The sequence below is a fragment of the Megascapheus bottae genome, chromosome 5 (genome assembly GCF_031878675.1).
Source record: "Megascapheus bottae isolate mThoBot1 chromosome 5, mThoBot2.hap1, whole genome shotgun sequence".
NCBI classification, from domain to species: Eukaryota; Metazoa; Chordata; class Mammalia; order Rodentia; family Geomyidae; genus Megascapheus; species Megascapheus bottae.
This window is the reverse complement of record NC_143513.1, coordinates 36,546,889-36,691,067: the sequence shown is the minus strand read 5'-3', so window position 1 is coordinate 36,691,067 and position 144,179 is coordinate 36,546,889. Positions and strand designations below refer to the sequence as shown.

The following is a 144,179-nucleotide window of genomic DNA, read 5'->3' as shown; positions in this document are numbered from 1 at the left end:
TGATCATGGCAATGTTTAGATCAATAGTTCTCAAAATGTGATTCCAGGGCCATAGCAGCAGCAACATCTTTACTACCTGAGAAATGTAACGCTTCTGTAATTTGTGTTCTGATGAATGTGTAGGTGTTTTGGAGGAAGATCTAAGAGTCTTTCCTTGAACCTTTGACTCCAGAGCAAAGATGAAAACCTGTGACACACAAAAATCATGTGCAAAAATTTTCAACACATTGTGATGCCTAGAGAGCACTATAAATCAACTTCAACAGAATCACCAGAGGTAGAGCATGGAGACTGATATTGTGCAATAATTTCAAGTGAATGGAAATTGGAACCACAGTGAGCTAGTGATTATATCACAATTATCAAACACAAAATAGAAACAAAAGGTAAGTGTTGATGTGGAGGGAGATAAACAAAAATGCTTGTCCATGGTTGATAAGGAGACACAAAGATGTAGTTTGCTGGAAAACAGGGTCAAACCTCCACAGCTCAGCCAAAATAGTTTACCATATGATCTTGCAGTCCCACTTTTGAGAGTGCAAAATAACTGAAATCTGAGTCTTGTTGTCTCTACAGTACTCTCTTTTGTTTTTTGCAACTCATTCACAATAGCTTACACCAGTAGTAAGAGGCATCTCAACTATCATTTGAAAGATGAATAGATAAAGAAAAAGTAGTACATGCGTGCATGTGAATGTGGAGTATTATGAAATAATGTGTCGTACTACATAGAATGCTAGAGTACTATATATAATTGAAGGCTATTCAGTCTTCAAAAACAATGCAATCATACCACCCACAACATAGATAAACCTGGAAGTTATTATTATAAGTGAAGTTAGCTAGTTATAGAAAGAACAATCCTATACAACTCCACTCCTGTGAGAAATCTAAAATAATGTCATAAATCAGAGTAAAGTGCTAATTGTCACTCTACTTGGGATTAGGGTAGAGAAAAGGAAATTAGAGTTCAATAGTTATAAGGCTACAGTTATACAGTGTGAATACATAAGTTCTATATCCCTGATGCATACATAATACTTACAGGTAACACTTGAATTATATACAATTTGTAAGAGAAAGTGGTGGCTTTTATGTCCTAGAAGGGCATGAGGAATCTTTTTTTGTCGCATAATTACGATAGTTTCACGGATGTGTACATGTGTCCATACACACCAAAATGCACATAATAAATGCATGCAGCATAGATATCATCCCTTAATTTGAAATTGACAAGCTTCCCAGACAATGTTAATATGTAGCCAGTGTTGAGCAACACTGGGGTAGGAAAGAGGGACAGAGGGAAGGAGGAAAGAAGGAAGGAAGGAAAGATGAAAGGAAGGAAGGAAGAAAGGAAGGAAGGAAGGAAGGAAGGAAGGAAGGAAGGAAGGAAGGAAGGAAGAAAGGAAACAGAAATCAGAAAGAAACAAAGGTAAATGGAACAAATAAAGCATTGTACAGCACAGTAAGACAGCTACAGTTTACAATGTGTATTATGTCTGAAGAACTGAAAAAATGTTGTTCAAAATGTCTCTAAAAAAGGACACATATTTAGGAAGCTGGAACTATTAGTAACCATAACTTGGTAAAGACATATGTGTTTTGGATTACCACACTATAGATCATAAATATGTGATTTACTATGTTTCAGTTAAGATTTTTAATTAAAATAAAGGAAACTTTATGATTACCCAATGAAACATGAAGTATTTGTGAGAAGACAATACTGCTTGCACATTTCATACTAACCAAGCAATGGCAACAAAATTTATGACTTACTTGTAAGTAGGCAATAACTAATTCTAGTTTTAAATATATCATCAACCAATATGGCCTGTATTATAATATCATTACACAGAGAACTCTGACAAATAGAGACAGAAGTTATTTGATGTTTAGAGAATTTCCTCCTTCCCCAGTGGAAAACCCTGCATGTCTACACTAGTGTTATCTAGTTCTGTGAAAAGTATTTTGTAACTTTGTAAAATTTAGGTAGATAGATGATAGCATTGAGAACTATTTTCTCTAGACAAGCAAGTCTTGCTTAGAAATGGTGACTTCCTTCTCCATTGTACAAGTAGTTTGTTCTGTCTACATTAGCTCATTGACTTAACTCTATCTACCTTTACCTCTTGTTCTTGAACAAGTTTTGATCTTACCCACCTCAACATTAATAAGTTAAATAAAATAAGCCCATTTTCATTATTTGTCTATGAGAGAGATTATCCAACTTTATAAAATTATTTTTAAAGATGCAATTATTCTAGTGTTATTTTAAGTAATTTCAAAGTCAGGATTAACTAGCAGAAGATATTTTCAAGGGAAATTTTGGGTTAAGAACTTAAATTTCAACAGTTTGGTGTTCATTAATTAAAATAATATAGAACGGTTTGTTTTTACTCAATACAATATAACTTACAAACTGAATGCAATCCAAAATTATTTTGATTCTGTCCATTGATTATGGCAGGTATATTGTGACATGAATTATGCTTATATCATACTTTGAGTATAAACTTCTTTTACTTTTTTCTAAAGAAAATATCAAGAAAAGCCACTAGGTGGCAAAGTAGTATTTTGCAATGTCAAATTTCAAGGAAAGCCAGAGATAGGTTCAATGTTACTGTAATTGAAAATAGGACTTTTCACTAGATTATAACTTGGAAACATTTATTAAGCATTGTTATGTAAATTAACCTATCACCCATGCTGTTTTAATGGAAAGAAACAATCTTCATGAATCTACAAACAATAACAGAACTAAAAGTATTAGACTGAAGCTATTTCCCACTTTTGCCTGGTGTGTGGGCAGGACTCTGCAATTTAGATTTCTGCCTCTACCTCCCATGTAGCTAAAACTATAGGCTTGCAACACTCCACCGAGTTATTTTTCAGTTTTGGTTGTGATGCACTCTTGCTATGTGGCTAAAGCTAACCTCACGTTCATGATCATCCTGCCTCCATCTCCCAAGGGCTGGAATTACATATGTATAACCAGGCATGAGCATTGCAAATTTTTCCCGTTTCATTTTAATTTGGCCAAAAAAAGAGTTTTAGGTACTGTATATCTCTACATAACACGATGTCAGTTCAAATCGTGTGTGTGTGTGTGTGTGTGTGTGTGTGTGTGTGTGTGTGTGTGTCTGAGACTGTGTCTGTGTGTTTTACCAGGGATCAAACCCTGGACTTCACACTTGCAGTGTTCTACCAGCTCCAAAATTCATCTTTGATAACTGAGACATCCTCATCTTCTCAGCTCTCAGCACTAGCAACATACCACAAAATCTGACCATACAATCTGCCAGACTCTATCCAGTTCCTAAAGCTTGTGTACACAGGGAAGGAAGATCCAGGAAACCTGGTAAGGAAACAGGCAGAAACTGGGAAAGTGTCTACTCTTGGTACAACTACCACTGGTGGGATTTGAGAACATGCTGCCCCTCCCCCAAAGATGCTACCTGATCTGTTCAGGACTTAGCAAGCAGAAAGGGAAACATTCAAGCTCAGAGCAGCAAGGAGATGAAGTTGGAGCTGGCAGAACAATGAAGAATTGAAAGAGAAAGCCCAAAGCAAGGAACTACAGAAAGGATGAGCCCAAACTAGAGTATCAATTGTTTACATCCTTGGTTCTCCATGAAGTCACCTTACCTGGTTTGGTGGAGATTAGCATATACCCATACTGAAAAGAAAAAGCTATCTGGAAGGTGAAGGACTGAATAGAACCATTAACTGTTACTATATTGCACTGTGTTGTACACCATGAGTAGACAGATTTGCTGTTCGATTTTATTTGATTCTGCAAAAAAATAACTATATGATATGTTATACAAGCAGACATCTTCATGGGAATGCAACGTGTTCCAGAGCCACTACAGAATATTAGTGTAGTCTACTTACTCAACTAAAAATTACCAGACATGCAAAAACAAAGAACTACAACTTTTGAAAGGTTTCATGTGTTCGATTTAGCAACTGAGATGTCAAAGTAACTGTTGTTTAAACGATTAAATGAAGGTGCCACTTTAATGAATAACTAGTAAGGGATTTTGGCAGAAAAAGAGCTAAGCAATATATCTTAAATTAAAATACAGCTAAAATGAAAAATGAACTAAGTGTCTATAACAGTGGATTTGAGATTACAGAAATACCAATGAATTTGAAGATAATTCACTAAAATCATCCAATCAAATGCTGGGCATGGTGGCATATACCTGTAATCCCAGCTTCTCAGTAGGCAGAGGCAGTTAGATCTGGAATTTTACAACCTGCCTAGTCAGAGTTAATGAAACCCTATTCCAAAACAAAACAAGATTATAACAAAAGACTGGCGCATAACTTATGGTAGACATTGTTGTTTGAACATATGTGTCACTTTGACACTGGAATAGAAATATCAGTGTTAGTGATTGTCATGAGCATTGCCTTTTCTAAACAGAAACGTGCCAATCTGGAGCCCCAACTGGACCAACCCCATTCTCTTTCACAGAAACTTGAAGCATCAGAGATGAGTAAGGTAGTCAATAGTAGCAGAAAGTAAAGGTGAAAGAATGCCAGGGTGTAGACTCTGAGTCAGTGATTGCATGCCGCGTTGCATTTGTGATAGTTAAGAAATGGTAAGTATAAAAGTGGACATTGCGGATATGAAACAGCAAAGGGAAGGAGATAGGTAAATGAAGTTAGAGAGGATCTCCATATTTAACTTGCCTCCAAAAGAACATGCTTGGTCTGTATGGAAAACGGTAAACATTAAGGCCCAGATCCCTGCAGGAAGAGATTGTGAAAGGACTTATGCATTAAACAGTGCTGTGTGTTTACTATGTCATAAAAATGTTCCCAGGGTTCTTTTGGTATTTGGTATCAACTGCAACCACAATTAACGTTTGTACCTATTGCTCCCACCATGGTAACGTTTTTATTCAGCATAGTATGTTTATTAAACTGAAATTGCATTTTTCCTTATGAGGTTGCGACTTGTAAATGTCATCTGCACACTTCATTGCTACCAGCTCATTAAATCACTGAGCAAATATTTATTAAGATCTTTTGTATGCTGGGCACGTTATTACCTGTGGCTGTCTGAGGGTGAAAATTAGCAGGAACCACAGGAGGACACTAAATAAGAAAAATATTATCAAAGAGGAAAATCAGATTGCCAACTAATTTACAGCTTCTATATACCCAACCACAGAAAGGAAGTAAAGGAAAATTACCTATTTAAATGCCAATTCTTCAGAGAATCTAGACATAAATAATCAGGGGAAACAAGTTAACCATGCTGGAGAAAAGTGAGCCAGGCATAACAAATAGCCAGCAGCAAATCCCTGCTGACAACATGCGTTTGACAGCTGTATGTTAAGAGGAGAAATTATAGTTCTGAGGAAATGGGAGGTCTTATGGCAAAACTGGGACTCAAACTATGACATCTTCACTCAACGTTTGTTTTTCTTCCTAAAACAATGAAACGGGGAGACAGAAGGTGCAGAGATGATATGATCTATGTAAAAATCAAATCTTCCAATGCAAGTGTCTTCAATATTTACTATTATAGAACAAATCATTCTATAAAAGCAGAAGCATAAATAAAATGGAACATCAGAAAAATTATCAAGTGGAAGATCATGGAATGATATGGAAAATGTTAATTAAATGTTATTTAAAAATGAGATGTACCTCTGTACATAGCTTGTCTTCTTACCTTTCTGCTCACAATTTAGTAACTTTGGCCTATATGGGCTTTGCTAGTTAAAAAACAAAGGGGAGGTGGGATGCAAGATCCACTGGTATGTAAGGGCCTATTTCCAGAGGCCAGTGTCTGTGTGGAGTATCATAAATCCTCAGAATAAGGGTACATTGGTGCTAGGAGATATGTGGGAACATAAAAAGTTCTGAGGACTTGGCACAGGAAACAGAGGGTTGGCTCATCATCTCAGAGTGTAAGAGAAGCCAGGAGGATTTCTAAGAGGGAGTAAGCCTGCAGAATGGTGCCATGCCAGAATGGGAAGAGAAAGCAATCTGGAATAATAATAATAATAATAATAATAATAATAATAATAGTACATTGTAAGGAAAAATGATGATCATACTAATTTACATAGAAGGATGCTGATAAAGTTGGCAATATACTTGTTAGATGTGTAGATTGCCAGGTTTCTCACTGTCAAAGAATTATGAAATATGCAAGAGAAAATAAAAATGAATTCTGTGGTGGTAGATTGAAATTGGAATTGGATTCCAGTTAGAAAGAGATTTCCACTAATTGGTGTTAGATTGGAATTGGAATAAGATACTAATTTTAATTCATGTCTGAGAGAAGGAAACACGGTATTCCTCCTTTTCCATGGCTTAGCATTCTGCAGTTTTAGTTACATGCATCCAACTGTGGTCTAAAAATATAGTACAGTATAAGAAGATTCTTTCAAACAAGGAAGGAGAGAGAGAAACACATAAAGAGGTCAAATTTAAATAACTTTTATTATAATATGTGATTATAATTTTCTACTTCATTATTAATTACTGTTAAAAATCTGCATATATAATAAAATATTAAAATTTGATGTATTAGACCCAATTTAGTAGTAGCTGAGATTTCAGGTATTCACTAAAGATCTTGAAACAAATTCCCTGCAGATTAGAAATAACTTTCTCTCTCTCTCTTTCTGTCTTACATACACATACACACACATACTACTAAACACACCCACACACTCACACACACAAACATACACACACCAAACACACTACCCTGGTCAGACTATGCTACCATAACAAAATAGTATATCTCAGGTGTCTTTTTTTTTCCAGTACTGGGGCTGGAATTCAGAGCCTGGGCACTGTTTAGGAGACTTTTTGCTCAAGGATAACCCCTGCCACTTGAGCCACAATGCCACTTACAGCTTTTTCTTTCCTTTTTTTGAACTAATTCAGTCTTTATTAAATATTAAATCAAGTATTTAAAACTGAGGTTTGTATCTTATGAATATGGTAATAAGGAAATTAAGAGTTGAATGAACTGAAAAAAATTAACAAAATCACAATTTACATTTAAGAATGTTTTGTCCATGGGATTTTCAACTGGTTTCTTTGTTTTGTTGCAGCATATTGTACACCAGGTACCTTCCAATAAAGATGAACACGAATGATCCATATCAATACATGCAATGAAGTTAAGATTACTTTGGATAATAAGTGACAGTAATAATAGTACATTTTTCATACATGTACTAAGATTCATACCATTAAGCTCTGCAGCTCATTAAAATATCAAGATGAGGATTTGATTTTTCTTTTTTGTCAGTCGTAGGGCTTGAACTATGGACTAGGCATTGTCTCAGAGCTCATCAGCTCAAGGCCTTGAGCTCCATCACTTGAGCCACAGTGCCACTTCTGGTTTTCTGGTGGCTAAATGGAGATAAGAGTCTCTTTGGACTTTCCTGTCCCCGCTGGTTTCAAATTGTGATCCTCAGATCTCAAGGCACCTGAGTAGCTAGGATTACAAGCATAAGCAACTGGTACCATGCTAAGAAGTGGATTCTTAATGAGAGAACGAAATTCTCTTTAAGTACTCTATATTTAACACTTGCAGCTTTGTCTTTGTATGTGGTACTGAAAAATTGAACCCAGGGCTTTGTGCATGCTAGGCAAGCAATCTGCCACTAGGCCACACTCCAAGCCTATCCAAGTTATCTTAAAAACAAAAGAAATTTATTTTGTGCCATTCTAAAGACCAGAATAGTACCCATTCAATCAGATTTTATAAGAACTTTTTTCCTGACTTGCAGACAGAAGGACAGACTATTTCTCTCGTTCAACACATGGCCGTTTCTCTTTTATCAAATATTCATGTGGAGAGAATGGTACTCATTCCCTCTTATGATAAAACTGCCAGTCCTACCAGATTAGAATGCATCCCATATTTATAACTTCAAATCACTCAAGAGTTCCTGAAAGTTGTATCTCCAAGTACAAGCATATAAGAACTAGAGTATCAACATATGAATGGGTGACACAATTCAGTCCTTAACAGACTTGTATATAAAGATATATGTGCATGTGTAAGCATGTGTACACCTAGGTCCCAGATGTTGATTTCTAATACCATTTTCTATTAAAGGAACAATTTCCTTAAAAAAAAAAAAAAGACTGATTCACTGTTGCTAGCAGGTAGGTCACTATTGCAATCCTAGTTTCTCAGGAGGCCAAGATGTTAAGATGTTCAATCCTATCTGAGGAGAAAAGTCTCAGAGTTTCTAGCTCGAACTAACCAGAAAAAAGACTGGAGGTGCAGTTCAAGTGATAAAGCATCAGATCTGAATTCAGGTCCATGTACAGACTCAATAGTAGTACCTTGTAATTTATTAAACAAAATAGGGATTCTTGTCTCTATAGTAGTAAATGTGGGGCCAAGTATGGTGGTGTATGCTTCTAACCTCCCTAGAGAAGCAGACTGACAAGAACAGTCAGTCCACACCATCCAAAGCCCTAGACCTTACCTGGAAAACAAACTAAATGCAAATAGATTGGGATGTGGATCAAGTGATAAAACACTTTCCTAACTGAATTCAATCCCTAGTACCACAAATAGTGGCAGCAGTGGTAGTCGTAGTGAATTAATTATTTACATTATGTCCATTTACCATAAAAACTTCCTTTTCTCCCTGTTTTCCCTCTCTCCTTTCTCTCTTCTGTAGCCCCCTTTGTTCCCCCATGCTCTCCATGTTCACTTCTGTGCACCTTCTATCATACAGTCAACAGTTCAACTCAACAAACCTTGAGTCTTCCTCAGTTCTCTCACTGGCTACATACCTACATCCCCAAAGCAAACATGCTTAAAGTTATTTTCTTTCTGCTCGCGTAAACTTTTTCATGTGTTCCAACTACTTTTGCATTAGTACAGCATAATCACTACCACCTTCCTTGCTTCTAGTAAACTTAGTCTGTCATTAATCCAATACATATTTAAGCTCTATTGTGCATTAGCATGAGACAAAAAATCATTACTCTTATGTAGCTTATATTTTAGAAGAGATTGATGAGTGGTTTACTAAATAATTACAAGCTAAAATCAAAATAACAGATTTAACCTGAAAGATCCTAAAAAGTATCAGGCAGTTGTACTTGAGGCATCATATGAAAGGGAGTACCTTTTATTTGAGGGATTAAAAATGCCTACTTCCCATTTGAAATGTTCTAGAAAGGAGTACAACCCAGTTGAAAGCTGAACAAGCCAGTGAAACTGAAAAGCCATGAGGGAGGCACAGAAAAGCTAGTTGGTGGTGATGTCAACATGAGTTTGGATGCTAGGCAGGAAGGAGGGAGAGGGATTGAAGATGGCTTCTGAATTCCTTATTTTAATAACTGTTTTTATGATTGGAGCTATTTCCTCTGAAAGCCAGCAGCAGGATGATCACGGACTTCTGTTGAGGTGCTTGCCTTTAGCTTCTGAATCTATGATACCTATTTGTCTGTGGAACCCCTTGGTGACATATGTTGGGGACGGACTGTGGGGTCAATAACCTTGGACCTGACCTTGGACCTATACAACTGTATACACAAGGAAGTAACTCTTATCAGGATGACTTTAAGCAATGTCAATCAGTTCTTATCATGATGACTTTAAGCAATGTTAATCCTTTCTCATTTATCCTGTATGTGATTTGTTTACTATTTTGTATGAATGTAGCCTCTGGCAGTTCCCTAGTTTTAAGAAGAGTATTTAAGGTCAGAACTTAAAATAAACAAGACAGAGTCTTAGGCGGCAGTCTGGAGCTCACAGTCTTCTTGGACTGCTGACTTGGGCTGTAGTCCTCCCGAACTCCATCTGTTTGTCTCTCTTCTATTTTTTCCTAGTCCTTGCCCCTATTTCAGGAATCCCAATCCGCGAACCCTGGTTTGCTGCCGGCTGGCCCCGGCAACTGGCGCCCGAACAGGGACCCTGAAAATCTGGGACGAAGGCGGAGGACCGCTGTGGTGAGTAACACATCGTAGGACTGATAAGAGAGGATTTTAAGAGAGTGAGAGAGCAGGAGGCTGTATTGTCCAGAGTAAAAATTATGGGTCAAGTTAATAGCTATACGTCATATTTACCGATCTTAACAGGCCTACTTGAAGCCCAGGGAACGTGGGTGGAAAAAGGGGTGCTTCAGAGCTTCCTACAGTTTCTCGAGGAGGCATGCCCGAGGTCTATAGAGGAGGAATTCCAAAAACCCTGGCAGCGGATAGGAAAAAGAATTCAAGATTATTATAATGTATATGGCCCCGAAAAGACCCCAGTAGAGGCTATTGATGTATGGAATTTAGTAAGTGAATGCATAGATCCTCAACATGAGAATGCTGAACTTAATCTTGAATTAAGGGAACTTTATGAATTAAAGGACCCTTCTGAAAAACCTGAGGCTGAGCCACATGCCGCAGCCCAAGAGAGTCTAAGTGAGATCTTGAAAATGGAACAACAACCAGTAGATATTGAGTATCAGAATTCAAATTTGAATATCAGGGAGGAAAGTTATGATGAGCCGATGGAGGACCGGATAGCTACGATAGAAAAGAGGTTAGAAGAAATCCTACATCTACTATCTAAAATGGGGATAGAGCAGAGAGCCCCCCCAGAAGTAGGAAAGAAATATGACCCTCAGGCCACTATGGTGTCTGATTCTAAACCTTACCCCTCACACCCACCGCCTCTGGCTGCAGCCTTACGGCCCCAATCCCTTTTTCAACCTTTAGGCAAGCCTAAAGGCCCTAGCAACAAGTCCCTTTTAACAGGCACTACAACCAGGCACAGTGCATCGCAATTAAACCTGGCTCAGGCTGCTAGAGAGAGGGAAGATATTTCAGGGCCTCAATGCTTCCCTAGTTTAGTTGATCGTGATGAACAAGTATACCATCAACCTGTTCCTGTTAAACTATTACAGGATTTAAAAAGTGCCTGCTCCCAATATGGGCCAACTGCCCCATTTACTCAAGTAATATTGGAGGCCGTGTGTGCTGGTATTGTATGCCCAAATGACTGGAAGCGGCTTGCCAGAGCATGCCTTAGTGCGGGAGAGTACTTATTATGGGAGACAGAGTTCACTGCACAGTGTCGGGCTAAAATTGAAACAAATAGGTCTAAGAACCTGCCTTACACTTTTGATCAGTTGTTAGGAGAGGGAACCTATAAAAACACCGAAGATCAATTGGGTTATGCAAAGGAAGCCTATTTACAAATAAATGCTGCGGCGAAAGAGGCTTGGAAAAGATTACGTAATTCCAATCGTACAAAAAATTTAGTAGAAATTAAACAGGGACCGAATGAACCTTATCTAGAATTTTTGTCTCGATTAATGGAGACTGCAGACTGCCTAGTGCAAGATGAGAACGCAAGGAAGATTATAGTTAGACACATAGCCTATGAAAATGCCAACGCCGCCTGTCAGGCGGCTATCAGACCCCATAGGAATAAGGGAGGAATCACGGACTTTATTTCACTGTGTGCTGATATTGGACCCTCCCATGTACAAGGCCTTACTTTAGCCGCTGCTCCTCAAGGAAAGACTGTTACTGAATTTCTAAAATATAGAGGTCAGCGGCATTCTCGGGATGCTAGACCGCCAGGGCGTTGCTTCTCTTGTGGACAAATAGGACATTGGATGATGCAATGCCCACGCCAGGCCAGGTTAAAGAGAGAAAAATTACCTGGCACATGTCCACGCTGTGGTAAAGGGAAGCACTGGGCTAAAGATTGCAAGTCAGCAACAAATCGCAATGGACGCCCGTTTTCGGGAAACTGGAGAAGGGGCCAGCCTCTGGCCCCGCAAAACCATGGGGCAGTCCCTCCCTCTTCTCGGCCACAAGTACATCTTCTAACAACCCCCCGAAATCAGTCTCCAGCCTCTTCCGTGCCACCCCAGGCAGTGCAGGATTGGACCTCTGTTCCTCCACCTGCTCAGTATTGACCCCAGAGATGGGGACACAAGCTCTCCCCACGGGGGTCTTCGTGCCCCTTCCCCCGGGAGTGGCTGGATTGCTGTTAGGGCGAAGTAGCTCAGCCCTTAAAGGGATACAGATTACACCTGGCAAAATTGACCAGGATTTTACTGGAGAAATCAAAGTTATGGCCTCTGCCCCAAAACACGTGGTATCTATCCCAGCCGGTCAAAAATTAGCACAACTAATACTTGTGCCTTTACCTCATGGGGAGACTGCCAATTCTTCTGCCCCATGTGGACAGAGAGGATTTGGATCCTCTGATATCTATTGGGTACAAAGCATAAAACAAGAGAGGCCTGAGATGACTATATTTATACAAGAAAAACCCTTTAAAGGAATATTAGACACAGGAGCGGATGTGTCTGTAATAGCTAAAAAGCATTGGCCAGCCCAATGGCCCCTGACAACCTCTATGACTTCCCTACAGGGGATTGGGCAAGCAACTGACCCAGAGCAGAGCAGTGCGATCCTTGTTTGGAGAGATGAGGAAGGGCACTCTGGTCATTTTCAGCCATTTGTCCTGGATCATCTGCCAATTAATTTATGGGGTCGTGATATCATGGAAAAAATGGGAGTGTATATGTTTAATCCTAGTGCTGCGGTCACTAAGCAGTTACTTGATCAAGGCCTCCTCCCCTTTAGGGGACTAGGCCGAGCAGCACAGGGGGAGCCAGAGCCACTCCAACCCCAGTCTCACCCCCCGAGACAAGGATTAGGGTATTCTTTAACGGGGGCTGTTGTTTGTCCTGCCCCTCATGCTGATCCCATAAATTGGCTCTCTGAAGAACCAGTATGGGTCGAACAGTGGCCTCTTTCTCTAGAAAAGATCATTGCAGTTCAGCAGCTGGTACAGGAACAGCTAGACTTGGGACATGTGGCCCCTTCTAACTCTCCATGGAATTCTCCAATTTTTGTTATAAAGAAAAAGTCAGGTAAATGGAGGCTGTTACAGGATCTGAGAAAGGTAAATGCAACTATGGAACTGATGGGGACATTACAGCCCGGCTTGCCTTCACCCATGGCAATCCCAAAGGATACTTATAAGATTATTATAGATTTGAAGGATTGTTTCTATACTATACCCCTGGCGCCTCAAGACTGTAAGCGCTTTGCCTTCAGCGTCCCCTCTGTTAATTTTAAAGAACCCATGAAGCGACATCATTGGCTTGTGCTCCCACAGGGCATGGCAAATAGCCCAACTTTATGTCAAAGTTTTGTAGCTAGAGCCATTTCTTTTCCGTGAAAAATTCTCTTCTGTTTATATTGTTCATTATATGGACGACATCTTGTTGGCTTGTTCTGACCCTATCGTCGTACGACAAGCCTTTGGACAACTAAAGCAAGATCTGAGCCTCTTTGGCCTTATAATGGCCTTATAATAGCAGCTGAAAAGGTTCAGGAACAACCCCCTTTTACATATTTAGGCCATATATTAGGCCCACACTATTTTAAAAGCCAAAAAATACAATTAAAAACTTCACACTTAAGAACTCTTCATGATTTTCAGCAATTCTTAGGAGATATAAATTGGCTTCGGCCTTATCTAAAGCTCTCCACCGGAGAGTTAAAACCCCTCTTTGATCTCTTAAAAGGAGATACCAACCCTACATCCTTGCGCGAATTAAACCCTGACGCCAGGAGGGCCATCCAAATTGTAGAAAAGGCAATTTCCCAGCAACAAGTGAACTATTGTGACTATTCTAAACCCTGGGGAGTTTACATTTTAGCTACTTCTCACTCCCCAACTGCTGTATTGTGGCAGGATGGCCCACTTTTATGGCTTTATCTACCATCAACACCCGGCAAAGTGCTGACCCCCTACTACGAATTGGTAGCTAATCTGATACATATGTGCCGAGTGGATTCCCGTAAATATTTAGGTCAGGAACCTCATTTTATCTGTGTCCCATATAATTCACAACAACAAGATTGGCTATTCGCCCATTGCGATTCTTGGGCCATTGCTTGGGCCAATTATACGGGAAAAATTTTGCATCACTACCCGTCTAACAAACTTCTCCAATTTGCTGCGTGTCATACGTTCCTATTTCCTTCCATAGTACAGGCCTCGCCTTTATCTTCTGCCGCTTTGGTATTTACAGATGGATCCTCTAATGGAACGGCTGCTTTGACCATTAATGGGAAAACTCAATCTTGGGTTACGGGTTTTTCCTCCACCAAGAGGTGGAATTAGAGGCTGTTTTACAAGCACTCGTCCTGTTACAAGACGAGCCCTTTAACTTATACTCAGACAGTCAATATGTAATTCATGCTCTTCAAGTCATAGAAACTGTTCCCTTTATTGGAACTACTAACTCCAATATCCAGACCCAATTTCGCCAAGTACAAACCTTGCTTTGTTCTCGCAACCACCCCTGTTTTTTTGGCTTCGTTCGAGCTCACACTAATCTTCCTGGCCCTTTAAGTGAGGGTAACGCAGTTACTGATTCTGCCACCAGAGTTTATTTAACTCAAGTTGAACTTGCTAAGCAGTCACATGCCATCCATCATCAAAACAGCCGAGCCTTGCGCCGACAGTTTCAATTATCTAGAGAAGCGGCACGTCAAATAGTTAAAACTTGCTCCAACTGTGTGCCCTTCTCACCAGCTCCTCATTTAGGTATAAATCCACGAGGACTGCTTTCTAATCACATTTGGCAGATGGATGTCACACATGTTCCATCATTTGGCCGACTAAAATATGTTCATGTTACTGTAGATACTTATTCTAATTTTATCCTGGCCACCCCCCTTGCTGGGGAAGCTACTAAACATTGTATTTCTCACTGCATTCGATGTTTTGCTGTGATGGGGATTCCCTCACAAATAAAAACAGATAATGGCCCTGGCTATGCAGGCCAAGCATTTCAATCCTTCTGCCATTCTTATAATATCACTCATATTACAGGCATTCCTTACAATCCTCAAGGTCAAGGCATCATGGAGAGAGCTAATGGATTATTAAAACATCAAATTGCTAAAATACAGAAAGGAGAGTCGTATCCCGCTACCCCTGTGAATATACTTAATCATGCTTTATTTGTTTTAAATTTTTTGAACCTGGATTCAAATAATTTATCTGCTGCTCAGCGATTCTGGGAAAAAAGAGAGCAGCGTGCTTTTGCCTTAGTAAAATGGAAGGATTCCCTAACTGGTGCTTGGCACGGACCAGATCCTGTTCTAACCTGGGGTAGAGGGCATGTATGTGTTTTCTCACAGGAAGAAAATGATGCCCGCTGGCTGCCTGAATGCTATGTTTGGATTGTGGAGAGTGACAGTGGTCATCCAAGCAGCGACTCACTGGACCTTCACCCCCAACCCTCCAGTAATGCATCCAGTAATGGGGAAAAGACCTGAATTTATGTTTTTGTGTTAAGTGTAAAAGTCTCTGTTTCTTTGTCTTGTTCGTGTTACATATTTTTTCTTGTCCAGTTTTGTCTTTGAAATTGGTACCAGTTTTAAATATGGATCCTTAAGGTTTTTCTAAAGTTTTGTTTTGAATCTGGTTCTCACCTGCAAGAGTAAAATTGGCAAAGCTCTCTTGACACAAACTTCTGGAAAATGAATGGCCAATATTAATTTTGTGCACTTTAAAATCTTTGAGTATGAATGTGTGTGAATGAGTGAGTGAACATGTTCAAGGTTTAATCAAGAAAATCATTTAGGTTTGAATTATTGTGTTGTTTTAAAGAGGGGGGAGAATGGAACATTAGATCAGCAAAAAAAAAAAATGAACTTGATGTTCGTATGACAGCTCTTAAGTCCCATTAAGAAGGTCGAATCAGTAGATTGGAGAGAGAACTCCGAGAGCATCAAGGGAGGCACTTAAAGCAAAGAAAAGAGCCTCAAGAACCTACTAGTCAGGTCCCAGAACACCAGAGACAGATCACGTTGAAAACTACTGCAGCTTCTGAAGAACGAGGAATTGCCAGCCCTTCAGATCCACCAACAGCCAATATCAAGCCAACTCCTGTTGTTTCTACTCCAAGTAAAGTGACAACTGAAGCTATGGCTGGGAACAAATCAACACCTATGGCCAGTACCCGTCCAATGGTCACATCTGCAACAGTCACCAATCGAACAACTCCGCAGATCTAAGCCCCAGATGGATGAATTCCCCCCGAGAGGAATCGCAGTCAAGGATGGGATAAGAGGGGACGCTCTCTGACCAACCTAAGACAGGGCCTTCAGCTTGATCTGAAGAAGTTCCCCATGACGGGTAAGGCAGAGTCAGCGATCCACCCAACCTAAGACAAGCAAGTCCGCATCTTTTAAAAGAAAGACGGGGGAGATGTTGGGGACGGACTGTGGGGTCAATAACCTTGGACCTGACCTTGGACCTATACAACTGTATACACAAGGAAGTAACTCTTATCAGGATGACTTTAAGCAATGTCAATCAGTTCTTATCATGATGACTTTAAGCAATGTTAATCCTTTCTCATTTATCCTGTATGTGATTTGTTTACTATTTTGTATGAATGTAGCCTCTGGCAGTTCCCTAGTTTTAAGAAGAGTATTTAAGGTCAGAACTTAAAATAAACAAGACAGAGTCTTAGGCGGCAGTCTGGAGCTCACAGTCTTCTTGGACTGCTGACTTGGGCTGTAGTCCTCCCGAACTCCATCTGTTTGTCTCTCTTCTATTTTTTCCTAGTCCTTGCCCCTATTTCAGGAATCCCAATCCGCGAACCCTGGTTTGCTGCCAGCTGACCCCGGCAGACATACAGTGCTCAGAGAAGACATGAGATAAAAAGACACACTTGCCAAGGTTCCAGTGGCTTGCATCTGTAATACTAGCTACTAAAGATGCTGAGATCTGAGGATCATGGTGCCAAGCCAGTGGAAGTAGGAAAGTCCATGAGACATTTTGGTTTCTTGTTGTTGTTGTTGTTGCTGTTGTTTGTACAGGGGGGTGGTATTTGTTTTGGTTGTAGAGCTTGAACTCTGAGGCTAGGCCTTTCCATGAGCTCTTCAGCTCAAGGCTAGTGCTCTGCCAGTTGAGCCACAATGACACTTCCCGGTTTCTGGTGATTTATTGGAGATGAGTCTCATGGACTTTCCTGCCCAGTCTGGCTTTGAACCATTATCTTTAGAGCTCAGTTTCCTGAGTAGGTAGGATTACAGGCGTGAGCCACTGCCACCCAACTCTTACCCCCATTTAATTACCAAAGAAGCTGGAAGTGGAGCTGTGACTCATGTGGTAGAATGCTAGCCTTGAGCAGAAAATCTCAGGCACAGTCACCAACAGCTGATTTCAATCCCCAGTATTGACACAAAACAAAGCAAAAAGAAAACAAAACCTACATACACACCCACACACACACAGAGAGAGAGAGAGAGAGAGAGAGAGAGAGAGAGAGAGAGAGATGTACACACAGATAAGAAGGTTATGAAACTGAAAAGTCAAGATTTTTTCTACCCAGAAGCTAGTAGGCACAAGTCTTTCTGAATGTAGGAAGTGATTTACATTAACAACTTATTCTCTCCCACTTGAATGAATAAGGACTGAAATTCAATGATTGCCATAGGAAAACCATCATGCCAGTGAAATAAACTATTCCACCTCTCAAACCGGCCAGTCTGTGAGTGAGCTGGTATCAGGCTGCAGTCATATGAGATATTTCTGACTAACTCACCTCATTTCAGAGCAATTCACCACATCATTTCTTCAATCCACCAAGTGATCACCCTCAGAAATATTAACCTATTTTTCCATCTCTAGCTTAAATTTCTCCTCTCCACAAGCCTTATTACTTTATGTTGTGATATATACTAGCCATCACTCACAATCACTATGATTCTTATACATTCTTATTTCTTCCTATAAAACAATCCTTGCTCATTAAGGACACAGGTTACGTTTTGTCTTACCTGCACAGTGACTTGTATATGGGGTGGGGGGGAAACTAATATGTATTAAGCTGTACTTTCCAGATTTTCTATTACTCATGACATGCTTTTCAATGGATTTTTCATTATCCTGTTTTCCCTTTCCTGTGCACTTCTGAAAGAAGCTGAAAAGATGTTTCCAAGTGAGTTTTCCAAGTGTCACCTCATTCGTGTAGTCACCATGGATACAAGTTTGTTCTTCAATATTGTGAGTCATAAATCTTAATCTCACCAGTTAATCTAAGGGAGGCCAGGTCAGTATTCACCAGAACCAGTTAACCAGAAAGTTGTATGTGCACACATTCATGCCTAATCTGAAGATCATATGATGTATTTGTTTGCTAAATGTTCCAAATTAAAGCACAGCTCAAGCAATCTTGAGAGAATAAAACAATAAATGTAGTAAAATATGCAACTTTTTCTGTATTTTATGTATTGTAAAAAGAGAAAAGGAGTGAGGCAGGAAGTTGCAGATATAATGATAGATACTATAAGATGAAGTAAGGAACATATGGTCCATTTGAATCACAGACCAGTTTATCATAGCTAACTATGCTGAATCTTTGCTTTAGTGTGCGCATCTTCCTTTTATAATGGTGTATATTATATTACAAGGTGGCTTATCATGACTTTTCCACCCTGGAACATAGTGTACTTCGATCACATTTACTACCTTGATTACTCTCCTAACTTCCCTTTCCCCCTCATATTTATCTTTTCCCTTTCTTACTCTCTAGAAATACCTTCTTATAGCATCATTGCATACAACATAGACTATTAGATAGAGCAAGTGAGAAAATCAAATGATTCATACCATGTGTGAGAACAGCCTGGGATGCTGTCTCTAGGATAATAGGAAACACAATATAAATATTTATTCTCATTATTTCACCTTTTGACATGTGAATATTTTTCCCATTCTCCATTTTCAGAAAATATAGACTTACTACTCTATCTACATTGTTTTCTCAGCTGAGATATGGTGAGTATTTTATTTTTCAGCATATTTTTTGGCTGTTGTGGGGCTTGAACTCGGGGCCTGGGTACTTCCCTGAGCTCCTTTGCTCAGGCTAATTCTCTACCACTTTGAACCACAACTCCACTTCCAGTTTTTGAGTGATTAATTGGAAATTAGTTTCATGGGAACTGCCCAGGTTTACTTCAAACAGCAATCTTCAAATCTCAGCTTCTGGATTACAGGCATCAGCCACCAGTTCCTAGCATTTTTCAGTGTTTGCGGAATCATTATCCTAACAGATTCCAGTGACTCTGGAAAAGAAATATTATTCATTTCACTTAAAAGTATACACAGAACCAGCAGCTTGATTGGACCTCTAATCCCAGATTTCAAAGCATGGCAGGATATCCAAGGGTGAACTCTGGAAAATCTGAGTATAAGTGAATATTCTTAGACACCTTATATCCAGAAAAGCAGAATTGGTAAAAATGGTATTGTAGATATAAAACATTATATATATATATATATATATATATATATATATATATATATATATACCACATCTTGATCCATTCATCTAATGAGGGGCCTCTGGGTTGGTTCCATATCTTAGCTATGGTAAATAATGGTGCAATGAACATGGTTGTGTTGGTAGCTTTAGTGTGTCCCTGTTTCTGGACATTTAGATAAATGCCCAGAAGTGGGATTGCTGGGTCATAGGGGAGCTCTATGTTTATTCTTTTGAGGAACCTCCGTACTGCTTACCAGAGTGGTTGAAAAAGTCTATATTCCTACCAACTGTGTGGTAGCAATCCCTTCTAAGCATATCCCCAGCAACATCTGTTGTTATTATATTTCTTGATAATGGCCATTCTAGTGGGGGCATGGTGGAATCTTAAAGTTGTTTTGATTTGCATTTTTTTTAGGGCCAAAGATGTCGAGAATTTCTTCATGTGTCTAGTGGCCATATTTTACTTCCTCTTCAGAGAAGTCTCTCTTTATGTTATCTCACTTTTTAATGGGATGGTTGTTTCTTTGAGGATTTGCTTTTGAGAGATTCAAGTTTTTTAATATGTAGATTTATTTTAGATCTGAGGCACCTGTCTGTTGTATGGCTAGTGAAGATCTTCTCCCATTCTGTGGACTTGCTATTTGTCTTGCTAGCTATATCCTTTACCATACAGAAGCTATACATTTTAATGCAGTCCCATTTGTCCAACCTTTCTTTGATTTGTCGTGTTTCTCAGACTTTATTGAGAGAGTTTCAACTCATGCTGAGGAATCCTAGTGCATCTCCTATCTGTTTTTCTGAAGAAAACACAAATTTTAGAAAATTAGTATTCACAGTGAACTTTAGTTGAACATATTTATTACAGACTGTAAGTTCTGACATGAATTTTCTTTTACCAGTTAAACTTGATAAGAAAAACGTTTTTTATCTTATAGCTAAAAGAAAACAAATGCCTTCCTTTAACATCAGTCATTAACATTAGCTAATTTTGAAAAAAATGGCAAAATCATTACTCTTCTACAGATATAAAAACAAACACCTATTAAAATACTGTTTTACTAAGGATCAATGATAGAACTATGCAGATACTAAAACATCTTCAAACAAGAATCTATAAAGCAGACACATTTATAGATGAAGGATATTGAACAAAAATATACATAAGACAGGCCGCGAGTTTAGCCTAGTGGTAGAGTGCTTGCCTAACATGCACCAAGACCCAGGTACAATTCCTCAGTACCACATACATAGAAAAAAGTCAGAAATGGTGCTGTGGCTCAATTTGTAGAGCTCCAGCCTTGAGAAAGCCCAAGGATAGTGCCCAGACCCTGACTTCAAGGCCCAGGACTGGAAAAAAATATATATATATATATATATAAAATACATGTGACACAAAACTATTTTCTACAAGAAGGAAAAAGGAGAGAGAGTGGGACAATGGAGCCATTCCTAGACAATAAGTAATTTGGTTTATAGACAAACTCTCTATTGTTATTAGTTGTTGTTATTAGTTATTTAAAGGATTGCAGACATCTATAATTATACTCATAACTCAATGAGTTATCCTCAGAGTCTAGGCAATATTATTTTACACAGAAGAAAAAACTGTGTCTTTACATTAAAAAATATAAATCTTACTCTGATTCTGACAGTTATCTGTCACAGAAAATTTCATTATTTAAATTTGCTTGGTGGCTTTACTATTTATCATCCGGCCCTTTTATAGAATTTCAGAGGTATTAAAAATCTCACTCCTCCATCCCAGACAAAGGTATGTTTCTCTTCAGATATCTAAATTAATTCTAAAAGAAAATTTTCCAATAGTCCAAATTTTGTGAGTTTGAAGTCTGGGATGAGGACAGAGGCAGCCAATAGGAACTGTGTGAATGACACAGAAATAAGGGAGATGTGTTGGCTCCCTGTCACTTGTCTATCCTCACAAATACATCCTGTATCTAAAAGGTTAAGGTAGGCTTCCTTTTTTAGTGCAATTTTATTGGTGCAAGAATCTATTAGTTCTACACAATTGTATGCTTGCAGTTACCAATTATTTATGGACCTAACTATCAATCTTTTTAACATGTTAGAAATCACATAACAAAAATTTACTATTTAAGCGGGGCTGGTGGCTCATGCCTGTAATCATAGCTACTCAAGGGCTTGAGCTCTCAGGTTCACAGTTCAAAGCCAGTCAGGGCAGGAACGTCCCTGATACTCATCTCTACTTAACCATCAGAAAATGGGAAGTGGCATTGTGGCTCAAGTGCCAGCTCAGGGCCCAAGCCCTGAGTTCAAGACCCATGACCGATACACAAAAAATACTATTTAACCATTTTAAAATATGTAATGATGCAATGCAGTAGTGCTAAGTTTATTAATGCTGCTTTTCAACCATTCATCTACTATATAATCCTAGTTGGTTTCTGGATCATGTCCTAGAAGTAGCTAGAATGAGGTTAGGAAAAATAAAACTTTCATACATTTGAAATGGAGAAACTTTTCCTTGTTAGCATAGATCTTAACTAACATCTGGCTATTACTAAAGGATTGCTAAGTGAGAAATGCTTCTTCTCCAATAACTTTTGCTTACTAACTAAGGAATGAACATAGTTCAAGACAAAAATAACAAAAAAGCTAAGACTCCTAAACAAGGAGCATATGTATAGTATATATTCAGTTATAATGAAGTTTATGACTTAACTGAGCTGAGTTACATGCTTGGTGAGTTTTCTGTCTGTAGGTTTTTTTTCAATGTGAATAAATTATTTTACTGGATCTCATAAACTGTTGTTTGTACCTAACTGCTTCTGCATCAACATCTAATCAGTCATACCATTTAAAGAAAAGCACACAACAATAACAAACTCCCACATATGCATTAAAATTTTCACAGCAATCCTATCAAATGGGGAATAACACATTTTGAAATTACTGATAAAACATTGACCCTTTGGTTGATTAAATGACTTACCCATGAAGCTACTATACAGCTGAACCTAAATTAAAAAATCTATTTTTTCAATGAATATTACAGCTAGGCAATGACTAGATGTCAGAGTTGCCAGAAAGAAAGGAAGAGATCAGAGTCCACACATACAGGTTAATGTATATGATTTCAAGCACGTAGAAAATATTATCTTCTGGGATATGAATTTAGTTCAATCTATACCTGATGATTACATCTTCTAGAGATAGCTATCTATGTGTTTTTATCCAAGAATTTCCTAATGCATTGGTCTAAATTATGAATGGTTATGGAGCAGGCTATTGTGTTTCTCTTGATCATTTCTTGGTGCTGAAAGCATACTCTGTGGGATAAAAAGAAATACATACTTTCAGTCATCCAAGACATTAAACTTTCATCAGAAAGTATTCTCCTCTGTCCATCCAAGGGTGAAAGAGCTTAGATGGGAGGTGTAGAAATGCCTGCATATTTGCAAGGGTGGAATGTGCCCTCACTCTAAATTCTGCAGGAAACTAACATGTACTTTGTAAAACATTTATGTCCAGTGTGTTATGGAGTTACAAGTGTTTCTGTGTGTGTGTGTGTGTGTGTGTGTGTGTGTGTGTGTGTGTGTGTGTGTGTCAGGGTGGGGTGGGGGTGGGGGTTGTTCCAATTGACAAATTTAAGCAATTCTCAGGCCCTCACTTAAACTTGGTTAATTGTCAGAGTCTAACTTTTGTTAAACCATAGAAAATAATCAACACACCTTCCACACGATGTGCCATTAGACTTTGACTACCCTGAAGAGTTTGATTAGATCACAGATTTTTATAGGATTCTTTCATGCATATATTTCACAATCAATTATTTATTTACTTATAATTATTTAAAGATTCAGTTTTTCCACACACAGCTTCTTGAAAGCAATGACTTATCAGTATGCATCCACAATCAACCACATTGATCTATAGAGAGCAACTGCTCAAAGCCATGTTACTTACTTGGCAAATATAGGGCTACACACTCATATTACTAGTACTAAGCAGGCTGAGGCAGAAAGATGAGGTGATGAGGATTTCATTATTTTTGCCCCATTAGGCTGGCCTACACTTGTGATTCTTCCCAATCTCAGCCACCATCTCCCTTGCAGCTGGGATGACAGACAGGCATGATTAACAATGCTCAGTGATTAACTGAGATTAATTCTAGGAAATATTTTTCCCAGTACAGTCTAGCACTATTATTCTAACAATCATAGAATTGTAAAAGGAAAAGAATTAAGCAACGTTAAATATTCACATTTTATAATTTAGTGATAAAGGTGCCATGATATTTTCATCAATAATAGACTATGTCAATACAAATTCAACCCTTAAGGCAAAAAGACATTTGGAGGCTAGTACACGCAGCCCTTGTTCTAAAACTATGGTCCCAAATTCTACTGTCATTGCTTAGCCATTAAAGTAACTGATTAGAAGAATGTTATTCTTACTGCTTCTGATAATATTAGATTTAGATTTGTTTCTTTCCTGTTTCAAAATTTAAGTCTCTAAGTTTTTATATTTCAGATTTACTTTATCAGCACCTGAGAGACAGCAGAGAGAAGTTCATTTAAAGCTACAAAAAAAAGTGAATAAAAAGATTAGGTTATATCTGTCAAACCTCCAAAGGCTTTAGAGAATAGTTGTGACAGAATTACCACCCACCAAGAGCATTTGTGTCCTTAGTCTTCAATTCATTTCCAGTGGTGCAGGTTGTCTGAAAATTAAATTGAATGCATGGTTTCTGCCTCTTCAATTCCTGATGTGTCAGAGCTCTTCCTGCAAATCATACCTGTATTGCCTTCATTTCACCTATTTCCTCTCTCTTTTCCCATTCCTTTCATCATATCTATTTGTTATCTCTGCAGCAATCAATTGTGCCTTAACTCAAGAAATACAATTTGGTGGCTAATACAAATGGATTGTTTTGAGCAAAGTAAGAAATAGAAGGTTGTAATCACCACCCACCAATTCCTCAATAGACTTTCCAGAAAAGACACTCATCTGAAAGCATTTATATTGTATAACTTAATCTTCTTATGGGTACTTTTAATATTCTCCAGTAATTAATGTATTCTAATTCATTTGCTTGGTTGTTTTTTGTGCTCTTTGAGGAGGAACAATTCAGTTTGTTTTCTTTTAGTGTTTTCCCAGAGCAATTTTATTTCTTTAACTAGGCTCCCAAATATCTCCATTAACAAAAAGAGCTCTATTCTTCCAATCAATGTGAAAGAATTGTACAAATAACCACCCATTACACATAACTGAATTGTGAAGTATAAATAGCACCCTTGAAATATAAAACACATTCTTCCAAATTATGCATATCATTCATTTAAAATCCACTGTCTCACACTTTAAGCTTTTGCATTGGAAATTGTAAGCACTGATGTTTACAGAATATTAATACAGTACCCACGGTAAATGATGTTCCACCTTGGAAAGATTACTTTTAGAGTCTACAGATTTCCAGAGAAGTTCAGAAAGTTCTCTAGACATTTTCATTATTTTGAAAGTTGAATGTAGAAGATTCATCAACAGATTATCAACAGATAATATCAACACATATTATGTCACATTATTTGTAAATTGCTAAAATTGCAAAATGTAAATGAATTGTGCCCTGAAGAGATACCCAGACACAATTTTACACATTTATAAACTATTCTCCTCAGTCACCTATGTTGGTAATGGCATTGCAAATTATGATACTTATATTTATATTTCAGTTAATATGTAACTCAATTCCTATAAAGATTATTTGATCAAATACTCTATTAATTGTTCAAATGATCCAGGTTAGATTTGTATGTCTGACAGCAGAAATCTTGAAAGCAAAGCAAATATTAGAGTAAGTACTAAGGGTGTTTGCTTTTCAATTGGCCTTTCTATCTTGATAATCCATCATGATGTAATGTGAATGAGATATCATTTAAGGTAAATCTCTCCCATGAAACTAAGTTCATTGATGGTTTCTGAGTTTGAAGCCTGACTGATAAAAGGAGGTACAGGATTATAGACTCCATCACCTCTAATTTAATTTATAATAAATAACTTTATAGTGAATTCTGAAAGGTCTTCTAAATTGTCATAAGTCCATAGATTTGGGGCAGGGTATGGCCTAGGGGTAGAGTGCTTGCATAGCATGCTTGTTTCCCCCCTTCCCTATCCTATTTTAAATAACCAAAAACGCATATATCCAATATATCAGAAAACTGATACATTGGATACTGTAACAATATGAGATAACCAAGGGACAGCAAAAGAGATGAGAGATAACATAGTACATAAAGGACAACAGTCATTCATTATATGGCTTTTGTTTCTATATCCTGAGGACCTTTCCTTCACTGTCATACTATACAGCCTTATGTATCTAGGTTTTGTTCTATTGTAAATCTCTACTAGGAGAGTTCAAGGTTTCTACTGATTATAACAAATGAGGGAAACCATTGAGCCTATGTTCCTTTGAGTCTGATTTACTTCACTTAATATGATTTTTTCTAAGTCTTTCCATTTCTTTACAAATAGGGCGATGTCATTCTTTCTGACTGCAACATAGAATTCCATTGTGTACAAATACAACATCTTGTTGATCCACCCAATTGAGGGGCATCTGAGTGGGTTATATATCTTTGCTATGGTATAGTGCTGTAATGAACATCGTTGTGCTAGTGGATTTAGTATGTCCTTGTTTCTGGACGGTTGGGTAAATGCCAAGTAGTGGAATTGCTGGGTCATAGAGGAGCTCTATCTTTAGTCTTTTGAGGAATTGCCATACTGCTTTCCATAGTGGTTGATCAAGTTTGCACTGCCACCAACAGTGCAGTAGAGATCACTACCGGCCACATCTCCTCCAGCATCTGTTGTTATTAGATTTCTTCATCATGGCCATTCTAACTGGAGTGAGGTGGAATCTTAGAGTTGTTTTGATTTGCATTTCTTTTATGGCCAGAGATGTTGAGCATTTCTTCATTTGTCTACAGGCCATTCTTATTTCTTCATCAGAGAAGACTCTTTTTTAAGTCTTTGGCACATCTTTTAATTGGATGGTTGTTTCTTTGGAGATTTGTTTTGGAGTGATTCAATTTTTTGAGCTGTTGATATATTTTAGATATGAGGCCTTTGTCTGTTGTATGGTTAGTGAAGATCTTCTCCCATTCTGTAGGCTTTCCAGTTAATTTGCTAGCTATGTCCTTTGCCATACAGAAGCTCTGCAGTTTAATGCAGTCCCACTTATCCAGACATTCTCTGATTTACTGTGTTTCTGGGTCCTTATTAATAAAGTTTCGACTTGTGCCGGGGAGACCTAGTGTATCTCTTATTCCTTCTTGTAAAGGTTTCAGTGTATCTGCTTTTACCCCGATGTCTTTGGTCCATTTGGAGTTAATCCTAGTGCAGGGTGGCAAGGAAGGATCCAACTTTAGTTTTCTACAGGTGCTTAAACAGTTCTGCCAGCACCATTTGTTGAAGGGGCTGTCTTTCTTCCATTCTATTTTTTTGGCTCCTTTATCAAAGATTAAGTGGCCATATGTTTGTGGGTTATATCTGGATCCTCGTGTCTATTCCATTGGTCTACATGCCTCTTCTTGTGCCAGTACCAAGCTGATGTAGTCACTATAGCTCTGTAATAGAGTCTAAAGTTTGGTATTGAAATTCCTCCTGCACTGTTCTTTCTGCTAGGAAGTGTTTTTGCTATACAGGGTCTTACGTTATTCCATATGAAATTTTGGATTGCCTCTTCTATTTCTTTAAAGAATGACATTGGGATATTGATGGTATTGCATTGAATTTGTAGACAGCCATTGGTAAGATTGCCATTTTCATGATGTTAATTCTTCCAATCCAGGTGCATGTGAGATTTTTCCATTTCCTTAGTTCTGCTTTAATTTCCTTTTTCAGGGTTTAAAGTTTTCATCAAAAAGGTCCTTTACATTCTTAGTTACATTAATTCCTAGGTACTTTATTTTCATTGAAGCTATTGCAAAAGGAGTTGCTTTCCTGATTGTTGTCTCATTCCTCTCATTGTTGGGGTAGAGGAAGGCAGTTGATTTTTGAGGGTTAATTTTATACCCTGCTACCCTTCCAAAGTTTTGAATCAGCTCAAGGAGCTTGGGAGTGGAGTCTATAAGATTCTTTAAATACAGAATCATGTCATCTGCAAAGAGGGAATGTTTTACTTCCTCTTTCCCTATTTGGATCCCCTTTATGCTTGCTTCTTGCCTTATTGCACTGGCTAGGAATTTTAATACTGTGTTAAAGAGGAGTAGAGAGAGTGGGCATCCTTGTCTCATTCCTGATTTTAGAAGAAATGACTTTAACTTTTCACCATTAAGTATAATACTAGCAGTGGGTTTGTCATACACAGCCTTCATTATATTGAGGAATGTTCCATGGATTCCTAGTTTCTCCAGAGCTTTTTGCATAAAGGGGTGTTGGATCTTGTCAAATGCCTTTTCTGCATCTATTGAGACAATCATGTGATTCTTGTCCTTGCTCCTGTTGATGTGAATCATATTAATTGATTTACATATGTTGAACCAGCTTTGCATCCCTGTGATGAATCCTGTTTGATTATAGTGTATAATTTTTTGATGAGTTCCTGAAGATGGTTGGCTAGTATTTTGTTGAGAAGTTTTGCATCAATGTTCATCAAAGAAATCGGTCTATAGTTCTTCTTTGATGAATCTCTGTCTGGTTTAGGGATGAGGGTTATACAGGCTTTATAGAATGAGTTTGGCAAAGAGCCTTCGTCTTCAATTTCATTGAAGAGCTTGAGGAGTATTGGTGTGAGCTCTGCTTTGAAGACCTTATAGGATTCAGCTGTGAATCCATCTGGCCCTGGGCTTTTCTTGGGTCAAAGTTCTCTTACTGCCATTTTTATTTCAGTGCTTGCAATAGGTCTATTTAGTTGGTTTATGTCTTCTTGGTTCAATGTGGGTATGTCACTATTGGCTAGAAATTTGGCCATTTCTTCTAGATTCTCAAATTTGTTTGCTTAAGGGTTTTAAAAGTGTTCCCTTATGATGCTCTGGATCTTGGTAATTTCTGTCATGATATTACCATTCTCATCTTTGATTGTTTATTCAGGTGTGCTCCCTTCTTTTATTTGCTAAAGGTCTGTCAATTTTGTTAATTCTTTCAAAGAACCAACTCCTTGTTTTGTTGATTCTTTCTATAGTTTTTTTGGAGTCCAACTCACTTAATTCTGCTCTGATTTTAATAATTTTCTTCCTTCTACTGGGATTAGGGTTGGTTTGTTGCTCTTTTTCCAAGAGCTTAAGTTGAGACATTTAATTGTTGGTTTGTGATTTTTTTCCAATTTGTTAATGTAACCCATCAGAGCTATAAATTTTCCTCTGAGTACTTCCTTGGCTGTGTCCCGAAGAAGCTTGTGTTTTGTGTGCTCCTTTTTGTTAATTTCATAAATTGTTGAATTCCTCTTCTGATTTCCTCCATGACCCATTGGTGATTGAATAATGTGTTTTTCAATCTCCATGAGTTACAGGGTTATCATTGGTGGAGTTGTGTGTTCAGTTCCAATTTGATGCCCTTGTGGTCTGAGAGAATGCAGGGAATAATTTCAGTGTCTCTGAATCTGCACAGGTTTGTGTTATGCCCTTAAATATGGTCTATTTTGGAAAATGTTCCATGTGCGGCTGAAAAAATGTATATTGTGATGTAGCTGTGTGAAATAATCCACAGATGTCTGTTAGATCTACTTGGTCTATACAGTTGTTCAATTCTGAGGTTTCCCTGTTGAGTTTTGCCCAGTTGATCTGTCCATAGGTGAGAGTGATGTGTTAAAGTCACCAACAATCACTGTGTTTTGATCTATGTGTGGTTTTAAATAAAGTTTGCTTGATTAAGTTCAGTGTTCAGGGATTAGGTATGTAAATATTTAGGATGGTTATGTCCTCCTGGAGGAGCGATCCCCTTATTAGTATTCAATAACCTTTTTTGTCTTTTCTCACTAATTTTAGTTTGAAGTCTATTTTATCTTATATGAAGATGGCAACTCCAGCCTGTATATGGGAGCCATTTGCTTGGTAAACTTAATTCCAACCTCTCACCTTCAAAAAATATTTGTTTTGGGGGGAAAGATAGCAGAATGATGGATCTTGCTTTGTGATCCAACTAGACAGTCTATGCCGTTTAATTGGAAAGTTAAGTCCATTGATACTGAGAGTTAGGATTGAAAAATATTTACTAGTTCCTGCCATTTTTAAAAGCTTTCATTAGGGCCTGTGGCTTGACAGTTCTTGCGGTACTTAGCTAGTATGATTTTTAGGTGCCATTTCTTTGTCAGTATTACGTTTGTGTTGGTTTTCAATGTGTAGAACATCTTTCAGAATTTTCTGTAATGCTGCTTTAATTGCTACATAATGTTGCAGCTTTTCCTTGGAACAGAAGGTTTTTATTGTTCCCTCAGTTATGAATGAGAGCTTAGCTGGGTATAGTATTCTTGATTCATAGTTATTTGTCTTAAGGGCATGATATATATCCTTCCAATCTCTTCTTGCTTGCATGGTCTCTGCTGAGAAATCTGGGGTTATTCTGATTGGTTTTCCTTTGTAGGTGATTGTCCTCTTCTCCCTGGCTGCTTTTCATATCCTGTCTTTGGTCTCTATTGATCCTGTTTGGACTATAATGTGGCAATGGGATGTCCTTTTATGGTCAGGTCTTTTTGGGGTTCTAAAACTTCTAGTATCTGGATGGGCCTGCCCTTCTGGATATTTGGGAAGTTCTCTGAGATGATTCCCTGAAGTATATTTCCAACACCATTGACCTCTTTCTCCAGGCCCTCCTCAATACCAATTACCCTTAAATTCAGCTTCCTAATTGCATCTTGGATATCCTGAAGTGTTCTCTCATATTTCCTCGATTTTGTTTGAGTTATTTTCTTTTCTTTCTCCATAACAACTAGGTTATCTTCAACCCTGGAGATTCTTTCTTCTGCATTGTCTAACCTGCTATCAATACTTTCTACTTTATCCTTAATCTCCCTTCCTTCTAATTGCTCATATTTGATGCTTTGCATCTCTTGTTTTAGATCATGTATGGACTTCTTAACTTCTTTATTTCCATTTGAATAGTTAGCTCAGCAGCTTTACTCTCATTGGACATTTGTTGAAGTTCGCTCTGCTTTTTGTCTGAGGATTCTATGAATTTGTCCATTTTTCTTTGTAAACACTTTTTTATGGCCTCTTTATAACTTCCTCATGTTCACATATCACCTTCTTTATGGTTTCATCTCATTTAGATATGGCTTCCTCATGTATCTCTTTCTGTATGTTTTCAAACTTTTCATTAATCCTGTTTATCAATTACATTTGTATAGTATTTAGAGGACTCTCCTCTAGTTTTTCCATTGACTGTTCCATTGCCTGTTTATATTGGATGGGAGATGCTACTCCTTGTTTTGCCATTTTTTCTTGAGTTTCTTGTTCTGCCCATTTGAAAATGGGAGCAAGATTAATACTGCACAAGATTACAAGTTTTAAGATATAACCAACCTAGAGCTCTTTAGCTGGCCAGACAATAGATGTTCATAATTTTAGACTGATATTTTCACTCTCTCTCTCTTTTTGTGCACTTACAGACAAATCTAATACCACCACTGGTCACCGTTTTATGACAAAAAAAAAAACAAAAAAACAAAACCACAATCCAATCTTTGTTGTATTTAAGTTCCTCTGGACCTACAGTATTATTGAACACCTAGATATACAGTGTTGCTCGACAATCATCAACTGTAGATCCATGCATTATAAAAGTTGAAAAATGAACAGAGTACCAGAGATAGAAAAATAGTATGAAAGACAAGAGAGGAGGTAAGAAAAGACTAATGTAGGAATGTAGGATTAATATAATATTGAAGAAAATGGATAGCATAAGGATAACTGACCAAAGGTGATAAAAAGGTAAAATAGTTGAGTACAAAATTAAGAAAAAATAAGATAAAACTTATGAAAATAAGAAGAGTAATAAGAAGAATATATAAAGAAATGAGGAAGGTCCATATAGGAGAGTTCAATGATAAAAAAAAAAATTTGAAAAGTAAGAAAAAAGGAAAAAAGAAAAGAGTTGGGGGGACATCCCACACAATTGTGAGTTCTTAGACAAGATATACTAGGGCTAAGAACCAACAGATTAAAAAGCAGGTATCTGTATCAATAAAAATATTATTTGTATCCAGTCTGTACCCAGTGCTGTCACTATGTTTCTAGGAACAACCACGATGACAGAAGGAAAGCGGAAAAAGAAATGGAAAGAATCATAACATTAAAAAAAAATAGGGTGGAGGTAAAATGGCAGAAAAAAATAAGAACACATAAAAATGCAAATGGAAAAAAAGTAGAAAAAAGGGGGGTATTCTTCAGTTTGTTTTTTATTTGGGGGGGGGGACAGGGTATGAACTTCGGGATCCAAACACTTCAAAAAGTCTTTTTCTCCTGCAATTGGCTTTGTGGTTTTTCTGATCAGTTTGCTTGATTGGGCAGAAAAAAAAGCCAATGGAGCTGTGAGTAGCTTTGCTCACCAGGAGCGTGGCTGCGCCCAGGAGGAGGAACTTGCACTTGCTCTGGGGGGTAGATGTCTGAGCTGGCAGGTCTGCGCAGCTGTGAAGTGCTGTCTGTGCAAGTCCTGGACGGAGGGTGGCGCAGCTCCACACTGTCTTCTTGCTCTGGTTTCCTGCCTTTTTCCTCTCTGACTGAGATCTCTGTGGTGCTAAAGCTTACTTAGGATCGATCTTTGGGTATGAACTTTCCCCTACCATGCTAGAACTGGTATCTTAGTGAGAGCTCAGAAAGACTCATACTGATCCACCGCCATCTTCCACCTGACTGTTTCCTAGTTTTACTGCTAGATTTCTGTAGAAGAAATTAATAGCTGCAAGAAACAGACAAAAGTGCATTTGATAAGTCAAACACATTCTGGTTTGCACTGTATATATTACTGTCTTTCCTGCTTCTCATTCAGCATATCTGAAGGAAGCCCATTTCCTCCACAGCCTGCCATTGACAGCATATTGCTTTGACAAAAGTCCCAAAGGATCAGTGTGCCAAAGGATCAGAACTGCCTCATTGTCAGGCAGCAGTTTCCAAAAGCAGAGACCAAGTGGGATAGATTACACTAGGACTTGACAGTAGAAACCTGTGCCTTCATCCAGATCAGAGGAATAGGAGCACTGAAAGAGCAGTCTTCCTCATCAAACTTCCTGCGCCATTTTCTCACAGCTTGGCTATCTTATCTTCCTTGGAAACACCAAATCTAAATTATCATTCACCTTATACCAGTTAATGTCCATGGCCAAAGGAAATACAAGGCTCCAGAGTATCTGGCTATGTAGCCCTGCCCAATGCCTTTCTTTCCTAACCTAATCTCTCAGTCTTCCCGTCTTCTACTCCTGAGTGTCATTACTGGGGTAAGTTTTGGAGAGAAAAGTGTGGGGGGAAACGTCTATATAAGAGAACCATTCAATGAGCATATGATAGAGACTTAAAAGAAAAATTCCTGACATCTCTATGATATTTCCTACCCATACATGGTAAAATTTGTGCTATGAGAATTTTCTTTGTTCATCTGAGTTGTTGCTAGGTCCCTATGAGAGCTTCCAGCAGACAGGACGCATTTTCTACAGCAGAAGCTATGTGGAGGCAGGTAGATTCCAAGGCCCATGTCTCCTAATTACCAATTGTTGGAGACATTCTCCCCTTCCCTGAATTCTTAGCATAAGAATGTGCCTGCATAGTTCCTTGCCCTAAGGTCACTAAGCAACCCTTGCCTGCTTGTATTGATATGTAAACATCCTACCACCTGACCTCCTACCCTGAGCAGTACCCCAACCCCCTCTTGCCTCTCCTGAAGAGGCATATAAGCCCCTGTGTGAAAAATAAAATTCGCAGCTTGATCAGAATGCTTGTCTTGCTGCCTTCTTCGTGTCTCCTGTCCCTTTCATTCCTCCCTCTAGGTTCTTGGCCCTAGTTGACGTCCCGCCGGACGGGACAACCAATGGCATCCTTGTCTTCTCTCTGAAAGGAGTACCATCTATCCTTAATTTAGCACCATGTATTCTTTGTTTTAGACTAGTATAGTTGATTCACTTAATAATGTGGCTTATAAAGTAGAATAGAGTCAAAAATGCATAGGCATGATGATCCTTAAGGAAGTCCTTTTTAAGGACTTTTTTATGTCCTTTTAAGTCTTTCCTTAAGGAAGCCCATGTTTACCGCTAGATTTTCTGAGTCATTTCCTAAATTGTTTCCCAAATTAGAAAGTACCTGATACTATATTTTATTCTAATTGCACCTTTCCATCTCTTTGATGTTTGGAATGTTGATGACTAAACCAAATTACTCATTTTTAAACATTTTTGCATTAACATTCTGTTTGCATTCCTGAAGCAAGGATATTTTCTTCATTTCTGACTCTACTATTTTTAGAAAGCAATAAATAGGATAATATTTTATGTCAACTACTTGTGAGTTCTATATGGATTTACAAAATCAATATCCATGTTAAAAAGCTTTTATTGGCATTGAATTTTATTTCAGGCTATTACTTATTTGTAATGTTATCTCCCTTAATTACTTAAAGTAAAAATGAGTCTACTGTAAGTCACTTAAAGCTCCTAAGTAGTTATAACTAATGTTGACTAAATGAGAGAATTGTAATTCCTGGATAGATATATGAACAAAACAATTTCACAGTTTATCCTATATACATGTAATTGAATCATCTTTAATGAGGGAAGTATAAAATATGTACTAGTCTCTAAGGTATGTAATAAAGGAAATTTGATTATAATTTTAAATATTTCAATAATTGATTGAATATAAGGTATTTTCATTAAGCCTGAACATTTTTAAAATGATTATGGTATCATGATTTAGTTCTTTGTCTAAGTCATTGAAGTAACTCAGATCCTTCCAATGTTTATAAATGTTAGCAAATCTAAAATTCATATTTTAAGAAAAACTTGTGTTCTGAATTCACCTAATATTTACAACTGCTTAATTAGAGACTGTCCAATAAGAATTACAAACTTAAACATGTCTGAAATGGAATATCATAACTATTATTGAAATAAAATCTGTTCAGCTTTAGAATTTTTATCTTAATGGAAATAATGCTTACTTTAGGGTTTTTTTTTTCGTCTAAACGGACAATATTTACTAAAAAAAAAGTTGAAAAAGAACTCTTTGAAAACAATATCTCAACTTTTGCCTTCTTAATTTCTTTAATATAAATTTTATTGACATATATATACACTATGCATACTCATCATTCAAATTACAAGTTTTAAAAGTCAGTGAATATATACAAAGTATAGTCAGCCTGTACACAAAGGACAAAATTATTACAGAAAATACTCCTTTTTATTAAAAATATGGAAGTATGTATTCATATAAATGTGTTTAATAAAAATATATTCCTGGGTTCATTTTAATTATGTTTATTTAAAAATTATTTTATACAACACAGTGATAGGCATCTTGCTCAGGAGTAAACAGAGTGTTCTCAAACACAAATTATTCCTTGAATTTGAAAGCTGTCTCACTTTTACCATTTTTCATAGCCTAGATCAGGCACATAAATGTTTAAAAAGTATCAGTTTGAGGGGCTGGGAATTTGTCCCAGTGGTAGAGTGCTTGCCTAGCATGCACAAAGACCCAGGTTCGATTCCTCAGTAGCATATCTTCATAGAAAAAGCTGGAAATGATGCTGTGGCTCATGTGGTAGAGCTCTAACCTTGAGAAACCCAAAGGGCTTAGGCCCTGAGTTCAAGCCCCAGGATTGGCAAAAAATATATTATTTTGAAAGAAATTCATATAATTGTTACTAGTTCATATATTTACACAAAACAGTAAAATTTCATTCCTCTTCCTTAAGCCAAATTGAAACATGCCATACTTAGTAAGTTAAAAAAAAAGTAGCATTGACTTTTTTTTTTAAGAGAACAAGTGTTTCCATGTACATTAAACTGGGTTTGAACTCTCATCGCTCTTCTTCCACTTCCCTAGTACTTTGACTGAAGACATGCATTGCAATATGTTTCCATATTTTTCACTGTTTAAGGAGAAGGTATAAGTTCAGAGCAAGCAAGTTCATAACATAATACATTACATTTAGGTCTGTAAACTATTACATAATGGTTTCAAATAATGCTTCATATATAGTTATAGATAAGTAATAATAAAATTGGCAAACTTTATTGCTTCACCATGTCAGTCTCCTTTAATAATCTTTTGCTAGAAGGCTAAAGTCATGTAATTATTTTTGTAATGGTAGCTCATTAGCACTATCTGCATACAAAGTTCTATATTAGGATAGCTGTAAAATTAGTAACCGTACTATGGTAATAGGTTAAGTATACTACTTAGTATTATAAAGTATTAATTCTGTAGAGCAAGAGTTTTAAATTATCATTTGAACTAGTTGTAGGGAACTAATGCAAATGCAAATGAAGCATATTAGAAACAGTTTGGAGGATGGCCAGTACATACCACTAGGTGACACTGTTTGTGATAAACTCCCTGAATGAAATAATTGATATCTAAATTTTTTTGTAGCCACATATTGAGTTGGGATGCTCCCTAATTGTATTTATAAGGTTAATTATATTTTACCTGGAGTAAGTTAAATCAACACAACAATGAAAGTAAAATCATATCTGAAAGAAGTGATAATGCAGTGTTGATTGATATCAATATAAATTTGGAGCTGTTAACACCCACCAATTATCCATCAGTGGTCAAGGGATTTGTGAACTGAAAACGTCAGTAGTTTCATGTATGCAATAGAATGTCTCCATAAACATGTTTAAAGTGTTCATTTCTTGGTTCCAAAATGCCTTCTTTTCCTACAAGTGTTTATAGAAAGTGAGAAGGGTAAATACAAACATGACAACACAAGGAAACTTACTGAAAGAAAATCTTATTTTGTCAGTTGGCATTAGACATAAGTGGGACCACATCAAAGAAAGAGAATATTTTCTTCAGATGCTACTGACCCATTGATATCCAAATACAAAAGACACTTTCTTGTAAAAACATAGATTAAAGACTGTTTCTATTGCTTCCCTAAAATGAATCTGAACAAATCATTAATATTATCTCTTAGTATAAGTCAAAGTTGATGCTATGCTGGACTAACATGTAACATTTTCTTAATACCTGTGGTAATTTGGGAGAAAGTTGTAAGTATATGAGAATTGGTACTTTTTAACTAACACCAAAATTTAAATAACTACTTAACATTCCTTTGAATGCCTCATAAGACATTGAAAGAAAAAAACTTTAAAGTCTAAGCTAATTAATGTTAATGAACTATTATAGTATTAAATGATAATTATAAGCTATCCTCTGATATGCATAATAATATATTGGCATAGCAGAAGGTGCTGTATTTGTTAGTTATCTCTTTCTGTATATTATCGCAAAAGTTGGCCACTTAACAATACTAACCATTTGTCTTTATCAGTCCATTTCTGGATCTCAGGAATCCAGGAGTTGCCTAGTGGAACCCTTCTAGGACACATTTTCCCACAGGATCATTAAGCTGTCAGCCAGGCCTGCACTCATTTCAAGTCTCAACTGGAACTGAAAGATCTACTTCCAAGTTCCTTCACATGATCTTTTAAAGCATCTATTTGATAGCTATCGTTGGCTGTAATCCAAAGACTTTTCATTTCTCAGCAGATAAGCTTCTCTATTGGGGGCTTGCAGGCTTGAAAAGGAGCAATATGAAAGGCAGTGAGCCCATGACAAAAGGTAATGTCTTTTTCGTAGTGGCCTCCCATTGTCACTCAATGAAGGTAAATGCACCCTGGTACACATACCCATGGGTGTGGAATTCTGGAAGCCATTTTAGAAACTGCCTGGCCCCTCAGCACCAAAGTCTTCTTGCAGCTCCTAAAAATGACTATCTAGAATGAATATTGCTTTATCAGCTTTCAACTGATGATGATATGATTTAATTTTTAAATATTCATATAATAATGAAGGGACCCCTTTGTTGACTTCCCCCAAAATCCATCCCCTATATGCATTTCCCATCTTCATGACAAAAGAGTACTTAAGGCGGGGGCTGTAAAATCCCTGATAACAGCTCCGATTACAAGAGCAGTTAAACCAGGTGGAGTTACCAGAATTCCTCCCCCACCCTACCCACTTGGCCTGCCAGGAAACTCCCTCCCTTTCCTTTTTCCTCAGAGCAGTGCACCAGAAGCCCACCTAGATGATAGGTCAGTTCAAACAGCAAAGGTGTCAGTGGTTGTAACAGCCATCACACAAGTATGTTGAGATTCCATTGGCCATGTGTATGTGGCCAAGCCCAGCCACATGGCTGGCGGTCTATAAAAGTAGCCTGTAAGATTAGGCAGGGTTGCTCTCTCACTCACATCTTAAAGATGGCCCTGATCGGGCAGTGTGATTCTCGATGCTAGGCACAGAATAAAACTCTGTTTAACTTCCGCTTTTGTGTCAAACTCGTTCCTTTGATCATGGACCCTAATATTAGAGGACTGGACCCTAACAATACTAGCAAGATTCCACTGTTGCGTTTTTTTTTTATCATCTAAGCAGAGACTGAATAATAAAAATAAATCACTGAATTAAGATAGAATAGTTCATTGACAATGTTTTCTAGTCATTTATTTCTTCGAATTATAATTATAAATATATATAATATAATATATTATATAGAATATTGCATAGTATTATATATTATGTGTTATACAATATATGATATTGTATATATTGTTATGCAATATATAATATTATATATTATGTGTTATACAACATATGTTGTATAACACATAATCTTGGCAAGGAGATGGCCCACTGTGAATTTGTCCAAATAGTTTTCTTCCACATAAAAAATTAAAAGTTCTAGCCAGGCACGTGGCTCACGCCTGTAATCCTAGCTACTCAGGAGGCTGAGATCTGAGGATCAAAGTTCAATGCCAGCCTAGAAGCAAAAGGACCTGAGACACTTATCTCCAAATAACCTCTAGATAACAGGAAGTGGGGCTCAAGGGTAGGGTGGTAGCCTAGAGCTGAAGAGCTCAGGGACAAAGCTCAGGCCAAGTTCAAGCCCCATGACACACACACACACACACACACACACACACACACACACACACACACACAATTTAAATAAATATAAAAATTCCCTGATGAGTCTTGTTAAAACGTGAGTGTTTTAGTTTACTTCGCAGTTCATATTGAAATGTAAAAAGGATTTGGCTGCATTATTTATTGCACCCATGATTAATTTTACTGATAAAACTAGTTTGCTCTTTGAATTTCCTACTTATGAACTTCTCATTGATACATGATTGACACATATGATATATTTCCAGAAAGTGCCAATTGAAACTTTAGCATTGCATTTTATTATTCTCTTGTTACTCTGAAAATTAATTCCTCCAAATCCAATGCTACTTGAATGACCTAAAATACCTGAACATGCAAAGGGAAGGACTCATTTGACCACACATATCATTCACTTTCCTTCCTTTTGAAGGTCACTTAATGTTTTTTAGAAAACGCACTGTGCTTTTTTCTTTATTGCTGTTTCTTTGCTACTTTCAATGCATTCAGAATATATACTCCCATAAATATCTGGTTATTCCATTAGATCCTGTCACATACAACATGATTATGGTAGAATTTCTATGGTCTTTTGGAAAGTGTATGATCTGGAAAGATTTCAATCCAACCCTATAGCTTCAGCGATAGGATGCCATCACTTCAACCTGGTTATTACGTCACCAATCCTAAAGTTAGTAAGTTCAAAATATAGGTGAGCACCATTCCCTGGTCTCTTATTTAAACTAGTTGTGACAAGTTTGCATCCATAGCTAGTAGAGTCTACTAAAGTTCATTCCAGAGATAGGATGACAAAAAAATCCCATTAAATCAGAGGTAAAACATAGGCACGTCTCCTATGCATGCAGAATTTATGAAAGCATCTATCTGCTTGTCAGATAAACAAAGCTATCATAACTTGAGAGAAAACTATGTAAAGGGTTTCAATTCCATTGACAAGAAAGTAGAAATTTTGTGATTTCTCTCAGTCATATGAAAGTCTGTTATAGTTAAGGAACTGAAAGGTAACATTATTTTATTCTGATTAGAGCCCAGTTGATGAACCAGAAATATCTGTTGTGCATACACATTAGCAAGTCACAGAACCAGGTACCATAAGCATTTTATTAAATTTTGTATTTCAGCGGTAAACTACTTACATGCCTTTCATAACATTCCTTTCTGGGACTACCAAATGTTAGCCTTGTTCCTTTCTTAGGAGCTATTTCAGAATAAGTAAGAAGCTCATACATGAGTAAATTTCCCATGTCTGTAAGTGATGTAAGTGACCTTCTGCCTTTGTGGAAAGCTAGCTTTTTCTCGATTTGAAGTTTGTCTCAACATTTCTTCATTTCATAAGTATTCGTGCAATTTTGTCTTTTTCTTTAAATCAGTTGTAACATCTACCTGATATCATCATGCCTTATTAAAAATATATATGCTTGGTTTTTATATTCAGATGTTATAACTATACATTTTTCCAAAAATTAGCTTTTAATAATGTACAGAGTATGGCCTGCATAAGAAATTCTAGAATATAAATTACATTCCTACTTTTAGTTCTTCCTATTTCATTTTGAATTCTTAATGTTATGGTATTTTCATAAAATAATTTGTGAAAATATTTTAATATAGTGCCAAGGTATGCCATGTGTATTAGTGAGTCACAGAAGTATTGTATCTTTCAAGCATGCCTTCACCTCCCACAAGCCATAGGTCATAGGAAACTCTTTTCCTCTGGTATTTACCTATGAATTTGTGTAGTTATTTTACAGCATCAGTTTCAGAAAGTGCCTATTTTGTTCTTTCCATGATAAATTAGAACCTAAAATGCACTACCATAACTGTTCATTTCTCCTTCACCATTGATCATTATTATTAAATATTAATAAAATATTATTTAGATAGTCTCAGTACTTGCTATAATATGTTGTGTGAAAGTACTCCTGAGGGTCTGTAAGGTAGGAATAGAAAATAACTTGTTTGGTATAGCATAAGTATTATTTATTTCTCTACCAAATAGTGCTCTTCAATTATTCTGTCTTTTCTCATGTTGTATTTGCTATCGTTGCTTAACAAATGACTTAGAGCAGAAGCAAACATTTATTATCTTACACAGCTTCTGTGGGTCAGGATTTCAGAAGTCACTAAACTTGTAATTGTGCTTCAGAATTACTCACAAAGTGATAAGAGTCTGGTCAGGACTGAAGTCACTTAAGGGCTTGAAATGAGGCTAGGGATATTACCTCACTTACAGGGGCCTCTTTATGGGCTACTTGAGCATCTTGGTAACATGATGGTTGGTTTTTTGAAAAATGAGAAAGAACGCTTTCCAAAGTAGAAGCTTTTCATGATGTAAGTTCAGAAATTACATTATCATACTTTTAGAAAGCAAGCGGGTGAAATTTCTTGAGATTGAGAGCACTGGCCTTGAGAAAGTCCAAGAACAGTGCCTAACCCTGAGTTCTCACCCCAGGACTGCCAAAAAAAATATATAAATATACTATATAACCAGCCTATTTAAATTATTTTGCTTACAGTGAGGTATAACTCTTTAGTTTGGGTTGGCAGTGAATTCAACATCATCCTTCCTCTGACTTCCAGAGTTAACATGTATAGCACCATACTTGCTAACTCACCCTTCTACCATGTGCAATTTAATGGCTTTTATCATATTCAAAGACATTTGCAACCATCATCACAGCCACAGCCTTCACAGCCACACACCACTGCCTTCTTTCTCCTTTTGATTTCCCCACCACAAGTCAACAGGTTTGTTGACATGCATCTATGCATATCTGTAGCAGGAAAGAAATTAACATAGACTTCATATGTTTATTCATATGTTTAAGTCCTTAAGTCTTAAAATGTTTACATTCTTGGTAATTTATTCTCTTTCTTTTTCTTTCCTCTATAATATAATAAATGGATGTTGAACCTCATGAATTTATTCACTAATTTTCTATTATTTCTGTGTGTGTGTGTGTCTGTATGTGTGTGTGTGTGTGTGTGTGTGTGTGAATTTTTGGCCTTTTATCTTTCAATTACTTCATTTCATTTATTTTTATAATATAATTGATCTCTTGTTTTTTTCCCTTTCTTAGTATTTTAATTTTGTTACATCTACTTAAGAGTAATAAAATTTTCACATTAACATAGCTTTCTATGAAGCTGGGCGCAGATGGTGGCTCATTCTTGTCATCCTAGGTACTTAGGAATCTGAGATCTGAGGATCACAGTTTGAATTTAGCCTTATCACTAATAAGAAACTACTCAGGGAATGCTGGAAATATCACTGTGACTCAACTTGTAGAGAGGTAGCCTTGCAAAGAAGCTCAGGGACAGTGCTCAGGTCTATAGTTCAAGCCCCAGGACTGGAAAAAAAAATCTGTAAGTATTTTTTATACTCTTAATATTGTTTGCTTAATCTGTTTTTTACCTTTGCTATAGTACCTGTTTTTTCTTTCCTTATTTTTCTTGTTTTGCCAGTCCTGGGCCTGAGCTCAGGGCCTGAGCCCTGTCCTTGGACTTTCTCAAGGCTAGAGCTCTTCCACTTGAGCCTCAGCACCACTTCTGGCTTTTTTCTATGTATTTGGTACCAAGGAATCGAACAGGTCTTTGTGCATGCTAGGCAAGCACTTTACCACTAGGCCAAACTCCCGGCCCCTCTTCCCTTATTTTTTAAATTTAATTTTAAAGCATTTTATTAGCCCATAATCAGCAAGTTCCAATTGTAACATCTCCATCTATACATAAAATGTACCCCATCAAAATGTACCTCTTCCCTCTACCTCAGCCTCCTTTATTACTTCCACCCCAATTTCAACTGGTTTCAATATTTTATTTTCCTATATTCATATAGAATATGGTGACCATATTCACTCTTTCCGTTTAGCTGACATTCCGTTGACACTGACATTATTCCCTAACAAATCCTGCTACATTTTCTTGTAGACATTTTCACCTAGGTATTTAGATAAAAGGAATCAAAATAATTCCTTTTGTTACTCTGTCTTTCTCCTTTCCTCCACCCAATTTTTAAACTTTTCAGTTAAATTTCTTACACCATTTTCTTTTTTCCTTTTTTTTTTATTGGCAGTGGTTTCCTAGACTATTGGCTTTGTTTTCTGTGTGTGTGTGTGTGTGTGTGTGTGTGTGTGTGTGTGTGTATGTGTGTGTTTATTTTTTTAATTGTATTGTATTTTAGGTAACATATAGAAGGTTACAGTTTGTTCGTTAGGTAGTGGGTACCTTACTTCTTGTATATTGATACCCCTTTCCATGTTTTTCTCCCACTTTCCTTCTTCCCATCCCCTTCCAATCATTTTGTTTTCCCCTTCCCTACTCTATTTCAAATAAACAAATGAATGTATATACAATATACCAGGTACCCAAGTCAGATACAGTAATAACATGAGATAAACCATAAGTGGAAAAAAAGAGAAAAGAAATAACATCACATAGTACATTAAGAATAACAATCACAAAGATAAAACTCTTGTTTCTATATCCTGGAATTCATTTTGCTTAGCCTTGTCCTATATGGCCCTATGTACATAGCTGTTGAGCTATTATAATCCTCTGCTAGGAGAATCCTAGCTGTGTACTAATTATTACAAACGAGGGAGACAATGGAGCACACCATTTTCATATTTAGACAAAATATATTTTGATACTACATTTTCTTCATTATAAAATAAACAGAAAAAAATAACAGGAAATGTAACAATTAATATTAACACTAATGCCAATTGTCTCAACTCTCCAAATGACAAAGAACAGCAAGTTGATACAATGATTTGTTGTCTGCAAGAAACACATCTTCCTGACAAAGAAAATATAAGCTTATGGTTGAAGGATTAAATAAAAAATTTCAAGTTAATGAAACAGAAAATAGGCAAAATTGGCTACATTTATTGATTCTTTTTTTTTTTTTTTTGCCAGTCCTGGGTTTGAGCTCAGGGCCTGAGCACTGTCCTTGGACTTTCTCAAGGCTAGAGCTCTACCACTTGAGCCTCAGCACCACTTCCGGCTTTTTTCTATGTATGTGGTACCGAGGAATCAAACCCGGGCCTTCATGCATGCTAGGCAAGCACTTTAACCACTAGGCCAAACTCCCAGCCTATTGATTCTTTTACTATAGTTTCAGTAAGTTTTTCAGAAGAAAGCAGTATATGATTGGCAATATGGGTTTTGCAAAAATAAAATATTCATTTCTAGTGTTTCCCTTTGCAGGAGTCGTAGCCTCCTCCTGGAACATACATCTTTGGAACCTATTAATGAGGTCTCCTTTGGAAATATTACCTGTGAAGATGTGATCAGTTTAAAATATGGTCATAATGGATTAGGGTGGACAGTAAAGCCAACATGATCACTAAATGCATAAGAAAAGGAAATTTAGAGAGATTACACATAGAGAAATGGATGTGAACACAGAGAGAGTAGAATGATACGTCTATAAGCCAAAGAATTAAAATGATGTCGGAAAACACCAGAATTTAAGAGAAGAGGAAATGATTTTCCCTCAAAGCTTTAGAGGGAGCAGGCCCTGCTAACACCTTGATTTCAACTTCTGCTCTCCAGAATTGTGAGAGAACAGACTTCTGGAACAAGTCACCAGACATGATACTTCATAAAGCCAACCCTAGGAAGTAGACACAGCATTTGCACATGAAGATGAATGTAGACTTTAGCAGAAAGAGAAAGATTAACTTTCTTTTGGATAAATTTGTGTCAGATTGCTACTTTCTTTTTTAAATTTTTGCTTTTTTGAGTAAGGGAAGACTCAGCCAGTTCAGAGCACAGCACCTCTTCTCTGCAATCATAAGAGCACTGACAATGTTAACAGCAGCTGTGCAGGCATCTCTACGAGCCAGATCAGGTCAAGCAACACTGGTGATATTTTCTTTTTTCTAGAAGAGAAGGGTAAGACAAAACTCTTCCTCCTATGATGATAATTAAAGATAAAATCACAGTTTTATATCTTTAGCTAATTAGTAGTGTAGATACTGACCGTTTTCATATATAATTTTAGTGCCTGGATAGGTTTTTCTCCACAACCAGACTGGCATTTGTTTTTTTTTGTTTGTTTGTTTTGTTTTTGTTTTATTTTTATGGATTTGTCTGTCTTTCTGGTTTTATAATATTACAGAATTTCTTTTTGGCCTCAAGCCTAGTGAAAGATAGAAGGAAATAAAGAAAATAAGAAGACAAGCCAGAAAATGATGAGCTCAAGAAGAAACGAGTAACTCTATCAAATGCCAGAGTTCAAATAAAATACTGTGCGGTGCGGAGAGTGTATTTTGCATCTTGAAAAAGGCTGTGAGAGGGCAAAGCGCTTCAGGCTTATAATGGGATTATAAGTGAGGAAGTGTGTAGGTGTGGAATACTCTGCTCTGTCAAGCAGTTTGGTTTTGACAGGAAAGAAAAGGGTAGTTATAGTCTATTATTTTTAGAACAAAGAACACTAGGAGTGTTTACATTCAGAAGGGAAAGAAACAGCCTGACAGGAAAAGGTCTGTGTAAATGAAGTTGAAGACATAGGAAAGATGGAAATTAGAGAAAGAGGAAGTGATGGAATAGGCAAAGGTAGAGAGCGATGATTGAGGACAAAAAGAAGGAAAGAGGAAAACATAGACACAACAAATGTTTAGATATATTTTCCTGAGGAAGAAAGACACATAAATGTGAGCAATTTTTATTGTTATTACTTTTGTACACAAGTAAGCCTCTAAGACTAGAATAAAAGAGTGAGTAAATGCAAATTTGTGTGGTGGGAGTTAAATGGGCAAGGACAGGAAATTGAGAACTCGGGATTTTCTGTGGCTTGAAAAGCAAGTCATGTGTGAAGTGCATTTATAGAAAGAAACTAAATTAACCTGAAATTTTATTTTTATGTCAAAGTCAAAATAGGAATAAAATATAAAATTATCAAATGAGCAAAAGCTCCAAGAACTCTCTTTAAAACAAAAGGAATAATCACTGAGCAACATCATGTGTGCTAAGCCCATGGTGTCATAGGGTGTCGTAATCAGAAATTATGGATTTCATGGAGCCCAGCCCTCTTTTATTTTTAGTTCATTTACAAAAGACTAAATGACAGGTACTGACTGTGGTTTCAGACACTAAGAGATCAGGAGGTTCTGGTATTTTACCTCTAAAGCCTTTAAGTATCCTGTTTCGATTGAAAAAATAAAAAGTCCTTCCTCTAAAAGACATCCATTGAGGATGTGGCTATAGGAGACAAAGTTTTACTATTTTTGCCCAAGAACTTGCTCTTAACGATCGAAGAAAATTCTTATGAACATTATATTTAACTTTCCATCGAATCTCATTGTTTCATTTTAAAATAAAAAACTGGTAAAAGAAATATATGGCACTTATAGATAAAATAACACTTTGTGAAATGAATTTGAAATATCAGTATGAGTTACTTTGAAGCACTTTCTGTGAGGTTGCTTTCTAAAAAGAGAACATATATTCATCATTGAATCCGATGATTTATTCAATCTTTTCAATTAAGTGAACACATTTATAATTGAACAGCTCAAAAATGTTCATCAGAACACAAAAGACACATAATGAGACTGTTGTTTACAAAGAAAATTTTACAGAGATTTTATGAAGTCTAGAAATTAAAGAAGCTTAGGAAGGTATTTTAGCATTGGTGTTTACATTCATAAATTTCCTCCTTGATATTATTATGTTGATATGAATATTTCATATAAAACAAGCAAGAAGGCCTGGGAGTTTGGCTTAGTTGTAGAGTGCTTGCATAGCATGCACGAAGACCGGGGTTTGATTCCTCAGTACCACCAATACATAGAAAAAGCCAGAAATGATGCTGAGGCTCAAGTGGTAGAGTTCTAGCCTTGAGAAAGCCCAAGGACAGTGCTCAGGTCATGAATTCAAAGCCTAGGTTTGGCACACACACACACACACACACACACACACACACACACACAAAACAAGGAAGAAATGGCACAAGTACATGCATATGCAACATGTAACTGATTCCATTTCCAAGTGACATTACAAAGCAGTTGGTGCAAAACAATCCAAGCTTGAATGAAACTCTGCCTGCTATAAGATGGGTAATGATGAAAGGGCAAAGTTGCAGTAAGTGTGTTGCCTGAAGTTTTGGTTTCTACTTTTCTCCACTGAGGATTATTTCTGAATGAAATTTAACTGTGCAAATTAAAGCACAATGTCAGATTCAAGAATTCTTTTTAAAAAGACTAAAAATATGTAAATGATTGCAGCCTTGTTTAAAAAACTTCCTTGAACTCATACAAATGGGACTGCTTTAACTCAAAGATTGGACACAAATTGAGGATTCTGATTACCACAGAAAGGGATTTATTAAATACTAGGTTTTTTTAAAAAAAATATGTAACACGATAATATAAGGCATTTCAGAGTGTGAGCAGAAAGAATTGTGCTTCCATTCAATGCATAATTAATTGGTATCGAACTTCAATAGTAAGGTTTTAGATAAATTTGGAACTAAAGTTATACTTTAGGAGTAGAGGAAAAGCTAAGCATAGGGTTAACAAAAGTCTTTATGTTACTATCAGGATTAGGATTAGCGCTATGGGTAGAATATACACATTTGTTTACATTAGATTTCTGTTATGGGGTCAGGAGGAGGGGATTCCACATCCCTCCAGGTGGGGATTCCACGTCCCACCAGAGTCCACCACAGAAACAGTCTCATATAAAAAGGTGAATTTATTGGGGAAGTAGATGGTGAACTGACCAGCCAGGGACACAGTGCAGACTTGGGAGCTGACACTGTGACCCCGAGCGGCCCTCATGCTGGGTTTTTAAGGGCAAAACACATGCAGTTGAACCTGGCCACACACAGGTGGCCAATGGGATAGTTACATACACAGAGGGACCACAGCCAGCTCCAGCTACATGCAGGTAGCCAATAGGGTTACAGCCCAGTGTTTGAATTTACCTATCACCTTAGTTGGAGTTGACATGGGAATTGGGCAGGTCTCCACACAAAGCAGGCCCCCCCCCCCACCCATGGGGGGAAGAAGGTCAAAGTTGCCCCTCCCTAGAAGGGCAAAGGTGGCTGGGCTGTACCAGATAACCCTTCTCATGGGGGGTGGGGAGGTCAAGGTTGCTCCTCCTTAGAAGGGCAAAGGTGGCTGGGCTGTACCATTGTTAACCTTCCACAATGGCGCAGAGAACTCTTAGGGTATTCAGGATGGCACCAGTCCCTGCTCCCCTCAACAATTTCTATTGTATAGCAATCTTATACACATAATATATACATATATTATTATATTTTAAATAAACTTTCTATGACAAAGTTACTGAGAGTAAATCCTTTTAATCTTTCTTACTACACTTAACATGAAAATTAAAATTAGCCATCTTATTATATCTAGTCTCCTAAGCATAGTGATATTCTCTATTTCCATTTAAACTCTTTACTCTCATCTCTATATTCACCACTCAATTTTCTATTTTTATATTTATCCTGCCAGAAAAAAAAAGCCTTTGCTTCATCTAACAAAATTTCTCCAATTCATCCACTAAACTTCTCATAGTTAACTTTGCTCTCTTTATCTTCGCTCTATTCTCTCCAAGGTTATCATGATCAGACTTGACAGTTCCACCTCCTAGCATCCTCCTGGAAGCTTGTACATAATCATTGAGACATTTCCACTTGCCTCATTATCACTTCAAACTCAATCTCTGATTTAGGTCCTCTTTTGCTTTTTCTGATTTAAATTCTCATTTTCCACAATGTTTGTATTTTCCTCTAGTTCATTCCTTTCTTTCGTCTTTAAAGCATTTCTGGTTTCTCTCACATGATTCTCTTCCTAAGTTAAAGCCTACCCTCTCATGTGTTATAGTATCTATCTAAGATATCTAGTAGGATTGAAATGCCCATTCATCTTCTTTTCTCTTTTTCTTTTTTTTTTTTTCCATTCCTGGGGCTTGAATTCAGGGCCTGGGCACTGTCCTTGGACAGTTTTTGCTCAAGGCTAATGCTCTACCACTTGAGCCACAATGCCATTCTAGCTTTTTCTATTTATGCAGTTCTAGTGAATTGAACCCAGGGTTTCTTGCATGCTAGGTGAGCATGTTACCACTAGGCCATACTCCCAGCCCCCCCATCACCATTCCTCTTCTTTTGTTTTCCATCTTACAATATGGCCTTGGCCCATTACTCAAAACAAAGCAAAACAAAATTCTAGCAACCATGCTGGATTATTTTTCCTATAGACCATACAATTCCTGGCATCCTAATTGATCATCAGGTCCTATTCATTCTTAACTCCAAGAGAAAATTACTAACCTTGCTTCCCTGAGTGTCTTTTTAAAATAAGTTAGATCACATACCTACTCTGTTTTATCCTTCTCTTTTTGTTCTTTAAATGACAAAGCTTGTCCATGTTCATACCATACCTGGAACATACCATGATTCAGCTACCTGGCTTCATTATGCTATTTTAATATACATGTTCACTTCATTTTTCTCTGAGATTCCTAATATATCTTATTGTGTATCGTAATATGTAATGTGCTTATAATTTATGAAACATTTTTAGATGTTAAGTCATTCTAGTTTTCTGAAGAAATATATTTTCTTGGTGATTTCATCTCTTTCTGAAAACTTCTTTATAATTTTAAGCAATTATCTTGGATTTAAGTCATTAAAAACTCTTGTCTATTTCTGTCACTTGTGCCAGTGTTTGGGAATATACCCTAAGGACAATCTTCCATAACAAAGACAAGTGTATGTACAGGTACCCTACAGCAATCCTCCGGAGAAAACACATCAGCTCTCAGATGCTGTCATCCATTTGGGTTCTGGTCAAGTGTTTTCCAAAATGTGAAGTGGAATGCTTCTCACACCAGGTAGAGGGAGGGAGGCCTTTATTCTCCGAGATCCCATCCTTTTAAATTCACTCCCACATGGTCATAATCTTCTATAACATACTCTCCAGCAGAAGAGATAAACAGAGTAGAACTTTCTCTACTGATTCTTCCAGCACTTTGAGTATGCTATCTGCTCAATATTTCAGTATTGAAAATTCAGTATATATTTTTATCTCAATATTCAGTAATTCAGGGTACTGTTAGGTAGTCTTTATAGAACATAGCACAGGATTTAAGTTAGTATGAAGTAGAAAATACATATTTATCATTGCTAGAATAAATGGTGGTTTTAGAATCAAATTGGTCATTATTTTTTTTGGGGGGGGGGCATAATTCCAGTCTTGGTATATGAAAACTGGACAGCAGACTTTGAAGGATGAGAGACACAAGAGAGAGACATTCAGATCCAGATTTACACAAACTGCAATTTGATGGGGCCAGATGGACAGAAGCATGTTTTGAACAGCTGCAAGACAAAAAGATCCTCACGTCTAAGTGAGAGAAAAGGATCTAATATGCTGATCTTATTATCAGTGGAAATGGCCAGCTGAAAACCCATTAAACGTGGGCAAAGTCAGTTGGAAACCATTCCATATACCTCGCTGGTCAATTGTCACATCACACTCACCTGACTCTCTCCCTGACTGCGTTTGTCCTAATGGAATTAGGAGATGGACCAACAGGACATGAAGGGCAAAATAACGATTACAACCAAGATGGCTAAAGTCCATCAACTGGATTCTCCACATTTATAGGACTTCCCATATACAACTAAACACTACGACTTCCTTGACTAGTACAGTTTAGTAACTTCCATGTATCTGTTTATATTTTGTTCCCAGGTCTTTTATTGGAAGTTTTGTATAATTTTAGTCAAACTTACATAATATGTGAAATATACACAATGTTGAAATTTTGAAGTTTGAGCCTTTTTCTTTTTGCCACCAGATGCAGGCTTGAGCTCAGGGCCTGAGCACTGTCCTTGGACTTTCTCAAGGCTAGAGCTCTACTACTTGAGTCTCAGCACCACTTCCGGCTTTTTTCTACGTACATGGTACGGAGGCATGTACTCTACCACTAGACCAAACTCTCAGCACCTGTTTGAGCCTTTTTTATACCTCACTTGAAAGTTCAGTTTTAAGACACCCCTTTCTGCATTATCTCTGAAAGGTCACCTAGAGACTTCGATTTGCTTCTGCTTCTTCCAATCCACAGTATGTAAGAAAGTGTCAGTTATTTCCTCATAAAAACAATTTCATCATCTATAATTTGGGGACAATAAATCCTATACTGTCTACTCCACAGAATTGTCATCAGAATCAAGTAATTCAAAAGCACTAAATGTATTTTGGGAAAAAAAACAGGGAGGAGGAATAGAAAAGAGCTAAAACATAATGTATGTGCATATGTGTTTGAGAGAGTAAAAGTATTTCTTGGAAGCCTAGGGAAGTTTAAATAACAAAAAACTACACAAATTCTACAATAGTTTCTGAACAACTATTATTTATATTAAAAGCTTAAAAATTGAAGCAGTAGACATCAACTCAAATTATCTTAAAGGGAACATAAGGTGGAGACAGCATTGTATTGTAAAAACACAAAGCATTTCACCTACAAATTCATAGGTAATCAGGCTAGGATAAATTATGAGTAATCAATGACAATGAAATAGTCATTTGTCAAATGGAGCTCTTCTCCCATGTATTAGAGAGACCTCCTCCCTAACCTCCCCCAAATGGTTTGTTGAACATAAACTCCCACAGATGCACAGAATTTTTCCTTTCACATTCTCAAGCACCTTTGCATAAATGAAAATGTATTCTCTCAATAGATAGAAAGAAAATTTCTCTGGTGAATGGAGCTATTTAATTGAGAGGGGGAAATGATGCTTTGGTAAACCATTTGAGAGAGAAGTGAGACCTTGAGGACATGGGTACTGAGTTTTAAGGGTAAAGTAGTGCTTAGGTGCTCTGTGATGAAAAATAAAAGGCACTGAACATTGCTCATAAATGCATTGGGCAGGAAAGAAATGAGAAAAAATAGAAAAAAAAGAGACCAGATTCATTGTGTATTAGATCCACATGGCATAAAGACTTGTGCAGATTTCCCTGGTAGTACATTATCACTCCCAGTGCTTCCCATGCCCCAAGTTTAAGAACAATCTCTTATAAGTGCATTTTTGTTTCATCTATATAATTTTTGTTAATTTTTGGACCTTACCTATGGAAAACATTTACAGACAATATCTGAATGAGGAAAGCGTCTGAAGGAAGTGAGACAGTTGTGGGAGGAAGGGAGAAAGGTGGAAGAGAGTTGACATATCTGGACCATATCAGTAAGGAACAGAGGGGATATTTGTTAAAGCAGAAGCAGAGGCACATAGTACTCACTATTTCAGGATGTCAAGGGCTGGGAGGCAGCAGCTGATCTGACTCATAAATGCATTTCCTATAATCTGCCCAAGAACGTGTCAAGAAATTACGATAGATATCACTATTGTTTGACAGATGAGGAAGCTGAAGATCACCATTTACCCAACGTCTTATGGCAAATTAGTGTCCGAGCAGAAACAAGGCCTACATGACTCATTCCTCATAGACATATATTTTGCATTAAACTTCCTTCATCTAGTATGAGAACGACAGAGCAGTAGTAGCACGAGGTAGTGACAAAAGCCAAGAAAATATTCCTTTAAATGAAATGCTTTTAGTGCATTTCATGAAGCCACTAAGATTGCCTTTTAGTCATTTTTCCATTCATTAAATATCTATTTGTTGAATTTGTACTCTCAACCAGTGAGTGGATAGATGAAAATCTTTTGCTGGGAAGCAAGAGTAATTTGAACAAAGGAACTTTCAAGTCAGGAAATCAAAAGAAGAGTAAATGTAAAGGAGGGACTTTTTTCTTCTTCCAAAGCTTCTGAAATTTCAGTATTTTACAAGGTCTGATTATGTTTTAGCAGTCAAGGTGACTAAGTAAAAATTCAAGATTAGCTAGGCAAAGGAGAGATGAAGACATAATTCATTATGTTGATCTTGTTTTTCCTTCCTGTTTTATCCTGCATGAGATTTTGGATCTGATCTCTTTCCAAATTTGGTTGATTGACTCATTATTCTTGCTGTGTGGTTGAGCTATGAAAGCAAATAATTTCATTTCTCAATGCTTGAAATCCATGGTATTTTTTCACAGGTAGTGACTTAAAATTCTTCACTCATTGTAAAATGCATTTTGTACCTTTTAACTCCTAGTTCATATGTAGACTAATAAGAAATTGCCATTCAACAAATGTTTGCTACATTCCTTAATATCAGTGCTTGGAACAATATGGCTACTAAAAGTAATTAGAACAGAAAAGCTCTCTGATCTTCTCTGAATCCTACTAGCCTGGCTCCTACTCCTAGTTCTCCATCAGCCCAGCTGTCACAGTTCCTGCTGAGCTGAACAAGAAACACACATGTCAGCTTCACAGCTCCAATAGAAAACTGCAGTGAAAGAAAAACTGGCTAAGCTGGCAGGAAGCATAAACAGAGGGGGAGGTGACAATAGAGCTATTTTTTAATCCAATGTAGTAAACAAACACATAGACTTTAATAAACTAAAAAACAAAACAAAACAGGTAGCTCTTTCCTTGAGAAGGCAGGCTTTGCTCCAATCTTGGCTCAAGTATTACCTTGATCCTATGGCAGAATACCATTTTTTACTCTTTCCTGGAGTCAAACATAGGAACAAGGGAACACATCCTCATTTTTAAGCATATTCTCAGAATTAGGAAAACACAATGCACATGGGAATCAGAAAAATACATATAAAATGTGACAGTTGCTCACCAATCTACAAGTAGATGTTATTTCATATGTTTAACTATGGAGTAATTTTATTATTTTGAATCTTATCCACTCTGTTCATCTTTACTGTGGAAGCCCTCAATTTCTTCTGCACCTTAACCTCTTTCACTGACCTATTTAGTTCCTATGCTTTGACCTCACAGACCAGAAAGAAAACAGTACTGTAATTATTACCATGTGTGTATTATGCATCATATTATTTAATCATCAAAACATTATATACAACTCTAGTTTTAAGGAAGAAATGGACACAAATATCAGTTTAGAAATGAATATGGAATAACTTCAGAATGAAGTCTGATCATCAGCTGGATATCACTGTACAGTGATACAGGATCTATTCATCTCTACTCTGAAACCCTCTTCCATCCTGCCTCTTACCTCTTAAATCTTCATTATTGTATTTCCTTAGACCCAACTTCTGACTATTTGAGTTACTTTTTAACTTCGACTTCTTCAGTCCAACATCAGTTCTACCTTAGAGATTTCAGATTTAACACACTGCCAATGAGAGAAACTGGAACCTAACCCATCTTCCCCTAGAATCTGGTGCTCAGCTCAAATACATCATTACCTATGAGACATTTCCCTAAACAATCCACTAAGAAGGAGCCAGTGCTTCCCTCAGAGGAAGACCTTGCTGTGGCTTTTGAGATGCATCATAAAGATCACCCTTTAAGAGACAGTAGTTAATTGAAGGTCTCTCTTTTCTTTAGACCTATGGGAATGTACACACCAACATTTGAGGCCCTGCTTTACTGAGGGTGCTCTCAACATAATACTGAACAAGCTGGAGCAATAGATACAGGCTGTTACCACCATTTCTGCACAATTGGGGCTCTTGAGCAGTAGTTGCTCAAATTGGTTTATGCAGAGGTTCTTATACAGCCTTATAGGCTAAAACCTCAGAGCTGCACAATGGTTTACAATTCTTTCTGCAAGAGATTTCTTCTCCATGCCTCCTTCCCAGGTTTGAGAATTGGATAATAGTCAAGTGTCTCCAAATCTACTACAGCTCACAGTCTGCCTTGTTATTCACAGACAGTTCCCTCAATAAATTAGAATCATATGTAATTCTCTTCTGCTACCTTACTCTCAGTAAACTCAAATGGGTCTTGTAAAATCATTTCATTATCTGCATAGCACATACAAGTATTTGAATTTCAGTTAACTGATATACTTGCATATTTATTTAATGTCTCTCTTATCATTATATCTCCACCTCAGTGCAGTACTTCTAATTCATTACTTCTGGTAGTTGAGAATGGCTTCTGGTTAATAGGTCTCCCACTGGTATTATTGAATGAATTAATGAATTTAGAAGATTCTAAGGCTCTAAACTCAGCTTCTCCTCTTGCTTTGCTTTCTCTAGAGTTTAGATTCTGGATATAAAATGAGAAAAGAGACAAAATATCTGCCCTTCTGAATTATTTTCAAATGAAGGAAGACAGGTAGTAAATCTCCACAAAAATATACATGCTACAAGATAAGAGTTATAAAGAAATTATAGTGTGTAGTAAAATAGTAAAGAGTGATGGTGGGTGGAAAAAGACTTCCCTCTCTGATACAGTGACATTTGAACAGAGATTTGAATGAAATAGGGAGTGAGTCAAGCAGCTCTCTGGCTGATTAATGTTTCATGTAGGTAGAATCCAAGTGCAAAGGCCCAGTGAAGCTTACAGAATAGACCAGAAGTCAGTAAAGCTGAACCACAGACACCAAGCGTAAGAGTGATTGAAATGGTATAGGCAAAATGAGTGGACATAATGAATTGGGTAATTCCTCACACGATAGCATAACATTTACATGAAATTTTAAAGATGGAAATTGTATGACATAAGAAATTTAGAATTTTTCCCAAGGGAGAAAGTAAATAGATAACTCTAACTGATAGTTCCCAAGGATAACTATAGATACCATGAACATAGCACAGAATAAAGTAGAAGCAGAGGAAGGAGAGAACAGGCTATTAGAGTATTTCACAGATCTTTTGCACTAACTCCAGCCATACTCATGTTAGATGACATGCACAAGACTCTGACCCTATTTGATAGTACAGTCAATTGAGGGCAGATTGAATACACAAGTTTTGTGGGAAATGAATTAAGGATATTTCCAACTTTGGGACCTAAACAAATAGAAGAATGGAGTTGTTTATTATTGTTTGATCAAGCTAAGTTTGGTTTTAGTACAGAGTTACAAGATAGCAAAGAACAGATGAACCAGATTTCAAATTTCTTCTATTGAATGGAATAGTGGGTTTTATAAAGGTGTAAGAAAGGGAATGATTGCTCAGTGAAAATAGAATAAAAGTTGAATAAACACTACCATATGACAGAGTATAAAAGACACGGAAATGACATAATATCCATGGATGAAAGGTCTCTTTGGTATTGGGAAAAAATGATGCTAACTAGGTAGCAGAAAGAATGTAATAAAACATCAGAGGAAAAACCAGAAAGTGGGATAGCTATGTTCTTTCCTATGTACTATAGAAATCTACTTATCTTCTCCTGCTTACTGTTTAAGAAATCATGACAAATGAATAGTAACTTCCAAGCCAGGCTTTACAACCAGTATCTCATGTATCTATCACATTCTGTGATTAAAATTTGTCAGATTTCTCAATGTCTTTATACTCAGTGTTTGCTTACTTCTTGGTCCTTCAAAGTAGTCTATCAAAATACTTAGTTTACATGTGTCTACCATTTGTCCTTTTGAAATCCATTAGTACTGGGAGCTTATGTGATAATCGATGCAATTATGTTCATATCTGATATTACATTAGATTCAGAAGGACTTTCAGGTATGTGTGTAAAGGCAGAGGTGTGAATTATTCTAAGGTTATTTGATTATATGCCTAAAGCCTCTAATTACTCTTGACAACTACTTTTATTTATATCTCCCCCAATGAATTTTTTATATATGACACAGAGGGGAGGAGGAGGAATACATACACACACACACACACAATCACACACACATCCTACTTATGTGATACTATTGCTGTCAGTGGCTTCTTGAACTTATTAACAATAATCTCAGCATATACATTAGCAGGAAATTACATTTCCAAAATTAATTTTAATTTTGGGTAATTAAAATGCTTCAAGTACTAAAATACATTAAGGTTGCTAAGTTGGAATTGTAATCATATGTGCTAACAAACTAGTGTGAGTCTCAAAGTTGGAAGTGATCTTAAGAATTCATACTAATGGAGGTTGTGTCCAATATTAAATCAACTAAACCAGATTTTTACATTTTCATAAAGAATGAGCAAGCTTTAGAAATTACCTATTTCCTTTTGCTGGGATTACATACAACTTTTTTTTATACAAAGCAAAATTTTACTTTCTGTAGTTTTTTTTCAATATTTCTAAGTTTGTGATACAAAAGTGAGACACAAAATGTCTATTTTCTCTGATTTCTGGCCTCTTCAATAATTTGGAAATAAGGATGAGGTCATTTGTATTTCCCATATTTAAATTAAATTTCAATAGTTTCTCTAATTGTCCTTTCTGCCACAGTTTAGATTTCTTTTAAAACCGATGCTCTCAGCTAAATATGTTCTAAATTGTGTCCTAATACATGTCTATTTCCTGACATATGATGCTCAGAATTATTCAGCATTAAAAAGAAATAACATAAGACACTAAAACTTTGATCAGCTTGAAAATATGTTAAATGAATAAAGTCAGTTATGCAGGACTGCATACTACATGGTGCCTTTTATTAAAATGTACAGAACAGGAAACTATGCCAAAAAAAAGTGGAATACTAATTACCTAGAACTGGAAAAGTGGAAGAATTGGGGACGATGACTGAAGGATATGGATGTTGTTTTTTTGGATGTAGAAAATGTTCTACAATGTTCTGTGACCATGGTTGTACACCTCTTTGAATATATTTTTAAAAAAACACTCAATTGTACACTTAACAAGGTAAATTCTATGGAACATGATTTATATTTCAATAAAATTGTTATGACAAAAATGACATTCAGAGGGGAAAGCAGATGCTGAATAGAGTCCTTTAACCTCTGTAATTTAAATTGCACTCGTTCACTCTTTATAAAAGCAATGAGTTAATAATGTCTACACCTCCTTGACAAGCATATTGAATCATAGTTTGCAGCTCGTAATTATGTAAGTTATTAGTCCTCAGAATTACCCTCTTACCACCTGATACTCTATTACCACCACCAACCCATGTTGCTAACTCATTTGTTTTATACATGATGATTAAAAGACTTAAAAAGAAAACTGGTTTCCTAACCCCTGGAGAATTTAATACTCACTACATTAAGTCCAATTCTTCATTTAATATTTAAAACTCTTTTTATATTTCATTTCACATGTCCTATCAGCATGAAAGTATGTTCATTTTCGTTGTCAACTTCTATCTATTACAATATTAATCCTTTTAGGTTATTCTCTGGAACAAAATATTCCCTTTTTTACACGGAATGCTTATGTCTTCACAAAACTAAATTGAAGTCCTAACATCCAATATAATGGTATTTGGAGAGATCTTTGATGCCTAAATAAGTTTAGATGAAATCCTAAAAGTGAGATTAGTAACCTTGCAAAAGAAAGACAGACCAAAGCAAATGTGGCTTGAATTCTTGGCCTGGGCACTATCCTTGAACTTTTTACCTCAAGGCTGTAACTTTAGTAATTGAACCACATTTTGTTTGTGTTAATCAGAGATAAGATTCTTATGAATTCTTCTCAGGCTGGATTTGAGCTCCAAGTCTTATATTCTAGCCTCCAGACTAGTTAAGACTCCAGGCATGATTCACTGACACCTGCCCACAAATGTCCTTTTCTCTCGTTTTTCTTCTTTTTCTCTCTGTTTTCTTCATCATGCAAGGACACTGCAAGATGACTCTCTGCAAGCCAGGAAGAAAGCCCTCCCTGCAAAACCCAACTAATGGGCATGTTAATCTCAGTCTTTCTGACATCAAGAAATGTGAAAAATATATTTATTTTGTTTATGATACTTTGTTACAGCACCCTGTAGTGAAAAGCTGGAAATCACACACTAATACTGTCATTTCCTTCAAAAGGTTTTCCAAACCATTTTCTCTTAGAATTTCTATACACATGGATAATTCTTATATCACATCCTTTTAGAAGTTTTATTTCATATAAAGCAAAGTAGCAGTTCTTATTCTTCTGTACATTACATTTTAACAAGCTTTACACGAGATATGCATAATGTATATAATTTTGTCACATTTCCATTTCTCAAAAACACAAGTTTTGTAATTGTTTCAAACAGTGCTCCATCATAATTAATTCCCTTTTAACTGACACTTTTGATCCTACACTCTACCTGGTGAAGCAAGTAGCTTATAAACCCACAATGCAAATACATCAATGGCAGGCACTTGACACTATGTTGCAAAAGACCTGTGAGTGGGGACAGGAGAGAAAAAACGGGGAGAATGTGAGGGAAGGGGTAACATTGTCCAAAAAGAAATGTATGGTTTACCTGACTTATGTAACTGCAATCCCTTTGTACGTCACCTTTATTGATAATATAAACAATTAAAAATATAAAGGTGCTCATTTAAAATAACCATCTCTTTTATATGATTTTCTAAACACAGCTTCAAAAGTGATTTTAGAACAAAGATTTTTCAACTAAAAAAATTAAAAAAAAACAATCCTCATGGCAATACTGATCTTAAATATCCAGTATATAAACACCACTGAATGCTGATTTCATTACAATTGATTCTAGAGTTTCTCGTAGACATTTGCCAAGAGTTACAAACGGGTAGCAGTTGCCCAAATAGTAGTAAAGATAGTTCTGTTTTGCTTGTTTTGAGCCCAATAGGCCTGATTATTGTAGGAGAGCAAGAAAAGTAGCAAACTCATAGGCAGGTCTCAACGGCCCATTTTAAAGCTATTTTGCCTGCATTTTCTGTCCAGCTTAAGGCTAGAAAACTTAAAACAGTTTTGTTTTGAAAATAATTCTCTAGAAAAATAAAGGTTTTACGGGCAAACAGGACTATATATATATATATATATATATATATATATCACATGCTCTTTGATGTGAGTTTTGTTGTTTAGTCAGTAAACACTCCCAGTGCATCTATAAGATGTGTCAGTGCAATTGGCAGGGAGAATATAGACAATTCATTTATTCCTTCATTCATTGCTTCTTCCATTTCCCCTGGTCCCTGGCTGGAAGGTTGGAGCAACAGCTTGGAAGGGATTCCTTCACTGCACGTTGATCCCATAAGTGATAGACAGGGAAACTAGGTACTGCAGAAGGAACGACAGGCCCAGGGGCGATAGGAGCTCCATACCCCAGGGTTATCAACGTGCATTTGAAACCAGGCTTGCTTGTATACTCAAGGAGATCGGCTACAGTTGGAGACGTGTTTGTGTGGGTGTGTTGTTAGCGCGCTGGTCATTTTAAAACATACTTTGATTCTTTGTCTCACCTTTTCTTAGGTCATGAGGAAATACTTCAAAATGGGTTCTGCTGATGAAAAGGCAGGTGAGAATGGATGGAGAGGACAGGAAAGCAAGCGGGAGGGCAAGAAAAACCAAGGAAGTTGACCTTGGTTTTCCCCTGCGGTCCTCCTCTCCAGCTCCTCCGTTCCACAGGGTCCCCGACCTGGCTGTCATCACCTTTGCTGGGCTTCCCCCCACCCCCCTTTTCCCCAGAGTCAGCGGTCTGGGCCAACCTTAGCCAGCCTAGATTCCCTTCGTGGCTGCCGGCATTGGGCATGCTCTGATGCCCTCCCAGTCCTGGACTGCTTTCTTCCCTTCCAACTTTGGCAGGGATCCCACCCGATCCAGAGGGGCAGGCAAGACCCACCCCAGCCCCGAGGAGGCGGCGGGTGGGGGGGGGGAGAAGAAAAACATTCTTCACACCCGCAGAGGAGAGCGGCTAGGGGCGGCGCCAGGGTCGGGAGGCCACCACCCGGCTGGGCAGCTCTGGCCCTGGGGCAACTTGGCGGGCGCGCGCGCCTCTCTTGGCCAGCGTCCGGTGGGCGGGGAGCGCGCGACCCGGGGTGGAGTGCGGTGGGGTGCGGTGGGGTTGGGGGGTGTCCGGGGGCACGTGCGCGGGGCGGGCGGGCGCACGCGCTGGGAGTGGTCGCGGGTGGTGGGAGGGGCAGGCCGGGGCGGGGCCGTGGCGGCGGCGGCGGCGGCGACGGGCGCGCGCGGACGCCCGAGCTCGCCCGGGTTTGCGCGGCTGCGGCTCGGCCACCGGCGGGAGGACGGTTAGCGCTGGCAGCCCGGAACCTCAACATCTAGGACTTGTGCGGGGTGGGTGGGGAGGGGGCTGCTCAGCAGCGCCGGACTGGGAGAGTGAACGGCCGCCTGGGGATACTGGATAGACTCGGAGTAGGACGCGCCAGGAACGGTGAGAGCTCCGTCGAGAGGTGTTGGCACGCCCGCCCTCATTGAGCCCGGGAGGATTCACCTGTACTCGGCCCCGGCCCCGGCGCTCCAGGCACCATGGGCTGCACGCTGAGCGCCGAGGACAAGGCGGCGGTGGAGCGGAGCAAGATGATCGACCGGAACCTCCGCGAGGATGGCGAGAAGGCGGCGCGCGAGGTCAAGCTGCTGCTGCTCGGTGAGGGCCGCGGCGGGGCCCTGGGCGATCCGTGGCCGGGAGGGCGGCGGGCTCGTCGGGGCAGCGTCCTGGGCCAGGCTCGGAGAGGACCCCGGAGCCTGGAGCCCAGGCTGGTGCAGAACCTAGGCGGGTCTCCCCCGACCCCATTCCCTTGCCTCCGCCCGCGTGGCTCCCGGGGCGGAGAGGACTCTCCGCCCCGGGGCCCGCGCCGCGTGGGGAGCCCAGGAGCGCGTGGAGGCGGCGGGTGTCGCGCGCGCAGAGACCCTTTCTCTGGGAAGTTGAACTCAGCCTTGGGGATGGGGAAGGGGCGATCGTGATAGCAAACAATCGAAGCAGCCCCCGCCGCCCCCCTCACGGGGGGTTGTGGTGGAATACCCCTCGCCTGGGACGTTTCCCCGAGGTCATGTGTATGCATTTATTTATTTATTTATTGAGTACTCCTCTATGTCGGGGGGATTTGCGCCTCGCTTGGTGAAGTCTGTGAACCTTTGTTGTGGCCTCGGTGGGGTTGGACGTCTCTCCTGTCAACTTCCCATGGCGAATCCCTGAGAGTCAAAGGTTTATGTTGAGCCCTTCCTCAAGCCGAGGTTGCGCTGGGTGCTTGGGTGCTGGGTGGTTGTGGGGGGCATGGAACACGCTGAACTTGGACGAACGTGTGCGCCTGTAGTAAGAACGACAAGATGCTCCAGGGAAGGAAATTACCGGGAAGGAGCGACCGGGGTGGGGGTGGAGGGGCACGGGCGCGGCAGGATTCCCGGTGCTCCGCAGCCTGGGGCTGGGTTCTGATGAATGAGGTTTGCCCAGTCCACGCTGAGGCGTTCGTTTGTTCCTAGCACCTTTGTCTCTGCTGAAATCCCCAGGCGAAAGTCTTCTCCAGTTGCTTGAAGCGCTGCCCAGTGATCAGCAGGAATCAAGATTTTGACTGTGGGTTACCTTAAGAACAGATTCACAGCTTAAGATGTCCAGTATCATTGAATTAGGGCTTCCCTTTTGTTTGCTGTTTTCTGCCCACATGCCATAATTATTTGGGTGGGTGAAAGATTTCCAAGAATCTTCATTTGCACTTCCAAGCCTTTGCTTGCATTTTTTAAAAATAACAGCTGTAATAAAAGGAATATTATTGCACAACCCTGTTTTTCAGTAAGCTTCTGTTTCATTGGTTTAATGGTTTCTTCTCTCCTCTCTATTAATTGTAGGTTTAGAAGAAGCAAACTTGGAGTAATTAAAGTAATGGTTTGAGTCATTTTGCAGGCAAACTGTGAAATAAGTTTACATTTTAAAGATCTGGGTGCCTGTGTTTTGTCCCTCCCCCCATCCTTTTCAGCCTCTGACAGTAAACAGTTAACCCAAGTTTTTATATTAATGAGAACATTGTATTTTGACTGTCAGTGGATTTTTTGAAGTACTAACCATAGAAGGGACACCACCTGAGACAGAACCAGAAAAGTGAAGTAAAAGGGACAATTAAAAAGTTCTTGCTGGCAGTTTCTGCTCTCATGAATTACCTCTGAACACACACAACACACACACACACACACACACACACACGACTCGTAGACTGAGGCAGTCATCCATCATAGTTCTAGCAGTTGGAAAATGAGTCCTCTGGTGATGTGGTTTATCCTCTGATGAGGTAGATTACTTAGCAATGGGCTGGGATAGAGGTCAGCAGAAGGCTAAGGCTTTGCTTATACAGTGTTCAGAAGAAATAGGTTTCTAACCCAGCTCTACTGGCATCTTAGGCTTGCTAGTTCTTTGTTTTGCAGGCCATCTACTGCACTCCAGAATGTTCAGCATCTTTAGTTTCTACTCGCTGGATGCTAATAGCAGCCCTTTAATCCGTGACCCTCAAGTATGGACACACATCCCCTGGGAACAAAATTTCACCTCTGAGGAAAATACCACTATGCTAGTTAACAATTCAAATATAGTTGGCTGTGTGATACAGCTCAGAGTTAAGCCTCTACAGCCCTTTGTGGTGAGTTACGAAAGAAATGTACACTAGTTCTCATTTTCACAAGAACATAGGGAATTCTTTTTTCTCCACACCCATGACATTAGAAAATTTCCAAAATAACATTTAAAGTATTTATGTAACTAAATTCCTTCCATGTTTTTTTCTAGCTTTTATTTTTCCATGTATTTTCTTCTGTCTGTAGGATTATCTCATCCCTGTGGGGCTGGTCCACCCTCCTCAACTGCCTTGTACCCACTCCATTCTACTCTGTTCCCTACAGTTCCAACACAATGGCTCCTTTAAATGGAATTTTGACTTATTTCACAAATTTGTAGAATAAGTGAAAATGTTGTCCCCTGCCCCAATTTGACTTTATAAATTGATGCTGACCTTTGGCTTCATTCTGGGTGTTGAGCCTCTCCATGGAGTCATTCCCTCTCAGTTACAGCCACTGAATCACCTGGAGATGTCACACTGTTTCTAGGTGGCCAATCAATGGTATGTTGTTTTACATCAATTTTAGTTTTTTTCCCTTCCATTGTTTTCCTCATCATTATTTAAGGCATAAAATCTCCAAAGTACATACATTTAAAAGCTTCTTATATATCCTAATAGATTTAAGATTATGAGATTATCATTCCATTATAATATATAGTTATACATGGAAATATATATCTTTTTGTACATTTTGAATAAGGATTTTGGTACTGGGTATCTGAATTTAAATCAGTGATGTTTCACTGTTCTAATTAATCCCAGTAAGTTAAGACAGGGACACCAACAGAAACTAGAGTAGAGTTTGGGTAGTTTGAACTCTTATAGCTTTAGTTTTTCATGTTTCAGAATTACGATATTAATCCTACACAGAGAAACATTTTTACAAAATAAATAAGAAAGGTTTACTTTATCTATGGCTAATTAATTCAAGGAAAATATCTTCTACGGTTATATTTTGAGGAAGTTACGAATTCTCATTTTTCTCAGGGATATTTTGCAGTCTCCACTGAATTGTGTAAGATTATGATATGCTAATTGTACTTAGTAAATCCTATTTTTACCATAATTTTCAAAGATTTAGGGTATTAGTTTATGACAACGTGATGTTTGTGTCTTAATTGTTCCTTAATTGATATTTCTGTACAAGGTTTGGTTTGGATTTTCTTTCACCTCACCATCCCACTATCTCACGTCTTCCCTCCACCCACCCACCTGCACTAGTGAGTGAATAGAAATACACATCTTCATATTTTGCTTAGTTTAAATTTAACAGGATTGAGAGAGAATAGGAGAGGAATTGGAATTCTTCAATGGATATTTTTTCATGGCTTCCAACAGCCATCTGTTCAAGATACTGTGTTATTATTCTTTTCATTTTCTTTTTCATTTGACCTAGTACTGCTTTGGTTGAAAAATTCTGAGTTTTATATTCTTTAGTTATTTCATCACCATTGGCTCAGGATCTTAGCCTATTTCCTTGACTAAATGGACCTGGTAAAAACCAGGGAGTTTTGTGTTTGTCTTGTATTAGCACTTACTTTAATAGAAGCTACAGATGATATAATAGTATTTTGAATGTACTAATTTTTCTAGGACTGATTTTCACTCTCATATGTATGGCAGAGAGCCAACTTTGAGCAAGAGAAGCTCAGGGACAATGCCCCAGATCATGAATTCAAGCCCAAAGACTGAGAAAACAAGAAAAAACATTACTGATTTCATTGCCTACAGAATAATTTTTCCTTATACCTGGCTTTCTTTTTGTCTTCATGCTGTCTCCCTCAGGTTTTCCTGTAATCATAGACTAAACAGAGAAAGTTATCCATCTAATGTGTTTTCTCTAGGCTTCTGATATTGTTTAATCTTTTGTTCTGCCTGTTGTCCTATTACTGTGGGCAATTTAGAGGCAGAATCTTTACATTGTCTTTGTCCAGCTAACATCTATTCAGTCACATTTTAAATAATGTTAAAAATGTGTTCTAAGTTATGGCTGTGGTATGGGCTTGACTCTTTAGGGACTAAAGGGTACATTGTGGTTGTCCAAAGAGACATGGTATAACTCAGGGAACCTCATGGAATTTGCACCTGAAAATGTAGCATTTTTAGTGCTTAGAGCATCATGTAACTACTTCCTAATAAATAGTAAAAATATATGATGACCAAAAATAAATGTAGGTCATCTAAAAGCAATTAGTTGAGTTGAATATTTTATTTTCCCTATTTACAAGAGGATGTTATAGGCACATTATTTGGTAAATTGGGTAACTTTTAGGAAATCATAGTGTATACTTGAAGGGTGTCTATTTTGTAGTTTTCAGTTATGATATGACCCACTAAACATTTTTATAGGGTAGATCTCATTGTTTTAGTATTTATTTTTGACCTTTCTTCTATAAGAGCATGGATGAACATGTGAAATTTATCAAGATTAGTAAATACAGTATCTACTTTATAGGACAGAGAAGAGGATATTAGGAAATACTATAATGATTACTTTGTAGCAACACTATAGAAAGTGTTTAAGCCTGGAAAGGGCTTTCATGAGCTTTTAAATAAGAAGTTGACTATCCAGTCACCATGTTACTTTTTATTTTGTAATGCATTTCTTATTGCCTTGGAAAATTCAAATTATAACACATTGACATGAAGTGACTCGAGTGTATTGGTTACATTTCTAGGTCACATATTTCTTGTCAGATGTCCTGGCATGCTTTTGTCCAGTGTTACTACTCAGCTATTTGCTGAGGATTTTGAGCTGATGGTATTTGATCTTATGAACTAAGCTTCCTAGTACTTGATCTTGTAATGTTTAATTTGCTTTCTGTCTAAATTTGTTGAATAATAATTTAAAAGCCTTAAAAGAAATAGAGAAACATAATTTTAAAATGGTTATTTACCACATATTTAGTAGCCACATGGAATTTAGGACCACATGGAATTTTTAATATAGTTCTAAAGGTTAGAAGTCCAAAAGTGATCTTTACTGGAATAAAATTAGGATGTCAAGAGAGTTTCTTTTTTTTTTCTGAAGTAACTGGGTCTTCCTTTCCCTTGCCTTTTCTGGCCTAACTAAAGGCTAGCTGACTTCATTGTCTTGTTTGTTTTTCCTACCTTCAAAGACAGCAGGTAGTTTGTCTTATGTAGTTCTCTTTCTTCACTCTCTCTTACAACTATGAGGACTCTTGTGGTTACCATAAGCCCACTCATGTTTTCCCGGTGAATGGCCAAATTTCTTGATTCCTAATTATATCTCCAATGTTTCATGTACCTGTGGTACATCTCTCACAGGCTTCAGTGATTTAAGCTGTGTCTCTCTGTGGGCTCCTACCCCACCTATCTCATTCTATGCTTTGGCTCTCCAAGATTCAAGTTCCTTCTGCATATAAGATTCAGTTATTGCCTTTCACCGTCTACAGGCCTTCAATTCATTACAGTACCAACTCTAAAGCTAACGATTTAACCGAGGAATGAGATTCTGGATATAGTCAATACTGGGATAAATCCTTTATGTTCATGAACCTACAAAATGGAAAGACAGTGTAGAGATAGGAGAGACACTGTATGGACATTTCCATTCAAAGGGGAGAAAATTAAAAAAAGGAGTTGTTGGTTTCAAAAACTTTCAAAACCTTAATAGAATTCAAGTCCTGGGGACATTTATCTGACTCCAGCAATTTGTGGCCACTGGATTCTATTTTGTGAGAATCCTTGCTTCTAACGAAAGGTAGTAAATGTTTCTTCTTCATAGAAAGGTATGTGTGCATTGCTTCATTTAAAAAAAAATCACTATTTTCTTCTTCCTAACCCCTTTTATTATAGTCAGCCAGGAAAACCAAAACCTGACCAGGTGCTTGGAAATTTTATCTTATAAATATCCACCATCACAGCTTATAAGGTTTGCTCTCAGTGTAAACGCAGGGTATTAGTCAGCTTGGCTTTTTATTTTTCTATCACAACTGTTCCCAGTCCTCTAGTTTCAACTGAAATATTCTTTCATCTACAAAGTCTCTAGCACCACTTAAAGTCCATATATCTGTCAGCAGTCTATTCATGGTAATTTATATATTTTCTAAAATGAAATATGCTTTTAACTTCTTGCTCCCCTTTGCTAGTAAATACCTTACCATTGTGTAGCTATTCGAATCATGTCAAGGCCATCTCAGCCTTTTCTAGCATGCTCCTCAGAATTCTTTCAGCTCTTGCCCATTAACCAATTCCAAATCTAATTCTCCCTTTACAATATTTGTCACAGCAGTACTACTTTCCAGAATATATTCACAGATATTTCATGTATCATTAGACATTAACTGTAATTGCAATTTTGTAATTTTCAATCTATGTGTATAACATAGAAATGATAATCCTAAAATCTTCTGTGTCTGACATTCACATAATGAACCCGTGAAATTTTATGCATGTCATGTGAGATAGTAAGTCATCATTCGTCATCTTGTCAGTGAAGTTTTTCCTGATTTTCCAGTCTAAATTAGTCTTTCTCTCCCTTTCTAGTTACACCATGCTGAAATACTCTTGATCTCTGACTTTGGTGTTGTTGCTGTGTTCTTTTTTAGTTTTTGTTTTTGGTCAAACTTGGTTGTTGCCTATATGAATGTGAATCCTTTAGGGTTTTTTTTTATCTTGAAAAAAATTTTAAATAAATGTTGTCTAGAAGAATGGATAGATTAATGGTCCTTTAAAGAGAAAGAAATAAAACATTTTCTTTGTAGTTTGGGTAATTTGAATGAATTTTGGCCTTATATATTCTCTTTATCTTTTTATATCTTATTATAGTAACTAAAACATACTACATTATTGCTAACATAATTCTAAAAATTAATTTGGGGGACAAAGTTATTCTTTTTGTATGAAAATTATTGTGATTCTTGGTACATGGAGCAATAGAGTGAAATATAGTCTCTGCGTGTGTGTGTGTGTGTGTGTGTGTGTGTGTGTGTGTGCTGATCTTTGAGCTTGCTCTCAGGGCATGCGTGCTTTCCTTGAGTTTTTCTACTCAAGGCTGGCATGCTACTACGTAGTACTTAATTGGAGATAAGAGTTCACAGACATTCCTGTTAAGGCTTTCTTCAAACTCCGGTCCTCAGATCTCAGATCTCAGCCATCTGAGTAACTGTTACTACAGGAGTAAGTCATTAGTGCCTGGCTAAAAAGTGATATTCATAAATGTATGCCTATTCTGGGTACAAGTTTGTATGCCACACAGGCTGAGGTTATTCTGAGTAATCTTGGCTTGTGAGAGCCAGCAGTGTGCTCCCCTTCCAAACTGTTCTTGATGATTTTCCTAACTTTATATGGTGAAAATTTTTACTGGTGACACTGGACAACAATGTTTCATGCTTTTGGTATCACTTTATGCTTTAGGCTTATCAAAACTTTACAGTCAGCCAGGTGCTGTGGCTACTCAGGAGGCTGAGATCTGAGGAACAAAGTTCAAAGCCAGCTGGGGCACAAAAAGATCTGAGACTCTTATCTCCAATTAATGTCGAGAAAATGAGAACTGAAGCTTGTTGTTCAAGAGTAGCCTTGAGCTGAAGAGCTGAGGGATATTGCCCAGGCCTAGTTCACGCCACATGATCCACAAAAAAGCAAACACACACACACAAACACACACATATACATGTGCACAACTTTACAGTCTAAAGAAATATGCATATTCATAAAATAATTCCTCAAAATGGCAAATGGGGAAGAAATAGAACAGTGATAGATGCCAAGGGAGTTGAGCTTCAATATGCGGAACTTAACTGTTGTTTTCGTTGGGTGGAAATGGAATGCCGCTCAGAAATGACTGTGGTTGTAAATCTGTCAGTTTCATTCATGTATTTCCCAGCTTACCATTTGATCCTAGTTGGCTCTTGGATCTGTCTTGTCCAGAAATACAGAAGAGACTTTTCTGTCTTCTTCCATTCCCCACTCAAGGACTTTTATTGTTCCAAGGTTCATTTAGCTCTGTAGGGAGACTACAGATAGGAGGACAAGAAAATTAACCAGACTCTGGGGTAAAAAGTTTTCCTTGAAATCTTAGACAAGTTACCCAAATTCTTCATTCAGTTTTTTTTTTAATAAATGCTGAGTAATGATTATCTTGACCCCAGAAAGATGGGGATGAATAAAGTAAGTAGATACAGAAATACTAAGAATAGAATAGAATAAGTACTTAGAATGGAGTATGTTATTATTCTGAACATTTTCAAGTCTGAAACTAGCCTTTACAGTTTGACCCATTACTGACTTTTTGTTGGCTTTTCTTAGCAAGGGTATGTGTATAGTATGAAATGTAAAATTCAGTTTTGGTTACTAGTACTTAATCTTATTATAGATTGCTTATGGAACATATATTTCTTCCATGAGCTAGATCAGGCAAATATTTGTACTTAAGAATTCAAAGCAAGAGCCATATAATGTGTGATTGTTGTTCTTAATGTACTATGTTATCTCTCATCTCTTTTGCTGTCCCTTGGTTATCTCATATTATTACAGTATCTTACCTCTGATATATTGTATACATGTTTATTTATTTATTTGAAATAGAATAGGGAAGGTGGGAAACAAGATGAGTGGAGAAGGTGGGTGAGGGAAATGGGGACAAAAACATGAGAAAGGGTATCAATGTTTGTGAAGTAATCTACCTTCTATCTGGTGAATATAATGCAACCCTTCTATTAATTACAATAAAAATATATTTAAAAAGGAATTTGATATACAGTGAATTTTAGGCAAATGATGCTCCAGTGCTCACTTTGGCAGCACATATACTAGAATTGGAATGATGTAGAAAAAATTAACATGGCCCCTGTGCAAGGATGACACGCAAATTCATGAAGTGTTCCATATTTTTTGGTGAATATAATGTAACCCTTCTATTAATTACAATAAAAATATATTTAAAAAAGAAATAGGGAAGGGAAGGGGGAAACAAGATGATTGAGGGAGGGAAAGTGGGACAAAGTCATGAGAAGAGGTATTAAGGTTTGAGAATTAATGCAACCATTACCTGACGAATGTAACTGTAACTGTTCTATACATTAGCCCAACAATAAAATACAGTATAAAAAATGATGCTCCAATTTTATTGTTCCTTAGTATAATACATGTAATGATTTCTTACAGATTTTCATTTTTAGCTTTCTTGCAAATAAACAAAGCTGTTAGCATTTAAATATGGAATATTTGAATGGATTAAAAAATGTGCTTTTTCTCAGGGAGTTTATGATTATTCTGGCACATAATCTTATTAAAATCTTTCTGGGGCCTGGAGTTTGGCCTGCTGGTAGAGTGCTTGCCTAGCATGCACGAAGACGTGGGTTCCATTCCTCAATATCACATACATAAAAAGAACCAGAAGTGGTGCTGTGGCTCAAATGGCAGATCACTAGCCTTGTGAAAGCCCTAGGACAGTGCTCAGGCTCTGAATTCAAGCCCCAGGACTGGCAAACCCAAACAAGCAAAAAAAAAAGTCTCAAATTTCTGCATTTTTAAATTGAAGATTTTTTAGTGAAAACCCTGTAACATTGCTTTTAGGCGAGAAAGAGCTGTTGAAAAGTGGTAATGACTTGATTTAGAAATGATGAGGAACTACTCTGGAGTAGTATTTGTGTCTTGTAATAAAAGAAATCCCTTAAGATGTAGCCTTGAATTGTTGAGTTCTTTCTAAGGCACATATATTTCAGACCTTGTTTCAGTAACTTGGGTCTAACCTTTATTATATTTTTCCTTCTTGGACACATGCCTTTTTAAGCACTCTTTTCTTAAGACTTACTGATTTTCTTCATGATATTTAAGAAGCATAAAATTTGTAGGCAGAGCTGCTGTTAAGGTAATTGTAATAGAAGGAGTTAGGAGACAGTTGCCTTGTAAGAGTTAGTGGTCTGAATTTCAGCAATTAAATTTATTGTATGGTTTACAGTAGGTTCATATAGGGCAGCTCATTGTGATTTCAGCAAGGTGACACATCAATGTTGTCCTCTGTCAGATCAAAACATGTATGCAAGGGTGGATAGTTAACTGAGACTGAGGAGATGAAGCTCTCTTTATTCAGGGTGAGTACTCTTCACCGGCCTCTACTTATTCCTCCTCTGATAACAAGAAGAGGAATTCTCCCCCTCATCTTTAAGAAATCTTCTGTGACCTCTTGACCTTTGCCTACAAGAGGCTGTGTCTACTTCTTAAGCAATAAAAGTAATACAGTTTAAACAAAATGTATTTCTTAATTTCTCAATTTGAACTATTCAGAATATCAGTCTGCAATTTTTTGAGTATGTTTTGTTTATTCTTCAAATTGCTTTTTTTTAAAGTTGAGGATTTTTTTCATTGATATGAAAGTATTTCCCAGGAGCAGGTGCCTCATGCCTGTAATCCTATTCAGAGGCTGAGATCTGAAAATTACAGTTCAAAGCTGAGGTAGAAATGTTTCCATGAGGCTCATCTCCAATATCTCCAATTAACCATTCCAAAACTGAAAGTGGAACTGTGGCTCAAAGTGGTAGAAAATGGCGTGCAGGCCAAAAAACAAACAAAGAAAAACCCAAAACAAAACAACCCCCCCAATACCAAAACCCTATTTCAAGTACTAGAAGTATACTAGAAGTATTAAGAATATAACGCTCATGTAATCCCATCACCCCACCTTGTCCGTGTTGATTTAGAGAGATTCTGTCTTATGCCTATTCCCTGTTACTCTTCCGGATGGAGTTTGGGCTTCTCTAACTTCTATTTTTAATTATCTATGTTCCTCTGCCTTGAATTCTACTCATGTTCATTTGATCTGTTCAGAAATAATCCAGAGTGCCCTTTAATGAGTTAAACTTCTCATTTTAATGATGCTATGTTTCGTTTCTAGAAACTATTTCTAATGTTTATTTTAACAATTAGTTCTTTATGTTTCTAGCTTTTTTTTCTTTTTTAATTTACCATACCGTTTTTAAAGTTTGGAAAGTTCATGTGAAGTTCAGCTGTTCTTGTCCTGACTGTGCCTCGCAATTGGATGTATCCTGCTGTATTTCATGGTGAAACACACATTCACATTGTGAGTCCTGTGCAAACTATACGTTTACAGATTAGTCCTGTGCTAGGGAGGGCAGAGGGGAGATTCATTTTTGACTTATCTTGGCATGGTATGTCTTAAACTAAATATGTTACTTCTCATAATTTATGTAACTACTTGCTTCTTTTTTTCCTTTGATGGTTCTACTAATTGTTGATACTCCATTTATTTTCCTATCCAATAAATCAAAATATTTTACTCACTCTCCTGCCTTATATTTTTGTGGCCCAGTAACATGAAATCAGTTGCTTCCTCCAAGTATGTGTGTGTGTGTGTGTGTATGTGTGTATGTGTGTGCTCACACACATGCACAGGGACACTTGCACGTGTTCTGGGAAGGATCTCCTAAGCACTGTGCTGCATATCTTCACTGACATTTCATGCTTTGCAAACTTGCTTCTCTGTTGCATCCACGGCTGTAGGTGCATGTGAATCCATCATCTGTCCCATCAGTCACAGCCAGGACCATCTCTTATTATCTTGTCCTCACTTGGTCTCTTATGGTGGCTGTGGCTCTTCCATGCAGCCCTTTTTTTTAGGCAGCCCTTTCTGCAGATCCCATTCTTTACCTACCTTGTGAGTTCTGCCTGCTCCAGCCCATGTCTAATGTTAGGTAAATCATACATATCTATCCCCTGGTCCTGAGAGTGGTAAGCTCGGGTGTTTTTCACCACACTTTACACCAGACTGTGTGGAGATTTCTTGTCCTAAATAGGCTGTTATGTTTTAGCACACTATTTACTTTTTCTGGCTTGTCACTCATCTCTGGAACTTTGGCACAGAAGGATCAGGATAGACTTCTGGCTTTCTTCCTCTCTTATCTTCAGTTGCTTTTGGTGGTTGCTATTAGCTGATTTGCCCTCTGCCTCTAGGCTTGTAGGTGTTGTCTAAGGTTACCCGGGAAAGGAAGCCACTTGTGCACATCTCTGTTTCTATCTGGAAGAGGCTATCTGTTGCTTCTCTCTTTAGTCAAAAGAAAAAGTAAATAGACTAATATTAATTTTTCAAACTGTATTCACTATCCTCTATTCTTTGTTTTTTCTTTTTCTTTTTTGGCCTGTTTGTCCTGGGGCTTGAACTCAGGGCCTGAGCATTGTTTTGGGGCCTACTGAAGGCTAGTGCTCTGCCACTTCAGCCAGTACCACTTCCAGCTTTTTTTCTGTGCATGTGGTCCTGAGGAATGGAACCCAGGGCTTCATGCATGCTAGACAAGCACTCTACCATTAGGCCACACTCCTGGCCCCCTAAGTTCTTTTTCTAAAATTAATTCCCCACCCCACAATTGTTCCTGTTACATGTCCTTGTTTTTCTTCTGGAGCCCCTATTTTTAGCTTTTAATATTTATACAAATAATTTCAGATTAATTTACTTATGTAATTTGTATTGCTGGTAACCAAATGTAGGCCATTGCACATAGTAGGCAAGTGGTTTGCCACTGAGCTCTCCCCCAAGTAGTAGATTTTTATTCAGGTATGGGTGTGGCCTGAGACTCTGCATTATTCACAGGCTCTCAGATAGGGCTGCATTGCTGGCATTCCTCCAATCCATACTTGGAGAAGCAAAGTTTCAGAGAAGATAATCTTCCTGCCTTTTTTTGCAATTATTTCTTTTTAAAACATATTGAAGTCTTATCTGGTTTTTGCCAGATTCATAAAAGCTATCATACACTTTTAATCTTAATTATATCTGCATATTAGTACAAAGATGGTTCATTTCAACCTGATGGATTATGAATACAGTGCATCTTGATCAATGTCATCCCTGTCCACCTTTCTCCTCCATCTCTATCAATCCCAGCCCTTGCCTCAAATTACCTGGTTCCAGTTTCACGTAGATACTTGGAATATTATGACTACAATTGCTAACCTTCTTGTCAGTAAAATATTTACAGATGTGCCACGAGCAAAATAGCCATTTCCTAGAGTATTTTTACATTCACATATGTGCACACTTAAGTATTCTCCCATAAACCTCTAATTTGGGAGTTTGGTGTCTTACCGGAACTACTCAATATTTTCTTTTTGTTTTTTTTCAGTATTTTCTTAAATGTACCTTCTCAACAGTAGAAAGTGAATTATTGTTAATCATATTTAGAAGTGTGTAAGAAATTTTTAAGTGTAGCTCTTTTGATGATAGGATAATTCTGGTCAAATTGAAAATGTCCCCATAATAATTTTATGGCTATTTTCTTTTGGTAGTTTTGGTGATGAAATTACTTTGTCAGTAGTAAATAAAACGGTATTGCTGTAGACGGACTGCTTGTGTCTATAAAACTCATGCTGAAGCCCCAATCCCCAGTGCGATCATTGGAAGTAGGGTCTTTGGGAAGTCATTAAGATTAGATTTGAACAGGATTGTGGGATCATCATGGTTGGAGTGAAGGCACGCTGGTACTGGAATTCTAGTCTGCAGAAATGTGACAAATGAATGCTTATAGCTAATGACACCCAGATTGTGGATGCTGTCAAAGAATCCCTAATCAACCAAAGCATTTTCAGTGTGCAAAGATGCTAGAATCATCTGATGAAGCATATTGTAATAGTTGAAATAATTCATTATTTTTGTACAATCTCAATTCTTCCTATTTCAAGACACATGCAAGATAATTTTCATTGCCTTTGGAAGAGCATTTTGATTTTAAACAAAAGTAGTCTTCACTTTAACATTTAGTGATAACCAATTACAAAATAGGAGCTATTTTGTGATTAAATAGAGCCTAAGTGTTTTCTAGCTTCTTTCTTTCTTATAATTTTTTCTAGTTGGGCTTCCTTGAAGTTAATCATCACATCTGGTTCTTATGAACCATTTCTGATTCATTCAACAGATATGTGTATAAAATGACAGTTCTATAGCTCATATGTTCTCAATATCAAGGAATGGAACAGTCTTTGGGAAGCTGTTATGAATTAGAGAAAACATTCTTTAAACATTTGCCAGTGGTCATAGAGAAACAAAACCCATATAATGAGTGATTGTTGTCCTTAATGTACTATGTTATCGCTCATCTCTTTTGATATCCCTTGGTTATCTCATATTGTTACAGTATTTTACCTTGTTATCTGATATGATGTATATATGCTTATTTCGTTATTTGAAATCAGATAGGGAAGGGGCTGGGGTCGGGGAGGGAAATGGGGACCAAGACATGAGAAAGGGTATAAATGTTTGTGGAGTAATGCACCTTCTATCTGGTGAATATAATATAACCCTTCTATTAATTACAATAAAAATATATGAAAAAAATCATTGGCCAGTGGTCAAACAATATGGTTATTTCAACTAATTTATTATGAATTTTAAGAATTTAAGGAATGGGTTTTTTATACTTTCAACTCTTGCTCATATAGTAGATCAGTTTAAACTTTGTGTTGAATTATTGCAGTATACTGGTCAGGATGAATTTTGTGGCTTTTTACCAACTATTCCAGAATTTTCATACCAAATACTAAGTGATGAGTTTTACAGTTATTTATACTGTGCCTAAAATTTCAGGATTAATTTCCTGATCAGTTGTCAACTGACCAATGCAGACCATTGTAGACTCAGAAGGCACATCTGAAATGGCTTAAAGCTCTAATTAAAGAAGTAACTCGTGTTAAAAAGTAATTTTGAGTAAAATACAAAACTCATAATGTCTTCCTTAGAGAATCAGCAGGACTTGAGCTTTATGATTGAGAGTCGTGTCTGTTTTTAATTGGATTTGGCTACCTGTGTATGCTTTAACCACCAGTGAGCAAGTGTATTAAAATTAAAACATGAAAATATCAAACTTTGTAGGGTTATTTATCTAAATACCAGAAAGGAAGTTTAATGTTAATTTTCTGAATGTGAACAAAGTGCTGTTTGGAATTCTGAGAATATGTCCATACATATAAGTAAATATGTACAAGTATGATATGCCTATACAATTTTGCTACAAGTATACCATCAAATAAACTGGCTATCTTGTATGTAATCTTATTCATGTAATATTTAATGATTAAAACTTGTGAATCAAAATATCTATCTTTCAAAAATACTCAAACTTTATGCTGAATCTTGAAAATTTGCAATGCCAGTACACTATTTTACAAAGTTGAGGTTTAGCTTTCAAATAATTTGTTAAGGTATATGGGCACATTCTAGAAACTAGCTAATTCTTCAAATGAGCTAATGTGTCTCATTGACATGGCATTTTTAAGGATGAATGAATACTAATTGAGTTTATAATAGTATATGTGAGTACTTAAAAAAATCAACCCTAGCACTTCGGTTCCCATGGTGATTTTTGTGATATGGATTCAAAATTGTTTCATACTTGGCTGTTCTACCCTCACCATAGAGAAAGCGACACATTCTGAAATTTTCTTGGGCATCAAGTAATTACAAAGTATTCTCCCCATCCAGGTGTCTCTTTCCCTGACATCATAGTTAAAGCTTATATAGTCTCTAAATTGATGCCTTTAATGGTGGATAAGGTACATGTTAGCATGATGTCTAATGAACACTTTTTGATTTCAGATTGAGTTCTTTATGTGCTAGGAAGACATACTAAACTAGCTCTAGCAAAGAGAATAGTACAAGAAGACTCAAGGTTTTCCTTGTCAGACACTAGTACTCTTGTCATGGGCTTTGAATGGTATGATATTACTGGAATAATTTCTCCACCTGTTTTCTCATTCTGACTTACTTGAGTTCTAAGCTCATTTACTATCATCCACTGCCCAAAGCTCTTTATTGATTTTCAAAAAGCAGGTCTGAACTTCTGTTCTTCCTTCTGCCCCATATCATGGAGTTCTAGGCTTTGGCAAGTTAACATGGCATCAAGCAGTCCACTATGGTCCCCGGACTTGTGTAGAGGTAGAAATTCTTGCCACTTCTCTGAAAAGTCAAAAATGTTAATGTCAGAATACTGTTTCTGAATCCTGTATATTGTCAGTAATAAACAACAAAGAAATAGTTTTTTTATAAAGCACTTCTCTTGTGATATTTATATTAAAATCATCTTTCATGTTTTGGAGTGCTGAATCTTCATAGCATTATAGTACCAGTGTAATTTGAATTCCAGAGTGATATAAAGTAGCAGTAATTTAGTATAGAAGAAATTATGGATATTATTTCTATTGGTTCTGGTATTTAGTATTTTTAAATGTTGATTCCCTATTAAGTATAAATAACTGTTCACATTTGGTAAAATACATACTTAAGCAAATTTCTTTTTCTCTGGATTTTTAGAAATTGTATACTATTTACAAATCTGTGGTTTTTGTCTTACTTTATCCATCATTTAATATTTTCTTTCAATTTTACTTAATAGCTATATAGTCCATCCTATAGCTCTTTCATAATTAATTTAATCATACTAATGTTGAAAGTTGAGCTCATCCAATTTGTAGTCATATTTTACAGAGATGGTCATACCTTGTGAATATATCCTTTATTGTGTTGCTAATTTTTTTCTTAAATTACTGGGTTAAACATGCTTTTTTAGCTGTTCACAGGAAGACCAGAGGATAGATCCCAGATTTCAGAAAGGTTTGGTTTTTAAGGAAGGTGCTGGGTGTCTAGATGTTTATCTAATATTCTACATATTTTTGTATGACAAAAATTAAATAAATAGGGAGATTTTTTTTTTTGCAAGTCCTCTGGCTTGAATTCAGGGCCTGCGCACTTTACTTGGGCTTTCTCAATGCTAAAGCTCTATCACTTGATCCATAGCATCACTTTCAGCTGTATCTATGTATGTGCTATCAAGGAATCAAACCTGGGTCTTTGTGTATGTTAGGTAAGGACTCTACCACTTGGGTAGAATCCTAATGGTAGGTCAGCTCATGTTAGTTTTGTCATATTCTTTTCCTGTTCTTCCACATCCTGTTGTTTCCTAAGCTTTGTTTATTCTTCATTTGTATTCACCCTTTCTATATTTCATCTTCACAAAAGTTGGCCTGTTGTAATACCCTCCTACTTGCTGGTCTGACCTACATAATTTCCATTCAGATTAACAGCTTTGATCTTATCAATGATTCCCATAAGTGTCCATTATTTATAGGACACCCTGCTTATTAACATGGTATTCAAGAGTCTCTACCTGCCTTTCAGTATTTCCCATGCCTCTCCTCTGCCACTGTTTCAGTCCTTCTCAGGGTTTGCTGTCTTCATACATCTTTGTGCTTGCTGTTCTTCTTCCTTAGAATGCCTTTCTACCTTTATCTTTTTCCGCTTTTGTCTATTTATGTTCATGGAAAGAATTTGGTGCTTTTTTTCCCCTCTCACCACTTAGTATCTGGCTCTTTATTATCATTATTGCTAATACAAATTCAAATGTTTTTCCAGTATCATTTAAATGCATACAATTAGGCAAACCTAACTAGGTACATACACCATTCATGTTTCTCAATGTTAACCAAACCCAATTCTGAAGAATTGCACATGAAGGCACACACTTGTAGACTTGTCATTAACACACCGTGTTCTGTGCTGGATGTGATGTAATTCAGAAGGAGGCTGCCTTTGCATTTGGCATGCCTACTACCAGATGTCAAGAGATGCTTCAGTTCCCCCCCCCCGCCCCCTTTTTTCTCTCATTGCAAAATCCTCATTCTGGAATGGATCCTACCTTAGTCAATGAACATTTCATGAGACATCTATGAGATCATGAATCATAGGACTAATTAGCATTCTCATCAAGGGCTGCTTCTATACATGAGAAAAATACATCTATAGCCAACTTTAAAGTGCCTATGTGTAGCAATCTTTCAATGAATACTTAATCAGGTACTTTCTGCTATAGGTTGTAATATAGAAGTCCTTCTGTCCAGAAGTTTAATGGTAAAAGAAAAGGCAAATCCTGTTTTGTAGAAAGCATAGATGTTGGAAAGTGGGATGTAACCTTCTACAGGGAGACACCTGAACTTCAGCTAGAGAAATGAGAGTTCTGCAATTATTAATAGAGGCTTACTTCTTTTCCATACTGAAATATGAGAGCTTGGATCCTTAATTATTTCATGTAGACATTTCTAACACTAATATTAGAATTGTTTCCCCCACTAGGGAATAATAAGGCCTGATCGAGTGAATGTTGAAATAGATATAATGTGCTGAAAGAGCAAATTAACAATAACTTACACTGGTAATAACTGATATGCCTAATCAAGTGTTCTAATCAAATACTTTTTAAAAAGAGACTAAATGTTAAATATAAGTTTTTAAAAAGTAGTGTGTTTTTGTTTATTTGATTGTTTTAAGTGGGTGGGAAAAACCAGCTTCTGGATATAATCTGGAATGGGTATAAATTCAGATTTATTTCTTCTGTCTTCAATAGTTAGGACTGAAATATTTCAAATGTACTTTATTAAAAAAACGAGGCAATTGAGTGTCCTGAAGCTTTGAAGTTAATTACACGTAATATATTGTATTTACTCAAGAATGAATGTAGACTGTTTTGTTTTAGAAACTTTTTCTAAAACATCAATAACTTTTCCATTAACCAAGAGAATTTAAATATTAAATATATGAGACTATAGCATACTAGAAAAGGATTCACAAGTTAATATGTTGATTGTGATCAGAAAAGGATAAATTAAGTTTCTCATATTAAAACTAGTCAAAGAAAAATTGAACTATGATTTAACATCATACTACCTTCCCTATTTTCTACTTTCTCTTTTTCCCTTTGTTTTTTCTTCTCTCCCTTTATTGGAAATTCTGAGGATTTAACTCAAGATCATTTTGTGTTTCCTAGGCAAGCATACCCCATCGAACCTCTTTTGTAGATATGATTTTACATATTTTACACCCTAGGTTTCAAGTTGTCATTGTAAAATATGTATTTTTTAAAGTTATAAGCTGGAGAAGAAAATTCAAATGTTGCTGAGAAACTAAAAGTCTACTCTGGATATCCTAAGAACACCAAATCACAAAACCAGTCATTTATTCTTATAGATAAAATATAGTATTCATGTTTTCAGTTATTTCTAAAAGCTCATTTGGAAGTTGGACTCCTGATACATTATAATTTTTTCATATTCTCAAATGTAATTAGCTTATTTCTATTTTTATTTTCATTGTTGGTTAATTAAATGTTAAGTCTCTGAGAAGAAAACAGTAATCTGAGTTAATAGTTTCCTTGAATGCTGATTTGTCTCACTTATTCCATTAGAATTAAAACCATTTGAGCTCTGTGGGCTAATTAGGATTATGGTAGGGGTATTTTTCCTGTGACATTATAGAAGAAAAATGGGCTCATAGACAAATCAGAGGTTGCTGAGATAGAGTAATTGTTCCATTCAAAATGCTAGAATAGCAAAAAATATATAAAGAACTGTTTCCAGTCAGTTTGAGAGTTCTTATTGGTGGATGGCCTTAACATATTATAACCTAGATGCTTTTCTCCAAAAACCATATGAAGAAATGCTTCTTTTGTTCCGTGGTTAAAAGAAGTAGAAAAGATTAGTGGATAGAAAAGGAAAAAAATTAGGCTTTATTATTATTTGTAAGTTTGTTGCTTCTATGACATTACTTACTATTCCTATCCTTAGTCTTACCTTCTATGTTACCATTTTTATTTGCTTTGGTGTTACACCTAATAGCAATTTAAGAGTTTGCTCTACCAAAGTTTTAGTGGAAGTTGGGCTTATGTAGTTATTGAATAGATTTTTTTTTAAGAACTAGACTGTATTCTTTTATTTCTATTGCTACTTTTATAGTTATAATGCATTTGAGTCCTGACATGTGTTTTGTTAATGGCATAATTTGAAGCATCTGTGGTTTGGTGTATTTGGTATTGTTGCAGTTGTGAAAATTGGGATTTTAATGAGAATTTAAGTCTTTAAGAAAACAAAGTTCACATTTCTCCAAATCATATAGTGTTTGGCCCTAGAAATTGTGGCACAGACTGGTGACCTAGAGACATGAAAACTCTTTGTGTATGTTAATTTCCAGCCTGAAGTTAGTGGGCACTTACAGTATTCCAATTCTTATTTGACTACATCTTAGATAAATTGTGTCCTATGGTATTTTATGTTCTTTCTTAGAATCACTTTATGTAGCTTCACAGTTGGCAAATAGCATAGCTTAATTAGTGTACTTTTTCAGAGTTTTCTTTATTCATACTATAGAAAATAGTGAATATATTTTATTACTAAAAACCTGTATCACTTACAAATGGTATTTTTCTCAAGTTTCAAGGCTTTAAAGAGGTTTTGACTATTACAACTGAAGATTTGAGATTAGCAATATTTGTCTGGGCCATGATCCAGAGTTACCAGAACAGTATAAATGTGAAAGACTTGGAATGATAATCTGCAGATAACAATAATTCCTTGGTTATATAAAAGTATATAAGAAGTATAGCTTCTTCTTTAATGAGATGGATTATTTCAGGACAGATGTATTATTAAACTGTACAGAATAAACAATACATAGATCATTCTTCCTTTTTAATCTGTTCTTGAACTCATTTTAAAATGTGCTGTTTATATTATAAATACATTTCTAAGTACAGTGAAAAAATTTTTCAGAGTTATTGACTCAATATGTGGGATTGTGCAGCCTTTGAATTATTGAGCCCTTCTTAGTAAAAGTAAATGTTTAATGTTTTTATGGTCTTCAATCAGGCATAAGGAACCTATTTTCTGCCAAGAACCATTTGGGTATTTATAACACTATGGAACATACAAAACTATTGATGCAAGCAGTTGGTCTTGGGCAGCAGATGAGAAATGACTGTGTCTGTCCAGTGACATACCAAATGACTTCTCAGGCCTTATATGACCTAGGCTGGAGAGTCCCTAGCTATGTCTGACATGAATAAGGGCAAGCGTTCTTAGCTGATCTTCATTATTTGGCATATTTTCGTCATAGTGAATTTTTCCCTTGCATAATTTCTTCTGTTTTAGCATCAGTTTCAAATGATTTGTTTCTTTGTTTTTTCATGTCTGGTGATGTCTCTTTGCTTTTGTGCTCAAGGCTTGTGCTCTAGTAGCACCTTTTTTAGCAGATTTTTTGGGGGTATGTACAAGGTCTGTAATAAGTTTTAATGATCATAGAATTTTGTTGTTAAATGTCTTTTTCTTAGTTATTCTGAAATCATACAATTGCATCAAGATTAATAAAACCTATGTGCTTCCTTTCTTTAAATATATTTTATGTAGTCTACTTTTCAAGACTGAACTCACAGTTATTAAGGTGTCAGAGTCACTGAGTAGGCTGGTGTCTTTATTATTAAAGATCAGTGAATATAATTGAGGTTTTGAAATCTTAACTAGCAATGGTATTCCAGGAGGAATGATAGCAGAGTTATGCAGTTAGATGTTTTAAGAAAAAAAAATCACTGTCACCGAACAGACTATTAGGGAAATAATGTAAGTATCAGCAGGCAAAGCTGCCTCTCTTCCCTTGACATTAAAAGTAAGAGCTGTTGGAGCAAGCCTTGGTTATCTCAGAGTGCTATATTCATTTGCATAATCCTCCCAAATATATTTCCTGAGTTTAAAACACTATGTTTTGTTTATATCCTCCAAGCATTTCTTGTGCACTTACTCAGTGCTGTATGTTCTGATAGATATAAAGGGAAAGCAGGAAATGAAGTATCTTTATATGATACCTGTCTACTTTCTCTAAAGGAGAGGCTTCTGATTATGAGATGGAACTGTTGCTTTAAAACTCTAACATTGCTTTTTAGAGTGGTTCTCAATTTACAACAGTATTGACCAGAGTAGAGATTTTTCAAGGTCAAGCAAGGCATGTCTGGTTTCGCTTGATTCTTTCAGCATGGTACTAAAAACAAATCTTAAAAAAATACAACTTGCTTTCTCTTTGTATGGTGGAGGATACTGAGTTGTGATTATTTTCTGGGTGAATTTCCTTCATCTTACTTTGTGTGCTTGGAGTCTAGTTTTCAAGCAGGCTGACTTCAGTTTGAATCTTATTATCCTGGCTTAAATTGGTGGGTGATTATGATTTTTTTTTATCTGAGGAATTCAGTGACTTCATCTGTGAAGTCATGAGGCACTGGCATATAAGAATTGTGTGACAATTTGAGAGCATATCGAAGGCTCATGTTAGAAGCTCATTGTACAGTGCTGGTTCTGACTTCTCATCTCCTTCATCAGGGAATGAGGAGCTCCCTCCTCTTACTCTCCTTCATAGATCATTGCTTACAGGCAGCTCCCTTTAGCCACTCTGGGAAGATGGATGCTCTTTTAAATGATTCCATCAACATCATTCACGTGACCTTTGCATACTGTAGGTTGCTCTGTTTTTGATTTAAAGTAATTGTAGACATTTCTCCTTGGGAACTGAGAGGGAAGCAGAACTGTTAGCATATGTAACCATGCAGTTGTCAGCAGGGTGGAGATTAAAATTCAGTATCCCACAGAGAAAAGTGCCTAAATTCTCTGGGCAGTACTTTGGTAGCTTCCAAAATCATGATGAGTCATCCAAGAGAACTTGTAAGAACTTTTCTGTTAAAAAAATGCATATGTATATACGTATATATGTACACAGTATCTGTCATTCTACAAGATAGGGGTCTACTATGCTCAAATTTTTGTTTTAGATGGATAGTATGCATGTACCTGGGATAGATCATGGTATTTCCATCGTGGAATAAAATAAATGAGTAGGAGAAATTGTTTTAAGTCAGCATTTGAAAATTGACCATACAACTTCTAGCAATTTTGGTTACAGGTTTCAAAGATTTCCACTACATTTTCAAATAAATACTTCTAATATGCATTACAAATCAGTTTTCATTTTAAGATACTTGTGAGTGCAGTTGGTCATGGTACCATATGTCTATAATCCTGACACTTGGAAACTAAGGCAAGAAGGTAGTGAGTTGTAGGCCAGATTGTATTATAGTCACACACATGCATATGCACATGTGCACACACAGACACACGCACACGCACACACACACACACACACACACACACACACACACACATGCTACGTATAGATAGCTGAATGCTGGTTTCTTGTATTTGTAATCCTAGCTATTCAGGAGGCTGAGATCTGGAGGGTGTCAGTTTAAAGCCAGTGTAGGCAGAAAATCTGTGAAACTGCATCTTCAGTTAATTAGCAAAAAGTCCAGACTGGGCTGGGCACAGTGGCTCACACCTGTAATCCTAGCTACTCAGGAGGTTGAGATCTGAGGATCATGGTTCAAAGCCAACCTGTGCACTAAAGTCCGTGAGACTCTTATCTCTAATTAACTACTAGAAAACCAGAAGTAGCCCTGTGACTCCAGGCGTAGAACGGTAGCATGATATAAGTGAGAGAGTACTAGCTAAACTATCAAGGTGAGTAAATTCAAGACCCAAGTTCACAACAAAAGAATAGGAAGGTATTTGCCAATGTATTTACAGTGATTGCTGAAAAATTAAAACATTGAATATGTTACAATTTTTAAAATCGTTACTTTAATGAGATTATTGCCTTGAATAATTATAGTACTATTTAATAATCTCTTTATTAAGGAGAATATTTTGTTATGACCACTTGAATAACGCCACAGGAAAGGCAGGGAGTATGTTGGTAATGTTCTTCTAATTAAGTTATAATTCTGTTTAGGAAAAAAAATTCTGAAAATCATTTTAAGAGTTGGTAATGTGTAGTATGCTGTCTTCAGTCAAACACATAATTTCCATAAATTAAGTAAAGTAGCTTCCTGGTAACAAAATTGCTTCCTAGTTATAACTAAGAGTTATTAAATCAGAGAAAGTTTAACTTTAGATTTTGGAAAAAACATGTAGTGCTCTTTTGAATCTTAATTTATGAATATGAATTGTAAATCTTCAAAAAGAAATAATACATACCTTGTTTAACTGTGTAGCTTGATATCTACTGAACACTTGTTGAAATTCTTCACATAGAGTTTTTCAGCTTGCCATGGCATTTTTACCTCATTTGATTCTGCGGATGGTTTTACCAGTCAGGATCTGTGCATCTGATAGGTTATAGGTGCATTATGGAGGCACGTGCTTATTTTTTGGAGATTAGTTTGTGTTGAAAAAGAAATTATGTCTTAAATCCACAACCTCATGGCACTTTGAAAAATATTTAAGAAGCTTCTTGAGTATAGCTTTAGTGATTAAAGAGAATTTTGTTAGAAGATGTTGGTTTGGTGATGAGAGCATTTGAGTGTGGACTGTTTATCTCTGGTCATGTCCACGAAAATTTCCAGATGTTAATTATTTCTATAAAAACAAGAAAGGATTTCTTTATTCTATATTTTTTAGAAGTGCATTATAGCTCTGTGATATAAATTCACTGCGTTCTCATTAAATTTAATCTAATGATACATTAATCTCTAATGTTATTGTTGCTTAAGCTGAGTTGATTTTTGAAGTGAAAGCTTGACAGTCTAAAATGTCCTGAGTCATAGACCGAAGAAAAATTGAATTCAGGGATTGTTTATATTGCTTTGTCTATTTTCCTACTGAGATAACTCCAGTTATCTATTGGATGCATCCTTTGGCTGCTGGAATTGTGTAGCCACCAAAAATGTGTGGCCAATTGTTCTACTTATTAACTCATTTTACAAATTTCCCTTCAGTGTCCTGAGGGTTCTATAATACTGAATATTTTAATTCATGTAAAGGCAGTTTGGAGTGAATCTCATGTCCCCTCAAACTCTGCACCTCACAATGTGAAGGTATTTTGAAGTGGGCTTCAGAATTGGTAATCTACCCAATAAGGTCACAGAATTCCTCTACCATGAGAGAATATAGCAATGAAAGTAGCCATTATAAACAGAAAGAGACAAATCATCAAGAACCTGACCATGCCTGCAGTCCTACTTCAGACTGGCAGGCTCCAGAACTATGGGAAATTGCTGTTTGTTCCTTAAGCATAATCTGTGACATTCTGTTGTAGCAGTGCCCATGGATCAAGACAATTTTCTAGTGGTACAGGAAGTTTGCTTAGTTCTTTCTGTAAGACATTTGTTTTAAGTGCTGTTGTAACTCACTGAGGAAGTTTGTGTGGTAACTCATTGTAGATAGGAGACATTTATTGTCCTATCTCACAGTACTCAACCTTGTAGGTTCTTAGCTATATGTCAGGGATACGACAAAAACAGGAAAAGAGCAACCTTGCCTCTTCACCATTTGTTTAGCATGATTTTTTTCAAATTTAGGTTTCTCTGAAAGTTTTACTCTTGGTGCTGTCACTTAAAGAACCATGGAAAAATCTCTCCACATAGAAGGCAAACTTAGGTTGTATGAATACATTGCAGTTAGAGGAGAGGCATCTGAGGCACTTACCTGAGAGAAGTGATGAATCGTCCTTGTTTTGTGCTGTGTGTATATGTGTCTGTGTGTAAAATTCCATTTGTCTATCCATCCATTAGAAAGAATGATACTGTACCATACAGAAAGACCTATAAAAATTACATTAAGTAAACTAGGCCCAATAAAACCAAGGATGTATGTTTTGCCTTATAAACTTATACATACATGAACATGTTGGGTGGTATGCAAGTGTTTATACATGTATTAAGTGAAGTAGGTTGAAGAGAGAACTCAGTGTAAATTTTTAGAACAGTAAAGTCTAAAGTTCTACAAAATAAACACCAAGAAACTGGTATTTAAAGAGAGTAGGGTAAAGGGGAAAATGGTAGACAAATGAAGAGGAAAAGAGGGGAAGAATGATGTCAAGAATTCAGTATATATGCAACAAAATAAGAAAAGTGAGGGAAGGGAATACAATAATATGAGGGAGAATGGGAGAGGCACTTTTTAAAGAGGTGACATAAAACACTTTGCATTCATAAACTTGTTTGTGAAATGGCAATTCATTTGTACAACTATTTAAAGATTTTTTGTGTGTGTGAAGAAAATCTTCCTTGTAGAATTGTGCACTAGAATTTGGCTTTGCTGGGTGTGATGGATGGGTTTTGAGATATCATGTGTGAAGAAATAGAAGAGAATTTGCAGTGGAGAAAACTGGGAAGAAAGAATGGATGTGTGGGGGTTATAGTGATAAGTTTCTACTCACCCTTGTGTGAGAGAAATGTATTTCCTGGTCTCTTTACAAAATGTTTATTATATGTTTATTTAAAAGAGTAACTGGCGAAGCTGAGTTCATTTTAGGGAACGTGACTAACTACTCACTATAGTTACAGACTTGGAAGACTTGGCAGAGCAACCCAAAGGTGTTCTAACACATCTAGGTTTCATTTGTTCCCTTAGGACTTTGTTTCTTTCTCTGCTAATACATGTGGCAGTTGTCTTTATTGCAACATCTGAAAGGGCTTAACTGTTAGTACATAGTGATCCCTCTCCCATCCCCCCTCACAATAGTGCTTAAATAATTTTAGTCTGCACTATATTACATCAGACAGCTCAACATCCACTGGCCTCTGTGGGTACCACACAGGTTTGCAGAGCAGGCTACATTCTGAGAAATAATATTATAGTGTGTAGTCCCTTAGTAATATGGCATGTTTGTATGCAGTTTCCATTACTTGTTTCTGTTTTTCTATCTTTTGACTCACCTTATTGTCAGAGGGTAAATTCTGTGGCACATCATCCACACGTTGCCACTAATAGCTTAAAAAGCCTCATTTTTGAAGAGGTTTGCTACTAGATACTAACTCTTGCAAGTCAAATCTAGAATTTTTAAAAAGTCCAGCTTTACTGGGATTGTTTCTAATCTTTATTTATTTATTTATTTATTTATTTATTTATTACCAGTCTTGGGCTTGAGCTCAGGGTCTAATCACTGTCCTTGGACTTTCTCAAGGCTAGAGCTCTATCACTTGAGCCTCAGCACCACTCCTGGCTTTTTTCTATATATGTGGTACTGAAGAATAAAACCCAGGCCTTTGTCCATGTTAAGCAAGCACTCTGCCATTTTGCCAAACTCCCGGCCCCTCTAATCTTTATTTTTATGTTTCTTTTTTAGACGAGATCGGGCACGTTCAGGGTGGTATGGCCATAGACTTACATTTCTTTTTTAAAAAAATTATTTTTATTAGCATGCATGAGTTGTTGACATTCCAACAGGTTTTGTTGTTTTATTTTCATGCATTAATATAAGCTACTTGGATCATGTTCATCTTCATTAATTCATTCATTCATTCACTCTTTTAGTTAGCCCTTTCTCCTAGAGCTGCTTATCCCCTGCCCACCCCCGTCAGACATTTTTATTTTCCTTTCATGCTTCTTCTTCTTCCCCCTCCTCCCTCTCTCTCTCTCTCTCCCCCCCATTCTGTGTGTGTGTATGTGTGCCCCTGCATGCATACATGTGTAAATAATAGCATTATACTTTTAAATTGAGCCCAAGAAGAGCATGGGACATACAATTAAAGCCTGGCTGAAATGAGGCCACTCTTGGAATCAGATTCAGCCATTTCCTGGCTTCTGCCTAATAATCCTATGTAGGAATCTGGGATGTTTCTGCCTGGGATTCTTCTGTTGTTGGCTTTTCTGAGTACTTGCAACGTTTTTGTTAATGAGGTGACTTTAAAATGATCAGAAATTGGCTCTTGGCCATGTCCGTTTCCCACTCCCCACTTCAGTTTGGGATGTTTATTTCTGTTTCTCTAACATGTTTTGTGCATTTTTAAATTCCATTTGATGAGTTTGTAAAGATATGGTGATGGGAGAAGTGAAAAGAACGACTTGTTTGCTTGTTGGAATTTCAGAGCATGGCCTTCATCTTTAATTCCGCCTGCAAACAGTAAGGAGAGGCATTGGAGCAAAGCACTTATGGAAGTGTGGAAGACACAGTTCACGAGAAAAAGCTGAGGGAAGATATTATGTATCCCCTGTGAGGACTGGGGACACTGATGGCTCCTGTATGTGAGGGTGTATTTCAGTGGCCAGCTGTTTCACACAGCCCACAGAGACCAAGCAAAAGGAAATGGATTTAAGATGTATTATTTAAGCATTTATCCTGAGTATGAATGGAATTTTATGATTCTAAATATTGTGTGTCTCTAGAGTAACTTTTGGAATAAGTTATGAATTCTCTCCTCTCTACTAAAAATAGCAAATTTCATCTGTAAGAAACATTTGTGTTAGTACTCCTAAAAGCTAATAGATAACCGGTGACCTTCACAAGGCCTTTCTTGCTCAGGGATTGTCTTCACAGATCTGCCCTCCCATCTAGACGTCTGTTACTTTAGATGCAGCTTTGTTTTTCCTGTCATTTAAAGTGCTGTTAGTATTTCATTTTGAATCTGCTAATGGAAAAGTGGTTGCAACAGTTAATGTGCCATTTTTGGTGCAAAAATAAAATTCTAGGTCATGTCTATAGCCAAATCATAAATACTTCATGCAATATTTCAATAGTTTACAAATCATGAGCTTCTTGGTGAGTTATATGAGTTACAGATACAATCAAAATATTAAAATGAGTGTTTGCAAACAGTTTATCAGTTGCTGAGCACTCTCTTTCCCCTTTCATGTTAGTTTGCATTTCAGTGGGAATTAAAAACAGTGAAAATAAACTAATATGAATTTTGACTTCAGAGTGTACTTATGGATGGTGTGACAGTGGAAGGGACAGGTTATTTATCGTCATTGTTAGCTTCAGTTTTACCATTAATCATATCTTATGATAATGGCATTGTTTCTGTTATAATTTTGTGGACTTTGAGGGGCAGTGGCTTGTACTTCTAATCCTAGCTACTCAGGAGGTTGAGATCTAGAAATATGGCTCTACGCCAGCCCAGGCAGGAGAGTTCATGAGACTCTTACCTCCAGATAACCAAAAAAAGAAGGAAGCGAAGCTGTGGCTCACATGATATTTAGCCTTGAGAGAGAAAACCTAAGGGACAGTGTCCAGGCCTAGTGTTCAAGCTAGTACCAGCATGAACACACACACACACACACACACACACACACACACACACACACACTCCACTCTAACAGAAAATGAATGCAAGTTGCTTAGTACATTGCGTATAGTCAGAACTAACAAAAATTATAGGGTACACATAATTTCTTTAGGTTATTTTCTTCATAAAGACAGTTTGAAATGTCTTCCCAAAGATTTTTAAGGTTAGAAGTGGAAAGTCCAGGTTTTGTTTGCTTGAAAATAAATACAGAATACTAGTGGAGGTGTGGCAGAATCTGCCAGTGTGAATATTTGCATGTTGTTGTTAACTTAATATTCTAGGTCAACCATTACATTCAGCTAGAGTTTTGCATTAATCAGACAGAATTCTACTTATAATTTGTTTCTTTAACTCTACATACGATAATTTTGTACATAAAATATTTTGACTGTATTCATCCTATTTTGCCTTCCTTATTCACATCCTATCTCCACATTGGTATCCTCACTTTGGATAAGAACCATTTTCTACTCCCATCCTCTCTTCCTTTCCCTTTCCTTTTCATTTCTTTTCTTTTCTCTTTTCTTTTCACTTTTCTTTTGTGTTTGCTAATTGCTCAAAGGGATTTCACTATGGTGTTTGAAACAAGCATATACAGTGTTGTAAATAAGACTGAGCCCTGGTTTTCTCATATTTCCCCTGTGGCTACAACTCCTTATTCCTCATCAAGTTGCTATCTTCATTCCTCTATTGTTCACGCTCAAACATTCCATCCTTTCAGAGTTCTACAGTTACAAACACGTTTGGGTATGTTGCACATATACAGATGCATATGCATATGTTTATCATTTTTGTCCACAGAATGTTTGTGTGATGACATATTTCTTACCTCTAGGGTATGTTTTCTTGGATGTTGTGTTGCCCTTGAGAATTGATGTTAGTGTTTGTGAGGAGATTAGTACATGGCACACTCCTGGTTCTCTTTCATAACTATACTCATCTGAGAGTCATTGATGGTGTCACAGACTTAGATTTGGGAAGATATCTTGGCATTAACTCTACTCTAGTCTCACAGCTACTATGAAAATTTGGCTAGTGTGTATTCAGCTTCTGAGTAGTTCTACATAGGTTGAAGACAGATAAGGGCATATTTTTTGTTTTAGCATTCAGTGGAAAACAGACATTTACAATGCCCATAACATCTATTAACATATGTACTGTTCGGTAATTAAGACGGTCATAACCAGACATGGTAGATGGTCATAACCAGATATCCCATCTGCTTGAGAGAGTGAGATAGAAGGAACAGAAGCTCAAGTTCAGCTAAGGCTACCTATTGAGACCCATTCGCAAAAATTGACAAAAGAGTTTTTTCTAATATGTTTGTGTTTGTGATTGCTAATTGTGATTGGTAATGTGATTACTTTGAGGTGGGCCTAGATTAGTAAAAGCCCACCTGTAGGCCTGTCTGTGAAAGAATCTCAGAAAAGAGGATTCAATGTGAGTGACACTCTCCTATAAACTAGAGACCTGGACAGAATGAAAAAAAAAATGGAGAAAGCTTATTTTGCATAGGCATTCTGTTTCTCTCTACTTCTTGACCACACCCAGACCCACACCCTCCCCACATGGTGGACCAGAGCCCCCCTGAAACTTGGAGGCAAAATACATGTCCCTCTCTTAAGTTGTTAGGTTAAGATGTATACAGTCACAGGGACACAAAACTAAACACAGTGTGCATGTGATAGTAGAATCTGATATTATGATCATTTTCCTTTTAGCAGCAGAATATCCAGGCAGTCGTGCAAACATTGTGCTGAGCACAGCAGGGTTTGTCATTATTAGAACTATTCTGAAGACTACAGCCATCAACTCTAATCACCCAAAGATGCTCTTAAATTTTCCACTACATGGCCCTCAGCATATTCTATGGGATCTTCAGCCAGCTTGAGAGTTGCCTCATGCAAAGAGAACACATGGAGCTGTGCATTTGAAAGTGTTTCAGACATCACCACTATGTATTTCACTGAGTGTATATTTCATGTTACTTTTTGCCAGTCCTGGGCTTGGGCTCAAGGCCTGAGCACTGTCCTTGGGCTTTCTCAAGGCTAGCGCTCTACAACTTGAGCCACAGCACCACTTCCAGCTTTTTTCTATATATGAGGTACCAAGGAATCGAACCTGGGTATTCGTGCATGCTAGACAGGCACTCTACCACTAGGCCAAACTCCTGGTCCTATGTGATTTTTTTTTTTTTTTTGCGGGGTGGGGTAGTTTGTGCTGAGATTTAAACTCAAGGCTTTGTACTTCAGCTTCACATTTAGCAGGTTTTGCTTTTTTTATATTTCAGATATGGTCTCATGCCTTTTTCTAAAACCATGCTCAGACCTTGATCCCTTTGCCTACATTTCTCGAAGGCTAAGAAGTAGCTATGCCTGTCTCATTTATTGAGATTAACTCTAATTTTTGCCCTAGCTTGCCTTTTGAATCTTTTAATCTTTGTTTTCTGAGTTTCAGGGATTACAGAATGAGCCGATATGCCTGGTCCCTTTACTTTTCGGTAACCTAATTGAGTGTGTGTGTGTGTGTGTGTGTGTGTGTGTGTGTGTGTGTGTGTGTGAGAGAGAGAGAGAGATTACTCTGAAATTTGCTAAGAAAAGACATGTGTGTGCAAAGGCCTGAAACACCAAACTTGAATCTGTGTTTAACTATTCATCACATAAAATTCACTGTTTTAACTATTTTAAAGTGTACAATTCAATCAAATTAATTATAAACACATTATCATTCAGTCATCATATCCATATATAGAACCTTTTCATGATTGGAAACTAATTGCACTGTTCCTAAAAAAAAAATACTGTTTTGTTTGTTTGTTTGAATTTATCCTGTGGAAGTATACAAAAATATGTTCTTAAATCAAGCATTTTTCACTTAGTATATCTTCACTATTCATTTATGTTGTTTCGTAAGTTTGAATATACTTCTTTTTAAGGGCTAAATATTATTCCATTTACTAACTTATATATACATATATGCACGTAAATATACAAGAAAATGTAGGTACAAGTTGATATATACATTTTGAGTATGTGAATCAATCATCTTTTGTGAATAATATTGAAGGGACAAGATTGTCTAGATAGTTTCTTTCAAATGTGTATTCAGAAATAGAAAAGCTGTATCAAATAGTGATGTTAATTAAAAATGGTTTGGATGCTGGATGTTGATGACTCATACTTGTAATCATACCTACTTAAGAGGCTGAGATATGAGGATCATAGCTTGAAGCCAGCCTGGGCAGGAAAGTCCTTGAGACTCTTATCTGCAATTAAAGACCTAAAAACTGGCAGTAAAGTTGTGGCTCAAAGTGCTAGAGCACTAGCTTTGAGCAAAAAATGCTCAGGGACAGCGCTCAGATCCTAAGTTCAAGCCCTACAATTTATTTTATTTTATTATTTAAGCTTTAGAATAGGGCCAGGATTGTGGCCTAGTGAGAGTGCTCATCTACCATGTATGAAAGCCCTGGGTTTGATTCCTCGGTACCACATACACAGAAAAAGGCAAAAGTGGCACTGTGCTTCAAGTGGCAGAGCAGTAGCCTTGGGCAAAAAGTTTCCAGGGACAATGCCTAGGCCTTGAGGTCAAGCCCTAGGGCTGGCCAAATAATAATGATGATGATGATGATGATGATGATAATGATAATAATAATAATAAGAAGAAGAAGAAGAAGAAGAAAAAAAAAGAAATTGTTTTATAATGCAAAGATGCCTTTTGTTTTAAACTGCTCTACTGTTTTTTATTTTTTCCATAGCTCCATGCCCTTTCACAGCCCCACCTACAGAGTACATGGTTTTCATTTTTTTTTTTTTCACATCCTGGCTTGCCAGCATATTTTTTGAGAGCATCCCTACCACTAGATTGAATTACGTTATGATAGTGATTTTGATTTTCATGTCTCTAATGCTGAATGTACAAATTGGCCATTTATATATTTTCTTTGGAGAATTCTGCTATTCAGATAATTTCTCCTTTTTTTGATAATGCTGTGCTGGTGATCAAACCCAGGGACTCACTCAGTAATGTGAGTCATTAATGTTCTACCACTGAGTGACACTCGCAAGCCTGTTTTATTACTTGGTTTATTTGTCATTTTCTGTTGAATTATAGGAGTTCTGCTGTATATTCTGTAGTCCTCAAGCAATTGGACAAATATGTCATTAAATTAGGATGACCTATTTTATTATTTTACTGATGATCAGATTAAAAATTTAAATAACTTGTGTGAAGTCTCTACCTACACAAACCTTTCCTAATTGCAGCTAGCATTTTACCAAGTTTTAGCCAGTTTTTTGTTTTTTGTTCTTTTTTTTTTTTTTTTTTTTGGTCAGTCCTGGGCTTGAGCTCAGGGCCTGGGCACTGTCCTTGGACTTTCTCAAGGCTAGTGCTCTACCACTTGAGCCTCAGCACCACTTCCGGCTTTTTTCTATGTATGTGGTACCGAGGAATTGAACCTGGGTCTTCATGCATGCTAGACAAGCACTCTATGATTATGCCAAACTCCCGGCCCAGTTTTAAGGGATTTCATGCAATATTTATCCTCGTAAATAAAATAGAAAAAATTCCTTATTTGCTGTAGATAAAACATTACTAACTTGTTGCCTCTTGAATATTGTTGTGTATATTCTTTGAGCTTTTGGTTTCTGCTTATGAATAGGGACCATTGTTTATCATTTTAGGTTCTTTTTTTTTTTTTTGGTGGAGACAGATAAGGAAAAGCAGGAAGGCTTGTCTTATGTTGATCTAGTTTGGACTTTGACCCTCTGCAAAAGGCGATAACAAGAATGAGTGATCTCATGCAGTAGTCACTTACTGATGTTGATGTAAAACTTTAATTTTAACATAGCTGCATGAGCCAAACAATGTTAATGATTTCCAGAACTGTAAACTATATATTCTAGTACTTTTCAGTTTTTGTTCTGTTTTTAACATATTTGATATACATTAACTGCGTGAATGTCCCTTCCTGTGTCTGTGTGTGTGTGTGTGTTTCATTTTATCATTTGTGTGAGGAGGGTGACAATCATATTGACACAAGATACAAGTCTATAGATTTTGACATCAAATCATTAATAGATGATTATTTTTCTGGAGACATATTTGCTTCCATACAGCTGTTGTTATGGATCTTAATTCTTTTTTTTTGTGCCAGTCCTGGCACTTTAACTCCAGGGTAGGATGTTGTCAGTGGGCTTTCTGAAGGTAGCACTCTACCACTTGAGCCACAGCACCACTTCTGGCTTTTTTTCTGTAGTACCAAAGAATTGAACCCAGGGCTTCGTGGATGCTAGCAAACACTCTACCACTAGGCCACCCTCCCAGCCCATGAATCTTAATTCTAGTCTCTTTAATGTCATGTAGTATAACTTTTCTTTCCACACAACGGCTCTTCAGGTATTGATCAAAGACAGCTTATCTCTTTTGGTCTTTTTCCCCTCTCAGCATTCTTTTCTACACCCTTTCATGTATATAGTTCTTGTTAGAAGATTAATGGTGTTTGAGATGATAGTGGACTGAGGAAAGGTAAAGGTGTAATAAGTACTAGTTTGTATATTTTGGTATTATATATACTCTTACTACATTTTATTTCCTTTCATTTTTCTATACATTTGTCTTGTCATTTTCTTTTTATTAACTTAGTCCTTCCAAGGAACTATACTTTAATCTCTAAGTGAACTCTTATTGAGATATATTAGTGGGAGGTACTGGTATTTTAAGAAAGCCATCCTTATGTGATTATCATTCACTCCCTTTCCTTATTATACCTCTGAATGGTTTCCTGCCACCTGATCTCCAGTTCCTGTGAGCAGGGATCATGACTCGTGTTCTGCCGATGGTCTACCATGTCTAACACAATGCCTATCATGTGGAAAGTTCATAACCCAGTTTTGCAAGAGTAGGTGTTATCACTTCCTTTGTGTGACTATCTTCTTGTAGTCTGGGTTGAACTTTAGATAATTAGGAGATCTGCCCTATATTTGATTTTTGGCTTATTTTGCCCACAAAGTGTTTGATACAAGGGGCAGAAACCTTGGCTGTGTGAATTCATTTTACATGAGTCTAAAATTCTTGGATATATGAGAAAAGGTGAAAGGCATTTAGATCCTGTTCTAGGCTGCTTAGAGGCCTTACTAAGAAGTTTGCAGTAGTGTTGATACAGTCTTCAGCATCCTAGAAAAATAATTCTGAGAGGAAACGAGGTAATTAAACTTTGAATTGATATTCTGGGGGAAAGTTTCCTCTGTGCAAAATTCACCTCTTAAAAACAACCTGTCTTAGGAGAAAATCTTAAAAATAACATAAATTTAAAAATCCAACCATACATTGAATACTTTTTCAGTCGAAAGCATATTAGTATAATTTGTTTCCAGCAATTTTTGATTGTACCATCATGACTGTTTTTTTACCAGTGATTCTCTGATTAAAGTTGTCCTTTTTCCCTCTCAACTATTGAAAACGGATGCAAGTTAATGTGTTTTCTGAATGAGTAAGAATTTAAAGCATTCTTCAAAGAGTTCTTGCTTTAAAGCTTCTTTCTCTCTCTAGTTTTCCCTGTGCTTGCCCAACTCAGTAGCATTTTTTAGAAACTTGCCTTATTCCTTGCCTTTCTAAGGCATTCAACTTAATTATCAGAAGGAAAACAAATTAAGAAAATAAACTCATTTGAAATCAATGCTGTTTAATTAAAAATGAACTTCAATTGGGATAGTGAGAAAAAAAAGGAAAGCATAGACTCAGGAAGCATAGCAAAGACTTCTTGCTGCCTTCAGGGTTCCTCAGTATTTTTGTGGGAACATCCCCACAGAGCTAGGGAAAATATTTCTTATTCTCAGTCTTACTTGGAACCTGGGGAGGCTCAAAGACTAGTTTCTGGCCAATGGGGTTCCAGTGGAATTTAATAGATTTTATGGATTTTTTTTTTTTTTTTTTTTTTTTGCCAGTCCTGGGCTTCAGCTCAGGGCCTGAGCACTGTCCTTGGATTTTCTCAAGGCTAGATCTCTACCACATGAGCCACAGCACCTCTTCCAGCTTTTTTCTATGGATGTGGTACCAAGGAATCGAACCCAGGTCTTCATGCATGCTAGGCAAACACTCTACCACTAGGCCAAACTCCTAGCCCTGGATGTTTATTTTAATGAAGAAAGGTTTTCCTCTAATTGTGGTCACTCTCTCCTCCTCCCCACAGTAGGGCTGGTATATATTTGGGATCATGAACAGCTATGGAAGTCATGTTAGTACAGCAAAATACTTCTGTTTCTTTCTAAATATGCTTAAAAACCTGTTATATATATATATATGTTATTACTCAGGGTTACAAAAATTGATTCACATGACTGCCTACATGTTAAGGGTGTAAGGATGTCTCCTGCTGTAGTGTGTGTGTGTGTGTGTGTATGTGTGTGTGTGTGTGTGTGACGTGCTAGTACTACTGGGGATTGAACTTAGGGCCTAGCACTCTCACCTGGCTTTTATGCTCATAGCTTATGCTGTTCTAGTGGAGTTACAGTGACATTTCTGGCCTTTATTTATTTATTTTTTTGATGGTTAGCTGAAAGGCTCGCAATGTCTTTGTTTCTTCGGCCTGGCTTTGAACTGTGATTCTGAGATATCAGCCTCCCATCTAGCTAGAATTACAGGAAAAGGCTACTAGTGCCTGGCTTCAAGTCTGATAATTTAAATCATATTTGAATAAAAATATTTCATCATCTGACATTTATTTACCTACTCAATAATTCCTGTGATAGACAAAGGTTAGGTAGGTGGCAGAAAAGTGTCTGGATCCTTAGATTTGATAAACTTTGCCTCCTCTGATTACATAAGCACAATGCCTCTGGCTGGAGGAATGAAATTCCTGATGTTTGCTTAAGGTAACCTACCCAAGTTCCCTGTAAGTACAATCGCAGGCTTGACTAGCTCCTTGTAGTGCTTCCGTCTTGGTCTTTGTCCCTTCTGTTGCCATATTGAGCCATGTAACAGCCTGGTATTGAACAGCTTGTTACTAGTATTTGGAATTTGGAGGGGCCTGGGGTGAGAAAAGGACTTCAGAAGCTCTTTTTGCTTCAACAGGATGTAATCATTTTTAGGAACCAGGCAATAAGGGGACTCAACCAGGAAGAAAGTTTAGGGGACAAATGGAGGCAGGGTTGTTCAGGAAACTTTTAAGAGTAAAAGTAATTTGCTGTGACTAGAGTGTGAGATTTATGTGCATGAGTGATGAGGGAGGAAAGTGGGTAGATGCAAATGAGTCTAAAGGAGATGATTTTATTCAAGTGTCGTCATGAGAGTAATGTGACTGAATTTTTCTAAATAAATTACATAATTTTGATTCAGTCTTAGGCATAATGTAAAAAATTGGAAACTACAGAACATTTGAGAAATTATATCACATTAGTCAGATATAAATACTTATCTTTTATATGTATTTCTATTCATGCCCATTTCTTTTTGCATGAATATATTTTATTTATAGATCAGTTTTATGTGTTTTGGTTGTTCCTCATAGTTTTTTTTTTTTGCTATATTTGTTCTTTTAGAAAATCATTGTATCTTTAGTGCCTGGCATAGAGTAGTTTATGAATGATTGAATTATTTTCCATCCTGAAATGTCCCTGGGAAACAAATTCCCACATTAATCCAGGACTTATTACCACCACCTTTGGCTTCTTGTCAATCCTACTTTTTTTTCTTGTCAGTTGATGTGTTGAATAAATCTATGGTTTGATTCTCATTAATTATGAATATTTTTCCTTTTCTGTAGTTTCTTTGAATAGTATTCATGTTGTTAAAAAGTATGGATTTTGAGCTACATGCTGGTGGCTCATGTCTGTATATATTTCAAAGGGAAAGGAAAGTACTTCCAATTATAAATTTTCTAAGTATATGCTTCAGGGAAAAGGAGGGAGGGGATTGGCTTTTGCTTTTAACTTGGAGTACTAATTCTTAAATTTAAATTTACCGTCAGTACTTTTCTTGTCCATTTGTGTCCACCTTAGGAACAGGTTCAGGTTTGTAATCTCAAGGTCACAATGTGACCTAAATGCACTACTAGTTTAGTTAATTTTATTCATTTAAGTAAATAATTGGTTTTGTCTTAGTCAAACATTTAGAATGGTTAGATTCTACATAAGTAACTGGGATTTCTGCAAAGGAGACGTTAGCCTGCTTCAGTAACTTATCAGCCAGAAAGAGGTGCAAGTGTGACAAGGAACTACATGGCAGACTAAGACTAGCAACTGGTTATAAAGTCAGACATTTTTTATTTGGTTTTATTTTGAAATTTTGCCTACAGTGCACTTCAACAGAATTGAGGGCAGTGACATTAAATTTGGTTATCATTTTCTTATAGCAACTTTCATGATTGTGATGAAGTTGTGAGGGTATAGCCAGTAATTATCTGAGTAAGATCTTAATGTGTTTCCAGTTTTCCTTAAGCTACTTCATTTCTCACTGCCTCCTAGCTGTAAACATTGCCTTTTCATGAATCCCATTAGTGAGCTCCTGTGCCTTTGAAGGGCCCCACAGGCCCCAAATGCCTTTTTCGTATGGCCTTAGGTGTTCCTTCACCCTTGGAGCATCTATGTGTACTTTCCTTTTGGTTAAGCTCTACTTCACACACCTTACTGGGCTCTGCCTTTGCTCTCTGAGATGGAATTTTCCATCAGCCACTTCCTCCTTGAAGGGACAGGAGGGAGGGCTCCCATCAGTGCACACACTTTTGATATAATTGTCACACAAGTCTTACATGACCTCGTGGAAGCATTCCCAGCAGGCAGGGGCAACAGACCCTCTTTCCCTACTCTAATCTTCACTTCACCTCGACCAGGGGTTTAGGGCAGATATTTACAGGCCACATTGGTCACCTTGACCTGCCATCCTTTGTGACCTGAATGACCACACACTTAGATCTTTCTGACTGGTACATGCTGTGCATGGATTTCATTTGAATTTGCACTTGTTAGATTGAGAGCTTTAAAAACAAAATCTCACCTTGAATTAAAGTGAAAAAGTAATAACTGCCTAGCTGAAGATTTCTAGGAAAATATGCCCTTTAATCCTTGCTCTATCATCTTACTGTCCTGTGGTGTATATTATTGTTCTTACTTTAATATCACTGTTGGCTCTAGCCTTCCTCTTCACCTTGACAGCTTTTGACTCTTTCCTGTACCATTATATGGGAGGAGTGTGTCAGTATTTCTATACAATACTAAGACAATCACCATATGGCATTTGTGATTTTCCTGTTGGACGTCTCTGTATACAAATGAGGACTGAAAATTAATTACGTAAATTTCTAAGCTTTGAAAGATACTTGCTGGGTTTCTACTTCTAGATATCTATTCCATAAAGAGTGCCTTGCCTCTAGTAATGAGAATAGAAATCCAATTAATAAGATTGCCATCTCCACTCTTTAATGTTAAATAGGCTTCACAATTTCTAAAGCCATTGGCCTCATACTCCATACTAAATATGCAGTACCCCCGTCACCCAATCTTTTAAGAAATATAAAATGATTTTGAATTTAAAAACAATACCTATCATCAAAAAAGGCTCCCCCACCCCCTTCATTAAGATTTTGAATTTCTCTTCTTACTCTGTTGCATGGCACTCAGTTCTTTTCAGCCTATATCACTTGAACTTAAATGGACCACTTGAATAAAGCATGGGTATATATGTAAGCTCTGTGTGTGGGCACAGATTGGACATGTCCCACCACTTATATGACTTAACTTGTCACAAGTTAGACGCCCACCTGTACTGGACACTGCCTACCACACTACCACACAGCCTGCTTGGAGTGGCCTGAGTAGATGCATCTCCATTAGAGAATTATGTGAAGACCATAATGCCTTCAATTGTGCTGTTGATTAATAAATAATGAGTTGTTTATCCTAGAATTCTCTTAATTGGCAGATGCCCTAAAAGATTCAAAGGCTGTCTGTGAATGAGAATGAACACCCTTATTCTTTCTTCAGTGCTTGCTTTTCTGTTTAATGTGAGGGCATCTTGGAAAAATTTCTTGACTGTCAAGTAATGACTAAGACTTCAGCAGTTCTCTCTAGATTTTTTTAAACTAGAATCCAGTCTCAGATAACTCCAATGATTTGTGTGTAGTGGTATGTCTGTCTACTTGGGTGTTCATTTGTGCCTGCAAAGGGAAAGGAATGGAGGGAAACTTAAAGCCTGGAAGTTTACCACCGAAGTGTGTAATGCCTTAAATACACAGCTTAAATAAATGTCACTTCATGTCTGGTTGACTGTGTCTAGCACCAGGGAGTTGCTGTGAATTCAAGTAGAAATTTGTGCACAGGGAAAGGCTGTAGGAATCACGTTTGCAGCAGGTCAGAACATAGAGATAAGTGACAGAGAATCACCAGGGTGGCAAAAGGAAGCAGAACAAATTGCATTTTGGTGGAGGAAACAATGTGTTCAAAGGTTTGAGGCATGAGCAGCAGTTGGGTTCTTAGAACTTTACATTGTACACTAAAGTTGAGGCAGTGAACATTCCAGGCTCTGTCCCTCAAATAGAAATTAATGCCTCCAGGATATGTGATTGTGGCCAAAGAGAATGTGATGGATTTGCTGTATTTTCCTATTTCTGCGTTCTGTGCTCAAATGTTCTCCACGTTACACAGAATGTCAAAAGAGCCCAAATCAATTGGTTGCTGTGCTTGGATATAAAGATAGCTGCTCTGGTTATGTGGGAAGGGTAATACCATGAGCTTTAACTCTGTATATAGTCATTGTATTAATGATAGTTTTATTTAGTACAATATAATAATAGGACTCATCATGAAAAGATCCTGCATTGGTAGAGAAGGAAGTTTGGACAATAGCTCTTGTTTTTGTGATTCATAGAAAGAAAAGATGATAAACACAAGGGACTTGATCCTGTATATCATTGCTTTTCCAATACTGGCAAATAATGTTTGCTGTGTGCTGGGTTTAATAATGGTGATTTTACATATACTGCATAAAATAAACATATTTACATTTTTTTTTACTTTGGTTATTTTGTTATTTATGGCAAGATTTAACTGTGTAGCTCAGGCTTGCCTTGAACTCACTTTTGGAGCTGACTGGCCCCTACTTTCAGAATGTTCTACTTTGCTAGTTTCTTAAATTTTTTTCATGTAGATTTCTGATATCATTGCCATTTTGACTTACCAGAGTCAAAAATTAAGATCATTACTTAAGCAGTTGGATCTTAAAATGTGGAGCAAAATCTGAGTCAAACTTATACTGCTTCAGTTTATAGAAGAAGGTTGAATTTTTAATGTTGTAGAGAATTTACAGTGGAGACATTTTTTCTTCAGTTGAATTTATTGAGCTTAAATATTATGAAGTGGTACACAAATGGACTTATGTTTAGAAACTAGTAAAATTCATTTTCATTTTTTTCATAAATGTTTGTATATTTTAAAGCTTAGTATTTGGAGATTCATATAGCTATATAATGAAGCAGTGACGGTTGCAAAAGTCTGAAACATAGGACTCATGGTAGCTTAGTGGCAGAGTGCAGCCACAAAAAGTAAGAAGTAAGGACAAAAAGAAATATATATATTACAATACAATATTATTAACTGTAGTAACTGTAGTACTCTTGTATATTAGATGTTTATTGCTTTGTATCTCATTTTACTATAGAACAGAATTCAACTATAAGTATGTGTGTGTGTGTGTGTGTGTGTGTGCACAAGCTTATGTGTACACTTGTGAGGACTGGGGAAAGTAAACATGTACTTTAATGTACATGTATTTAAATGATACTTAAGTTAGAAATCCTTTATTTTATCTTTTAGGTGCTGGTGAATCTGGGAAAAGTACAATTGTGAAACAGATGAAGTAAGTCAATTTAAAGTATTGATTTTTTTTTTAAATCCAATTGTATCTTCTGTCAAAGAAGTGAATGACTTTTTTTCTTTCATCTCCTTAGAATTATCCATGAATCTGGCTATTCGGAAGAGGAATGTAAACAATACAAAGCAGTGGTCTACAGCAACACCATCCAGTCAATTATTGCTATCATCAGGGCCATGGGAAGATTGAAGATAGACTTTGGTGACTCGGCTCGGGCGGTAAGTTATCTAAGTTGTTGGAGTAGGCCTGATGAATAAAAAGAATTACTCATGTGATAAATACCATACAACACAACACAAGCTTGTCAACTATCAGGAATGTATTTTATAAGAAGCCAAAGGACAGAAGTGAGTCAGGATGCTTAGATGATAGTGAAATCTGAATATGAAGAATTGTGTACTGTCTTTTATGTGTCCCAAGCTGTCAGGTGATTTGGAAAATTTAGTAATCACTGATATGTGTTCTATAACAACATGTTTCTTTGGTGTAATGATCACATTTCTTTACGGTGACACAGTGTCTAAGGAAAGTAATCAACGAGGAATAAAGGGTAAGATTCGTAATTTCAAAGGTTTCAGTCCATTGTCTGCTAACCATAGCTGTGAGTCAGAGGCAAGGAGTGAAGTGGCTCACTTTATGGTGAACAGGAGTCAGAGAGACAGATTGGAAGGGGAACAATTTAAAACATACCCATCAAAGACAAGCCCCCAATTTCCTATTTCCTCAAGCCATACATACCCACTATGACCTCACTGATAAGATGAAGTATCTTCATGATGCATGTACCAGTGCTAGTAGATGGGGGGACTAGGACATCAACACATGAGCTTTTTTGTCATCTCATAACCAAACCATAATGATCAGGTACCTCCCTTTTATTCTAATAAAATGTGCAGATATTTTGTTTTATGAATATTTTTGGTTTGCATATGTGTGTACATATATCATATAGATGTCATATATATACACACATATATATGTGTGCAGATAGATATATAGATAGATAGATAGATAGATAGATAGATAGACAGACAGACAGATAAACAAAGATACTTTTCACTTACAAGCCTGCGAGGCTTCAGTCCTTGTTTGTTGGCCTGTTGCTTTTGGGCCTGGGGAAAGGCAGTGCACTATGTTCAGAGCATATGGCATAGGAATCTGCTCAGCTCATGGTCCCTGGGAAGCAGTAAGAGAGAAAGGAAGAGACTAGATTCCTTTGAGAGCCTACCCTCAGTGACCTGTGACCTGCTACTCACCACTTCTCCAGTGTTCAACCATCTTCCAGTGATCAGTAGTTTGGTCCCTCATCCAAAACCCAAACTGTGACAATTCCCATCCTTTTTTTTTCTCATATATTTTTATTGTAATTAATGAAGGGTTACATTATATTCACCAAATGGAGGGTGTGTTACTTCACATACATTGATACCCTTTCTCATGTCTTGGTCCCCATTTCCCTCCCACCAACCCCACCCCTCATCTTGATTTTTTTTTTTGGAATGAGTAGTAAACTTCGTACAGTGATTCTCTTTTAAATCTGTTTTTAAAATTGGGAACACTGAAAATTTCTAATTATTTGTATTCCTGCCTATCTAGACTTAAATGCAATCTTATGTTATATGGTTTTAAAATGTCCTTGGAATAGAAAATTATTGGTAATTAAAAACACATGTAGACAGGCATCAGTGCCTCACACCCATAACCTAGCTACTATGGGAAGCTGAGATTTGAGAATTTCCATTTAAAGCCAGCCTGAGCAGATAGACTTTTGAGACCTTTTCTCCATTAAAACAGCAAAAATTAGAGCCATGTTCCAAGTGGTAGGGTGGCCAGCTATGACTGAAAAAGGTAATAAGTCAAAGGGGGAGGCCTGGAGTTCAAGCCTCAGAATTGGCATATTATTTTTTTGGGTGGGTCATGGGACTTGAACTCGGCCTGGGTGTTGTCCCTGAGCTCTTCAACTCAAGGTTACCACCCTACCCTTTGAGTCACAGCCCCCCTTCCCATTTTCTAGTGATTAATTGGAGGTAAGAGTCTCATGTTCTTTAGTGACCATACTGGCTTTGAATTGCTATCCTCAGGTTTCAGCTTCCTGAGTAGCTAGGATTACAGATGTGAGCCACCATGCCTGGCTTCCACATTAAAAAAAAAAAATTAAATAAAACCCTTATGCATCAGGGGCGCTTTAGAGACAGCTTGGTTCCATTCTTTATTTTCCTGGTAAAGAAATTGGAACCCACAGATTTCATGGTGGGAAGAGTACTGTCCAATTAATCAAGGCTCTGTGCCTGTGATTCATTAGTTGACCCAGTGATGTGTTTTTAGTTTGATTGAAAGCCTTCCTGGTCTTCAAATGCTTTGTTTTTCTTTTTATTTCGCCCTTGTTTGATTGTGTAATTTGTTTATTTCAAGTTTGTCATTCATATCTGGGCCTCTTATTCTCTTTAAAGCTGGTTAAAACTTTATCTTAAGAAATACTCTCAAGTAAAACCCTACCATATATATTAATTTTTATGGTACAGTTTAGATATTCTGCTAATCATTTTGATCATTTCTTAATATTTTATGAGTTTAATATGTATATGTCATCTCTTTCTATTTTACTTTTTTCATTAAGCTAAAATTTCTACTACTTCAAGTTCTCTCTTAAAATCAATTTTGTTATGTACATTCGAGGCTTGTAACCTGATGTTGTGGGATACTATAAAGAAAGTAACATCTCACATAAGGCTTCTCCTTTGATAAGGGCAGCTAAAGTCTTATTTAACAAAAATTCCTAATATAGGGTTGTGGGTATAGTTCTGTGGTAGATTGTTTGCCTAGCATGTACAAGGCCTTGTGTTTTTTGTTGTTGTTGTTTTGTTTTGCCAGTACTAAAAATACATACATTCACATCCCTAATGCAATTTTATTTTAACAACAATCTTTGGACTGTCAAAAGTCAAGGTAACAAACCTTGCTATGGGTAAAAATAAAAAGAAGAAAAGGAACCCCAGTAAACTCTTGGTTTTAATGTAAATTGGTTTCCATTATGGAAAACAGTAGAGATTCTTAAAGAAACTGAAAAGAGACCTAATATATGATCCAGCAATCAGTCCCAAAGTCAACACCTTATGAATATATCCACATCTCCATATTCTTGGCTTATCCAGATGGGGAGACAGAACTGAAATGTCCACCATTGGATGAATACTTTTTTGTCATGATTGGTTTTTTTTGTTGTTGTTGTTTGTTTGTTTTGTATCAGTACTGGGGCTGGAACTCAGGTCTTGAGCTAATTTGCTCAAGGGTATCATTTGAGCCACAGCTCAACTTCTGGCTGTTTTGGTGGGTCATTGGATATAAGAGTCTCAAGGATTTCCTGCTTGGTCTACCTTTGAACCACAATTCTCAGATCTCAGCCTCCTACATAGCTTAAATTATAGTTGTGAACCACAGTTCTTGGCCTGTCATTCATTTTTTATCATATGTTTCTGTCTTTGTTGGCAGAACTTCTATTGTATTTACATTGAACACATAAATATCAATATTTCTTGATTATATTATTATATGTATTGTAAGGTTCATAAGCATAAAAGTTGTGTGCTTCATATATATTTCAGTAATTTGTGATATAATGAAAGTTATGATTCTTGCTACATTTAGTGCAGTTTGCTAAATTTTTTTCTTTACAATTTAGTAAAATTAACTTGTTTTTAGGATTCCCCATTTTGAAAAAATAATAGTCTCATGGGAAAGAGAGAAAAATGATTGCCTGTTTTCTTGACTCGTTATGTTTTTGTTTGTTTGTTTGTTATTGTTGTTGTTTTCTGTTTTGTCAGTCCTGAGGCTTGAATTTGGGGCTTGGACACTGTCCTTGAGCTTTGTCAAGGCTCTTGCTCTACCCTCAAGCCATAGCATCACTTCTGGCCTTTTCTGTTAGCATGGTTCCCAGGAATCAAACTGAGGGCTTTGTGCATGCTAGGCAAGCACTTTGCCAGTAGGCCACACTCCCAGCCCAAAGCTATGTTTGTTTGTTTGTTAGTTTTAATTAATTGAGATTTTAGAGAAGGAGGTGTTTTCTATTTACATGTTTGCTAAAGCAACCCTTCATTGTCAAAGTTTGGCTTTATGAGCTGAGTATGAAGTGTTGAATCTACTAAAGTTCCTTAGGAATTCCATCTGGGTAACCTGAGTTTTGGGAAAGCAGTGTAGGACTGTGTAAAATGTGTAGAAATGTATTCTGTAAAGTATAGGAGATACTCATCTTGTCACTTCTCTACTTATCTCACTGTTAATTTTTTCCCTTTATTTTACCTGTGTGTGTGCGTGCGTGCGTGCGCGCGCGTGTGTGTGTGTGTGTGTGTGTGTGTGTGTGTGTGTGTGTGTGTTTTGGGCTTCTTTCTTTGCCCCAGGGAGACAATTTGGAGAGGAGAACTGGAGGAGATTATGTTAAGAGAAATGAGCCAGACACAGAGAGGGAGAAAAAAATATCTTATGATCTCACTTCTATGTGAAAAAAAAGAGACATTTTTGAATACCATGAAATGTACACTTTATAAATCCACCCTCAGAAATGTTTTTGGCTTCTTCTTAGAAGAAGAGACTATGACTTGATGACCTGTAATGAAGACTACTAGTCTTCACTTGAAAGCTCATTTTTTAAAATGGAGACATTGCATTTGATATAGTTTAAGAAAAGTAGTCAACCTTGGAAATTTCTGTTCAGTAGCTAATTATCTGCAGAATTGAATAATTGTTTACTGCAATTGTGTTAAAGATGCTAAAAGGACTCATGAACATGAGATATGGGGTTTGTTAAGGATGTTGTGCACGTGTTACTGGCTTGCATGCATTTCTCTTGTGATTTACTAAAAAGGGAAACATATGCTTGAATAATATGTTCTCATGCTGAGAGACTTAATTATTTTTCCTGATGAGTTCCAGCTGAAAAGAAAGCGTTTCAGAAATTGGCGACAAGATGAATTCATATTGTCAGCTAGTGCATTCAGATCACCAGTGTCACCAAATGCCACGTCTCTTCTAGACACTCAATCATACTATGTTCCATTACTACAAGAATTTATGGCTATTTATGTGGAATTAGCTCCAGAACACTCAGCAGATAGAAACTTCTGAAAATGCTGAAAGTCTATTCAATTCTGAAAGTCTGTTGTATAAATTGATATAGCATTTGCATCTGATCTACACATAACACACCTTACCACATTCTTTAAATACATTAAATGTACACTAATACAATGCAAATGACATGCAAGTAATTGTCATTCTGTATAATTTAGGGAATAATGACAAAAACATATTCTGTACATCTTCAGTTTAGATGGATTTTTCCTCAGATATCTTCGATCCGAAAAACCCATACATGCAAAGCCAGTTGATATCAAAAGGGCAACTGTATTTTGAAAGAATGTCATTTCAGTAACTAGGGATTAGCCATTCAGTTAGCATAAAGATACAGGATAACGAGACCTGTAGCTTTATGTTAACTGAATGGATTGTGCAAGGAACAACTTTTCGCTTTCCTGTCCTTCCTTCATTTCTCCCTCTGTCCCTACTTCCTTCTTCCAAATGTCTGTCTGTCTGTCTATCTGTCTACTACTATCCATGTTATCACCTGGAGGCTATAGAGTTGTTTTATGAAGAAAAAGTAGTTCCTTTTGAGTACTTAAAATGTTATAACCCAAATGAAGATGTGCTATATGTGTAAACTAGAGTTTTGATGAATATATTTATTACATATGTATATATATATGCATATATAGTGAATTATCTCATAGACTATTTATTCCATGTGAAATTGTCAATATCAAATTCAATGTCACATTATATTGATTCCATGTCAAGTAATATTTTTGTATATTGGTTAAGTAAAGTTTGATATACTTAATTTCACCTGGATTTTCATTTTACCTTCTTTTTTATGGATGTTTAAAAATTGGAATTGCCTTTAGTGACTCATATTTCTGCCTGGCAGAACTGATGAAGAGTAGTTGATCATTTATGAATCAGAATAACCAACTGTTAGGGCTTCAACACACAGCAAAATTGAATTAATTTTATTCAGAGTACTTAATCATTTAGAAATGTTTACAAGTTATCTTCTGAACATATCACCAATATGTCTACTCCTAAGCTGTGCTTATTTTATTCTGTATGCCTGAGTTAGTAAATAACTGCTCCTGTCATAAGTTTAATATGCATATGCTTCAAGTTCTTCAAATAATCTTAAGATCATCCTGTAAGTCTGTTAACTCCACATTGACTTCTTCCTTCTTTGAATATATTTTGCATATATAAAGCATGTCAGAAAACCAATACTTAATTACATTCTCCATACTGTCTTGCATTTTCCATTTAGATAATGGTTAGTGGTATATATTATGTGTTTCTTAGATTGAAAATACATTTTGAGGATGGAAGTTAATCATAGATTCTTTTTCTCAAACAGAACCATCATTAGTTTCAACCTCTTTATATGCCATAATTTAGTCATTCTGGCTTCCTAATGCCATAAAACATACATAAAATGCCTGTGCATTGTTTTGGTTTAGGCAGTTTTTAAAGCAGTGCTTTTGAAAAAGAAAAGCTATGACACATCTATAAAATACACAATGGAACTATCCTTTTACAAATTGGTTTTATGTCTAACCTCTCCCTCTGTAGTTTCTTCTTTTAATCCCTAATCTCTTCCTTTTCCTCTCTGCATATTTGGCTTTTAAATGTTCAGGATGATGCCCGCCAACTCTTTGTGCTTGCTGGAGCTGCTGAAGAAGGCTTCATGACTGCAGAACTTGCTGGAGTTATAAAGAGATTGTGGAAAGACAGTGGTGTACAAGCCTGCTTCAACAGGTCCCGAGAATACCAGCTTAATGATTCTGCAGCCTAGTAAGTATTCAGAACTTCAGAACCAAACTATCTTGAATTATGATTTGCAAGTCAAACAGATCCCCAAGTCAATCTTATTGCAAAATTGGCTGACATATGCTTGATGCAACTCGGGATATTAAAGGGTGGCATTATTTGCAAGCTGTCGTGTGTGTGTGTGTGTGTGTGTGTGTGTGTGTGTGTGTTTGGCAAAGCTGTTACTGCCTTTGTGCTTAGTAGTGTCTCAAGAGACTCATGCTTTGGTAAACTCTGTTTAAAACATGCAGAATAGGAATGTTCCCAGGATAGTTCCCTGAAATTGAAATCTACTGCAAATCTGGGTATACCTCTAATTTACATGGAGCTAGCAGGGGTAAAGGATAACCTATTTGAATTGGTTACTTTTGCATTCTGCATTTTGAACATGTGTAATCCTAGCTGGGAGACTGGGCTAAGGCAGGATTGTGAGTTCCATACCAGTGGGGTGCATATCTGTCTCACAAAAAATCTACAAAACAACAATGAAAAAAAAAATTTGAGGGCTGCGAGTTTGGCCTAGTGGTTAAAGTGCTTGCCAAGCATGCATGAAGACCCGGGTTTGATTTCTCGGTACCACATACATAGAAAAAAAGCAAGAAGTGGTGCTGAAGCTCAAGTGGTAGAGCTCTAGCCTTGAGAAAGTCCAAGGACAGTGCTCAGGCCCTGAGCCCAACCCAAGACTGGAAAAAAAAAAAAACCCAAATTGCACAAATTTAACAACACCAGAAGATTTGTGGCTGAAAAAAAATGTAAACACTGTCCTTTCACTAGGCAGTATATGAAATGAAAGCCTTAATTGGTTGTTTATACCATTACACAGAATATAAACAACTTCTAGTTTGTTCAGCGTACCTTATGCATTGACAGATGTTTTCGGCTTGGTTTTACTTCATTGGTTATACTTCATTGGTTATACTTATTATTAGCTTGTAATTTTGATGTTTTCTTCAGCTATCTGAATGACTTGGACAGAATAGCACAAAACAATTATATTCCAACTCAACAAGATGTGCTCAGAACTAGAGTGAAAACTACAGGAATTGTGGAAACTCATTTCACTTTCAAAGAACTTCACTTTAAGTGAGTACCTTTCAAACAGTATTTTCAAATTCATACTTATAACATACTGCTGCATTAGAGGTAAAAGGCATTATAATAAGAACATTTTGGGAGTTAGAAAACTTTGCTTAAATGATTGAGTAACAAAAAAATTGGGTCCAAAAACATCAAAAGGAAGGACTTTGAAGGAAGCATATTTTTCTGAGATAAAAGTAGGTAAATGCCTTTTGCCTCTAATTTTTACAGGGGTTTAAGAGAAAGTAGTTTGGGATTTTTTTGTGTGTGTGTTTTTTTCCCGTTTATGTCTAAACAGAAAACCCTTCTCTAATGTACCATAGGAACCTGGGGGACAAGTACTGTGTATGGTTAGGAGAAAACAAGAGAGAGACACTGACACATTATATGGTTATTTATGGGAATATTGACAAAAAGGGTATTTTTTAAAAGTTTTTCATGAAAATTCTTATTTCTAGCAAGCTGATATTTGCAGTGTTTCATGATGAGAAAATGTGTATTTGAATTGTGTGGAATATGAGCTTTCAAAGGTCTCGAGAAAGAAACACTGAATTTTAGCCTGTAGAGCTAGAATCTTGGAGTTCATTTTATCCTCATTTTCTAATAAGCCAAGTTCACAATTAACCAATAAATTATTAGATTGAAATTTACAAAAACATGTTTCTCTTTTTTCTAATAAATACAAATTTTCAAGGAATGAGACAAAATGGTAGACTTAAACACAACTACATCTAATATGCTAATATGCAGATTCATTTTTTTCCTTTTTTTATTGTAATTAATAGAAGGGTTACATGATATTTGCCAGATAGATGGTGCATTAATTCCCATACATTGATACCCTTTCACATGTCATGGTCCCCATTTCCCTCCCCCCACCCCCACCCCTCATCTTGTTTTCCCCCCTTCCCTATCTAATTTCAAATAACCAAATACAAATATATCCCATATATCAGGTAACAAGTGAGATACTGTAACAATATGAGATAACCAAGGGACAGCAAAAGAGATGAGAAATAACATAGTACCTAGCCAGTGCAATAAGGCAAGAAGCAAGTATAAAGGGGGTCCAAGTAGGGAAAGAGGAAGTAAAACTATCCCTCTTTGCAGATGACATGATTCTGTAATTAAAGAATCCTATAGACTCTACCCCCAAGCTCCTTGAGCTGATTCAAAACTTTGGAAGAGTAGCAGGCTATAAAATTAACTCTCAAAAGTCAACTGCCTTCCTTTATGCCAACAGTGAGAGGAATGAGGCAATAATCAGGAAAGAAACTCCTTTCACAATAGCCTCAAAGAAAATAAAGTACCTAGGAATTAGCTTAACTAAGAATGTAAAGGACCTTTTTGATGAAAACTTTAAAACCCTAAAAAAAGAAATTAAAGCAGAACTAAGGAAATGGAAAAACATCCCATGCTCCTGGATTGGAAGAATCAACATTGTGAAAATGACAATCTTACCAAGGGCTATCTACAAATTCAACGCAATACCCATCAATATCCCAATGGCATTCTTTAAAGAAATAGAAGAGGCAATTCAAAATTTCATATGGAATAATAAAAGACCCCGTATAGCAAAAACACTTCTTAGCAGAAAGAACAGCGCTGGAGGAATTTCAATTCCAAACTTTAGACTCTACTACAGGGCTATAATTATCAAAACAGCTTGGTACTGGCACAAGAACAGGCCTGAAGACCAATGGAATAGAACTGAGGACCCAGATATTAAACCACAGACCCATGGCCACCTAATCTTTGACAAGGGAGCCAAAAAAATAGAATGGAAGAAAGACAGCCTCTTCAACAAGTTGTGCTGGCAGTACTGGTTAAGCACCTGCAGAAAACTAAAGTTGGATCTTTCTTTGTCACCCTGCACTAGAATTAACTCCAAATGGATCAAAGACCTGGAGATAAAAGCTGACAAACTGAAAACTTTACAAGAAGGAATAGGAGATACACTAGGCCTCTTGGCACAGGTAGAAACTTTCTTAATAAGGACCAAGAATCACAACAAATCAGAGAAAGGCTGGATAAGTGGGACTGCATTAAACTGCAGAGCTTTTGTATGGCAAAGGACATAGCTAGTAAATTAATTAGGAAGCCTACAGAGTGGGAGAAGATCTTCACCAACCAAACAACGGACAAAGGCCTCATATCTAAAATATATCAACAACTCAAAAAATTGAATCACTCCAAAACTAAAAGTAACAACCATCCCATTTAAAACTGGGCCAAAGACTTAAAGAGAGTCTGAAGAAGAAACAAAAGTGGCCTATAGACACATGAAGAAATGCTCAACATCTCTGGTCATAAAAGAAATGCAAATCAAAACAACTCTAAGATTCCACCTCACTCCAATTAGAATGGCCAGGATCAGGAAAACAAATAATAACAGATGCTGGAGGGGATGTGGCCAGGAGGGATCACTACTACACTGTTGGTGGGAGTGCAAATTCGTTCAACCACTATGGAAAGCAGTATGGCAGTTCCTCAAAAGGCTAAACATAGAACTCCCCATGACCCAGGAATTCCACTACTTGGCATTTAACCAACCATCCAAAATCTAGGGCATATTAAATCCACTAGCACAACAATGTTCATTGCAGCATTATTCACCATAGCAAAGATATGGAACCAACCTAGATGTCCCTCAGTTGATAAGTGGATCAACAAGATGTGGTATTTGTACACAATGGAATTCTATGCTGCTGTCAGAAAAAATGACATGGACCCATTTGTTAGGAAATGGAAAGACTTAGAAAAAATCATATTAAGTGAAGTAAGCCAGACTCAAAGGAACTTAGGCTCAATGGTTTCCCTCATTTGTCATAACCAGTAGAAACCTTGGGCTCTACTAGCAGAAATCTGCAATAGAGCAAAATCTTGATATATAAGGCCATATAGTATGAAGCTAATTGAAAGGACCTCCAGGTTATTGAAACAAAAGCCATATAATGAATGATTGTTGTCCTTAATGTACTATGTTATCTGTCTCTTGGGTATCTCATATTATTACAGTATCTCACTTTGTCATGTGATATATTGAATTTATTTGTATTTGGTTATTTGAAATTTGATAGGGAAGGGGGGAAAACCAAGATGGGGGTGGGTGGTGGGTGGGGGGTAGGGTGATGGGTACCAAGACATGTGAAAGTGTATCAATGTATGTGAATTAATGCACCTTCTATCTGGCAAATATCATGTAACCCTTTTATTAATTACAATAAAAAATTATTAAAAAAAGAACAACAATCATTCATTATATGGCTTATGTTTCTATATCCTAGAGATCCTTTCATTCAGCGTCATACTATATGGCCTTTTGTATCAAGGTTTTGCTCTATTGCAAATCTCTGCTAGTAGAGCCCAAGGTTTCTACTGATTATGACAAATGAGGGAAACCATTGAGCCTAAGTTCCTTTGAGTCTGGCTTACTTCACTTAATATGATTTTTTTCTAAGTCTTTCCATTTCCTAACAAATGGGGCAATGTCATTCTTTCTGACAGCAGCATAGAATTGCATTGTGTACAAATACCACATGTTGTTGATCCACTCATCAACTGAGGGACATCTAGGCTGGTTCCATGTCTTTGCTATGGTGAATAGTGCTGCAATGAACATTGTTGTGCTGGTGGATTTAGTATGTCCTTGTTTCTGGATGGTTGGGTAAATGCCAAGTAGTGGAATTGCTGGGTCATAGGGAGGTCTATGTTTAGTCTTTTGAGGAACTGCCATACTGCTTTCCATAGTGGTTGAATGAGTTTGCACTCCCACTAACAGTGTAGTAGTGATCCCTCCTGGCCACATTTTGGAGGGTTGTGGATACTGGGGCTTGAACTCAGGGCCTGGGCACTGTTCTTAGCATTTTTACGTAAGGCTAATGCCCTACATCACTTCCAGATTTTTGTTCCCTAGAGATAAGCTTTGGACTTTTCCTACCTGGACTGGCTTCAAGCATCAATCCTTGGATCTCTTTCTGAGTAGGGAGGATTACAGGCATGGGCCACCAGTTCCCAGATAATTTAGATACTTTAAAAAGTATCAGTCATTGTGGAAGCCAGCAGCTTACACCTTGTAATTCTAGTGATACAAGGAGCTAACATCTGAACATCTTGTTTTTACTCCAGCCTGATCAAACAAATCCAAGAGACTTATCTCCAGTAAAACCAGAAGTGGTTCATGTCGTAGAATACCATCCTTGAGTAAAGAAGCCAAGCCAGATTGTAAGGCCTAGTTCAAACCAAATATTCCCTCCTCCCCTACACACACAAGAAAACATCAGTAAGTCACATTTTTATAAACCAGTTAAAAAGGGACACTGAACACAAAGAGCCTGAGCTGTGTGCGATTTCCCATAAGATGCAATGTCTGACTTATTTGCCTCAATTATATGTGTTTTCATTCCTCATATTTAAGCCTGCACATTCCCTACAATGTATACGTTTTAGTTAAAATACATTATCAGAAATAAAAAGAGAAAATATCCTACACATAAATGTGTCATATATGTACAATGTTTTCTTTTTCTTGCTTTCACATTCAGGGCTTTTCTTTATGCTTTGTTTTTTAAGCCAGCATGATTAAGGTTTCTTTTAAGGGAAACTGCAGGTGCAGGCAGATCCAACCATAAACCTGTGCAGATAGATTGATTGACACTTAGCATACTCCAGGTGTCTGGACCTACTGAAAATTGAATTAAGAAAAAAGTAGATTTATTTTATACCTTATGAAAATGCTTGTGATGCTCATACTCCATATTTTCTAAGGTCTTATTGTTTCAATACCATGTGAGATTGGATAAATCATTTTTACCTCCCTCTGATGTGTTATTTTTTTCATATGATATTCAGTCGAATTTTGTGTTTCTGTAATTCAAACTTGTTGGTTTGTTTTGAGAAAAACTCTTGCTCTATGGGCCTTGAACTCTGGATACTATTGCCTCAGCCTCCTTAGAACTAAAATTATAGATGCATCACAGCAGGTAGGAATTTTCTTCTGAGAAGTAGCTTAGGTAGTAGAATACTTGCCTAGGAAGCAAAAAGGCCTTAAGTTCAGATACCAGTTCCATCTTCAACCCAAATTCTTTGTTTTTTTTTCTGCATTCAAATTTTAAATGAACTAACCCTTCATTTTATAAAAACTCTATCACTTTTTATTATGATTTAAATTGTTAGGATTCAAGATAATCATTCCAAATAATATCTTAACATGAATTATGGGCTATATTTTATTTCAGGTATTTCTATTTCTCTAAGTGATAATGATAATAAAAGAATTTCTAAGAGCATCTGAATTAGAGGTTATTTGAGGTTAGCATTATAATACACTTTTAGCTTCGCTTAAATCCTACAAAGAAATTCTCAAAAACTTTTTAAAATGTTTTCCAAAGTAGGATTTCATTAAATGCTCTTATTCATAAAACAGAAAGCAGAAAATTCCCAATCTAGTACTAGAAACACTGAGAATTCAAAACAAGAACTGAAGCCAATTAATCATTCCAGCTTGTGTAGTTTTTAAGATATAAAAATGTATGTAAATCCAGGCGCAGTGGCTCACACCTGTAATCCTAGCTACTCAGAAGGTTGAGATCTGAGGATCAAGGTTCAAAGCCAGCCGGGGCTCAAAAGGACCTGAGACTCTTATCTCCAATTAATCTCTAGAAAATGGGTAGTGGGACTTGGCTCAAGTGTAGAACTGTAGCCTTGAGCTGAAAGCTCATGGATAACACCCAGGCCCAGGGGTAGGGCCTGGTTTACTTAATTTTTTAAATGTTTACTTAATTTTTCAATATTCTGAAGAAAACCTTTTTTATTTTGGTAATGTTATATTCCACTGTAGACTGAGGAGGAAATACGTAGTAAGGAAATTAGCATGTAAGGATTCTGGGTTTGCATTCCCCTATTAAAAAGCTATGAAAATTCTGTTAGGATTCCTGACAGTCTTGCCCTTCATTGGATTCTCAGTAATAGAGTAATTTATTGCCTATTTAAGACTATATATATAGTGACAGATGGCAGTGACTTGTGTTAAATCAATTGTTTGGTACTTAAAGCAATTACTTAGCTCTATATGAAATCGCTTCTAATTTGGTTCCTTGTACTCCTAAAATATTACTTATAGAATGTATTTACAGTCTGAAAATGTAGCTAAGCATCACTAGATTTTATTTCAGAGTTGTCATTTTAACATCAAGCAAGTCTTAGGATTTAGTGAATTTGATTGATCTATCATTCTAGGAAACAGGTTTATCCAACTCGCTACATTTTGACTCCTTAAGTAAAGTACAATGTAATGGAATGTATTTTAGTTACTGTTTTCTGAGGGCTGGCATAAAAGTTAACCTCAATTTTGTCTAGAATTTCAAATGAATTGCCTCGTTTTGGACTTGTGCTTCTTAAATCACTACCTTTGCTAACACTGTAGCTCCTGCTTGGCATTTTATACATTAATGAGCCTAAATGAGAGTAGAAATGCATTTAGAATTATTCCATGGGGGGGCTCCTTGAATATGCCCTGTACTTTGTATCCCCTGTGCATTTTATGTCATCATTCTTTGATTTTTAACTGTGAGATATATATCTCCACAGCACCACTTCCAGTCTTCTGGTGGTTAATTGGAGATAAGAGTCTCATGTACTTTAGCATCCAGGCTGGCTTTGAACCATGATTCTCAGATTCTCAACCTCCTGAGTAGCTAGAATTACAGGCATGAGCCACTACACCTGGCTGTACAATATATTTTTTACATCTTTAATTTCTGATTGTATTAGCAAATTCAAAATGAGACAATTAAGAATTTATTATAATGAAAAAAATAATGAATTGCAGTATGCCTTGAATGGCAGACTGACTGCCTCGCAAGCATGAGTTCCTTAAGTAGTTTGTTTTCTCCATTGTTAGGGTCATAAAGAGACAAGGCCATTGTCTTTACCCTCTTGGAGAACAGTTGGAAAGGAGCTAAGTCAGAGTTTAATGTTTAGAAGATGGTAATTGTTATGGAGGAAAGTAGACTATAGTGAGAAATATAAAAAAAAAGAGTATAAGAAAAGAATCACCACAGAAATGGTAGAAATTTCTCCTCTCACCCTTGTGGAGGTTAGGAAATGGAATCCAAATGTCAGCGAAGTAGGGCTCCTTCTGACAGGTCTGAAGGAGATTCTTCCTCGTCACTCCTAGGTTTTGGTGGTAGCTGTCAATTTGTAGCATTCTTTGGCTTGTGTTTGTATCCCTCTAGTATCTGCATTTTCATATGTTGTTATTTCATGCGGGGGTGGGGTGAGAGTGAGTGGCTTAGGAGTTCATTCCTCTAATTTTACTATAAGCTTAATGACATGCACATTGCTTGCAAATTTCTTCAACTAAGTAAGCTTATTTCTGTAAATTCTATCTTCTACCCAGCAGTAGAAGGTAATTTAGCCATCAGTTTGTGACTTATAACAAACATTGCCTTTCCTGTAGTGCATAATAACCTGTTTTGTGTTTCCTTGTGACCTAATTGAAAGTATCTTTAAGTGTAAATTCTCTACAATTCTATATGTATATGTATGTAAATGTATATATATATTATGTGAGTATTTATATATCTAGAGATATGGGTATATAGGTGTATACATATACAGATATATTATCAGAATGACCAAAATGTTATGTAATATTTCCTCTAAAAACGTAAAAATTTTCCCAATATCCTCTATTATCTGAGCTTGTACCAGAAGCAACTTTAATACTTATATGTCTACTAAACTTTTCTTTACAAGATAATGTAGACTTTTTTTTCCTGTAAAGTACTTTGAGATTCTTCCAGTTACTACTTTTGACTTATTCCAAAGCTAAAAAAAATTGTAATTTTAGATATTTGTTACAAGAACAATTGTCTCTTGGTATTATCAACTGTAAAACTCAGTATTCTCCTGAGAAAAAGAACAATAGGGCTATGTTATTTGAAGAAACTGACTTATAGGACTGCAGAAGCTGGTAGTTCTGAAGTTGATACAACAAGTCTTCATACTTTGGCACATTCTTGAGTAAGACTTTCATTTGCCCTTGAGAAATCTCCATATATTTTCCTTAGAGAAAAAGAATCTTCTTTATTTATTTAAAGTAGGCCTGTTGTAGGTATTAATCACATCAATAAACAGAAGCATTTAGTATGTATATCAATGAATAATTGAGTTGACATGCTGGAGAAGTAACCATCTCAGAAACTGTAGGATGATGTGGCTTGGGATGGTATTGAGAAGGCATACACATGAAACATTCAGTTAGTTAGGTTATCTGTTGTAAAGTTACTGTCAAGCTATATTCCTAGGCAATTTTAAAAATGGCTACTGTTAGAAGCCTATTTATTTATTTATTTATTTATTTTCATATATTTTTATTGTAATTAATAGAAGGGTTACATTTTATTTGCCAGATAGCTGGTGCATTAATTCCCATACATTGATACCCTTTCACATGTCTTGGTCCCCCTTTCCCTCCCCCCACCCCCACCCCTCATCTTGTTTTCCCCCCTTCCCTATCCAATTTCAAATAACCAAATACAAATATATCTGATATATCAGGTAACAAAGTGAGATACTGTAACAATATGAGATAACCAAGGGACAGCAAAAGAGATGAGAGATAACATAGTACCTTAAGAACAACAATCATTCATTATATGAGAAGCCTATTTATTTTTTATTTTGGTTGTTTTATCTTTATTGTATTTTCTGCCTTGCTTATTTTGTATTCTATCCTTTTTCATATCTTCTAATTTTGATATTGTGTGGTGGAATCATTTCTTTATTATAGCAAACTTTAGTGAGCAGTTTCTGGCAACATCAAAATAAAAGTTGCTTAAATGGTGACAGAAGTAGCCAATCCTAGGAGATGTACTCACGGTTTGTTTATAGGCCAATACTGCTCTATAGGGAAAAATTAAATAGGGACTTTTTTAATTAGTGCCCCTTTAGATAAATGAAGCCTTTGAAATGTGCCAGTTTCACATGTTTCTATTATGTAAGTGGTTATTTCTAGGTTGCATAATGTAGTCTATGCAAATTTAAACTTTTGCTTAACTTTATAAACTCTTGCCAAGAGACAAAGGAAAAGGCCATTGCCACTCTGCTGTTAGAGTGTATTACCCACTGCCTACTAACATTCATTATTGTCTATTAAATGAAGGTATTTTTTATTCCAAATTTCAAAACTTCAGTGTGACTACCATATTTCAATTTCTTTTTTCCCACAGTTCCATAGTTTTACTTGATCTAAGCAAATCTCTTTGCCCCTTTTCTGGACTTCACTTGCTTCCACTGCATTACATTACCTGAGATTGTGTCTCCTTTACTTCAAAGTCTTTCTTATTGGCTCTGAGAAATCTCATTTCTCAATAGGAGTAAGAGAAGGGCAGACATGTCCTTCGCTTGTAATGTTCCATAACTGGCAAATTGAGTATGTTCTCTGTGATCCCTGCATTCCTCAGGCTTCCTATGACTCTCGGTGTTTACAAGTAGTACAGTCCATTAATTTAAGTTTGCTTTAATGTTCTGTTAGTATATATTCATGCCTGACTTATTTCTAGAGTAACTTTGTTATTATATTATAGATGCCCTCCTTGCAATTAAAAGAAAACAAAATAGTTTTTTTCTTCTTCTTTTGAGAATCAGTTAGTGGCATTATTCTCTTCCCACTAAAGCCTTGCCTCCTTGCCTCCTATCTTCCCATCTCCTTCTCCCAGTTCTTGGAATGCATTTTTTTTTGTCAACATGATGGAACTTAGGGCTTTTAAATATTTGGTATCATGTCAACTCATGGTTTTTGTGCTTACAGGATGTTTGATGTGGGAGGTCAGAGGTCTGAGCGGAAGAAGTGGATCCACTGTTTTGAGGGGGTGACTGCAATCATCTTCTGTGTGGCACTGAGTGACTATGACTTAGTTCTAGCCGAAGATGAAGAAATGGCAAGTAGAACCACTTCGAAGGGTTGAGCATGAAAGATGAAGACTTGGGGATGCTGCCAAGAACTATTCTGAGAAAAGTTTTTGAGCAATTCTTGCTTATGGCTGAATTATTTGAAAGTTCATGCTCTTTTCTTCAGCTTTTCTGTATGTGTTATGAAAGAGAAGTATGCTTGAAAAAGTACACACATCTTGAAGAAAAGACTGAGATTCCAGCCCTACATACTTAACTGAAAATTTTCTCTATCTGATCCTTACATGCTGAATGAATATCAAGTTAGTTCTGCAGTAGTCCAAGGCTCCTTTCTCTTCACTTGTTAATTCTTCCTGCATAGTAAATGTTTGGTATCTACTTTCACGTCATTTTCAGATTTATCTCAGGGTGCTATTGATTTTAAATACAAATTTAAAGCTCCTGTATTTGCAATTAATTTTTAATTGAAAGAAAAAGAGGTAGAAATGTCAATATGTATTTTTAAAATCAAGTATCTATAATTGCAGTGCATTAGATATAATAATACAACATGTATGGATTTCAGAGCTATAAAATATGGCAGGGCTCTTTGTGAACACAGTTAGTGAAATTGTAATAAATAGGAATTGGAAGTGGCTCCCCTAATATTTAGAGAATTGGAATCACTGAGTTCAGCTTGTTCAGATTATTTATATGTAAGACCCTGCTTAACTTTTTTTTCACAGAAGGTAAAACATTTTACAGACTAAACATGGAGTTAATTAGAAAAACAATGGGAATTCATAAAGATAACATTGAGGTCATCCTTCTGAATATTATTTGTATTTCAACACATTCTACCTTCTTGAAGTCATTGCCATTAAATAAAAACTTGTTTTATTTTCTGTTACAGAATCGAATGCACGAAAGCATGAAATTGTTTGACAGCATATGTAACAACAAATGGTTTACAGATACATCCATTATACTTTTTCTAAACAAGAAAGACCTCTTTGAAGAAAAAATAAAAAAGAGCCCTCTCACTATATGCTACCCAGAATACACAGGTATTTTTTTACCTCTTTTGAATAACTTATGAAACCATATATTTCCAAGAGAAACATTCTCTGAAGCCAGATTGTTTGTTTCAATCTTTGGCGTTAGGAATTCTTACACTGTGAAGGGAGAGTACTTATCCAATTGGATTTGAGCACAGATAGTTCTTTAAGACACAGATGAGATTACTGAAAATATCATGGTCATTTTATGAAAAAGCTACTTATAGCACTTACAGTGATGATGCTAAGACTTCATAAATTCATCCAATGAGCATATTCTGTGTTAGGTGTCTGGTGGTGCATTGCCAAATAAGACATTTCTCTCCTGGCTGTCTAATCTTAGAGACAGACCTATACTAGTAAACAGAAGACAAACAGAAGCAGTGCAACATGTTAACCACATAGAATGTGTGTGAACACTAATGTAAGGGGAAAAGAGAAGGAGGAATTGTGAGACAGCCAATTCTCCTCTAAGTGTTGGGAAAGGATTTAGAAGAAATCTGATCTTTGAAATGAGCCTTCAAAATGCTTTTCTTTTCGTACTATGGAAAGTATACTGCAGTGAGAAAAACAAACTAGCTCCTTGATCTTGAACAAAGCAGTTGATTTGTCCAGGTTTCCATACCACATCTGTAAACTCAGGAATTGGGCTATATCCACTCAGTTCTTTCAAGCACCTTCCTCTATCCCAGGCTGCTATTGAAAATGAGTATTGGGAACAGAAGTACTACACACACACACACACACACACACACACACACACACACACACAGTCTTTCAGCACAGTGACTCAGCTTTCATCTGTTTTACGCATTAGGTTTCTGAATAAGGTTTTATTTTAGTGAAGAAAAGTCTGTGCCTCTTTTTTAAGGACATATGAATACCACTAGTTTGTATAACTTCCAAATCTAAATATTCTAAAGAGAATTTACTTATCCTTATCCCATCCTTCCTGTTTAAAAAAGAAAAACCTGTTCCAAGACTGTGCCTCACAATTTGTGTCATGATAAACAGCATTTCAGTCCATTCTGCTGGCTGACTTGTACCATGTTTTTTTTTGTTGTTTTTTTTTTTTTGCTGTCACTAGAATTTGAACTTGATATCTTGCTGTTCTTACTCAAGAACTCTGCAATGTGAGACATGCCTCCAGGTCCTTGTGTTTCAGGTTAATTTTCAGATAGGGTCTTGTGTGCTTTGGCCCAGTCCAGCCTTAAACTATCATCTTCCTGCCCATATTCTTCCACAGCAGTGTGAATATAGAACCTACAGCCATACCCCACTTGTTTTGTTAAGATGGGGACATCATAGACTTTTACCTTAGGCTGGCCTAGAGTTACCATCCTTCCCATTTCAGCTTCTTTAGTATCAGGGATTATGGGTATGAGCCACAGCATACTGAAGATATTAATTATATCACTATATCCAAAAGTGATATCTGTGCCTCTACCAAAGCTGTGGAACCCCAAAACCTTCTCTTGGATTAACCCCTACCACTGCTACTGTACAGTTCCTCCTTTTGCTATGTATTTTCATTTCACTGAATCCTATCACACTCTTTTTACCTTGAGATATTCTGTCCTCTCATAGTGAAACTGATTCTCACTGAGTTCCTCTTTAGAAGCTTAGGCCACTGCTGGATGACCTTGATACACTTTTAGAACCCCCAAACTGAAACAAACTGAATGCTGTGTTTATTCCTCAAAGCTTTCCCTCTTTGTCTTTTGATTGTTTTATATTTTCAGTTGTCTGTTGTCAATTGTATTTTCATTTATACTGACCTTTATTCTGGAGAGTTTCATCACATGTTAGAAAATACTATGCACACACACACCCCTCCACACACTTTGCTATTGTTTTCTTTTAAGACAGAAAATTAGATAGAGGATTGTATTCATTTTTTCATTCATATGTCTAGTAGCTCTTGGGGCCTACTAATTTATTAGCTTCCTAAAAAATGTATGTGTTTGTAACTATATCTATCTACCTATCTACAGATAGATAACAAATGAGAGAAGGTTATTTCTAAAATCTATACAGATATACATACATACATGTACACATTTATTGATAGAATTAGAGGCAGAGAATACTAGAATATAACTCAGAGCCTCATTATGGATCATCTTACTTTCCTGTTGATGCCCTACCAGTTAAACCACTCTGTCAGCCCAGATGTTGGCTGGTTATTTTGGAAAGGGAGTCTCATGATTTTTCCTACCTAATAAGCTAGCTTCAAATCAGAATCCTCCAGATCTCAGCCTCCAGAGTAGCTAGGATTACAGGAGTGAGTTACTAGAAACTAGTTCCCAACACATATTTTATTTTTGCCAGTCCTGGGCCTTGAACTCAGGACCTGAGCACTGTCCTTAGGTTTATCTCAAAGGTAGAGCTCTACCACTTGAGCCACAGCACCACAACTTCATATAGGATAAGACTAAATGAAAGGAACTCTAGGATATGGAAATCAGAGCTTTATCTTGTGTGATTGTTCTTAATGAACTATATTGTGCTTCTCTTTTCTGCCCTTAGGGATTAATATGGAATTGTTACTGTATCTGATTTTATTACCTACTATATTATATATATATTATGTGTTTATTGGAAATAGGAAAGGGAAGGGGGGAAAACAAGAAGAGTGGGGGGATGGGAAAGGAAAGTGAGGACAAAAAACATGAGAAGGGGTATCAATATGTGAGAAGTAATGCCCCTACTGCCTCACGAATGTAAGTGCAACCCCTCTATACATTACTCTGACGATAAAAATTAAAAAAAAAGAACAAAATGTAACACTTGGAGGTTTATACAGGAACAACGACCATGGCAAGCATAGAATTCCATAAATAAAATTCAGTTTTCTTTTTAAATTTTAGAGACATATCCATTTCTTAAACATAGAGTGTGTTTCATTGAGAAGAAATTATTGTATCCTGGAAGGGAGTGTACAGGAATTCAGTTCAGGTAGCACTGTGTGAGAAGAGCTGACCTTGGCATGTCAAGGTCCATCTTTGTGGTATACCTATCTGTAACTTTTCTCATTTTGTCTTTCCTCTTCTCATCCCAGGCTCCAACACCTATGAAGAGGCAGCAGCATATATCCTATATCAGTTTGAAGACCTCAATAAAAGAAAGGACACAAAGGAAATATACACCCACTTCACATGTGCCACAGATACAAAGAATGTGCAGTTTGTCTTCGATGCTGTAACAGATGTCATCATAAAAAATAATCTAAAAGATTGTGGTCTCTTCTAAGTTTTGCGGATAGTAATGAAACCCATTTTCAAACCAAATGAGTACTTATATATGGATCTCTCTAGACTAAAGTCTTGCAGTGACACAGAAAATACATCTGAACTTGACCAAAGTTGTTCTGTTTTGTATGTTTAACTGAAAATGCAGGGGTCTTTTTAATGATTCATAAAAATGGTCCCATATTGAAGGTCGGTGTTAAAACTGGGCTCTAGTGTATTGATGATTTCTGTGTAAGTGTAAATATGCAAATGTATGTATAATGTATTTATAACTTTAATTTTCCATATGACTTTTAGGGGTGGCAACTTTAATTCTAAATGTGTGATGGCTTTGGAAATAACATAAATATTAAGTACCTTGTACCGAATGACAAATGATTACCGAGTTTGCCAGTTTAAAACAGCTTTATTTATGTTCCTGTTCTGTACATTTTTAGGTGTAGTAATTAATATTAGGAAATGTCATAGCCTGTATGTATACTTGTATTCATAAAAATGTTATTTGTACAAACATTGCACAAACTATTTTAATAACATGATTTGTTCTTTAAATTTAATGTGTTTATGGAAATGTTCTTAAAGAGGATGAGTATATTATCTTTAGATCAATTATTTAAGCCCTATGAGCATTTTAATGGTTATTTTTTTTCTTTAGCAAGTACATGCTAGGTTAGAGAAATGAACATTGCAATTTTTTGAGAACATACTAATTTAGACCACCAGTATTTGATTTTTATTTAGTTGGTTGTTTTCACTTTGTATTTTAATATCTGGATGGTGTTCATGCATTGCCATAAAGGTAATGCCTGATTCATTTTATACACTTTCATCGCATTTTTATTTAGTTTTAGGTGAACATTGAGAGAATTTTTGGGGGCAAAACCTTTTTTATCATAATGAATTTTGAGATATCCATTTGTGTATTTCCTTTGGGAAATCACTTAGTACTTCAAACATATGAGAGTTCCTTATTTGGAAGATTATGAGGTATTACTAAAGCTTTAAATTCATGTATGTAATAAGTTTTACACTGTCACATTACTTTTTACTCTAGGTAAACTTACTCCACTTGCTTAAAAATATATTTCTTTAAAATTATGCTATTGTTCCTGAGAATTATGTGGACAATTGCATTTAGAAAATGAGTAAAAATGTTTAACAAAACCAGTGATTAGGTGTATGCTCTAGTAAGTATTATGTGTCAGCTAGATGTTACAACTTGGTAGAATCATTTTTCTTTTGATTATTTACAGTGTGTCTCTATGACCCTGTTTGGGCAAAATGAACAGAATTCCCTGCCCATTTCCTGATTTATATATATAAAAAAACTCATCCTGAAATCAGTCTTGGTAAACTATGCTAGTAAGTAGTGACTAAGTTTGGTTATGTGTTATCTTTTTCATGTTTGTTGAAGTATGTGCCTATATGTGTATCTGGATAACCATGAACTGCTTTTACATCTGTTTCATTTGAGGGATTTGTTTCCTTGTAAGGTAAAGACGTTCCAAGTTATCAAAATTCCTTAAATGTTAGTTTAGATATTTCATGTGCCTTTCATGAAAGATATGTTTTCGTTCATTTTTCTGATGGAAGACCTGTAAGATCCACATTGTGTCACTGTGTATGAAATTTAACTATTATGCATAAATTGGAATGATGAGAAATAAGGTTTAAAAGCCACAAGAAGCACATATTTGTGACCATCATTGATGAATTTCTCAACTCTATTATGTGTAATTGTGTTACTAAAAAGTCCTAATAAATTTAAATTTTTAAAATTTTACAAACCTGTTTACAGAGCCATTTTCCATTCAAATTTTGAGTATTAGTGTATTGTATCTTCGTGTCTTCTTCCACAGTGATCTGTTGTTTTACACTTACATCTGTTTCAAAAACTCGAGGTTTCCTTACCTGGATTATCTCCTGCCCTTCTTGCCTAAAATATGAGTCCACATTTTCAATCATGTTGCCTATCTCCCTTTCCAGTACAAGAACTCATTCCACTCCAGCACAATATGCTTCAAACCAAATTCATCCATCATTCTCCCAGCAACCAAATCTCTTTTAACTTTGCCATTGTAATAATGGCTATGGTTTGGTTGTTGAATGTCTGTCTCTCAAAGGTCCCTGTGTTAGAGATGTGGTGGTATTGTTGCGAGGCGGAGTCTTCGGGAGATGGGGCCATGTGGAGTTTATGGAACTGTACTATCTTTCTCTTAATCTCTCTGCTGCATAACAGTGCTTTTGCTCTGCTACATGCCTCCACTCTGGCCACAGCACTACAACAATGAGGCCAGTTGATCATGGCCTGCAATCCATAACCAAGTCAAAACCAATGATTCTCTTTATAGGAACATTCAGGGATCCTTCTTATAAAAACAGAAAGCTGGCTAACAAAGATATTTAAGTAGCAACCTCATTCCATCCTCTGGTGGGGAACTGTTGAAGCTTACAGGCCTCTTCATATTCTTTCATATCCTTTGTCCATCTACATTTGCTTACAGTTCTATTTTTCCATCGCCTCACTCCTGTTGGATGGATATGTTTTTGGTGGGTGGTATTTTTTTTCTATTTTCTATTCTTATGACATCTTGAATTCAAGTATAGTGAACATGCACTTAGTTATTAACCCTTCCCCTAACTTTTCCATCTTGCAGTTATCTCTATTAGTTATAGTTATATGGATCTATGACTGTGTTCCCCTCTATACTCTGACCTGCATTGGCTCTGACTTATCAGCAAATTATTAACTGAGGCTTCCATTCAAAACTCTGGCTTTCTATTCAGCATTATGCTATACTGTGTGTCACATTCTTTGAAATATTGGCTGGAATATAAAACATCTTCATTTATGTGTGTTATTTTTATTAGCACTATTGCTTGTGAGAATTCTTTTTAGATTCCACTATAACTATTCTTCAGACTGCTCTTTTGAGAATTGCCGATCAGGTTCTTAATTCCTATCTGTAGGCTCCAGGCATAGTTAGCCAATACTTCCTTGAGCAAATGATCCAAAGTGATAATAGTTTTTCTCCATTCCTAGAGTTACTAAATTCCTGGTAGTTTCTAGAATCCCATTCTGAAAAAAAGAACTAATTTATTCATTTATTTTGTGGGTCATGGGGCTTGAACTTGGCCTGGGCGCTGTCCCTGAGCTCTTCAGCTCAAGGCTACTGCCCTAACTTTGAGCCAAGCTCCACTTCCCATTTTCTAGGGGATAAATGTATATAGGAGTCTCAGGTTCTTTTGTGCCCAGGCTGGCTTTGAACCTTGATCCTCAGATCTCAGCCTCCTGAGTAATTTGGGTTACAGACATGAGCCACTATACCCAGCTTGAAAAAACTACATTTATGCTTAATCTGATTCAGTCGTGTTCAAGCTCTTACTAAAAAAGTACTGACTTGATGAAATACATATTTTCTTACTTAATTCTGATGTTAACTATGAGACAGGTGAATCGCAAAGATTCTTCCCAGTTACTTTGGTCATGGTCAAATCAAAGTCTCAGACCTGAAATTTATGACTCCATGTCTGTCAAAGAACTCCAAATAGTGCTATGTTTTTAGGAAAGATTTTTTTTAACACTGATTTTTACATCATATTTCAATGTCATATTTAACAAGTATTCACGAAGGGAATTTCTATGCAATCACTGGCATATAACTAAAATTAAGCTGAGAGTTTGTATGTCACAGGTACATATCAATCTACATAATATAACATGTCTATAGAATATATATCCCATCATAGATTTTTATGTCTATAAAGTTATGTTTATATCTTCAAGACCATGTCCATAACCTTAGGTACCCAAATATTGAATCATCCCTCTTGTACTGTTTGGATCTAATAGCCACATATTAAGGATACAATGCGCCTTTTGTTCCTTTGGGGTTGACTTGTCTCACTCAACATGATTCGCTCTACATTCAACCACTTCCCTGCAAATGCCATTATTTATCTTGTCTGTTGGCTATGTAGAATTCCATTATATATATATACATATATATATGTATGTATATATATATATATGTATATATATATAACATTTTCTGTATCCATTCATCTGCAGTAGGGCATCTGGGTTGTTTCCATCACTTGGCTATTGCGAATAGTGCAGAGATGAACATGGCTGAGCAGGTGTTCTTTTTTTCATATATTTTTTATTGTAATTAATAGAAGGGTTACATTATATTCTCCAGATAGGAGGCACATTAATTCACATACATTGATACCCTTTCTCATGTCTTTGTCCCCATTTCCCTCCCCCCCACCCCCACCCCTCCTCTTGTGTTCCCCTCTTCCCTATCCAATTTCAAATAACCAAATACAAATATATCCAATATATCAGTTAACAAAGTGAGATACTGTAACAATATGAGATAACCAAGGGACAGCAAAAGAGATGAGAGATAACATAGTGCATTAATCACTCATTATATGGCTTTTGTTTCTATAGCCTAGAGAATATAGACCATGGATGATGAGCATTTTCTCATATTATTTTTTGCCATTTTATCCTCTTCTTTTGTTAAGTCTCTCTTTAGTTCCCTTGTCCATATAGTGATTGGTTTGTTAGGTTTGGGGGAGAATTTGTTTCTTGAGTACAGTGTAGATATTGGTTATAGAGCATTTGTCTGATGTATTATTGGTAAATATATTTTCCCAGTTGGTTGTCTGTCTTTCTACTTTAGTAGCTATGCCTTTGTCTGTGCAGAAACTTTTTATTTTTAGGTAGTCCCATTTGTCAAGTCCCTTTCCAATCTGTTGTGACCCTGGGATTCTGTTCAGAAGTTTTTGCCTGTGCCTATGAGTTCCAATGTCTCTCCTACTGTATCATGGAGCAGTTTCAGGGATTCAGGTCTGATATTTAGGTCTTTGATCCATTTTGAGTTAACTCTTGTGCACGGCGATATGCTGGGATCAATTTTTAGTTTTCTGCATGTAGCTGCCCAGTTTTGCCAGCACCAATAATTGAAGAAGCTGTTTGTTCTACTATTTATCTCGGGATCCTATGTTGAATATAAGTTGAGTAGGTATGTGGTTTTAGTTCTGGATCTTCTATTCTGTTCCATTGATCTTTTGATCTATTTTTATGCCAATACCGTGCTGGTTTTTTTATTATTATTATTATGGCTCCATAGTAGAATTTGAAATCTAGTACCCGCATTGCTCTTTTTACCTAGAATTGCTTTGGCTATTCTATGTCTTTTGTTGTTCCATATGAACCTTTGTATTACACCTTCTATTTCAGTAAAGAATGTCTTTGGGATTTTTATGAGAATTGCATCGAAATTCTATATCAATTTTGGCAGTATGGCCATTTTTACTATGTTGGTTCTCCCTACCCATGAGCATGAGATGTCTTTCCATTTCCTGGTATCCTCTTTAGTTTCCTTCCGGAGGCTTTTACAGTTTTCATTAAGTAATTCCTTTACATCATTGATTAATTCCTACGTATTTTATTCTTTAGGGGCTATTGAAAATGGGATCATTTTCTTGATTTCTCCTTCTGTTTGTGTATTGTTCATGTACAGAAAAGCTACTGACTTTTTTTTTTTTTTTTGCCAGTCCTGGGCTTGAGCTCAGGGCCTGAGCACTGTCCTTGAACTTTCTCAAGGCTAGAGCTCTACCACTTGAGCCTCAGCACCACTTCCGACTTTTTTCTATGTATGTGGTACCGAGGAATCGAACCCGGGTCTTCATGCATGCTAGGCAAGCACTTTAACCACTAGGCCAAACTCCCGGCCCCAAGCTACTAACTTTTGAAGGTTAATTTTGCATCCTGCCACTGTACCTAAATGGTTTATTCTAGGAGTTTGTGAGTGGAGTTTATTGTGTCATTCAGGTATAGGATTATGTCATCTGCGAATAGGGATAGTTTAATTTCTTCTTTCCCTATGTGGATCCCTTTGATGACCATCTCTTGCCTTATTGCTCTGGCTAAGGGTTCCAGCACTATATTGAAAACAAATGGAAAGAGTGGGCATCGTTGTCTTGTTCGTAATTTTAAGGTAAATAGTTCTAGTCTTTCTTCATTTAGTATACTGGCTATAGGTTTGTCATATATGGCTTTAATTATTGTATAGAATATACCTCCTATTCCTATTTTTTCTAGTGCTTTCAACATGAATGGATGCTATATTTTGTCAGATGCCTTCTCCGCATCCAGAGAAATTATCATATGAGTCTTATCCTTAGTTCTATTGATATGATGTATTACATTAATTGATTTGTGAAAGTTAAACCAGCCTTGCCTCTCTGGGATGAAGCCCATTTGATCATTATTGTATAATTTTTCTAATTTGTTTCTGGATTCTGTTGGCTAGTATTTTATTGACAATATTTACATCTGTGTTCATTAGGGAAATTGGTTTGGTCTTTCCCTGGTTTGGGGATGAGTGTGATAATAGCTTCATAAAATGAGTTTGGTATGGCTCCTTCTATTTCTATTTCTCAGAAGAGTTTCAAGAGTATAGGTATTAATTCATTTTTAAAAGTCTTATAGATTTTTGTAGTGAAACCATCTGGACCTGGGAATGATGCTGCTTTAATATTAACATTTTATTAAGTGCCTTCTACTTATCCACAGACGCCATTTAGTCACTTTTGAACAAAAATTCTTAGAAGTAAAAAGATTCCCATCCTGGTGCTGTGGCTCATGCTTGTAATACTAGCTATTTAGAAGGCTGAGGATTGAGGTTCAAAGACATTCTGATCACTAAAGACCTCGAGACTCTTATCTCCAATTAAACACTAGAAAAGGGGAAGTAGGGCTGTGGTTCCAGGGACAGGATGGTAGCCTTGAGCTGAAGAGCTCAGGCACAGTACATGGATCAAGAGTTCAAGCCCTTTGACCCACAAAAAATAAAAATAAAAAGATTGTTGCTTGGGCCGGGAGTTTGGCCTAGTGGTAGATTGCGTGCCTAGCATGCATGAAGACCTGGGTTCGATTCCTCGGTACCACATACATAGAAAAAAGCCAGAAGTTTTGCTGAGGTTCATGTGGTAGAGTGCTAGCCTTGAGAAAGTCCAAGGACAGTGCTTAGGCCCTGAGCCCACACCCAGGACTGGCAAAAAAAAAAAAAAAAGAAAAAAAAGGTTGTTGCTTAAGTTTTACATGAAAGCTTCGTATGCTAGCCATGCAACAATTGAACTCGAAACAACTTATGGGAACAGTTCTGTACATTTTTAAACTATGATTTTTGTCTATAGTACCACACCTGTCAATCTTATGTTTGCAGTGCATGGGGAACACTTATAAGGAAACCTGAAATATGTTTTGCTGTGATCAGAATATAAAGAATATATCCTTAAAATTGTAACTACCGTTGTCATGAACTTTGGATGAAATATCTCAAAAATAACTATCATAATTCATCTTGATAGTTAAAACAGTTTATTTGATGCCAGAAAATATGAATGAGAGAACACATGTATCAACTTTTGGGTACTTCTGTGTCATGTATGGTATAGCTAAAATTATGGAAGAGTTTTTTTAATTTTAAGATTATTTTAAGAAAAATATTTAGTTACTTTTCAAAACACTGTCTTAAGAGTAAAAGTGCATTTATATCAAGTTTTTCATTTCACAACTCTATTGGCCATTTTCCCAGTCATTTCTTACAAAACCAATAATTGCTTGCTTTGCCATTTGTTGTGATTTCTTTTATTTAGCTGAATTTGTTAGCTGTATTAAAAGTTATGAAACACATTTCACCAAATCTAGTGACACACAAATATGCAATGAGTAATTGGATTCAATCGTCCAGGACAGAGTTGATGAGGAGTGAGCCAAAACGGCTACACTAAATGTATCAAATCTCTGAATATCATGTACAAAATAAAGCGAAATGAGTATTTCAAGATTCTTTCATTTTTCTGCCCTTCTTTTGCCATCTTCGTCTATAAAATGTGTGGAAATTTTTACCCTCCATGTAAAGAGGTTGTTCCTAAGGTCAATAGCGCTTAAGTGAATAAATTGCAATCAATTGTAATGGATTAAAAAAAGGCAGTGAGAATTTTTGAACAAAGCATACAAATTCATGTGTTATTATATTGTTACACGTGGAGGCAGAGTCAGGGGGGCTCATAGCAAATGAAGTCACAAGAGTGGCCCCCATTAATAGACTAGTGCTGTAAGAAGAGAGACTTGAACTCCAGCATCTAAACTCTCTGGATGTATTGCCTCTTGCTGTGTCTTATCAACACCTTGATATTGGACTTGCAGCCTCAAAATATGTAAAGAAAATCTCTATTCCCTATCAATTTCTTATTGCTTTGTATGCTGTTAAAGCACCAGCAAAGATAAGGGACATGGGGTCTTCATATCCTTGAATTTCCTGGCTTTTTAACAGTAGATCTATAATATTTTGTGTTACAAAATTGATACTTTCATCATAAAGTTCATCATCAATGTAAATCGCTATAAAGATGAAATACTACCTGGAATTTTCTGTTCTACGTCATAACATGGAAATCACTGAATGCCATCCTACCCTATTTTTAAAAATCAGAAAAGAGTGAAGCCAAAGCTATTTCAAAACATCTCTATTTTCATAAAATTAAATAGTATTGATTTCTCAGTGTTGTCACTTGGGAATGTGAACAATCCCAGCAGTAAATCTGTTACTCATGCTTTCTACAGGACTTTACTTGCAGCAACACAATGTCTTGTAACATAGTCACATTCCTTAGAAGTAATTATTTCCATTTAAGAGCCCAGTTCTAGCAGTCTTCATAATGCAACCAACTTCTAATAAAGAGTTCACTTTTTTGATATCGATGTATGTTTTCTATTTTTTAAAATCCTCTATTAGAGTAGATAACTAATTAATTGTAACTATATAGTTTTCTTCAGAAGGTAACTGTTCTAAAGAACACCAAACTGTTTCTCTGAAGTCAAAGTGGAAAGGTTGGTGCCTATAGCATTAAGTGACCTCCTCTCTGATAGACCTCTGGACTCTCCTTCACCAAAGTCATCTAGGTGAAGCATTTGAAACAAAAGCATTTGAAAATTTTGCTAAGATGCAGGATTCTTTCAAAATGATAAGAACTCATGTAGAATTTCAAATATATATAGTACAGATATTGTGTCCTTTCTGACGCTATAAAATATAAAGAATATGTGCACGTAATGAATTACTGGATGCCTATCATGTGCTGCATTGGTATTTCTGAGTGTGTCAGTAATGTTTGGATTTAGTCATTGAACAGACTTGAAGTTTCCATCTTCTAGGTAAAGGGGCAAATATAAGAGATATTAGTATTTTTCACAATGTTTATTACCCTAATAAATGGCAGAGCCAGTAGTCAAATCCAGAATAAGACATTTATTAATCAATTCTTCAAAATGCAGTGGCATGAAAATTTTTCTAAGTATGCTTCATGAAGTACTGCAACATACCCATGTGTGCTACTTGAGTAGCAGTTAATAAGTACACATGATGCAGGTTAGCCTGGCTAATCAATAGCTACTGAAATCTCCACAATAAAAAAATCAATATGTGTTATCTTTCTGTTGCACAAACACAGGAGCTGTGTGAAGACAGTATCCATTTGTACACAGGTGGCTCTAGAGCACAATAAAAATTGTATTTCATCCACAAAAAATTACACTGAACGGCTAGGGTATCAAACATACCTATGTCTATAGTAAGTATTTTTTACTTGTAACTGTTCAATTTATACTATTAATGACTATGAGAAGCCATGAAATTACTCATGTGTGTTGTATTTATATTTCTCTGGAAATCAGAACACTTCATCATACCTCTGTATGTTCTATGGATCAGTTTCTAGGTTTTACAGAGAGTAATGGAAAACACTGTGCTTTGGATATGAAGGTTCTGAGTCTTGGTGCCTTGAATAAATCACTACATTAGTTTCACTCTTAGAAAATGCTTCCCTAAGGTAAAGCATTGGACTTTCCAATTCTAAAGCATTTTCCTTCACAAGTGGGATAATCCATTTTCATTTTTAAATATGTCAACTATAAAAGAAGAGACAAATAGACATTTGAAAATATACTCAAGAAGTGAGCTTTGAAATTATTATTATTGTCATTATCTTTTTTATTTTGTCAGTCATGGGGATTGAGCTCAAGGCCTGAATACCGTCCCTGAGCTCTTTTTTTTTTTTTTCAAAGCTAATGCTCTATCACTTTTATAGGGGCTACTTCCGATTTTCTGGTGTTTTATTGGATATAAGGGTCTTGTGAACTTTACTGCCCAGGCTGGCTTCAAACCACAGGTCAAAGTCTTCTGAGTAGCTAGGATTATAGGCTTAAGCCAATGGTATCTGGCTGATATTATTTTTACTTCTAATAGTTGTGTGGAATTACACCTATAGGTTACTGGAAAATTACCACTCCTAATCTCTGTAAAATAAGCCCATCTCTTCATGATCTTCAGGCAAATAACAAAATGAGATCATCTCATATTTTTCTATTGTGGATAGGTGAGGTAGTTTTTTTCTTTTTTAATGTTTCAATTACCCAGCCAAATTCCTTCCTTCCTCTACATCTCTCACAGGGCTAGGCTAAATGAACAGCCATGCATGGAAAAAAAAAATGTCCTTAACTTTTCCAGTTAAAGTAGTTCCAGGGAGCTGTGAATGAAGACAAGAATTACTCTGTAGGACCTAACTTAGGACAGAGTATTTAACATCCATAAGTCTTAGATGAATAGGTTTTTGTTTGCTTCTTTGCTTTTAATACAGAGGACTGCAAAACACTTACTCCTTAAGGGACAATAGAACTAAATCTGCTAATCTCTGTAAAGGAACTTTAATAGATTCTCTTTTCCAATGATTTGAGTCATTTCTTAAATGAGAAAAGAGTTACTCTTCATATGTGCATGTACATTTGTCCTCAGAGGGCATGTAAACAGATATTCCTTTAGAACTATAATCATTTTGTACTTGACACAATGCATCAAGTAGAGTCTAATTATACTGGAAAATATGAATAATATAATTAGTTATCAGTTCAAATAGTTTTGTGACATTTTAGAAAAATGTGCACAATTTTTAAAATTGGAAGTGCCCAAATGACTTAGCTTGATTGACTTCTCATAATAATTGAGAGAGTAATTCATAAAACCATTCAATTACCATTTGTTTAAGCCACAAAGACATTAAGGTTCAAGTGACTTAATGCCGAAAGGATTTTATATCAATACATCTAATGGTTGAAAAATTAATTTATTCTTTATAAAATCATGATGCACTTATTTATTTATACAAGACCTATTATCATTTAGATAATTCTGATTTTTACTCATGTTTCATTGAATGGGATAAATAAACTTACCTTTTCTCAACTGTATCATGATTCTGACAGTAAAGAGTGTTTTTAATGGAAGAGATCAACATTGCCCCTATTACCTTTATCTCTCAGGCCTATGATTTCTGGACATATTAAGTGTGTGCAAAATGGAATTAATGGCTGTTCTGTTTACTAAGCATTAAAAGATTTCATATGCTTGGCTGGCAATCCCAGCTCAGGTCTGTTTTCTCGATTTGACTTGTCTCCAACTTAGCAAAATTTCAAAAGCCATTAGAAATGCTCTCCTTTCTGATGAAATGTTATCCCTCTTTTCCATGATCTTCGATACCCATTATGTTCCATTACTGTCAAAGGGAAGTTGAACAGCATTTCAGCATTTGACCTGTTAAGAAGACAGCTGCCAGTTTCATTTATAGGCACTGTGGTTAATCTCTCATCACAAGCCAACTCTAATTAGGTTTATATTCTTCCTTAATTCTTATTTCCTTAAATCAATTTTAGTAAATTTAATTTAATTCTGAGACAACCAATGAAACCGTTTTGTGTGCCTCAGAAGTGTGGATAGAATGCAAGCTACTGACATCCTCAAACCTTATATATTTTTCCTTTTTGCACTAATATTTAGAATTAGGTACAGCAATGTGTCTCATGTTACCTTTACTTTACACTTTTGCATCTTGCTTTGGAAAAGCAAAACAGAGAGTCATGAAGAGACAAACTTGCATGAAACAAAACTCTATTCCTATGCCTCCTATCATATGACCTTGATTAAGTCACTTAACCTCTCTGTGCCTCCATAATTTCTCTCAAACCTGAGCGTAGCATTAGTATCATTCTCCTGTATTGCTGAAAGGAATAGAGGTACTACTGATGTCAGATGTATGGTGGGCTTCATAGTAAGAAAGATGAGAATCTTCTGACATTTTCCTGGTAGCTTTAGTGATGTCATGAATTTATTATCAAGAGGGTCGACAAAGGAAATCAGTGAAGGGAGACAAATAACATAGGCGAATTCAAGGGAAAATTAAGTGGGCTCTCTTTCCACCACAGTTCAAGTACGTTTGTTTTTAATCCCACTGTACTTTTGATATAGACCTGGAGTCATTGTAGATAAAAACAGTTTGCCATCAGGCAGGAAGTTGATTTTAGTTTTCTATGTGTGGGAAGACATGAACTGACTTATGAAGATCATGGATAGGACAGGAAAGCCATTTCCTTCAGGACGGGAATAGACAGGGTGAAAGCTAGCATTTTCTTAAGATTTCAGCCAATCAGGAAACACTAACAGCAGCAACAGCAACAGCAACAAAGTCTAGACAAGCTCTTATTTGGATAAGAGCTTTGGATCAAGTTACCACAAAATTAATGGTTTAAAGTAATAAAAAAAATTGTATCCTTTAAACGTCGGCAGTCAACAGTGTAAAATAGGTCCACAAAACTTCACATCTGGAGATTGTGGGGAAGAAATTAGTTTCCTTTTTTTTTTTTAATAGAAACTAGACACTGCTAGCAAATGTAGAGCAGTAATGCAATAAGAGTCAGGGGTCTAATATAATGAATGACTGTTGTTCTTAATGTGCTATGTTATCTCTCATCTCTTTTGCCATCCCTTAGTTATCTCATATTGTTACAATATTTCACATTGTTATCTGATATATTTTATATGTGCTTAATTGGTTATTTGAAACTGGATAGGGAAGGGGGGAAATCAAGATAAGCGGGGTGAAGGTGGGAGGGAAATGGGGACCATGTCATGAGAAAGGGTATCAATGTTTGTGAAGTTATGCACCTTCTATCTGGTGAATATAATGTAACCCTTCTATTTATCACAATAAAAAAAAGGAAAAGAAAGAGTCAGTGGTCTAGAGCCATGGTAGCAGTGAGAGAAAGCTGGATTACACAGTGATGACAGTGACTTCACTCTTGAGGTGTGAATATGAACAGGCAAATACAATCACTATATTCAATGCATATGTAAAAATGGCACTATGTAATTTAAAGGTGTGAATGGGTAGGAAAGAGGGGAGAAAATGATGATATGGGTGACACTGTTAAAAGTGCACTGTTCTCCATATGCTCAATGGTTTCCCTCATTTGTCATAATCAGTAGAAACCTTGGGCTCTCCTAGCAGAGATTTGCAATAGAGCAAAACCTAGATACATAAGGCCATATCGTAGGACGCTAAATGAAAGGACCTCTAGGATATAGAAACAAAAGCCACATAATGAGTGATTGTTGTCCTTAATGTACTATGTTATCTCTCATCTCTTTTGCTGTCCCTTGGTTATCTCATATTGTTACAGTATCTCACTTTGTTATCTGATATATTGAATATATTTGTATTTGGTTATTTGAAATTGGATAGGGAAGGGGGGAAAACAAGATGAGGGGTAGGGGTGGGGGGGAGGGAAAAGGGGACCAAAACATGAGAAAAGGTATCAATGTATGTGACTTAATGCATCTTTTATCTGGCAAATATAATGTAACCCTTGTATTAATTACAATAAAAATATATGAAAAAGTGCACTGTTCTCATATTCTGACTGGTTGTACAATTACTTTTTAAAAAAGCTTACTGTTTATTCACCTCTTTAAGGACACTTAGTTTGGTTCAAACTTGTGGCCAGTTTGTGGCACAAACTTATGAGCTGCTGGGAGGAAGAATTTGTGGAATTTTGAGTTTACCCTCTAAGAACTATCTGTGCTTCTTCCTCATAAGTGAGCATGAGTTCAGACCCAGTTTGTAAGGAACCAAGTAGAGATGATAAATATTTACCTATGATATGTAACCTTATATATTTCATCCTGTTCAGGTATCTGATCTGGCCAGGGCATGCACATACATCCTTTTACAGGAAGAGAGGGACAGTGTAAGATTCTTGCAACCAATGCCATGGTGGGAGTAGATTTTTTTTCTCATGTTGGAAGCAGAAAGAGTATCTTGAATTAAGTTAACTTCTTATTAAGCAAGCCCCTTTCTTTTTGGATAACTCCCATAAGGATGGAAATAGCACAGTAGGTAGGTATTTTATACCTGGAAATATAGGACTTCACATTTTCTATGTATAAGGAAACTTGAAAGCTCAAATGAATTAATGGAATGAAAAAATGTGGCTTTATTTATACTACAAGTAATTTAAATAAGCAATGCTACATTTATTTCATTGGGTGAAGTAAAGAACCTACTTCAGGTTTCTATGTCATATTAAATTAGCCCAATTTATCCTTCTCTGACAAGATATGCCCTAACCCAACTACTGAGGCTTAATTTTCACAAACTTATGCAAAACTGTAATTTGTGCCATCAGTTTGGTCTTTACAAAACCTTGTGAATTAGACAAAAGCTTGTGAATTAACCATAGTTCACTGTGAGTATTTTTCTCTCCATGGAATGAACTCTTCTCAGTTTCTTTTTTGATATAAGTAGTCTGTAATTATTAGCAACTCTACCTTAAATCACCGTATCTGTGCACTTCACCAACATTGCATACAGAAATTCTAGTTAAAAAGACTTCCTTTTTCTAGCAATTTCCAGCATTTTCTTGTGGTGACTCAAAGGGAACGACTTCCAATAAACTTTTTGTTGTTGTTGTTGTTAGTTGTGGGACTGGAATTCTGGGCTTGGACACCGTCCATGAGCTCTTCAGCTCGAGGACACCACCCTACACCTTGAGTCACAGTGCCACTTCCAGTTTTCTAGTGGTTAACTGGAGATGAGTCTCTCATTCTTTAGTGCCCAGTCTGGCTTTGAACTTTGGTACTCAGATCTCAGCCCCCTGAGTAGCTAGGATCATAGGTGTTAGCCACCGCACATGGCCCAACAAACATTTAAAGGTTAAAGTCCATGTACAGTCTTTTCCTTCCAAGAATTGTGTTCCACAAGATGAGCCCAAATTCTGCAATTCTAGCTCAAGTAATCATCAACTACCAATTCCGAGATGTGTTATTGGGGTCTCACTGGCTATCAAATACCTAGGAAAAACATTTGTCAGTTCCATTGAATCCATGACTCCTTGTTAAGAAAGAAGATGGCCTATCCTTTACTCAAAGTTTGTAAAAGAAACTAAATGCAAATTCAATTGGCTTTAAAAACCAGAAAAATAAACAACTAGACACACTATTGATTCACTCAACTTCTTACAAATCTAAGCATGGGGTAGACTTTGAACACATTTTGTTTCTAGATTACTAACAAAGCAATTTTATTACGTTGCTCTGTATCCCTGACCCCTCCCTGTTTCTCTAAGTGATGACTTCACTCTTCCAGCAATATTCTTATCTACTTGTAAGTAAAATGATCCCCCAGAGTCTTAGGACAACGTCCTACCTTAGGAACCACCATAAAGTGTGTTATTCTTTATCGGTGTCTCATGATTCAAGTATTGCTTGGGTCACATATGGACCACTCAGTCTATCATACCCATTGACTAGGTAGACAGATTAATAGGAAAGCATGTATTGCATGAACAAGCAAGCCCGCACCCCCTCTCTCTCACTCTTGCTTGCTCACTCACTTTTTCTTACTTGCTCTCTCTCACTGGCTTGTTCAGTAATATTCTAGCTTAGCTTAGGTGTAAGAGCTTTATAATGGTATAAGCTCCTTTCTTCAAGTGTAAAGTTTTCCCTCTGTGCCAGTATAACTGCTTAGAAAGATCTGGAATTAAGTCCCCAAGATGTCTGCAAGTCCCCATTCTCAACTAACATAGAGCTTGGCACTTATCTCAGTGTGGTTCACTGGCGGAGCCTCCCTTCTGAGGTTAAATGGTTTGTGAATAACTGAAGCTTGAAAGGCAAACTTCAGTGAGGTTCACTTTGGCCAAGCAGTAGTGCTTTTATACACTTGAATCTCAGTGATTAAGGCCTCAGGCTTCTAATTACAAATTCATACATGAGCTGATTGAGCCCACAAAAATCTACCTTCTAATACCCAAATTCTACTGTTGACAATAAATGATGCCTCACTCCATCTGAGCCCCAAGTTCTAAGACTCCAGCAAAGTCCCACATTATTTTTCCTCTGGACCTATTTAGGACACTGAAATGGTGACCTTTCCCATGTTTATTCAGATAACTTTGCTCAAATTTTTCCCTGATTTGTTATTCATTTATGGGCTGCAAAGCTCAAAACATTCACATACCAAAGTATTGTATGTTCAATATGGAATTGTAGAGAAAGAGAACATATAATATTGCATGCAGTGTTTAGTACATATTAATAAATTTACTATTAGTATTATACATAAATTTTCTTATAAGCTTGCGGTGTCTACTTAATTGAGAAAATTCTGAACCATCAGTTCCCTGAGACACAAGAAAAAGTCTTTTTGAAGCCACTTCAATTTTCTTGGAGTGAGACGCTTACTTACTGGTTTAAACTCTTTCTCATCTAAACTCATTTGAACTTACTCATTTAAACACTTAAACTGTTTCACTGACAAGTCTGTATGGTTCCCAAAAATCAAAGAAATGCTTGCTACTTTTCCTATAGATCTATATATGTTTATGGAAAACATAGTATGTACAAGCTTTTTTCTAGTTGTGGGAATAAAAAAGAACAATCAGTATCAAAAGGTATCTTCTTTAATTTTCCAGTCCATTGGGAACTTCAGAAAGATAAGAAATTATAACAAAAATATCTCAAGGGTTGGGTACAATTGTCTCATTTCTGTAATCCTAGCTACTCATGAGGCTGAGGTCTGAGGATCACAATTTGAAGCCAACCTGTGGAAGAAAGTCCATATGGATCTTATGTCAAAGTATCTTGAGGTTTCCTAGGAAACTTATCTCAAATTTGCAAGAGCAAGTCAGTCTTCTTGAAAGAAATCTTGTCAAAGACTTGAGGATGAATGAGGGTAAAGTGAGCATCTGTTAGGTACCAGTACAGAGAATAGCTTTTGTCCTACTCATAGGAGAGAGAAAAATATATGGAACTTGAGAAAAGAATCATTTATTATGACTACATCATACAAAGATTTATGGAGGGAATAGTAGGCAGACCAACTAGGAGCATTGTATAGAGTTTCTGCAAGTATTTTTCAGCCATTTTTAAGAGTTTAGACTTGACCAGATGATACTCATTTTAACAAATAGAAGTGTGTTTAATAATCCACAGTAGGATATGGAATTTTAAATGAGTATAGAAGTAATCTAAAATATTTGATATTAGTGAGGTTTGAAATTAGGACTTTATGTTTGTTAGGCATGAGTTCTACCATTTGGGCCATATTCTGCATTTAGCTGTATTTTCAGATAGATTCTTGCCCTAGATGATTTTATATATATATATATATATATATATATATCACTGGGAATATAAGTGTGTGACACTGTGCATAGACCCACAAAAATGTTTTGAAGTTTTGTTATGCTTTCTTAGAGCATACAGGCATACAGTATTTTCTTTTACTGGAACTGTTTTTACTCGTAACAAAATAAAAATCTACCCAAGGACCAATATTATAATAATAATTATACATTTTGCTTCTAAAATATGCTACTATCAAATATCTTCTAACCTATAAAGACAAAAAGCTATCAATATAAAATGACATGATTTTGAAATAAAGGACTGATGATTTCTCTCTACTTAGAAAGGATTGACTAATTAGATGGCTCCTTCCTTGAATCCTCAGGCCAATATACATTTTTATTGAAACATGACCAGCAGCCAAGGCTTTGTTGTTTTCTTGTCACTCACTCATCACACATTATGGGCTGGAATAGTCTATAATGAAGGTAACTATGAAACTACTTCTAGGAGCATCTTAATGCCTATGGGAAAGGTTAACACTTACTTATCAATGCTTCTTTAGCAGTCCAGATTAAGTTACCAAACAAGGGACTCAATATATTAGGTATCTGCTAAATACCATTTTTACCCTACTTTTCCTAAGTCATTCATCTTCATTATGAATGTCACTGAATTTACCAAAATTATGATTCATTCATTATGTTCTGTCTACAATCTTACTACTACTGTGAACATACTCTAGGAAACCAAGAGCAATCTCAAATCTTCAGGGTACTAGGAATTTACTTTAGGATAACTAATTCTTATAGATAAAAGAGGTTTTAACTGTGAAAGACAATAGGAATATTCAGTGTTGATTATTTAAATAATGCAAAAAATATAAGAAATCAAAAACAGGGTCAGCCTTCATGAAGTGCCTAATCGCCATTCAAAACCATTTACTAAATGGCAATTCAAAATACTGAGCTATATGCTTCCCAACCCAGGTCTTTTCATTCTAGTAATATATGTTACTTAGCAGCACTGATGCATATGGTAAAACGGCAGGTTTTGAGTTGGTTGTGGTGCATTTGGGAATCAGAGGAAGTGCATCATAAGTTTGAGGACAGTGTGACCTAATGAGATCTTGTTTCAAAAATTTTAAAAACAATGCAAAACAATAGAAAATTGAATAATCAAACCTATCATCAAGACAGGTATTAATGGCATATGGTATTAATGGAGATTGCATGTTCACAGTAAAAAAAATACTTATGAGTAAAAATAGTCACAGGGACAAAATGGGATTGCTACAATTTGGAATTCATTATTTCCTAGTATTTTATTTGTTCAAGACTTGCTCTCTAATCTTTCTATGTTCTTCAATAATGGGCTTGAACTCTGGGCGTGGGCATTGTCGCTACACTCCTCAACTCAAGGCTACTGCTGTATCACTTAGGGTACCACAGCCCCACTTCGAGTTGGCTGGTGGTTAGCTGGAGATAGGAATTTCCCAGGGACTTTTTGGCCTGCATTGGCTTTGAAATGCCATCCTCAGATCCTCAGATCCTCAGATCCTCAGAGTGGCTACTATTACAGGAGTGAGCCACCAGCACCAGGCATAGTCCCCTGATGTTGACAGGACCTGTAAGACACATTGGGAGTGTGTCACTGGAGTGAACATGGAGACCCTGACCCCTAAACACATGCACACACACACACACACACACACACACACACAAACACACCTGTGCTAACCTTTCTTTTGCTTCCTGAATAAATTAAGGTAAGATTTTTTTTTTTTGCCAACCACTTGCCACTGTGAGATTCGGCCTCACCCTAGGCACAGAGAACATCAGGGCCAAAGAGCCATTGGTGAAAGCCTCAAAACGTTTCCTCCTCAAAAGTAGTCATAGTAAACCAAAATTGACTGACATGGTATTTGGTTGGCAGTTAGGATGGTTTTTTGTTTGTTTGTTTGATCAGTTCTGGAGCATGTACTCAAAGGCTGAACACTGCCCTTGGGC

At 36.7% G+C, this 144,179-nt stretch overlaps 1 protein-coding gene and 1 non-coding gene across 3 annotated transcripts; both read left to right on the top strand.

The window, feature by feature from the left end:
• The first annotated feature begins 60,457 nt into the window (after positions 1–60,457).
• Positions 60,458–126,421, top strand: Gnai1 (G protein subunit alpha i1). Of its 2 annotated transcripts, none has more exons than XM_090332905.1 (8): positions 60,458–60,753; positions 102,396–102,438; positions 102,530–102,671; positions 109,184–109,341; positions 110,311–110,439; positions 120,248–120,377; positions 121,241–121,394; positions 124,447–126,421. In XM_090332905.1, the coding sequence occupies exons 1-8, from the start codon at positions 60,636–60,638 to the stop codon at positions 124,635–124,637; spliced, it is 1,065 nt and encodes a 354-aa protein (XP_090189031.1). In that variant the 5' UTR covers positions 60,458–60,635; the 3' UTR covers positions 124,638–126,421. The 2 variants fall into 2 exon arrangements, with proteins under 2 accessions (XP_090189031.1, XP_090189032.1); XM_090332906.1 differs by lacking the exon at positions 60,458–60,753 and adding an exon at positions 101,208–101,302.
• On the top strand, positions 69,457–69,563 carry LOC150063221 (U6 spliceosomal RNA). The gene has a single exon (XR_016535675.1). It is a non-coding gene; the product is annotated as a U6 spliceosomal RNA (small nuclear RNA).
• Positions 126,422–144,179: the final 17,758 nt, after the last annotated feature.

Bases quoted from the DNA above. Each gene is read 5' to 3' on its own strand.
- Gnai1 (XM_090332905.1), top strand. From the start codon at position 60,636: ATGGGCTGCACGCTGAGCGCCGAGGACAAGGCGGCGGTGGAGCGGAGC. The intron at 102,439-102,529 runs GTAAGTCAATTT...TCATCTCCTTAG, and splicing joins ACAATTGTGAAACAGATGAA to AATTATCCATGAATCTGGCT. The intron at 121,395-124,446 runs GTATTTTTTTAC...TTCTCATCCCAG, and splicing joins ATGCTACCCAGAATACACAG to GCTCCAACACCTATGAAGAG.